Here is a 144,179-nt window from a genome sequence, read left to right as displayed (position 1 = left end):
ACCATGGGCCTCTGGTATTTGTGAAGTGAGTTTGATAAATTTTTGATGACAAGGAGTAAAAAGCAGTCTGATTAGAATTGAGCTTCTTTCTTTATTATGCTATTTGGATGATAAGTCATCATGTCAGGCAAATTAATCACGAAATATTCCCTTTGGAGTCGTGCATTTCTGTGCAAGACCAGCAGACATTTTTCTTTTGATATCTATGTATACATTAATTATACCCCCCGCAACAAGTTGTGGTGGGGGTATACTGGAATCGGGTTGTCCGTCTGTCTGTCCGTCTGTAGACGCAATGGTTTCCGGGCTCTAAAGCATTATCCTTTCCACCTACCGTCACCATATCATATATATGGACTACCCATGGAATGAAGATGTTCCCTATCGATTTTGGGGTCAAAAGGTCAAAGGTCAAGTGCACTGGACATCGAAGTAGCAATATGGTTTCCGGGCTCTAAAGCGTTATCCTTTCCACCTACCGTCACCATATCATACATATGGACTACCCATGGGATGAAGATGTTCCCTATCGATTTTAGGGTCAAAAGGTCAAAGGTCAAGCGCACTGGACATCGAAGTAGCAATATGGTTTCCGGGCTCTAAAGCGTTATCCTTTCCACCTGCAGTCACCATATCATACATAAGGACTACCCATGGGATGAAGATGTTCCCTATCGATTTTGGGGTCAAAGGTCACGCGCACTGGACATCGAAGTAGCAATATGGTTCGGTTTGTCATGCCATTTGTTTTTTACACTCAGAAAAGAGGTAGTTTATACCTATTACCAACTCCCTTTGGGAGATTGGGGTAAGCGGGGGTATTCTTAGTGAGCATTGCTCACAGTACCTCTTGTTTGTCTTGTATTTACTGTTGTAATTACTATGTTGTACATTGAATTTGCCATCAAACATGGCTTATCTTACAATAAGCAACATTATCACAGGTTTGAATGGCTGGACCCTAGCATTAAGAAGACAGAGTGGAGTCGAGAGGAGGAAGAAAAGTTGCTACATTTGGCCAAGCTGATGCCAACTCAGTGGAGAACAATTGCGCCGATCGTTGGACGTACAGCAGCACAATGTCTGGAACACTATGAATATCTACTGTGAGTGTGTTCATTAACACTATAAATATCTACTGTGAATGTGTTCATTAATTGTATAAATATCTACTGTGAGTGTGCTCATTAATTATGTCTCCCCTTCAAAGGGGAGACATATTGTTTTTGTCATTTTTCTTCTTCTTTAACCAAATTTTGTCCAGGCCCAAACTAGAGACCCTTTGACTTTAAGACTTCAAACTTGGAATATAAGGAGATGGTATGGAGGAGGGGTGCCCACCCCCAAAACTTTTGACCTTGATCCACTTATAAAGTCAAGGTCAATCTTTTACGACAACAGATAGTCCAGGCCATAGCTGAGAACCCTTTGACATTACAATTTCAAACTTGGATCATGGCAAGAGGACATAGATAAAATTTTGACTTTGACCCCTTTCTTCATTTAAGGTCAAATTAAGAAAAACATGAATAGACCATAACTTTAGAACCCTTTGACATTAAGACTTCAAACTTAGAATATGAGAAGGGGGAATGAGGAAAGGGATAATTCCACCAAATTTTTTTACCTTGACCCATTTATAAAGTCAAGGTCAATTTTTTATGTCAAAATGTAGTCCAGGCCAATAGCTGACTTGACAACCGTTTGACATTAAAACTTTAAACTGGGAATATGGAGAGGTTATATGGAAGAGGGGTGCACACCACAAACATTTTTGACCTTCATCCACTTACAGTGTCAAGGTCACTCTTTTACATCAAGACGATAATGTGAAAACTATTTGACATTAGGATTTCAAACTTACAATTTAGAAAGCAAATATTAAAACAAGATGTACTGTACCAAAAGTTTTGACCTTGACCCATTTCTTTATTCAATGTCATGTTTAAAAAAAACTTGATGATTTCATAACTAAGATTTGTTTGACATCAAGACTGCAAACTTGTAATATGGAAAGGCAATATTGAGGAGGGGGTGCACATCACCAACATTTTTTACCATGACCTACTTACATTGTCAAGGTCACTCTTTTACATCAAAGTATAGTCCAGACCATAACCTGAGAAAACTTTGACATTAGGTATTCAAACTTACAACATGGAAGGCAGATTTTAGACAAGATGTACTGTACCAAGTTTTTTTTACCTTGACCCATTCCTTGGAAAGCAGACATTAAGACGAGATGAGATCATGGTTAAATGCATTGCAGGACATTTTTATCTTGACCCTTGCCTCTTACGCTTGCACTCATTATTGTTGCCCCGGTTATTAGACAATCAAACTTTGAAGGGGAGACATCTGTCTTTTTTGTAAAAAACGATACCCACTAGTTCTATAAATATCTACTGTGAGTGTGCTCATTAATTCTATAAATATCTACTGTGAGTGTGCTCAATAATTCTATAAATATCTACTGTGAGTGTGTTCATTAATTCTATAAATATCTACTGTGAGTGTGATAATTTATTGTTTGATTGCGTAATTGTTCACCAATAGTAATGATTTACTCTAAGCTGCAATGCTTATCACTATGAAAACAAAATTGCATTTAATCACAATTTTATCCCTACCATTGATAAAATTAAACTTCTTAACACCCCCTCCCCCTACACACACACACAGACACACACACACACACACACACAATATGGCGATATTTAACAGTTTATTCAAACTGAATATATAAGTTGAGTGAATCTAATGATCTAAATGTAATTTTACACACAGAGACAAAGCTCAGAACAGAGATGACAGTGAAGGTGATCCAAGGAAACTGAAGCCAGGAGAAATTGACCCCAATCCTGAGACCAAGCCGGCCAAGCCAGATCCTATTGATATGGATGAAGATGGTACCAGAATCTAAATTTTTATGTCCCGGGATAAAAAATTTAGTACTTACATTGTTTTTGTCAGTCATAAGTTTTGAACTGTACAAGACAGATTTCTTACAGATTTATTTCATCAGAGTGAGGTCATTCAGGTATTAAGGTCAGAGGTCAAATTTGTCATAATAAATCTGGCGATGGTTTAGTGCATCGTATATCACAAACACTTATCTTGGCTGTTTAAGGCAGTGTACATGATTATTGATTGATGAAAAAATCTGGAGATCTGGGTAGTGTGTGTACATTTCTGATATCTATCAGGAAATGTGGGGTGTGTGTGTACATTTCTGATATTCATCTAGCACCTAGAACCATCTACCAGAAGACATACAAGGAATGAGAAATGAGCAGAATTATATGCATTAACTCCCTTTTATTGTTTAGAGCTGGAGATGTTGTCTGAAGCGAGAGCTCGATTAGCCAACACACAGGGTAAAAAGGCGAAGAGGAAAGCCAGGGAAAAACAGCTGGAAGAAGCAAGGTTATCATTCATGAATACCTTAATGTTATTTGTAAAATTAAATTAGGTCTGTTTTGTCTCTGATGAAAGAAATTTACACAGATTAGATTGCAGTTTAATACTTTTGTAAATTAATGTGTCTATGAATTTCAGACGACTAGCAGCTCTCCAGAAAAGACGTGAATTACGAGCAGCAGGCATTGAGTAAGTAGTCTGTATGATTCGAGCATTGAGTAAGTAGTCTATATGATTCGAGCCCATAGTAAAATGAAGTCAGAACATTTGAAAACATGATTGTACACCCTAAGGGCTGTTCCAGAAATGATCAAATGGGGGGGGGGTCGGGCGCCAAATGATATTTTTTTGTGTGGGTGGTCGTATTTTTTCATATTTTATTTGGTCCGTGGTTGGACTGTTAAAAAAATATTTATTATGGGTAGTGGGTAGTTTCTATTGTTTTATTTTGTGCCACGTGGGTGTTGAGTTTTCAGAATATTTTTATTGTCGCTCTTGTCGTGTTGGTTACAAAACGTCGGAGGGAAAATTGAAAACGTGCTTTCGAAATGCTGCTTTCGAAATCAGAATTCGGAAGTAACATAGAACTATTCGAGTTGTCGCTCTTTGCAGCGCATAACTTTCCATTACGGCACTCTTCAAATTAGAGGCGCGTTTAGTAGGGTCCCTTTGGATGTGATGGCGGCGAACTCTGTTCTGTAGATTATTACAGTTTACAGTGCATCGATTTTGGGAATATTTTGAAACCAATAGGTATTCCGTTTTCTAATAAAAATAGGCAAACCTTAGTTGATTTATACGAGGGTACCGATGCGTTATATTTATCAGTCAGTGTGATGGTGATATAGAGGCCTCAGGGCGCGGGCTCCATTAGAAGACGAACGATTCGTGGAAAAACATATCCATACCCATTTCATGATAATAGCATCGTTTGGACTCCCAATCTTTCCAACATTCCCGCCATAGATGCCTTTGATTGTTGATGTGACATCGTTTCTTCAGAACTACTGTGATACAATGTCGTACAGGCATTACCGCGTCATTGACTAGAATGTTTGTCCCGAAAACCTCACGAGATTTGTACCGTTTTCATTTTTAAAAATATTTTTGTGGTGGGTCTGGTTAGTTTTTTTTTTTAATTAGATGGGTCATTGTAAAATGAGTTTATCAATTTGATGGGTCATGGGGTAATTTTTAATTTTTTTTTATGGGTGCTTGTTATATACAAAAGGTGCCTCCCGACCCCCCCCCCCCCCCCCCCCCCCCCCCCCCCCCCCCCCCCCATGTATTTATTTTTGGAATAGCCCTAAGCAAAAGATCATGTACAGAGTACACAGTGAGATGATAAAATGTTTTAGTTCCTATGTTTTAGGTGTATCAGTTGTAGATCTGTGTAAATATATATTTCTATTATCCAGAATAAAGAGACAGAAGAAAAAGAAACGAGGCGTTGATTACAATTCTGAAATCCCATTTGAGAAGAAACCAGCTCCAGGTATGTGTATGTGCTGATATTCTGTGACACTCTACTCAGTATCTTGTTATACAGTAACACTTAATTATCATGAGGAATAGAGGCATGGCTGAGGCACCACAAGACAATATAGTGGGACATTGTTTCCTTTTTTTGCTTGCATGGTTGCACACATACATAGTGCTGTTTACTGTACTGCTTCTGTGTGGAGACGGGAGACTTTAAAGATGAAGTTTATTCATTTATATACAGGGGATTAATTTTCTTGGATTCCTGGGGGTATCCCAAATTTCAAACTTCAGTGATATTCACCATTTTTATAACATATCTTTGTACAGAATCCATGAGATTACATCCATACCAAATTTTAAAATCTTGGCAGGCCGTGAAAATTGGACCTTCTAATGGGCATATTTAACAACAGTAATATCTTGCTCTTCAATATTCTTTGACTTCTCAGATATTGAGCAGTTTCCATACTTAAAAAATCAAAATCAAAAATGTAAATAGGATTCATGGACCCACATGAATGGACCAAAACTATTTTCATGAATTACATGTATATACATTATTATAATTCATCTAATAAGTAATTTCAAACTTGTCCAATTGGTGTTTTCCTTCATTGAACTCGTATGCCTGTTGAGGTACAAAATATATTTCATACACATGTAGTGGGTAACCCATCTTTTTTTTTTTAAATATTGGTTGTGTCGGAAAGGAAAGGAATGATAATTACATGTTTATTCTAATGGCCAAATTGAAACAGTTTCTTCTTGACATGGTCAGTTTATTGTATGTCATTGTCTGATATACTAACAAAATTGACGCTTTCGTAACTTTGTCATCCACATAGCCAGTCTATAATATAGATATACACCCAATACCCACCCATTTGTTCAATCACAGAAGAGCTGATGTCTCGGAAATTGATTTTAATTTGTGGTTGACACATGCGGTTCATTTTGAAGTTAAAAAGTTTTGAAAAATGATGATTTTTGGCCATTGGAAAGAAATTTGCAGGAAATGGATGTATTTGTTACGTAGTACATACTAAATTCATGACTCATAATTCAATAAAAGTAGTTTTGCATTATCTCACATGTTGAAAAACATGCACTTCTGTTATTTATGTACGCTAATTTACCATCAGAATCATGGTCAATTTAGACTCTTGTCAACGTAGTGCTTTGAAGTGATTCCACACGGAGCAAGTGTTATACAGTACTGTAATTAAATGGTACATCAAAGGCTAATGAACTTATGGACTGATGCTTTTTTGAAAATTCTGGTCATATGTATTTTAGAAAGGTATTGCACACTATTTGTCCTTGTAGGATTTTATGACACATCAGAAGAGGTGTATGTCGCAGAGGAGCCGAACTTTAAAAGATTGCGACAACAAAATTTGGATGGAGAGCGCAGAAGTGACAAGGAAGAGGTAGACATTTTTTGTTCCTCCAATCAGAGCAAATTTTTGACACATTGAGGTCAATCTCATCAGTAGGTCTGTGATTAGATAAAGTGCAAGATTAATAAGTGTTTTTATGATCATTTTTAACATGATTGAATTTAAAAAAAAAAAAAAGAAGAAAAAAAAAACAAAAAGAAGGAAAGAAAATACATTTGTTTTAATAGATATTGTGAAATGAGGTTTTAAAATACCAACAAATAGAGACAATGATTTATTACAGAGAGACAGAAAGAAAGATAAACAAAAACAGAAAAAGAGAAAAGAAAATGATTTACCAGGAGCAATAGCAAGTCAGAGCAAGTAAGAGAGAAATATATTTATATTGGAAGGAAATAACACAATCAGGTAGAAATTCGTGGAATATACTGATAGGTGAAGACCTTGCAGCCTTTTGTGATGTGTCTGTAAAGTTCTAGATAAATGTTAGAATGTATATTAGATGATTTATACATGTAACAGTCTCTGTGATCTGTTGAAGAAACTGATGCATAAATGAGTTTAGTTTTAATGTCTAGTCTTTTCTATTGGGAGATAAAATTCTTGTTATAGTGTACTATGGGCAGACAACTCTTATTTTGCTAGAAAGCAGTAGATAAATGCATTTCAATGCTTTTCATGCAAACACATCTCACCTTATTGCATGATTTTTACTTGAACAATTATTTGAAATATGCTTCAGTGATGTCAGTGCTATATTAACAAACACTTTCTAGTTTCCAAGAACCAGTGAAGAAGAGAAGCAAGTTAGTGTTACCAGCCCCACAGATTTCAGATCAAGAGCTTGAGGAGGTGATTACATGACATGTAAACTTTTGCATACACACTCTGAAATTTGATAATAGTTGTAATATTAATCCAGTAAGGCAGTTGATACATTTTGGATCAGGGTAATGAATGTAGAAGTTAGATAATTTTTTTCACAAGCACTCCTGATTTGAATTAAAAGTATACTTGTATATGTGAAGCTTAAAACCAAATGAAAACTTGTGGTTTGCTTACAAAGCAAAGTTTGTTGATCAAATGATTTACTGTATTCACTCCCTGTGGTACACATACAGTGTAGATTATCTTACCTTATAGAAAATAATTCCAGACAAAAGTTAGAAACTTATGAACATACAACATGCAGGGATCATTTTGTGTACCTCATTATATGATTGACAGGTGGTGAAAGTGGGTCAGACCAGTGAGTATGCCCGTCAGCAGGCAGAAGAGTCAGGAGCAGGTAATGCTGCCAGCCAGGCTCTACTCCAGGATTACAACATCACCCAGGGTGTGGCTAACCTTCGCACCCCCCGCACCCCCGCTCAACAGGATTCAGTACTCCAGGTAAGCTCACACCAAGTCGGTGGGTGTTGGTCTAAATCATGTCAGTATACAGGATGCTAAACTTACTTTCCTAACATCCTGAGCATCTTGTAATGCATGTGCCCATTTTACATGGATAATTTCTACTGGTATAATTGACATGTTGTGTGGTTTGTCCCTGAAAAGAATTCTTTAGCTGAGAAGTTGAAGTGTATGAATATGCTAGATTTTGTTGAGGCTAATTTCTTGTTTCTTTTCACAGGAAGCTCAAAATCTGATGGCACTGAGTGTGGTGGACACTCCACTAAAAGGTGGACTGAACACACCACTCAACGAGTCTGACTTTAGTGGAGTGACCCCTAAGCATGCTGTAGCACAGACCCCCAACACTGTTCTAGGGACTCCCATGCACACGCCAGGGGGACAGGGTGTGTATTGAAATCAGTGAAAGTATAAATCTGAGTTACTATATAGAGCTTTCTTTTAAGAAGTGGGCAAGTCAAAATCTATTTCCTTTATTTAAAGAATTCTGTTTGCCATTGTGATGATGAATTATAGAAGGGAGATGATTATATCTGATAGTTTAGATATAAATTGAACAATATAGGTGTATCAAAGTTCTCTTTCTATTTGAATAAGGTATGACTCCACGAGGAATGACCCCAAAGATGGTCGTGGCTGGTCAGACCCCACTGACAACCCCAATGAGAGACAAACTGAACATTAATCAGGATGAGGACTTCGATGCTCCAGGCAATGAGAAATACTACCAGGTAAAAAAACATCTGTGAATAGATGATAATCGGCGAAGTACTAAAAATGATGGGGAAAGCTCCTTTTTACTGCCAGATTAATTGAGTGTGTAGGAGAAGAAAATATGGAAATTTAGTACAAATTTGATTCATAATGATCTGTGTCATTTGATGTTGAATTTGTTTGTAGAAATAAAATGAGAAGAGAACTATGTATATATATTTTTTACAGCATTCAACTGTATGCACATATTTTGCATGTTCACCAAGAATATGTTTGTCAAAACACTTTGTTATTTGTCACAGACTGAGAAGAGAATGCAGGCAATCAATGTTTACTTTCAGAGGGACATGAAAGACCAGCTTCGCCAGGGTCTAGCTAGTTTGCCTCGCCCTAAGAATGATTACGAGATTGTGGTGGAGGACTTAGGAGAGGATATGGATGAAACAAACGAAGGGGAGGATTTCATTGCAGATCAGGCTGATCTCGATGCTCAGTCCGAGGCTGAACAGTTAGAGAAACGTTAGTATTAAGCAAATAGCCACAGTCTCTCTCATGGGAATTCAGGGTCTTAGAATTTCAATTTACTGTAAATCGTATTCACTGTATTGAAATGTTCTATCTTAAATCTCATTGATGATTGGTAAATTCAAACCATGTAAGGATGTATGTATACACAAGGCAGCTGAACATCTCGCGGTGTGCCCAGTTTTCAAAGTAATTTTTACGATGCTAATACACTTGTCAAAAGACACAGAGCTGTTGATGTAACATCATTTTCTACATTACCATCTATAAGATATTTATACTCTCTATTCCCAATGTCTGCATTCAAAGAAATACTATCGTTGCTCCATCACAGAAGAACTGATAAATATATCTCAGTATCAGGTTCTACAGAGTTGAGATTTCTGGTTAATTTACTAAAAATCAACAAAAGACTTGGTCCGAGATTGAACACAGCTATGACCATAACAAAGGTCTTGCAAAGGAAACAAATTCAATATCAGAGAATGATAAAGAAAGTGAAAGTATTCAGAATGTTGAGGATTTAAGTCCCGGTGAGGGAAAGAGCTGGAGACTGATGCTAATTTCCTGTGGTGAAATCTGACTCGGACAATGCCTGGGTTATTTCTTTACTTGAACATTTCCATCTTTCTTTACTACATTGTACTAAAAATAGGAAATTGAAGTTCCCGTAGATAAATTCTTTTTTTTTTTTTTAAGTGTTTTCCCAATTTCAACCAAATCTCGTTTTTCCCAATGTGAATGATCCTGGCCCTTGAAATCAAAGGTGAAATAAATTCCTGACTTGAGGCAATTTATTAAAGTACTTATAAAAGAAGGAAATTTGTAGACAGCTACATGTATATATGTTTTTATAGGTAAGAAGGAAATATGTAGACAGTTACATGTATATCTGTTTCTGTAATTAAGAAGGAAATATGTAGACATCTACATGTATATCTGTTTCTGTAGGTAAGAAGGAAATGAGACTGAGGTCCCAGTCAGTACAGAGAGATCTTCCCCGCCCAACAGAAGTCAACAACTACATCCTCCGGGTCACAGGTCCCAGCGACCCTCCTCTTAATGAATTACAGAGGGTAAGGATTCATAGATACATGACAAATACTGGAGCTTTCATGTAGTAGAGGAAGCGCTCCACGAAAATCAACCTGAGGTTACCTCCTGCAACAAATGTTACTTACCTTTTAATGGTCATTTATTTTTCAGGCTGAGGAATTGATTAAGAAAGAAATGTTGATAATGCAGCATTTTGATGCAGTACACACTCCCACTCCAGCTCAGATGGGGATGGTACCAGTCAAGAAGAACCAGAAAAATGTCACGACTCAGGCCCAGCATCTGTCTTATCTACAGCAACATCCCTACGATAAACTCACAGAGGAGGAACTAGAACAGGTACACACAGCTAGAAAGTGCTTCATACAAAGTTTGTAAATTTTTAGAGGTTTATTAAAAATTAGAATGTTTGTAGAGCTTTGATTTCCTGGATAGATTGAGGAATTAACATTTTGATAGTTCACACTTTTCTGTGTGATGAGGTTATATATAGACATGTATGTTATACCATATGTAAACTATGAAATTCTACTATCATGCTCAACATCCATTGTAATGCCTTATCGCAGTGAGACTGGTTGTCTGTGTGTACGATTTAGAAATATTGCTTAAAGATTTAGTAGATACCCTGTCAATGTCCGATTTAGAAATATTGTATAAAGATTTAGTAAATACCCTGTCAATGTCCGATTTAGAAATATTGTATAAAGATTTAGTAGATAACCTGCCAATGGATTAAAATGAGAAAGAATTACGTATTATAAAGTGGTTTCCTTATTGAAGATGGCACAGAGTTTATAGTTTTATTATTAAAAGTAATCAGTAGTACCTCTTTTCATATGTATATCAGAAAACTTTACTAATTTTCTAGTTAGTTGAGCTGTTCGATTTTCACTTACACCATCAAGAGTTACATGGATAGGCATGTTAGTACGTCCAACAATGTTTGAGCAGCCACTGTATACAGTGCATATGAAAAAAATGGCTTCTTGAACTGTATTTGTTTTAAATTTGTAGGCTAAGGACCTGTTGAAGCGGGAGATGGGAGTGGTTAAGGCAGGCATGAACCATGGGGAACTGTCCCTGGAGTCGTACTCCCAGGTGTGGGAGGAGTGTTACTCCCAGGTCCTCTATCTCCCGTCACAGAACCGCTACACCAGGGCCAATCTCGCCAGCAAGAAGGACAGGATCGAGTCTCTAGATAAAAGACTGGAGGTACAAGCTTATTACATTGTACACACAGAAATTTATACATGGCTCTATGCTTCCTGATCAGTGTTTTAGCAGTTGAACACTATGAATATTCAGGGTCGTGTACTGGATGAACAAAATTGCACATTTTGGATGACATACAAGATGATTGTTGGTGAGGAAGACATTTTTTTTTTCTTTTCTAGGGAAACAGAAACAGCATGACCAAAGATGCCAAACAAGCAGCGAAGCTGGAGAAAAAGCTCAGGATTTTACTAGGAGGCTATCAGGTTCAATATTCACACCTGTATTTAGTGTCAGGATTTTACTGGGAGGCTATCAGGTTCAATATTCACACCTGTATTTAGTGGCAGGATTTTACTGGGAGGCTATCAGGTTCAATATTCACACCTGTATTTAGTGTCAGGATTTTACTGGGAGGCTATCAGGTTCAATATTCACACCTGTATTTAGTGGCAGGATTTTACTGGGAGGCTATCAGGTTCAATATTCACACCTGTGTTTAGTGTCAGGATTTTACTGGGAGGCTATCAGGTTCAATATTCACACCTGTATTTAGTATCAGGATTTTACTGGGAGGCTATCAGGTTCAATATTCACACCTGTGTTTAGTGTCAGGATTTTACTGGGAGGCTATCAGGTTCAATATTCACACCTGTATTTAGTATCAGAATTTTTCTGGGAGGCTAACAGGTTCAATATTCACACCTTTATTTAGTGTCAGGGTGTTACTGGGAGGCTATCAGGTTCTATATTTTATTGATTAAGGTTTTCCAATATTCACACCTGTTATTAGTATTTCATAGTAGTAAGTATGTGTTTGCAAGTGTCATCTGTAAAGTTGGCTGAAAATATCACAGCATTTTGTTGCAGTCTTCTGTCTTGTATGAGAGAAACCCACCAGAAAACTATGACAGATTTTTGGAGTTGTTAAGAATCATTTTAAGTCATTGATCACATATCAATGCAATATTAACAGCAGAGTTTTCAGCATGTCTCCTCATTGTTTCTAGATTCTTTCCACAGGTGTAAACTTTGGTAATTGTTATACAAATAATATTAGTGTAATATATATTTGCAGACATGGAGTTACAGAAAATAGAAATCATTAGCAGTGTAGTGTGCAATACTTATCTGCAAAAGATTTTACTGTCATCAGAAACAATCGATATTAATAAAAATCCAGTAGTTTATTTACCTCCCAGGCTGGAGAGTGATACATGTTTCTTTGACTAAAACCAACTGCTATACAGAATTATTTTTCTTACAAAAATACTTATTATGATTGTAGACACATTTGGGTGCAAATTTAGCTATTTAAAATTTGGCGGCATGATACTAATCTGCTAGAATAAACCAAAATTATCACCCCTCGGGGAAAAAATTGTTATATGGTACATGTATGTTCTCTTTATACGTGTAGTATGTTCTCTCATTAATTGTTAGTACATGTATATGTGTTTTAGTACACTCTCTAGTCTGTTTCTGTTTTTTTGTTTTCCAGTCTAGATCCCAAGGTCTGGTCAAACAGTTAAATGATCTCTATGAACAAATAGAACAGACCTATGTAGAGTTTAAGACGTTTGAGGATCTAAGAAAGCACGAAATTGGAGCCATCCCAAAGCGAATGGAGGTTCGTATTTAGAATAAAATATCAATGATTGGACATGTATAAGATTAGAAATGAAAATTTCACAAAATGAGATGGAAACTATAAACATTGTAGTTAATTTTCATATGGTACATTCATACATACATGTCCCTCCTTGCTCAAGAGGCTCTCTGTTTAATGTAAGGCACTGTTCATATAGTATGGCTCAGGACTTGTTAGGGCTTACCGACCGATTGTCTTCCTGAGGTTTGATTACCATGTATTCCAACAATAGTAATGAGGTATAATGGTTTATGTAGGGACTTTCATGACATTCCCAAATTATTTGTAGAGTGTGAAAATCAATATTATTGTATTTTATCATAATATGAGCAGTGATTCTTATTAATCAATAATTCCAATGTTATTTATTACAATTGTTTTGATTGGACAAAAATAAAGCTGAACAAGAGTTTATACATCAATAAATCCGAAAACGCAATGTTTTCATACACGCCTGAAAACAAATAACATAGTAAGGGGAAACTATTCAAATTTTTGCAATTGTTGATAAAGTGTATGAATTGGAATTATAAGAATCAAACATTCTTTTTGAAGAATTTATCGATGTGTAAACTCCGGACATTTTACTCACAAACTTAACATAAAAGTGCTTTGCACTTTTATCCAGTTTGTGAGTAAAATGTCCGGAGTTTACACATCGATAAATTCTTCAAAAAGAATGTGTAATCCTATAATAATATGCAGATCTCTGAAAATTGATGTGCCAACATGTGGTTGAATTTCTATGGACAGTCTCTATAACATGTCACCATTTCTAAATGTTATGGTAGTTCAGTAGGGTTCTTTAACAATTGAATTGCACTTGTAATGCAGAGTTGGGTTGACTGATTGGCATTCATCTATCATAATTTCAATTGTATAAATTGGTTTGCTATTAAGCCGCTCCTTATGACAGTAGTAGATAACATCACATAATACATGGAAGGTTTTGAATATAATTCTCTAGCAATATTGCTCCACTCACATTAGATTAAGATTTTTGCTGAAATATGAATAGTTGATGGCTTTTTAAAGCTATTTCTGAAGTGTAAACTGTTTCATGCCAAGTTGGTAAAAAAAAAAATGTCGGCTTCATTCATGAATTGACAACATGTTGTCTTCCAGTCCCTGACTGAGGATGTACAGAGACAGATGGACAGAGAAAAAGAACTACAGAAAAAGTTTGGTGAACTTCAGTACAAAAAAGACATTCTTATTTATGACAGCTGATATTGAGGCAGAAGGTGACAATATGGTGGTGAATTGGAATGGTATAAAATCACTGAGAAACCATCACATGCTGATTAACGATTTGTAATACTGTTGACAAAGTTCGACAAGATGGATTTTTTAACTGGACGTTCACAAATGGATAAGGATGGGAAAATTTTACAATGTAGAAAACTGACAAACTTGGTGTAAAATTGAAGTTGTTCTAAATGTCCATGTTATTTGCAAGGCAAATAAAGGCAGAATTTTTAGTAGTGTTTATTTTAAATTGTTATTAATTAAAACTGCAGTTTTGAAGAACATTATATTACATGCATAAAGACCAAGCTAAATACCACATTGAATCTGTGATACTGGAGTATTTGGGAACAAAATGGCTTGTGTTATATGTCAGAAAAAAATTTCATTTGTAGTCTTTTCATCAATAAATTGCCCTTTGCATGATTCATACAAAGACAATGAGCTTGGCATCATGGCAAACTACTGTATGTGTCTCTATCCATTCATTATCATACAAATAAGAAGTCATAGATCTTCCATCAGATTCAATTGCCCAAATTTTAGGTATGCTAATGGAAGTATACATACATATGGTTAAAATAAGATACCTTATTTGTGTCATAAACAAACAAAAAAAATAAACAAAAACCCAGGCAGTTGTGGCTTAAATTTACATTATAACTGATATATACCCCGGTATATTGGTATGATTGGAAATTAGTACATTTTTATTGTAAATTTCATTTCGGAGATAAGAATTATGTGTATGCAAGCTCTGCCCGGCACCCCAAATGACATTTGATAGTGTATTACATAAAATAAGACATATTTTATTTACATTTCAAAATGGTAAATTTATCATCTTAGCAAATAGCAAAAACATGTAACGAAACAAAAAACGAGATTGAACCAGGTGTTTCACCATTTGCAAATGTAATGCATATAATGGGCAGGCGCGTAGCTAGCCCTGTTTGGAAGTGCAAGCCCATACAAGCGAGGGGTCGGGGGACCGACCCAGGCGTCCAGGGCAGAGTCCTCAAGGGGATTTTAGCAAATCAGGGCCCCCCAAAATGCATTTAAAAAGCTTTTTTTTAACAAAATATATTTAATAATTGACCACATTTTTTGTTTAGCATGATCTTAAAAATCATTTTCAAAAATGCATCCCGTGCCCAATCTCAATATGACACGCCATGCGACGGCGTAATATAAATTAAATTGCAGAATGTATCACAGACGCTGGCGATGACCATCAATTTAGTTGGCATCATAATACCATCTCCCAGCATCTGTAAGTTTACTTTCAATTTTAAGCCACCGTGTACGTCGTGCCTTCAAAATAGTTGCAGTTTCACACTTTTCTTTCTCTCACTGACACAATTTTTTTTTTGGTCACTGAATAATGTGCAAGCCCGGGCTTACGAGCTTACATGGCATCTACGCGCCTGTTGGGTGACTCCCCATAGTAGACGATCGCAGATTTTACATTGGAATACTAGGAATTTTTTTTAATTTATTGTTTGCAAGAACTGCAAGGGTACAATTTGCCATTAGAATGCATGCATCCTTATGCAGAAGAGATTCAAGCTTCTCTACACCGTAACCCATGTGTCCAGGTGTGCAATGTTTCACATAGAAATATACATCCAATACAGAGAAATTATTTAAGATATAAGAACCATAAGGTGTAGTTTGTATATATAATGTATAGATTAAAACATGTTTCCACGATGACCCATGGATTCTGGTATATAATGGTACATTTTTTCCCAATTTGATATACAGTATATTGGGGTTTTTCGCTCTCGAATTTACGCGAATAGATTTTTTTTTTTTGGAAAAGCTGCATAAAATTGATTCCCATTAGTTTAGTACTGATAAAAAAGAATAAAGTAGACTTGACGAGGAAGCGGTCTCGTGTACAATTTTTTCACAATAGAATAAGTACCAACCTCAACATTTCTTGTTTAGTATCGATGGTAATAATTGTTCAATTAATTTTAAGCTTAACAACTTCTACTAGCATTAAACAATGACTTCCCACGGGTTTCTATACCAGGACGTGATAAAGTCCTAAGTTAGGAGCACGATATCTGTGATCTCTGACTTGTCCTTAGATCTCTTTATTACAACTAATCCACATGAATGCCAACCTATGTAGTGCAGATTGAAGTTTGTACAAACTATTGTTGTACATGAAAAATTGTAGCAATTCTGGTGAGCGATGTGGCCTATAGACCTCATATCGTGAATAAAAGCAATATTAATATTGAATTTAATTTAATCAAGTTACCGGTAATTAAATGTGTAAATGTTTGTCTAATTCAGCAATGTATCTTAATATTGTACTTCCTAACATCTACAAAGTTTAAGCATACTAATAATTATGTATTTAGAATGACTAGTGTTAAGATTTCGTTGAATTCAGTGCTTCACCGCCTCGTTGGAAGGGTTATCCAGGCGTATTGTATTGGTTTAGCCGTGACGTTGTGTTTTGCTGTTGTATTGTGAGTAATCATATGAGCTGGTGTCGAGTTAATGGCGACCACTGGTTTGGCAGTTGGAACAGGAGTCGTTACGGGTTGTGTTGTTGATTGCTGGACTGTAGTACTGGTTGTTGATTGCTCGACTGTAGTACTGGTTGTTGATTGCTCGACTGTAGTACTGGTTGGGGCTTGGGTAAACACCGGGTTTTGTGTAGTAGCAGGGGCATTTGTGGCCATTTGATTTGATAGGCTTCCCTTACAATTTTGTGAACAATGTTGCAAGTGTTCTTTGCAAAAGTGATTGTCCGCTTTCAGAAGACACCGACCAAATATTGTACCACAGTTAGCCTCACAATTTGCAAATATATTGACTGAATGTAGAATGTCATCGGTAAGGAAAGCTCTGCTAGGGGGCCAGACGTGGGCCATCAGAAACGAGAAGAAGAGCACGGACCACATAGCCATCTGAAAAAGTAGATAATCAATTACAAAGGAATAGAAATACAAAAACTAGACAATTTTTATGATAGTCGAGACAAAATAGAAAGAGATACATTGGATACTCCAAACAATTGTTATAGAATTTTGTAAAACTGTTTTATTAATGTTTTAATATGGCTAAACACCCATATTTATTACAAACTTTCCTTAGAAAACCACTTGAAATTTTTGCATTATTTGCAAAAATTTACTAAATAGAATTCAATTGAAAACATTTTTTAATATTTGATGTCTTTTCATTTGTGCCAGAAATTTAATGCACATATCAAGATGTATTGATTATTCTGTTCGGCAAGTGCCATAAATTCATCCCCACCCCCTCATTGTATGATTGCTCAAGAACATGCATTATCTTCAAAACGGATGAGATCCTCACCCTTATACCATATATATTCTTGCTGAATATATCAAGATGCATTGAATATTCTGTTGGGCAAGTGCCCTGGGGGTCATCCTATTTCATAATTGTTGAAATATATTCAAAACAATTGAGGTCCGGATCCCTAAACCATATTCCTGCTGCAAATATCGATATGTATTGAGTATTCTGATGGGCAAGTTTCCCGAGGTCAACCCAATCCCCACCATTTTTTGATTGTTGAAATGTCTTTAAAATGGTTGAGATTCAAACCCTTAAAGCAAAGATATTCTTGTTGGACATGATACAATGCAATGAGCACTAGGATTTGTTCGTCGTTTTCCCAACCCATTTACCTCTCAAGGTAAAAAAATAATTGCACATCTGAAGGACACCACCAATCACGTCCCAAAAGATGATTTGGTTACTGCATAAAATGTAAGAGGAGTGTTGAGAACCAGGGATTTTTTGTCGAAAATAAACGACGTTTTTGACCCCTATTTAACACCCAAAATAGAAATGGGAAAAAAATCCAACAACAAACAAACAAAAACTTACTGCACACCTACAGGACAAAATCAATCATCTTCAAAAAGATGATTTGGCTACTTCGTAAATTGTAATAGGAGTTCTGGCAACCAGGTATTTAATTTTGTTTTAAAGAAAAGTCGTCGTTTTTCGACCCCCATTTGGACCCCAAGGTGCGAAAAATCCGAAACCTTGTTGCACATGCAGGACACCACCAATTATCTTCCAAAAAATAATTTGACTATTGCGCTGAGGAGAATGTGGTTTTTTAAAAAAACCCATCTACTGTTGTTGAAGAATGCTGCATCATTGTTAGTGGCTTAACTGATGGGGTAAGGGCATTGTTGTTCATTTTACTGTTGTAGTAGTAGTAGGGCATCAATGACAATTTGTAAGGCAATAGTGAGAATGCTCTAGATATTAATGGGAAGCGAGGTCACATTCAACTTGATATGTATAAAGAAAAAGGGGATCTGTCTGAAAAGATTGAATTCAGTCTGATAAAGCATGGACCGGGTTCAAACGGTCATTCAAGAGGAAACCTTTAACAGTTCTCACACTACAGACAGAAGAGGAATGTAGAGGAACATTGAACTTGTTGTTGTCTTCAATTGCAAATATCACCGATAAAAGTTATTTTCAGAATAAAAGAAATAGAGAATAAAGACTCTCTGTGAGCATTTGAAAAGGATCATGAAATTTACAATTTTGATAGAGGCTTTCCTGTTCTACATCACTATGCATTTAGTTTTTCTAACAGATGTGCAGTTGTAGAAAAGAATATTTCTGAATATTGGTCAATATATCGCCCTTTAGACCCCAGAGGTGCAGAGGTCCTGAAATTTACAACTTATGTTACCATTGTCACAAAGTTGTTTCATACTAAATAAAAAAAAAAATAAAAAAATGGAATGGCAGTTTTCAAGCAGTTAAAAATGTTCAATTGTTAATTCAGTTAATCACTGACTATTTTGGCACCCTGATACCAAAGACCCTGCCCCTGGGATTATGAAATTTACTATTTTGGTAAAGGACTATCTGCTCATTCTAAATATCCATTTTGTTTCAATTTAGAATCAGTAGCATTAAAGAAGAATTAAAAAAAAGTTTTACAAATAAACATTTTACAAGTATATATCAAGTTTGGCCCTGCCCTGGAATCAGAACCTCTATCCGGGGATAATGAAATTTACGATTGTGGTAGATGTCTTTCTGCACATTTAGGTTTTCTTACATATGTGCAGTTGTAGAGAAGATTTTTGAAACTTGGTAAATTTTTCTCCTATTCCTAAGGCCCCCGGGATGCAGGACTCCTGAAATTTACAATTTATGTCTTTCTACTAAATTTGGAAAGATAAAGAAAGAGTTAAACATATTCAGTTGTTAACGATTAATCACTGACCATTTTGATCCCACCCTGATACCAAAACGCCTACCCCTGTGATAATGAAATTTACAATTTTGGTAAAAGACTCTATCTGCTCTTTCTAAAAATCCATTTAGTTTCAAATTAGTATCAATAGCACTAAAGAAGATGTTATTTAAATGTTTTACACATAAACACTATATACCAAGTTTGGTCCCGCCCTGGAGTCAGAACCTCTACCCCGAGGATCATGAAATTTATGATTTTGGTGGAGGCCTTCCTGCTCTACATTACTATGCATTTAGTTTTTCTCATAGATGTTTGGTTGTAGGAAAGATTTTTTAAAAAATGGTAAATTTTCTAAAAAAATGTTTTGATCCTGTCCTAAGGGTGCAAGAGTCCTGCAATTTTTGATTTATGTCCCCCTTGTCCCAAAGATGCTTCATACCAAATTTCAAAAGAATTGGAGTGGTAGTTATCAAGAAGACAATGCACGACGGACACTGACCAATTGCAGTAGGTGACCTGCATTTACTCAGGCCAAAAAAAAAAAAAAAAAAAAAAATAAAAATAAATGTTGGTTTCCACTTTAACCTAAAAAATTTTAAAGGTCGGTAGGTACATATGTAGGTAGTGTTTACTCTCTCTCCATTTTATAAGGTTGAATTATTTTTTAATGATTTAGTTTACTACTATGCATAAAATATAGTGATTATCTAGTAATCAAATATAAGTCATAAGATGAATCAAAACATTTCTTCCACTGTACTGTAAACAAAAAGTGTTTAACCGTGTTTTGGAATCTGTCTAGTATTAGTACATAATAGATAACTTTAAAATAAGTCAATGAATATACTCTTGTTGTAGTGATAACATTCGCAAAATCTGTGAGAATGGGAAAAAAAAAGTGTTAGGGTCGGCAGAATTTTTTAGGGTCGGTCGGGAAAGTTTAGAACAGCATATTTTTTGGGGGGCCTCAGGGACCCCCCCCCCCCCCAAAAAAAAAAAAAACAACAACAAAAAACTCGGCTCTAAGGAACTTAATCATGAGGAAATGTCCATTTAAAGATAACCAATTTCATAATTATAATTTGTTTGTTCACAAAGAAATTACACCTTTAGAAGACCGTAGTTAACAAACGTATATCATTTGACAGGCACTCGGCGTTTTAAATATCTATAATAAAAAAATTGTCACGTGAATGTTTACAGGAAGATAAAAAAATTTATTATAGATATTTAAAACGTCGAGTGCCTGTGTATTAATTAGATAAACACATACAACTATTCTCTATAAGTAAGGTTTACTGAGGGTTTATTCTGACTTGGAGACGTTATACAGTAGACTTGTTTGAATGAATATTACATGTAATCAATCTTGGGAGAGATCCTTATTTTTGTACCAACTACTGAGCCATCATTACTACTGCAGATAAAACGTTCTGAAACAAGGGTGCGGGTACTTTCGGGGTTGTTTTATTTATTGCTTACTCTGTACACATATGTTAAATTGACAGAACAGCGGCGGTGGCCTGGTCTGCTCGAGACCAGTTTCGAATGGTTGAACAAAGAGGGCTCTGCCTGTGCAGTTTTCTCTGACAGGAGGCAGGAACAACAGGACTCTAATTTTCATTGTGAAATAACACACAAAGCAATACAGATGAATATTTAGTACATGCACCGTGTATGCACATACCATTAAGATATTCAGCACTGGTAGATTGAAATCAATATTCAAAATAGAATGCTTTTTTTGTAGCAATTGTTGAAGTTGTAATTGTGTAATGAGGTGTACAGATGTAATGGTTGACCTACTTGTGTGTAATTGCTATGTGGATTACCAGTACTATGTTACTACGTTTTGACCGGTAGAATAATCTTATCATTTCTAGATGATTTTCTCCTGTTTGATATTTCTCCTTTCATAGCAAGACGACACGAGCAGAAATTAGTTTCTATTCTTGAATTCGACGTACATTGTATAATTGACTTAAAATTTTGCTCATCTGCACTGAGACACACTCGCTTTTCTAAAACAGCCAAAATAGTATATAAAATACATATCCATATATCAGGCAGGTAAAACTTTATTCTGGTAACGCTAATATTACCCTACTCGTTTTAGCTCCCCGATACCTCTGTGCAGGTAACGCTTATAATACTCTACTCGTTTTGGCTCCCCGATACCTCTGTGCCGGTAACGCTAAATAATACTCTACTTGTTTTGGCTCCGGATGTACGGATCCAATGGGAACATTGTTCGACCTTCTCCATGAAGTCGAGAAATAAAGAGGTTTTTCTTCTCGAATTGACGGAAAAGACCAAAAAAATTTCTGATTGTACCGAGCCTCGATAACAAGTGCATTTATTTAGGAATTAGCAATGTTTTATTCATGTCTACAGAATCAAATAAGATGTTCTTTATAATTTGTGAAAGACAGCTTTTAGCGTTATTGATGATAAACGATTACACTTCGTGGTCTTTGGTGATCAGGTCTTCCAACAGTCTGTTGGAATTCCCATGGGCACGAATTGTGCTTCTTTCTTAGCTGACCTGTTTTTATATTCATATGAAGCAGAATTTATTCAAAAACTTCTACGTGAGAAGAAAAAATCCCTTGCTGTGGCCTTCAATTCGACATTTAGATGTATCGACGACGTTTTATCTATTAACAACATTAACTTTCATTCATATGTCGATTTGATATATTCCTGCGAGCTCGAAATAAAAGACACCAGAGTCGTCCACTTCTGCTTCATACTTAGGCATTTTATTGAAAGTAGATATTAAGGTCATACTAACAACTCAACTTTATGACAAACGGTATGATTTCAGCTTCTCCATCGTCAACTTCCCATATTTATGTAGCAATATTCCATTATCACCTGCAGAAAAAGCTCTTGCGTATAGAATCAGTTGAGAGAAAACACCATATGCAGGTGATAATGGAATATTACTGCATAAATATGGGAAGTTGACGATGGAGAAGCTGAAATCATACCGTTTGTCATAAAGTTGAGTTTTTGAATAAATTATGCGTCATAAGAATATAAAACAGGTCAGCTAAAAGGAACACAATTTGTTCCCATGGAGTTCCAACAGATTCAACAGATTGTTGGAAAACATGATCACCAACAACTACGAAGATATTGTAAATGAGGATCTCCAGCATATTTCTTATTTCATCTTCAGAGTGCGTGGAATGATAGTGGTGTTTAACAAAGTAATTTTTTGATGACTGATCACCAGATATGAACATTTCAGTTCAATTTTAATTCAGAAATTTTGAAAGACTTCTCAAAACTACAAAAACATTTGTTTATTAACGATTCTACTTTTACCAGTATGATTTCTTCCATAACTATAAAGCTAACAAGAAAAATAACCTCATTTGCATTGCGGGCAACTCTCCGGTAGGGTGACAAACTCGCCATGGACGCATATGACGAAAAGTGTGTGTATGCCAGAAGCTGAAATTCAGATAATTTTATATTCCTATGAAGCAGAGGTTACTCAAAAATCTGCACATGAGAAGAAAACATTTCTTGCTGTCAACTTGACATTTATAGATATACTGACAACGTTTATTAACAATAATCATTTCCATTCATGCCAATTCAATATATCAAAATAAAAGACACAATTAACAGAGTTCTCCAAATCTGCGTCGTACTTAGATATTTTATTGAAAATAAATATTAAAGGCAAACCAAGAACTCAATTTGATGGCAAACAGGATGATTTCAGCTTCTCCACCGTCAGCTTCCCATACCTATGTAGCAATATTCCATTATCACCTGCATATGTAGTTTATATCTACTGATTTAAAACGAGAGGGTTTGTTCTGCATATGATCAGTTTTTAAATCGAGACAGGCTACTGACAACCGAGGTGACATTACAGGAGTTTCAACAGTCTCTTTTAAAGTCAGTATTTTGAAAATCCAATGGTCCTCATAATGATATCATTTGCCAATACAACCTATCATTGGGTCAAATGCTGTTTGGGGTGCTTCATACCGCCATTGTACCGTCAGTTCTTGGCATACTGATTTTGACTTTGGTTTACTCCGTTTACCTGATCAAGATATAGGGCTAACGACGGGTGTGAATGGTCAATAGGGAATGTTGACTCCTCGTAGACTCCTGGTGCCACCGCTGGTATATCCAGGGGCCCGTGTTTGCTCACAACTCTCTATTTTGTATTCTTTATAGGAGTTATATGTATGGAATTGATCACTGGTCGTTATTTTTACCTTCTATGTGTTGCCTTCGTGTTTAAAATTGACAGGTACATCTTTTTCAAGTTCAATCTATCGAGACGTATACTTTGTAACACAATACGTTATAAGATGGCGATTTGAATGTTTTGTGAAATTAGCTAGATCTATCGATTTGCTTGTCTTATCATCGTGCATATACATGTAGCTCAGTGAATAAAGTATCGAGTTAGAGACCCACAGATCCTGCGTTTAAATCTACTAGTCTTTTGTTCATATGCATTAGAATACATTTTTGAAAATCCTGTTTTTAAAATCCAAAACAGCATATTTTCTGCCTTTTTTGACATAACCTGTATGTGTTTAGACATTATATTATTCATAATTTATTTAGTGCTGATTATGGTGTGTAAAACGCTGCTATATTCGATAATCTTACGATGTATGTTCAATATCTTGCGATGTATGTAAAAAGTTCGATATATTGTGATGTATGTTCAATATCTTGTGATGTATATTTGATAATTTTGTGATGTTTGTTCAATATATGTTCAATATCTTGTATTGCTATACCTCATAATAAAGAATCACTAGTAAAACAGAATCTGATTGGCCGAGAAGGTCACGTGACTGTCGTGTTTGCCTTGCAACAAAACATCTAGTCTAGGTCACCTACACGTTTGTCAATGCAGTGTTCTACGAGACAAACGTCTAGGAGCATTCTACGATAAACATTTATACTCCATAACGAGGCTTATCCGAATTCTGATAAAGCAGCTGATTGGTTGATGCATAACGATGACGGACGCAGTCGAACAGAAGATCGAATTCTCGCTGAAACCTTTACAGAAAGAGTGTTTACTTAAATTAGCAAATAGGTCAGACGTGTTGGCAGTATTACCAACAGGCTATGGGAAATCGCTATTGTGTACGATTCTACCGCAATTAATGTTTGAAGAAGACCTGCATAGTAATACTAGTTCTCGTGAAGTCAGCATAATTCTGGTCATATCGTCACTGGTTTCTCTAGTGAAGGACCAAGTTTCGAACTTGCAAAAACACAACATTTGCTTTCTTTAGAACAAGCGACACATAAACTGACACATGAAACAACAGCTGTGCTCTTTGTTTTCTTCGGTGTCACCATTTTCGTTTTTCGATTGCGCCCCCTCGCGGTGTAATATTTTTAAATAGAACGCTCCAAGGCGTTTGAGTGGGAAGTCAAACGGCTTGCGTGACCTAGGCTACAAAACATCGTGTTCCACCCCTTCGGATATCTCTTGTTTCACTTTCCAGTTAAATGAACAAACCCGAGTGTTCCGAATGACGCAGGCAACAACAAACACACAGCCTCGTGCATTTCCATATATTTAACGTCAAGGTAAACGAAGTTTATTGTGACGTCACAATAAGTTCGAGTCATTGTACTTTGATAGTTCGTAAGGTACAAAATATGCGGGTCTCTGATATACATTTAAATCGCTTGGTTTTGGTTGGTAGAAAAAGCAAGCAAGTAAATCAGCATCCATGGAGAATGGAAATACAAAAACTGGTTTTCATAATACTGTAATTCGTTGTTTGTACCTCCTAATCAATACGTTGACAGCGCGGTGTTACTGTTAAGATTAAATGTACATGGGAGATACATAGCTCAATTCTTTGTCATGTAAACAAGGCTCGTGCCATGATTTTGTTTACATATAGGCTAGATATACCATTAAAAGTTTGTTTAAAGCAGAGTGTTCAATTTACAAGTTAATTCTGAACATAATTTAAAAGTTTCTAGTGTTTAGCACATCTCATTTTGTTTTAAACAGGATATTTTCTATAAAGCAACCTATACGTAAACAAAAACAAAGCACGAGCCTTTTTTTAACATAACAAAGAATTGTGGGTGCCGTATCTCGCTTGTAACTCAAAAACTGATATTCAAATTTTGGTTGAGCATTAGGAAAACCTTAGTAAGCATTGTATACAATAACAAGAGGTCCACGGGCCACATCGCTCACCTGAGATTTTCAAGAATTTTACATATATATTCGCATGTAAAACTTTGATCTCCTATTGTGGCCCCAACCTACTTCCAGGGCGCATAGTTTTACCAAACTTGAATCTGCACTATGTCAGGAATCTCCCATGTAAATTTCAGCTCTTCTAACCCAGTGGTTCTTGAAAAGAATATTTTTAAATGACCCCACCCTCTTTTTGCAATTTTTAGCTCTCATGAGCCAAAGGCTCAAAGAACTAATGCTATGGCCATTTGTGCGGTGTGCGGTGTGCGTAAACTTTTTAGAAAAAGGGCTATAACTCAAGAACCCCTTGGCCAATTTTTTTTCAAATTTGTTACAGGGTATCATTGGCCCAAGGGCTTTCATACATACTAAATAGAGGGATGTGACCCTTTAACAAGGGGAGATAATCAGGAAAATACAAACAAAAGTAGTGGTTGCTAAAAAATCTTCTTCTCAAGAACCACTGGGCAGATTATCACCAAATTTACACATAAGGATGAGGATACGTTGTAGATTAAAAATTGTTCAAGGCATTACCCTGGGGCAAAGGGCGTGGTCTCAAGGTCACGTCAAAGTTGACCTAAATTTATATTTCCTTAAATCTTTGATATTTTAGTCATTATAAGGACTAGGATCATCAAATTTTGACAGTTGATGCATCTTAGGACCTTGTGTCAAGTTGTCTCAAAAGTAGGTCACGGTGACCTACTTTTTGAATTTTGCAGGTATTTATTTTAAAATTAATTTTGATGCATATCTTGGACACTTTGAAGCCTATGATCATCAAAACTTGTCAGTTGGTGGATCATGGGACCTTGAAATGCGTTAACAGAAAAATAGGTCACCGTGACCTACTTTCTGAATTTATGGCTCATCATTTATAGATATATTTTAAGTTGTTATTTCAAATACCGAGAGGTTTAGAATCATCAAATCTTGTAAGTTGATGGATCTTGAGGCCTTGAAACATATTTATAAAAAAGTAGGTCACAGTGACCTACTTTATGAATTTTGCAGATATTCAAATTTCACATTTTCAATTTTAGATGCATATTTTGGGCACTGTAAAACCTAGCATCATCAAACTTTGTCAGTTGATGCGTCTTCAGTCTTCGGTTTGTGTCGACCAAAAAGTAGGTCACCGTGACCTACTTTTGGTATTTGACAGCTAAATTACTATATTTCAGACACTATTTGACCTACAATCATCAAACTTTGTCAGTTGATGCATCTTGAGTCTTCGGAGTGTATCGACCAAAAAGTAGGTCACCGTGACCTACTTTTGGCATTTTACAGTTATATTTATATATTTCAGTCACTAATTGACCTACAATCATCAAACTTTGACAGTTGATGCATCTTGAGTCTACGGAGTGTGTCGACCAAAAGTAGGTCACCTTGACCTACTTTTGGAATTTGACGGCTATATTTATATATTTCAGATACTATTTGACCTACAGTCATCAAACTTTGTCAGTTGATGGGTCTTGCATGTTCGAAGGGTTTCGACCAAAAAGTAGGTCACCTTGACCTACTTTTGGAATTGGACGGCTATATTTATATATTTCAGATACTATTTGACCTACAGTCATCAAACTTTGTCAGTTGATGGGTCTTGCATGTTCGAAGGGTTTCGACCAAAAAGTAGGTCACCTTGACCTACTTTTGGAATTGGACGGCTATATTTATATATTTCAGATACTATTTGACCTACAGTCATCAAACTTTGTCAGTTGTTGGGTCTTGCATGTTCGAAGGGTTTCGACCAAAAAGTAGGTAAACTTGACCTACTTTTGGAATTGGACGGCTATATTTATATATTTCAGATACTATTTGACCTACAGTCATCAAACTTTGTCAGTTGATGCGTCTTGCATGTTCAAAGGGTGTCGACCAAAAAGTAGGTCACCTTGACCTACTTTTGGAATTGGATGGCTATATTTATATATTTCAGATACTATTTGACCTACAGTCATCAAACTTTGTCAGTTGATGCGTCTTGCATGTTCAAAGGGTGTCGACCAAAAAGTAGGTCACCTTGACCTACTTTTGGAATTGGATGGCTATATTTATATAATTCAGATATTATTTGACCTACAGTCATCAAACTTTGTCAGTTGTTGGGTCTTGCATGTTTGAAGGGTGTTGACGAAAAAGTAGGTCACCTTGACCTACTTTTGGAATTTGACGGCTATATTTATATATTTCAGATACTATTTGACCTACAGTCATCAAACTTTGTCAGTTGATGGGTCTTGCATGTTCGGAGTTCGCTGACCAAAAAGTAGGTCACCATGACCTACGATTGGAATTTGACAGCTATATTTCAATATTCAGATACTAATCGGCTTAAAATCATCAAACTTTGTCAGTTGATATTTCTTGGGTTCTCAAAATGTGTAAACCAAAAAGTAGGTCATATTGACCTACTTTTTTGAATTCTTAGGATTTAACTAAAGATTTAGAATACTAAGAGGCTAAGAATAGAAATGGTGGGGTTGTACAATTTATCAGAAGAGCGATTCTAGGTCCTTGGGCCTCTTGTTGGATTATCTCCTCTTTGTAGGGGACATGGCCCTTCATTTGAACAAATTTGAATCTTCTTTACCCAAGGACACTTTGTGCCAAGTTTGGTTGAAATTTTTCAAAATGATTATTAAACTCGGATAATTGTAGTTCAGAGCTAGATTTTCCAGTATGTTTACGAAATAAACTGTAAAATGCCCTAGGATTGTTCCTTTTATGGTATCCACTCTGTCTAATTCAAAACGTATATACTCCCTCTTGGCTTTCTGCACGTGTAATTTATAGTTATGCTTCGAAGTAATGAGTAAGTGTATATTCCATACAGCGAAACATATTTGAATTAAAAGTAAGAACATTATTCATGTATATGTTTAGTAATTCAATGGACTTGATGTCAAACCATGGTATACTGCTACAAGTCGAAAATACTTTCGTTTTACAAACATTATTACATATGGTTTCGTAAAAGTACAATTTGGGCTTAACTATCATTTAAACTCTTCGTAAATTTAACGACACAATTATTCATACCTTTCTGAGACAAGTCATTTAACATTAGTGAAAACAAATATTTGACACGATAAGATTGACTTATATCAGATTTAACATCTTTATACACATCACTATTTTATTTCTGGTATTTACAAAATATTAACATTATCATCATAATTTTTCTTGCGTGAGGCACCAAAAGTTATGTACAACAAAATCCTCCATAAAATCAAAACAATCAGAGGAAACAATAACATAATCATCTACACTTGTACCCAACTGGATAAAAAATGTAAATCTACCGGACTTATTGTCTTCCTTGCGACCACTGCATATTCGAACACATGTCGAATAACACAATTAAATAAATTTTCTTCCAAAATATTTACAGTTACATCGTGTGATTTTCTAACCGGCACAGTGAAAACTTCAATTCATAATTAATGTCATAATATACAAAATCAAATGTCAGTCCAACTGTAGAGTTGAAATCAAAAGCGATAATTACATTACCTTTAGTTTTATAAAATGACACATCGTCTGTAAGTATATCAATAAGGTCAACATCGTTCACCTGGTAAAATACATTGTTTTCATGGGAGATGTAAACAAAACTTCGTTGTCTTCACCTTTCATCTTTGTTCGAATCGTATCCACAGAATAGAATCATGTAGAATATGCAATTTCCGAGTTGCCTAATAGTTCTTCCCCTTTGTTGAATTCTTACGCAGAGTGAGACGCAAAATGTATTTTCGTGCACATGCGGTGGGTACAGGTGTTTATCGTTGTCTTCATATATTGCTGAAAGGATGATTACCAGACATCATGCAACTACCCAAACTGCTGGGACACACAATTTTAGTAAGTTTATGAGTATTTATTAATGAAATAGCTCAAACAAAAATCGATAATCACCATCTTTCTTTGATTAAAGTATCACTCGTAAAGAAGAGGAAATAAAAAATAGATTTCATATTTGATTTAATGGCCTAATTCAAACAAATATTATTCTTGATATGGTCAGTTTAATGTATACCAATGGCTGGTATAACAAAATGTACGCTTTCATAACTTTTTATCCTTATTTACATAGCCAGCCTATAATATATGTATACATCGTGTACCCACCCAAGCGTTCAACAGAACACGAAACGTACCTCCATCACAGAAGAGCTGATATCTCGGAAGTTGCGTATTCTTTCGACTCTTCAAAACTACTTAACTCTTTTTAAAAAAGTCATCCCCTTGCAACTCTTTCTAGGTATGCATAAGTGATTATTTTCATTGAAGATTATACTATTATCGATATCTACATGTACATCATTTTGAAGTCAACATGCACCAAGGAACACAATATCAAAATATGAAATACAAGAAACAAAATCACGGTTAGTAATTTTGTCATACCATGACCATTAATGTTCCATGAACACACACGAAGTTTATCATTGACAAATTCTAATCCCGGCCAGCAGGTATCCGTGGACAGCACAACACATTAATCAATATAAAGCTGTTATAAACCAGTCGAACGTGGTGACCTTCGCTCTTTTCTTTCATGATACGCATCAGCGCTTTTCTTTCTGCCACTATCTCTGGTTGAAATTGTTCATTTATATAAAAGTTACTTCCGCGTAGATTTCTGGATACGCTTTTAACTGCCTTTCGGTTTCTAAAATGAATTTTGCGACATTTACCTTTGGAGAAGAACGCCCCTAAATCCTGTGTGCCTTATCGAACGTTATGTCATTTACAACACATGCATCCAATTCTAGATCATTTTCAAAAATTTTTGTAAACTATTTTCTGTTTGAATCGGGTCCTCACTTCTGGAATATTTGAAAACAATAAATTGTCTCATAGGCTACGATTTCAAATCAATAATATCATTCCTCACTGTTCGATATTCCTTTTCCAGGTCTTTGACCTGGAAATCTGATTCCCCCCATTCCAAATTCAACACGGTCTGTTCACTCCCGAAGATTCTCCATAATCTCTTTTAACGCGCTCCCTCATTTCACCCCTCATTTTCATGATTTTAATTTCGAATTTTTTCATTTCATTTTCAACTTTGATGATTTTTTGTGACCGAGTTGATTAGTATCTAGATTCACAATTTTGGTTTCAAAGGGTTTGACTACTTGTATAAATTCACTGAACCATGGGTCGAATTTGATGGTGGAGGGATGAATAGTCTTTACTACTAGAAGAAGCCAGTTTTGGGATTGTTGACATGCCATGATTGATGAATGAATGAAATTATCTGCTAATAACTTATCTGAGTCTTTACCTACGGATGTAGAGGTATACGTTTCGGTATTGTGTAAATATTTAACAATGTCGCCATATAACACTGAGTTAATGGCGCAAGAGTAGCGCTCACTTCCGCACTATCTGCACCGCTATTGTTCCTCTTAGATCCAAATTTTGAAGATTTCCCATTTGTTTTCCTGTTTTCCATGTGCATGCCACTAAACTTCTCATCCATCTCGTGCTTATCACACAAGTGTTTTACAATGGCCATAATCCGATATAATTTAGAATAAATTGCCCTGACTTAGAATATAACACGCTCTCTATTCCGCCATATTTAATTGAATAATGGACTTCACATCGATGTTCTGAAATATGACCTACTTTATAACTGGCTTCTGATTTAGTCACATTCCCAACAGTTCGTTCATAGCAAAATCCACTTATTCGTGCGTTGTCAATAATTTTTACAGTATATATCAGCACAAACATTGGATGGGCTCCATGTACATTAATCTGGTTACATTGATCATGTTAGGCATTCTGGTTCCGAATAGCAATTTTTTAAATGTAAGATATTGTCTTTAGATTTATGAAGTATTTTAAGCATGACAGTTTCGTCTACCGAAAAATATAGATCCCAAAATCATCCACAGAATCAAATCAAGTAGAATAATATACCTGGCAACCACATCAACATTGATATTCATTTATATATCCATCAGTGGAAACATATTTATAAAGATCGCATATTTCCGAAAACATTGACACGCAACAGAGAGAGAGAGAGAGAGAGAGCGAAGTAAACACCTCTTGTGTCAGGTGTCCGTGTTTGTGTCAACCCGATGTTGAAAGACTAAAATGTAAACATTTGGTCATTACAAGAAAAAGAATCTATAACCTTTTTGGAATGATATCTTTAACACTTTGCAAATATTTTTCCTGATTTCCATATCCCCAAACAAACATCTGAACTCTTGTTGCTCTTAGAAATGATCGAACTGTACGTAGTCTTTCGGTGACATTTGTTTTTGACCCTTTAATTAGATTGTACACATTGTATCCTAGTACGCCTACATCAAGTAAAATTGACAAGGGAGGTATGACGACATCTATCATGGTGACCGTTCGTGCAATAACTCGTACAATAACAGTTGGCAATATGCCAAGCATGCGCAGCGTTCCCGTTCCCGTTTGAACTGCTGTTGCACTGTTATCGGCAATATATTGAGTCCCATATTTTTCCATTTCCTTTTCGAGATCTGACAAAGACTTTTCCAAACACCTTGACCTCTCACGGTAGTTCATTTGATATCTTTCCAACTTTAAAATTGCATCCCTATTCAAAACGAACTCTGTAACATTTGATCCTACGACACCAAGACCACCAAGAGAGCCTACGACACCCCCAGCAATTACTAAACCAAGAGACACCCCAGCAGTGAATGGAGCCGTAGCAACTCCAGCAATGGCCAAAGCGGAACCAACGATTCCCACAGACGAGCCCACAATATTTGAAATGTTCACATTGCGTCTTCGTCCTTCTAATTTGTCGATGATTTGGCCGCATAGAATTTCAAGTGCCATACTACATCTCAACCAGTTATCCAAGTCCAGTTTGCTGATTGATAGCTTGTTTCTTACTTTGTTCATTTCGAAAAATATTCTGAAATCTACAAAAAATATTGAAATGAATCATCACTTCCTCTAAACTTAATTCTGTATAAGCGGTACAGGGTTAATATCGCCCCGTCCCACTTCTACACTCACAAATGATGTCACCTGTTTAAAATTCGCCCTGACACATGTACAGTTGTGTTAAACAAGAGATAAAAGAGAAAACGGTTTCACTCAGTCTTACATTTGTCCTATGACGGGCGAAAACAAAACCTGGGCGAATATGTCCTGATATACAGTAAAATCATGTGGGTGACAAACATACATATATATGATAAGAATGTGTATTACAAGTTTCTCCTTCACAGCTGTTAATATTTTCACGAGAAGCGTCTTAAACTGAAGCATAATTTAAAAGAATTTCATCTATTGAAAAAGCAGTTGGAGTATAAGTAAGACTATACCAAATGTGGAATTAATGCAAAGTTCGTTTGAAATACAGTGGTAATAATGAGCCTTACAAACAAAGACAATGTTGTTACTACATGTAGCTTTGTCAGGTGGTACAAAAACATATTCTCATGTAACCTATTTAACTTCTGGTTTACTAAACACAGAAAGATAAATGGTATGTACTTTTGTTTTGATGTGTTTGATTTGATATTCCTCTGATAATTTTAATCAATTCTGACAAGGTATGAAGTTTTTTCCCATATGTATCCCATCTTTAGCCCATCTTCTGGCATAATCTTCAACATATGAAGTTCTGTTGCCAATTCAAAGACCGGGATTTCCTGAATTTAGGATATTTTACAATAAGTGAATTAATTATTTAAAAATTAATTGATTGATTAAAAAAAAGGCAAAATGACAAAACAATTCGGAATTTTAAACCTTGATAACTTAAACTTTATAATCGGCGCGTGCGCATTAGGAAGAGAGAGGAGCGGATCTCGAACGTAACAAACCATCCTAATGTATGTTTACATTATGATAGATATAATTGTGTTCAGAGCTAGAAATGAAAATTAATCTCATGCTATTACATATGTGGGTCTATAATTGCACATCTTCCAAAATGTTACTGACGGTTGTTATATGAAAAAAAATATACCAGACACTTCTGAAGATAGAATTACACGATGTTTCCTGTAACTACTAAATACATATACCGAAACAAGCACAGTGACGTGATCATCCTTTAACACATTTTGGAGCAATGGTATTTAAAGTACTTGGAAAGAAACGCGTTATGAATACAAAACATGTTTTCCTCATTCTATCTCGGTCATATTGTCACTGCCAGTCAGGAGTTTGGGAGTCCCTATCCCTGTTCTCACTCCATAACGTTATACATGAAAGTTAAAGATAACGAACAGTGATCAATCTCATCAATCCCATAAGCAATACAAAATAGATAGCTGGACCAACAAGGATCCCTGGACACACCAGAGGTGGGATCAGATGTCTAGGAGGAGTAGGCATCCCCTGACAACCGGTCAAACTGGCCGTGAGCCCTATATCTTGATAAGGTAAACGGAGTTATCTGTAGTCAAAATCAGTGTGCGACGAACGGTCTAACAATCGGTATGAAACATGTCAGACAGCCTTTGACCCAATGCGAGGTTGTATTGGCAAACTAGATCGTTATAACGACCATAGAATTTGCGAAAAGCTGACTTTAAACTAGACTGTTGAAACCCCTGTACCATCAACTTCTTTGTCAGTAGCTTGCCTCGATTAATAAACTGACTATACGTAGAACAAGCTCTTGCGTATCGAATCATTTGAGATATATAAACACCATATGCAGGTTATAATGGAATATCGCTACATATATATGGGAAGTTGACGATGGAGAAGCTGAAATAATTCCGTTTGTCATAAAGTTGAGTTGTTAGTTTGCCGTTAATATCTACTTTCAATAAAATAACTAAGTATGAGGCAGAAGTGGACGACTCTGTGGCGTCTTTTATTTCGAGTTCTAAGGGATATATGAGTTAAAGTTTTTATTGTTAATAGATAAAACGTCGATGTATCTAAATGTCGCATTGAGGGCCACAGCAAGAGATTTTTTCTTCTCATATATAAGTTTTTGAAGAAATTCTGCTTCATATGAATATAGACAAAGCAGTACAATTCGTGCCCATGGGAATTCCAACAGACTGTTGGAAGACCTGATCATCAAAAACCACAAAGATATTGTCAATGAGGAACTCTAGCATATTTCTTATTTCATCTTCAGAGTACTTGTGCATGGAATCAGAGTGGTGTTGAAGAAATCAATGTTTTGGATGTCTGATCACTAGATATAAATACTTCCGTTTTCCATTTTTGTTAAAGAAGCAACTGTCTATGATGTCAAAAAGTTTAGTCTTTAATTCATCGTGAGGAATGGTCGTGTAAAATGTTGAAAAGTCACACGTTTTGATGTTGATTTGAGAAAAGCTTTGCGATTTCAAGTTTACTAAAAGGTCTTAGATTTTTTGAGAATCCACATTTGATTTACACCACTTCTGGCATATGTAAGGCTTTAACTACTGATTTTGACGACAGATTACTTTGTTTACCTGATCAAGATAGAGGACTCACGGCGGATGATCCCGGTAAACAGTGGATGCTCACTCCTCCTGGGCATGTGATCCCAACTCGGGTCTGTTAGGGGATCCGTATTTGTCGTAATTCTTTACGAGATTTATGTGATTGATCACTGTTTGTTTTCTTCACTTTTTCATGAAATGTATCATATGCTATTTTGATACCTAGAAATACTAACCTGGTTCGTTATGATGTTTGTCTTCATTTGTAAGATTCTCAGGCGGGTCCATCTGACAATTGCATTCATTACTTCTCGGTGCAACTCTGTAAAACTGCCCAGAAAATGTTTTATAAAGAGCAACATAGTATTTGGATCCGCTTGTTGAATCAAGTAAGCATTTGTGGATAGCGTTTTCCCCAGCTAAATATTGCCGTCTGGTTTTGAAATCTGGGGGCTGTTTTTTCCTTACTAATTGTGTAAACAATTTCCATTCCGTTTCCATTTTCTCCTCATGTATATGAACACAGAGGACATAAATCGGAACTTGAAAACGAGTTGCTATAGCAAAAATCTCCAAGTCCCCCAAATTCAATCCGTCTTCAATCCGATCGGCAAAAAAATTGGCACTTTCTTTGACTATTGTTGTATTGAATTTTAAAAAGTCAAAAGTTCGGTGACTACGGTACCTGAAATTCCTCAAACAATCCGAATCTGTGTTTTCCTTCTCCTGCATTAACAACGAGCCGTATATGTCTGGATTTTCCCTGATCTCTGCTACAGTTTCCGACATTATCATTAAGTATGAATGTTCATTGCCAAATATTTCCTTGCTGATGCAACGATAAAGAGAATGAGTATAATCGCTCATTCTATCTAACAAACGCTGTTCCATATCTTTTCGCTCTGTGATGAGAAGCATTTCAGAAAACATTGGAATAACTTTTACTTCATGCCGGTCATCATCACTAAACAATTCTTCTTTGGGTTTTTCTGGGAAAAATGTCACTAGTGGCCAATGCTTTTTTGAGTATAACACTCTGACTGCATTTCCTTCACCTAAGTATAAACAAAAAACATTATTTTTACCTTCAGATAATATAACGTCCATAAGAATTGTAAGATCTACAAGTATCAGATCGTGATAAAATATCAAAACATATCTCCATCATAGGTTGATATGTTAATAAAGAAGGGATCCCATGACACTTTATATGAAATATGTAGAATGCTGCAATTCTAATTGACTGGAAACCCAACATATCTACGTAAAACAGCAAAAATATAAGTTGAACGTTTGTTTTCATTTCTAGTTGGTCTTTAATGGATGTTTAAAAATATATCTTGACACTTGTAGGAAGAAATGAAGTTAGGGATTTTTAAATAACATTTTATTCGGCTATTTAAACAAGAGGCCCATAGACCACATCGCTCACCTGAGTCACCTTGGCTCATGTTTAAAGATTTCCCTCATATATTCGCATGTAAAACTTTGATCCCTATTGTGACCCCAACCTACTCCCGGGGGTCATGGTTTTTAGAAACTTGAATCTGCATTATGTCAGGAAGCTTTCATGTAAATGTAAACTTTTCTGTCACAGTGATTTTTCAGAAGAAGATTTTTAATGATTTTCCCTAATTGGCAGTATATATTTGTACGTAAAAGTTTGATCCCTACTGTGGCCTCATCTTACCCCCGGGAACCACGGTTTTTACAAATTTGAATCTGCACTATGCCAGGAAGTTTTCGTGCAAATGTAAACTTCTTTGGCCCAATGGTTCTTAAGGAGAAAAATTTTAAAGCTTTTTTCTATTTATTAGTTATGTAAAACTTTGATCCCCTATTATGGCCCCATCCAACCCCAGGGGTCATGAGTTTAATAAACTTACATCTGCACTATGTCAGAAAGTTTTCGTGTAAATCTCAGCTTTTATGGCTCAGTTGTTCTTGAGAAGATTTTTCAAGATTTTCCCTACAGATTTTTATGTAAAAATTTGATCCCATATTGTCGCCTCATCTTAACCCTGGGGGCCATGATTTTACCAAACTTGAATTTGCGCTATGTTAGGAAACTTTCATGTAAATTTCCACTTTCCTGGCCGAGTAGGTTTTAAGAAGATTTTTTAAAGATTTTCCCTATGTATTTGTATATAAAACTTTGATCCCCTATTGTCGCCCATCTTACTCCTGGGGGTCATGATTTTAACAAACTTGAATCTGCACAATGTCATAAAGCTTTCATGTAAATTTCAGCTCTTCTGGCCCAGTGGTTCTTGAGAAGAACATTTTCAAATGACCCCACCCTATTTTTGCATTTTTGTGATTATTTCACCTTTGAAGGGAGCATGGCCCTTCATTTGAACAAACTTAATAGCCCTTCACCCAAGAATGATTTTGGCCAAGTTTGGTTATAATTGGCCTAGTGGTTCTGGAGAAGAAGTCGAAAATGTAAAACGTTTACAGACAGACGGACAAACGACGGACAACAGGCGATCAGAAAAGCTCACTTGAGCTTTCAGCTCAGGTGGGCTAAAAGTAGAGTCGTCAGATCTAAATTTTGTACAGAAAAGTTGAAATATCATTTGAAAGATTTTTAAGGGGGTGGATCTGTAGCGCTCTGGTCCATCCATTTCTGCAGAGAGCTACATTTCTGCAGGTACAATTTAACATGAGCGCAAGTATCTCAAGGAAAACACATAACATTTTGAATCGAATGCATAAAACACCTGTACTTTGTGAGATGGTTGCTTCTCATTCACACAATTCGATAGTAAGTTCTCTCTGAACCATTCCTTTTCTAAAATGCACTGAACAAAGAGGGAAAATGCATTCTTCCTTCCATGGTTGTACATCTCAGAGAAACACTGTATTGAATTGCAGGCCACAATACAAAATGCAACAAGAAAACCTATTGACACAAGCATCAAATTCGGCTGCAACAATATGGGAATTATTTCGTTTTTAATGAAAGTAACTTATGAATATAGAAAAACAAATCAAATAAAATCAAATGTAAAACGAAGAGAAAATTGAATAATACTACAAACTCATTGCTTGAAATAAAAGCAAATTGTGTTTTCAATTCGAGAGTAAATGAAAGGTGAAGATAACGAACAGTGATCAATCTCACAACTCCTACAAGCAATACAAAATAGATAGCTGGGCAAACACGGACCCCTGGACACACCAGAGGTGGGATCAGGTGCCTAGGAGGAGTAAGCATCCCCTGTTGACCGTCATACCCGCCGTGAGCCCCATATCCTGATCAGGTAAACGGAGTTATCCGCAGTCAAAATCAGTATGCCAAGAACGGCTTAACAATCGGTATGAAACACGTCAGACAGCATTTGACCCAATGCGAGGTTGTATTGACGACCTAGATCGTTATAACGACCATAGAATTTGCGAAATGCTGACTTCAGTCGAGACTGTTGAAATCCCTGTACCACCAACTTGTTTGTCAGTAGCTTACCTCGATTTATAAACTGACTATACCCAGAACAAGCTCTTGCATATCGAATCAGTTGAGATATATAAACACCATATGCAGGTGATAATGGAATATTGCTACATAAATGTGGGAAGTTGACGATGGAGAAGCTGAAATAATCCCGTTTGTCATACAGTTGAGTTGTCAGTTTGCCGTTAATGTCTACTTTCAATAAAATATCTAAGTATGAAGCAGAAGTGGACGACTCTGTGGTGTCCTTTATTTCGAGCTCACAGGGATACGAATTAACAGATTCCGTATATCGAAAATTATTGTACAGTTGTTATTTATCGAAATCGTGATTAAATATATGTAAATACCGTAATTCATATTGTTGAATAATCAAATACTAATGATGGCTTTGAATATATATAATCAAGTTCGTCATTTATAGTGTAGGCCCGCAGTAAACCACGGTCGTCTTCTCACTCGACTCCTGGCAGTCGATGGTTAACACCATGACGTATTTGTCTAATTCTACTATATTGTTTTTCCACAATCTATCATTTTAATTTCACTCGTCATGTATCTAAGCTAACCTTTTTAATACTCATTTGACCATTATCTTACTTCTACTTTTCTCGCACCTTTCAACAATATGCGAATATATTTTAAAAGAAACAAAACAAAGAAACTGTGAATGAGTGTCCAAGGTGTCACGTTAGAAGCGATGGAAAATCTGCACATAGATGAACATTATCTGAAGTATAGTTATGGATCTGATAGCAATGTTCAGTATCAGAAGAGACCTTGTCAACGATGTACATGTATAATGCTGTGTACATCAATATTTCTTAACTCTACAATTGTTATAGATTATGGTATAATACATGATGGGGTTACATTATATCTGTCTATTATATGCACATTGCATGTATTTAATTTTATGAATCAGACTAAAAATGTAAATTTTTGTGTTTCTGTTAACATCTAAGTCAAAACTGAAGTAGGCTGGTAGAATATACATTATAATTTTTTTCTCAAACTTTTATTTTCAAAAGAACACTAAGAGACAATCTAATCACAATCTATAATTTTAAAGTTACAGGTACATTAACATATTTGATTTGAGGGGCTCAGTTTTTACAGTTAATGGTACTTTTAAATATGCTTGATATTAATTACTTTGAAATTAGTACAAGTGGGAACTTCAAAACAATGTTTATTGAAAAATCTCTTTAACAATAGATATTTTATTTTAAATTCTAGGGTAGGAGGTATAATTTTAAAACAGTGGAAACACAGTAATTTTCATTTTAGGCTCCATTGTCATTAAACATAATGCAAGGATTTTGTAAAGAACTGAATTTTTATCTCAAAATGCTCCATATAGATAGGTTGAAGGTTGTTAAAACTTAGTAAATGAAAATTGTTTTTTTTTTATTTGATATCATTGTTTTATTTTTTACCTTCAAAACATAAAACTTGTAGTGAAGGACTGAAGCTTAATCAAGATAAATAAAATTTAATTAAAGTAAAGGTCATATTCAAAGTCACTTCTTTTTTACAAATAGATCGATAGAAACCCAGTGAATGAAAGTCATGTTTAAGGTCGCATTCACATGTAAGGTCAAATACATTTCATGCAAATGATGTTTTTATTATGTTACACATGTTAAATCTTGCACAAAAGTCAATCTCATGAAATAATGTTCCGGGATGAGGTTAAATTTATATATTACTATACTGTATCTATTTCTACTTCAGTAATTCTACAAGATCCCTCAAACATTTAGACAGCTTTGATTGTTATGGATTTTGAAATCTTATGTACATTGTTAAAAAAATCTTTGTAGATTGTTTCATCTACAAGATATTAAAGGTAGCTCACTACACCAAGGCTCATATCACAAGTTAGCAATTTGAATGTTTTGTGAAATTGTTTTTATCGATTGATTTGGTTGCATGTCTATCATTGTGGTTCAGTGAATAAAGCATTGGGCTGGTGAACCTTAGATCCTGAGTTCAAATCCGCCATAAGCTGTTTTTCATAGTTAATGATATCAATTTTTAAAATCATGTTATTTTTATCCAAAATGACATATTGTCTGCCTTTTTGACATATATACTTCTGATGTATCATATCCTTCATGATGAAATCATTTTTGTGCTGATTTGAAAAAACTCTTTAAGTTGTAGTGAGCCACCTTAACTCTCCTTGAAAGAAGATTGGTGTATTGCTTTGCACATATTGGTCTATCTCTCAGTTGGTTCATAGACAGACATGGTATTAGAAAAGACTTTTCTGTATAGGTTTCCTAAAGCAGGCTGATGTATCTTAGTACATAACCCCTATTCAATTTTAGGACACTTGGTTAAAGGAGTTGGAGTAACATAAATATACTTAACGATCAGGAGATCAGATTTATGTGGTCAAACATGTGGATTATTTTGAAATTGTGCATATTGATACAGTTTTGGTGTATAATTACTATGATTTGTATAAGATACTTTGAATTACCAATTTCAAAATTAGTATTTATCAAAATTTTCTTAAAATTAGAATGTTTTTTTCTTTGGTATTGATATAATTGTTGGTATGGTATGTGAAATTCATTGTGTGGTGGATTTGATCGACTTTGTCAGATTTCCTAATGGTAGTCTCTTCGCATCCCTTGTCGAAATGGACAATATTATTTGCCGAGCTCAATATTTTTATGAGTTGACCATATATGACAGAGCTTTTACTAAATGAACACAAAACCCTCAAACTTGGCCTACCTTGGAAGACTGATGGCTCTGAACATAAGGAAAAAATGCAGAATCAGCTATTTTTTGGGGGGTACCCATAATTAAGGCATCGGTACTCGTATGATAAAATATCTTCACCTCATTTTTAGTTTGATTTATAGCATAGAGGAGGTACTTTTTTAAGTCTGTCCAGAATTGGACTGCCTATCTCAGTTATCTATATTTCGGGTATCGAAAATAGCTGAAAAAGCTGTATTTTGGCTTGATAATTGAGACCAATATGCCTGGAATAGGTGGCGCTGTATAAAAAGAACATGCATGGATATTTCACTGAAATATTTTGTAAATGGAGATAGAACCCATAGGTGATTCTCCATGTAAAATATCACAAGGATTGGTAACATGTGCTTCTGGACTGTTTTGCATGGTTTTATCTGAGACAAGCACTTAACATGTTTTTCTCATTATCCGATTACATAAAGAGGGGGTTGTAAGTGATACTTTCTTGGTATGACGACAGTAACAATTGGGCTATTCTAAACTTTAAAGATTTATGAAAGGATCGCTCATGATCTTTTCCCTGATCTGTATACGTGGAAAAAGATTTCTAAAAAACAAAAACGGAACTACCTAACCTTTTGACATCGGTGCAACATAAGGTGGGACCTGGAGACAATTGCAACCACTTTTTGAAACAATTCTATCAAAACATCCACTTTGTGAGTTGTAGAGAATGGTTATGTAATATCTGCATTTGGAACTTCTTGCACTATTGTGTTTGCTGGGTTGAAATAAGCTCCAACGATACTCGCTCTTGGAATACTTAAACACATATACAGGAACTCCTGTCCAGTCAGCAATCATTTCAAAAGCTTTGTCCAGATCATCTTGTGGAAGGCTGTAACACAAATCTCCAGTTATAGGTAACAAGACAATCTGTATACATATGAAATACAATGTACTCATGTGAAAATCTGAGATACTCTTGGAGACCTGTGACAATATGGCATATTCAAAATCAATTAACATGATGTTGTATTGTGATTATGAAAAAATGAAAATACGAAAAATAAGGAAAACCACAATAGGAATACATGGAGGGATGAAAACAGTTAATGTTTATTCATAATTTCTATTATGTTAACCTGTCATACAGATAGCAAAATAAATAAATAATGATGATAACCTCTATCGTAAAAATATCATGTACATGTATTACGTTTTCCATGATACCTTTTATTGAACAATAATATAGATATGTTTGACCAAACATTAAGCCATATAAGAAACAGCAGCTACATCTGACCTTATGGGCAAATCTACATTTTCTTTTCCAAATATCTCTTTACTCATGCAGTTTTCAAGCGTGCTCCCTCCTCCATCTATAGCATCTAACATTTTCCTTTCCTCATCCAATATTTCTATTATCTTTTCGATGTCATTCGGTGGATGAATGTATGAGTCAGCACCCGTTTCATCTTTTTCAGTGTAACCACTATTTAAATGTTGAAAATGTTGATGACGTTTGTGTCGTTTGGATGGACAGCAGGATTTCAAATCTATAAAGTAAATATTATCTTCAATTTGAAAATTAAAATAGTAGATTGAAAAAAAGTCCAAGTATCATGTTTTAATGTACATCAAAGCTGATATGACCTCAGAAATACGCAGTAGCTTTTCCCTTCACTGTATTACTCAATACGTTTCTCCTATATATCTAACATGGCCCATATCGCTCTCCTGTTAACATAATTTTCTTATTGCTTGTTACTGTATAATGTTTTTTTTTTGCGCATCAGAAATTTTGCAAAAATACCCCCAAAACACTATTATTTTTTTTAATCCAGTAGTTCTTTGTTTGCGATTCTCCAAGTCGAAATTTAGAGTTACAAATTAATTGGCGGGTTTCAATTTTATACGGTGCAGACATTATGTGTGTAATCACTCTACAAATTAGCAGGTGCATATACATAGTTTTAGCGCCTGGCCACTGTTTAAGATAATTAGTACTATATTCGAGGTTGTGAGTTTCTACTCACCGAGTTATTCATATCTTGTAAGATATGGTACTCAGCCGATGTAATTTTATGCGAATTTTATTGTTTGCAATTCAAAAATACCCGCAAAGAAAGCGAAAAATGGATTATAGCAAAACAAAAACAACAAAAAACCGTTATACGGTACCTTGACAAATTGTACATAACATTTTAAAAACTTTTTCCAATATACTACTATGTGAAACCTTAAACTCTCTTGTGGCCCTCATCCTGGCGACGGGGATCATGGTTTAGAGAAATGCAGAGCTTCAATAAACAAGGACTTTTGTATATACATGTATCTTTAAAATCCCGTTATCCACCCACTCAGAATATTAGGGTCATTATGTGACAAATTCAACCAGCATTCTATTTGCTTGCACATAAACTATCACACTGTACTCCTGCTGTTTTGAGAAGTTATCTGTGTATTATTTTGTGGTTTAACACCTATTGATGACCCAACCTGGCTTAATGAGTCATTTTATAAACAAACTCAAATCTATGAAAATAAAGATGCAATTTGACATAATAAAGGTGAAGATAACGGACAGTGATCAATTTCACAACTCCTATATGCAATACAAAATAGAGTTGGGCAACCACGGACCCCTGGATATACCGGAGGTGGGATCAGGTGCCTAGGAGGAGTAAGCATCTATGTCGACCGGTCACACCTGCCGTGGGCCCCTTGATCAGGTAAACGGAGTTATCCTTAGTCAAAATCAGTGTGCCAAGAAGGGCCCAAAAATAGGTATGAAACAAGTCAGACATCATTTGACCCAATGATAAGTTGTATTGGCAAGCTAGATCATTATAACGACCATAGAATTTGCGAAAAGATGACTTTAAACGAGACTGTTGAAACCCCTGCACCATCAACGTGTTTGTGAGTAGCCTGCCTCGATTTAAAAACTGACCAAACGCAGAACAAGCTCTTGTGTATCGAATCAGTTGAGAAATATAAACACCGTATGCAGGTGATAATGGAATGTTGCTACATACTGTACATAAATACGGGAAGTTGACGATGAAGAGGCTGAAATCATCCCGTTTGTCATAAAGTTGAGTTGTTAATTTGCCGTTAATATCTACTTTCAATAAAATATCTAAGTATGAAGCAGAAGTGGACGACTCTGGTGTCCTTCATTTCGAGTTCACAGGGATATATCGAATCGACATATGAATGGAAATTATTATTGTTAATAGATAAAGCGTCGTCGATATATCTAAATGTCGAATTGAAGGCCACAGCAAGAGATTTTTCTTCTCCTCACGTAGAAGTTTTTCAAAAAATTCTGCTTCATAAGAATATAGAAACAGGTTAGCAAACAAAAGAGCACAATTTGTTCCCATGGGAATTCCAACAAGCTGTTGGAAAAGTTGATCACCAAAGACTACGAAGATATTGTCAATGAGGAACTTCGGCATATTTTTCATTTCATCTTCAGAGTACTTGTACGTGGAATCAGAGTTGTGTTCTTTAGGTAAGTGAGATGAGATAGTTTCCCAGTTTACTTTCGGAGGGTCGGTGGTCTCTTCCCAGGTAAATTGTATCTGGGTTCTCTCTTCCACCAATAAAAAAAATTGGGCGCCACCAGATAACTGAAAAAGTGTTGAGTGTGGCGGAAAACAGCAAAACAATCAATGAAAACAAAACAATTCAGAGTACTTGTGCATGGAATCAGAGTGGTGTTGAGCAAAGTTATTTTTTGGATGACTGATCACTAGATAGGAATGTTTCCTTTTTCTATTTTTGTTGCAGAAGCAAGTGTCTATGATGTCAAAAAGTCTAGGCTTTATTTTTTTTAAGTGAGGAATGGTCTGTAAAGTGTTGATAAGTCCTACGTTTTTATGTTGTTGATTTGAGAAAATTTTGTGATTTCAAATTTACTAAGAGTTCTTAATTTTTAAAATCTACTATTTATGTACACCACGTATGGTATATGTAGTCGTACAGTACGTTTAATTGATTGATTGTATCTCTCAACGTCTCTCAAGAATTTTTACTCACATGGAAACGTCATGAAGACCGATGAAGGGCTTCAATTTTTGGCCTTTGCTCGGCGCTTACGACCATTGAGCAGTGAGGGTTCTTTAGCGTACCACACCTACTGTTACACGGGGCATCCGTTTTGAAGGTCATTTCCGAGGACCCGTGACATTCACACCTCATGCCGAACGTTTGGTGATGGAACTGTCACTACCTGTTTTAACGACTTAAAGTCAGTCGCGGTCGGATTTTAACACCGGCCTTCCCGCATGCGAGGCGAACGCTCTAACCTTTAGACCACCGCGACGGTACCAGTGCGTTTAAAGTTTCTCCTTCGCAACTGTTAATATTTTCGTGAGGAACAAATATTGGGGCTTGGTTTGTAAATTATTGTACCTTTATAGTTCTAAAGAACGTTTAAAAAACATTCTAACATATTTCTATGTAAACTTCAAGCCCATTTTATAGCATTACTCTGAGCTAAGGGGTCATGGTGTGAACAAATCTAAATGTACATTATTTACACGAGGATATCTATTGATTTAGAAAACTACAACAATGTGATTCTTGAAAAAATTTCTAAGAAAACAAATTTCCTATACATTCATTCCCTATACATTCAAATGTGAGATCTTAAACCCTCTTTTAGGTCCCGCCCTCATCCCAGGGATCATGATATGAATAATCTTAAATTTACACTAAACAAGACACTTTGTTAAACATCATACTGATTCTACGCACAATTATTCTAAAGTTCACATCGAAAAGATGTCGCAGTTCCTCATTGACAATATATACGTAGTTTTTGATGATCAGGTTTTCGAAGAGTGTGTTGGAATTCCCATGGCCACAAATCGTACTCTATATATATATATATATATATATATATATATATAAAGCACAAACTTAGGGAAGTCGTTGTGGGCTGGGGCGAAAATTTTCAGAACCTAGTTGTGATTATTTAGTGCTTTATATATATATATATATATATATATATATATATATATATATATATGGAATGAAAAATCTTCTAAAAGAAAAACAACCCGGTATGGTAATATAATCTTTTACCCAGTTTTCGTAGTCTATGTAGGTCAATATCATCATCCATAATCGGAAAGTTTCCAAGAAGTTTTGGTCTATCTCTCAGGCATGGACATTCCCGGTCCTGTAGTCTGCCTTTAAACAATACCTTTGAAATTTGCTGGAAAACAAAAGGAGACTCAAAAACAAACATATAGTTCCCAGATATTGGCAGAAATAGCTTTTCCCCTTTGTCTTTGTTTGTCAATACATAGACCTCTATGTTGTAAACGCTTGCGATGGCAATCAAATCTTCATGCGTTAAAGATTCCCAAGTAGTCAAATGTTTCTTGAAAGCTTTTTCGGCTAAGCTAGCAAATTTCTGTTCTTTTTTCTTTTCGTTTGATATAGCAGTCACAGCACTGTATTCATCCTTCGGAGTATATGCTTCAACATCAACAAACTGTTTGTAAACTTCCCGGAAATCATCTGCAGTAACGTGCATAGTCACAAGCTCTTTGATACCTACTGCAATTTCTTTGTCCCCATAAATCAATTGGCCGCAAAGCGAAAATATATTTGTTCCTGCCCCGATTGATTCTTGCATTAATTTTTCTTTTAACAGGAAGGAAGTTTGAAGGTCTTTAAAACTGTTCCGGAACCTTTTGTCAAGACATTTAATATGATTTGCATTCACTATTTCGACATCAAAGTCTCGTAGATCTGTTATGCAGCCTTTTATTCGCATGAAACATGGCTCTTCCCCACAGTAAGTAAAAAGCAGTATAAGCAGTTCATTTTTGTCATTCTCTTGTATTACAGGCTCAATTTGCAGTGCTTTAAGTGCCTTATCTCCATTTTCATACACCAGGAGGATACTTCTGCCTGTGATTTCGCTAACTGCATAAAGTTCTCGTATTGTTGGAGCAATTCCACTTTGTTTGATATTGTTTATATCTATTTTGACTCTTGCAATCCAAGAATCTACTGGTCTATGATGGACTGGCTTAAAGAGACTGAAATAGAACAAGTGCGTTTCTTCAAATTGTGACACAAATTGTCGACTATGAGTCGCCGTCTTCTGTATTGGAGTTAGACTCCCTACCACTGTGTAAAGTTCATCTTTGTCATGTCTGTGAGACATTAAACCGAACTGCCTTTTCAGACGCTGTAGCTGATCACCTGGGTTACTCATTTTTCCCTATGGCAAAGAAAGATGCCTGAAAGTAAAAACATATTTTCGTTGAAATGTACGAAAGTCCAGAAGGCTCATTCGAGATTCGAAATTCAAAATACGAGATTCGAAATTCAAAATACGAGATTCGAATTTCGAAATTCAAAATCCAAATTAACCAATCAAAATGTAGGTCACAATAGATTAAAGGTTAGAGGGTACATGCATATACATGTAAACTTAAAATATGACAGAAAGCTTATTCTTCTAATGTGTTTACCAAACAACGAAACATTTCTTCTAAAACTATAAATGGTTTGGTGTATGCTTAGCATGCAGACAGGCCCGTAGAAAGCGGGAAGGGAGGCGGACAGAAAACTTGTTCCAGCTCCCACATATTAATTCTGCACTGTATGTGATAACCAGGTCAAATAATGACGAATACACATCATGGTATACCTTAAAGTGAAATCGTATATGAAGCCTATCAACCGATGATATCCCTCCAACAATTGATTCTAGTTTGATTTTTTTCAGTTATCCATATATAAACAATAGAGGAAATTCGAACCATGAATATATATTTATCTCGGATTTATGTTGTTACTTTTTACATTTTTTAGGCTCCAGGGAGTTTAACTACGTGCGTGATAACGGCAGAATACTAATCTATCCACGTTTTATCTTATGCACTTGTTTCTGTAAAACACTTACGACCTCTGTATACTAATAATAACACATGTTAGTATACAGAAGTCGTAAGTGTTTTACAGAAACAAGTGCCTGTGACATGTACCACAGGAACTGGTAATTTTGTATGTAATATAATAATAGTAGGGGTCTATACCATATCACCTCCTAATATTTTTTAGGGGGTGATATAGTATAGAACCCTACTATTACTATTACGGACAAAATTACCGGTTCCTGAGATTATATACATACTTGAACATAGAACATAAAAATATGAATCAATGGGACAAGCTATTTTTTTTTTTTTAAACGTGGATAAATTAGTGTTCTGTGGTAATGACTAATGACGCATGAAACATAAACAAGTATAAAAAGAGACAACATAGATGGTGGAGAACTAATTATTCATAGTTCGAATTTCCTCTATTATTTACACCCTGGCGCATATAAAAAATGAACGGGTGAGGAAGATATTTGTACAGGTATCTGAAGTATGGACACTACTACCAACACCCCCCTTCTGATTTTTTCTGCGGCGATAAATTCTTCGAAATGTGTGGATTCCTTGTCGATCCCATCCCTATTTCGATTTATATATAATCGTTTCACGCTTTTTGTAAGCTTTAGAGATTGGCCTTCTACCAGTATAAAAGAATACAATTTGTTATACCAATAGAAGGCTAGGCCAATCCTCTAAAGCTTACAAAAAGCGTGAAACGATTATTTCAATCGAAATTGGGATCTGATAGACAAGGAATCCACACATTTCAGAGAAATTATCGCCAAAAAAAAAAAATTCAGAAAAAGGGGGGTGGGGGTGGTGGGGTGGTGGGTGTTGGTAGTAGTGTCGATAGTTAGTTTTCCCCTCACCTCCCCTCTTTTTGAAATTGCCGGCCGGCTACGGGTCTGGTTAAACACTCGATAATCAATACCGGAATTACATATGTAGTAGTGTACATTATAATTTTTCCTTCATACATGTAGTTCACAGGTGCTTGGGTTCACCCCCCCCCCCCCCCCCCCAATAAGCTACATGAGTTGAGTTATAAATATGTTTGTTGAACATCTCTTTAATGAATACATACCCAAAAAAGTCCAAAATAAATCAAAATAAGCCCTTTTCATAAATGTGTACCCTCACTTGGTATTAAATACAAAGGTTTATTTTGAGAACTTTATTTTGGCCTTTTGGGGTAGGAAAGACATTGTGACATGCATCAGAGAAATTTTGAGCAAAAATAATTAAATCAACTCCAGTAGACTAATCGGTTGATGGTGGCGAGGGTTGGGGTGGGTGGGGCTGAACCCATGCGCCTGTACCATTGTTAACTCAAATATGTACAGTTATATTCATGTAAAATAAAAGATAAAAATATGATCATTCAAGCAGGAAAAAAATGGTATGCGGGTAAACCTATAGATTAATTGAAAATCAGAATCCATTGCTACGGGGTGTCATCAGTTAATTTTATTCATATAACCTTCGATTCCACTTCAGTTAAAGTGTACTATTTGAGGTGTATTCGTACTGGTTCCACCCCCTCCCCGCTTTCTATGAACCTGACTTTGCATATAATGACATGATTTATAATGTCAACGTTTTGCCCATAATATGAATCAGAGGGATGCAAGATAATTTTTAAAACGTGGATATATTATTTTTCTGTCGTAATGACACATGTAGTTAAGCTTCCTGGACCCTAAAAAAATTGTAAAAAGAACATAGATCGCGGAGAGAAATATATATTCATGGTTCGAAATTCCTCTATTGTTTGTATATAATAGATAAGTACTTGACCTAAACACCCACAGCTACGGGCCTGTCTGCATGCTGAGCATACATCATAACATTTATAGTTTTAAAAGAAATGTTTCGTTTGGTAAACATATTAGAAGCTTTCTGTCATATTTTAAGTCTATGTGCATGTATTCTCTACCCTTTAATCTATTGTGACCTACATTTTGATTGGTTAATTTGGATTTTGAATTTCGAAATTCAAATCTCGTATTCTGAATTTCGAATCTCGTATTTTGAATTTCGAATCTCGAATGATCTTTCTGGGCTTTCGTAGAAATGGCCTAAACACGTGGAAAATAATGTTAATGTATATTTGACTTTATATTATTTTACGTCTCAATGAAAAAAAAAATTTACTCCAATATCAACCTCACCAGGTGCAGGTGAAGTGCAACAACATTTGACATGCATGGTGCTCCACCGGACAATGCACTAACTCACATCCTTCAGACCTGCAACTTGTGGAAGGTTAATCACTCATGACAAACCATACTTAGTCACCTATGATAATGTTAATGCCATGAAAATACAAAGTTACCCTGAATAGTTCTATCAGAATGGCGACCAACATTATCCCTAGCCATCAACCATCCCGTTGACTAACACCTGCCCCAGTACCACACCAGCGTGGACCGACCCTGTGTTCATAACTACTAAGCTTTACTGCTCCCCCGAAAACCAGCGACCACAAACTTTCCACTGTTTTATGTTTTACTGACACCTTGACATCCAGACATACACCGTTAACCGCTAGACCATTGTAAAAACTGAATGACTGATCTGAACACTTTGGTTGGACCACCTGATCAACCAGCCAAACTGGCACTGGCCCATATGTACATCTCACTTACTGAAGAACAGTGTGGAGTCCTGATATTGCTACCGAAGATGCTGGTTTCAATTGTCTGATCCTTCAATGATTTCGCATCAAGGCATGACGTCTTGCTTCACTAAGGAGAGTTTATCCGATATACTGAGTATATTCATATCTCACTTACGTTACCTAAAAAGATAATAAGCAATGAAATAATTTAGACCCTCCAGGTCAGATCGTCTTTCTACGGGATACGAAATCTGAAATTTCTGTAGACAGAGTCGTAATTTCTCTGAATATGCATTTCGTGTGAATCAGATTTCAGCAAAAGAAAACGGAATGTCAACCATCACTCACTTTACCGGTAACCCCAACTGGCCCTAACCTTATGAGGTATGGAATCTAAACATTATAGACAACTACTATAGTATACGTTTCCTCTAATTATGCGTTCAGAAAGAAAAGAGAATTTCAATCATTGATCATTTAAAATCCTCCTCCACAATTTGACCCTGGCCTCCTGCCTCTGAGGCATAGGGATATATTTTTTGGACATATTTATCCTCTATCTAACAGTGAAGTCGCTTGTCATTCAAAATGGGAAGCATAAAAAATTCTATAACAGTATTACAGAATTGTAAAGCATTACTATTTTGACCCCGCTTTAAGGCATAAACTTATATGTAGACCCCGGGGTCAAAATGTAAAATTTTGGCAAACAGTGTAATGGTCTTTTCAGATATGCATTCAGTCTACGTTCAATATTAGAAGATATAGGAAAATTTCAAAACATTAAGTAATTAATGTACTGTACAAAAATACTATTTAGCCCCGCCCTGGAGTCTGAACATCTGTCCCGGGAGCCAATATTTTTTTTAAAAATTTCTGAAAGTGAAGTTTTTATTTTGTGTCAACAAATGAAAGGAAAAAGAATTTAAAACATTACAGACATTAACACTATATGACTATGTTGGTCCCGCCCTAGAAACCTAATTCATACCACAGGGGCCGTTGAATTTACAATTCCCTGCTCTGAGAAACTTTAAATTGCATAACTTTTAATTAAGTTTCCATTTCAGATGTGCGGAATTACAGAAAAAAGAATTTTTAACAACACAGACATTACCACTGCTTGTCCGTGTCGGTCCTGCCCAAGGGATCATGGAATTTACAATATTAATAGAGGACTTTCTATTCTGCATAACTTATATGCTATCAGTTTTCTATTCAGATGTGCGTAACTAGAGAAAAAGATATTCGAACATTAGACATTGACAATATATGCCAAATTTGGGCCTACTCTAGCGACTGACACTCCCAGGGTTGGTCATGAAATTTTCAACTTTGATGGAACGCTGCCTGCTCTTCATAACTATGCATACATTTTTCCTTTCAGATGTGCGGAACCAGAGGAAAATAATTTCGAAAAATAGTCAAATTTTGACAATTTTTACCGTTTCTATGCATGTAGCTCCTAAAGAGTAAGTCACGTGAGGATCCGAGTTAGAATAGGTCCCCAATATCTCCCGGGACCCAGGTTAGGATAGGTCCTCAGTACCACTTCTCAGTATCCGGGTTAAAATAGGTCCTCAGCACCCAATCCCCCCCAGATCTGGATTAGAATAGTTTCTTTTGTACCCCTTGCTTGTCGTAAAAGGTGACTTTCGGATAAGACCGCAAAACCCGAGGTCCCGTGTAACAGAAGGTGTGGCACGATAAAGAAAACTCCCTGCTCAAAGGCCGTAAGCGCCGAGCATAGGCCTAAATTTTGCAGCCCTTTACCGTCAGCGGGAACGTCTCCATATGCGTGAAAAATTCTTGAAAGGAAACAATATACAACCAAATAACCTAAAAAGCAAAAGTGATGAAATTCATAATTTACCTTCCTTTTACCCCATTTACCACAGTTCACATTTTTTCTATTCTAGTTATCTACACCATAACTAATGGGTGGGGCCTTGATAAACCACAAGCAGACTTGCATCAGACGTAGAATTTCATTCTAAAATTTTAATATTGTATTAAGATTTAAAAGGGATAAAATCAATTTTACAACTTAACACATGCACCTGTTAACCAAAGCAGAACTGCAACATTAATCAATTCAGGTATGCACTGATTTATCTCAATCAGGATTAATCAAAGTCTTGATTTTTACAAGGTATTAATTCATGTAAATACAACATTACATTCCTTGTTTAGAATCTTAAAATGCATTTTGATTTTGGAAGTAATATGTGCTATTGTGAGAGAAATGACCAGCCCAGTTGCTGGTTTTTCTGCTGGTTTTCCTTAACTTTAACAACTTTTCTGGTGGTTCCTATTTAACGAATTTTGTTTTGGGGTCCTACAAAATTGAAATATACTTCAACAATTTCTATATCCATACCTAAATTATATTATTTGTCAGTCATACATCAAGCTGTAAATTATCATAGAAATGGAAACTGTTAAACATATCAATGTATATCCTATTATATTGCTTCATTATCATATCATATGATAACTATATCTGTATGACCTTGACTATGTATTTGTATGGAGAGGACTTATATAGGCAACGCCTGTTGTCCAATCCTTTTTTGATTATACATAATAAAATATCGTTTAAATTAAATTAACATTTCCGAGGACGGCCGTTTGTATTTTCGTACACTTTCAATCCAGCGATGACTGTTTTTTTCCCATCATTTCTTGCTCCGGTTTAAATATATCAACGTCCATTACATCTCCATGTCCATTACATCTCCGCTAGTCATCTTTCCTCTTTGATTGCAGGTGTAAAGGGTACTGGTCATGTGCGTGAAGGCAGTTTGTAAATACATGTATTGATAATAATAATAAAATCTATCTAGCGCCTTAAATAAAACAAATTACTCTAAGGCGCTTTACAAGGGTAAGAAGAGGAATGCAACATTAAAACACAATGAAATGAAATTAAATTAAATGACTGTATGACATAAGATCTTCCATCTGTAAAATTGTCAAAATAAAACACCATAATTAAGATCGATCAAGTGATTTACAGTACACTAAAATAGAAAGATCAAATCCCCCCAACAATAAACACACGTAAAAATACCAGATATAGATATTTTATAAAGCAGGTGACAAAACCATATAAGGGAATTTATTTTTTCTCATTACGTTACCTAACTGCCATATTAGGGAATCTGATAGATCTGTGATACATATGACATGGAGAATAAGTTTTAATTGGTTTTCTATAATTCGGGGATTAAAAGGTCACGGAAAGGCGAACTTCCAGGCTCTCTACCATATTAGGAAATCTGGGCAACTGTGGTACATGTGACTTGCCATTAAAGTTTTTATCGATGTTCTCCAGATACCCTGCAGAGAGGTTAAAAGGTCTGTGAAAAGTGAAAGTGCAGACAGTTTTACAATTGTCAGTCAATTAGAGCTATAGGGTCTGTAAGTCTCGTTTGGTTTCACTTTCGGTTTTACTACTTCCGGGTACAACAACATGTGGAATATATAAAGTCGTAACAGAGAATCGGCGCCAATATGTAATTTGGTGTATTGTTAAGCGATCGGCTGCATACATGAGACTGGAAAAACCCTGCCATGTAGTTTATTTAGGTTCCTAGTCGATGCTACAGTAAGGAAGCGGTGGATATAAAGATGTAGGTACGTAATATTATCACAATTCAACGAATAATCATGTCAAATTAACACACGTGTGTATAAACTGACAGAATATACTGGATGTGTTGTTTAGATATTTCAGAGTGGGTAGGCCTACAAAAGATTTTGACAGACGAACTGATAAAAATAAAATAATAAGAGCAAAAAATTACATGTACTACAATTTCATAAAAAGGGGGGGGGGGGTAAGTTTTTCTTCGTTATCGATTTCAACATTTATTAACATCTTTTACTACATAATTCCCTTCTGTCTGAAGAGGGCAAGGAACACTTATTTATTGGGATGCTTACTCCTCCTAGGCACCTGATCCCACCTGTGGTGTGTCCAGGGGTCCGTGTTTGCCCAACTATCTATTTTGTATTGCTTGTAGGAGTTATGAGATTGATCACTGTTCGTTATCTTCACCTTGCATCAATATAGAAAAATAACCTTGCTAGGAAAAGGGGAAAGGGTTGACAGGACACTCTTGATACTACTTGCCTTTATATAGGCTCCTGCATGATTAAATTTTGTATTGTGTTTCAAGAGAACGGGCATATATCTTTATTGTATAATTATGTAAAAGTGACGCATGGCCTTGAAAAGAATGATTGTAACACTCATATTCTGTGCTTATTTCAGAAACTACAACTTTGTTGTGTATAAGTGAGCCACTTTAAGTCAATAAAAACAGCAACTTATGGTATATTACTTTTTTTCATAGACACAGTTACGAAACCTGCTGAAGCAGAAGCATCTGCTTCAAACGTACATGTAGGAACCGAAGTTGATACTGCTACCAATATATCTGTACCAGACAACAATGAAGTGCATCTACATGATCACGAGTATACAGCACCAAACCCTCAACATTTAAAAAGGTACAGTGTAGATACAAGTATTCTAGTACATCAAACCAGGAAGTTACAACGGTTGTTAAGTTTAGTGTCAGGTGGTTTTTCTGTATTTTCTTCATTCTCATTTCAGTGTTATCTAAATTAATATGCACACCAAATACTATAATGGTATTGCTTTTGTTCTTACAGCTTCCCTTGAAGACTATGATGTTGTAAACTTGCAGTGAGAAATATACCTGCTTAATTAAAGGAAACCATCCTTGACAATTGGGAACATCATAATTGAAAGACCCTGGAAAGGTATGTTTTAGCGGTTCGTTAAGGAAAAATGAACAATGCACTTTCTATACACTGACTAGTTATCAATTTCACAGGTCAGCGCAGATTTCACAGTATTCAATTACCTAGTAATTTTAGGGGGGTATAAATGTTGCTGTATACACCATTTTCTGTGGATATTTTTCATATATTCTTGAAATTTTGTTTGAAGGGATCATGAACACTGTTGGGAGTGTCCATTCAACTGAAATATAAAAGTCAGAAGAATTGAAGATTGCAATGGATGCAACAGAAGTGACCAAATATGACCAAATTGATATGAATAGCCAGTTTTTCGCTTGCAGTAATGACAAGAGTCGCCACAAAGAAAAGACCTTAATGTGTATTACACCTAATGCAGCTTATTTCCAATCTGTATGCTGGATACAAATCTAATTTGGCAATTGTGAACCATTGTGGCATTTTAGAGAAGTTGCAAGTTGGTGATATATTCCTGGCGGACAAAGGATTTTGTATATTTGACAAACTTCCAAATGACATGACACTTAATATCCCATTCTTTCTTACAAATAAATCCTACTTCTCAAAAGAGGATGCACAACTTTGCTATAAAATTTCCAGATGCAGAATCCATGTTGGATGGGAAAATGAGAGAATAATTTTTTTTTTTTAATTCCTTAGCCATATTTTATCATAGTCAAGATATTGATCTGACAAAATATTTCAGATTTGTGTGGATCATGTGAATTTGCAGGTTCCCCTTTTGAAGGAGATTGCAGATAAATCCTACAAACTTATTAGATTAAAGGACACATCGCATGTTTTTAAACTTTTTAATTTTTTCAGCAAAATTAATTCATTTCATGCCTAAAACTACTTTACATGTGTTTTAAATGAAACAGTTTGCGTAGTTTTCGAGTTTGAAAGCGATAAAATTCAAATCTTGCGATATGCATATTTTCTTCGATATTTTACGCGCCATTATCTGTGACGTCATATGCGACCTCGAGCGAGAAGATTTGAAAACAGTTGATAGCCATTTCATAAACAGATTAGATTTAATTGACAAACAAACAATTATCACATTAACAGCTTGTAAATAACGCTGCATTAGGGTGTTTTGTGCCGTTTAAGGGTGTACTTGCTGTCATTAGAGAGGATTTGGACTTGTTTTTTTTCAATTTTCGAAGGAAGGTATGAGGGACAAGACGTGTATATTTTTTGTCGGCACAACGACTTTGCCTTAAAAAAACCTAGTAGAATTTGTCCCTGTACTTTTTCAAACAAGCCCTTGGACAAAGACGTAGATCAACTGCGAGAAAATTGTTCTATCGAAGCTACGCACTGTTACATATAGGTCTACGGCATATACTTTCCGTTCTGCTCTCGAATTCAATACACACTCGCACCAACTGACCTTCACCTTGTAACAACATATAGGCAGAACTTTGCTAGCAGTGTCTACCAACTGGTAGTTTTAAAAAATTTAAAGATAAAAGATATTTGAACTTTCAATTATAAATAATAAAATATAATATTTCCTGACTTTGAATTGAATTATAATGCTTTCATTTTTTTTTAAGGAACGTGTACGTGTTTACAACAACAGCACGCCGCGCTCCCACTTCCTAAGTAACAACGTGTTGATAACAAAAAATAATGATTAGGCCTAATAAACTTGCTTTAATAAAATAATTTAAAAGTATTGTGATTTTCACAATAAGTTTGATCATTATTATTATTATTTTTTCTTTCTTTTCGAAATGCACCCGTGACAGTAGGCCTAGTTGTCAATGATACATAATCGTATCATAATTTAGGCCTATCTAACTTCTCCAAAAATAAATTTAATAATTATTGCACTGTTTAGTTTAGAAAAGCAACAACGTTAATTACAGTTGTTTACAGAAATGGCATTACCAAATTGTGTTTAGACAGTGATCCCATGTAAACATTATTTACTCGCAAATTTATGCAGATTTCATACTCGCTTTTCTCGCTACATTTGGGTCGCTATTTGTATGCACTGGTGGCTAAAAGATGTAAGACTCGGGAAATTTGTCAACATCGAAATAAATGTTATCCATGGTAAATAAATTAGGGCCCTAAAACCCGAGTTTTTAAAAATATCTAACACTACTTTTACAACAAGTTGATCGACGAAGGTCGCATATGACGTCACTGTACCACGTGACTACCTATCTAATTAACTAGGCTTTTTGAAATCGGGGCTTAGATTTAAGTCCGTATTGTGGCTAATTATCGCAATACTTCAGCGAACGAACTATTACAATTAATTTCTATAAGCATAAGGAAGACAAAATGCATATATCTGTATACTTTGAAAACACGAGATGTGTCCTTTAATTGCATGTATATATATACCTTAAATCTGCACATACCTGCCACATTGAATTTTTAAAGTTAAAAGTAATGAATACCATATATGCAATATAACTTTTCTACATATTTATATAAATATAAAGCCTTTTATATTCATATGAATATAAAGCCCTTTGGAACGTCTCCATCAGAATGAAATATTCTCGAGAGGAATGTTAAACAATATACAATCAAACATAAAGCCTTTTGTTCTCATTCTGAAGGTTTTCAAATCTGCATTATTAAAAAAGAAGTAAAATCCATTGTTTTAGTAAATGCATGTAATTGAATGATTTTTGTAAAGCTGGACACTGTGTCTATACATACATGTATTTTGGTTCATCTAAAATAAGAAAAACTCTTGTCTACAATGTTTATTCAATAAATATACATGTAATTACATAATTTTGATAGATGCACCACTGATATCATAATAAAGTATATGTACATGTGGTTATGTGTGTGTGTTTTAGACTGCAAAAATAATTCATTATTATAATTAAACTCTATCTCGCTTGAAAGGTTGACATAATACATCTTTGTCGATGTGAATTATTTGAGTGTCACTAGGAATCCACACTAGCAAATCACAGCATTGGGTGTCTTTCAGGTGTTGTTGTCCTTGAATTTGATGCCAATATTCATATTTTGTTTTGAGGTGCAGCGAACCATCCCTTGCATCACTTTCTAAAATGGCAAATGTCATTACATGTATTGATAAAATATACATGATTTACAAGTGCTCTGATTAGTGGTGAAAGTATTATACTGTAATATGCATACTTATTTTGACATAGATGTACTGCAGTATTCAAAATTTGATGCAAGTAAAGTTTATAAAGAACATTAGCAGTTCAATATCACAATGAAGCCTAAGTAGTATTTGTATTTCATTCATAAAATGTTACTTTAAAGTTATAATAAACTTGGATACATCCATAATGATATATACGAATACATATATGCACAGCTTATGTACATGTATTAGGTACACATACACATAATTGTTCAATCTATAATGCTGACTTACCAAGAGGGAAATCCCAACATTTGCACAGGCCTTTTTAATTGTCATTGTTCGAGCTGAAAATGGGCACTTAGCCTCAATTAAGAATTTCAGGGGTTGCTGAAAATGGCCTGTTGCCCTGCGGAATGAGGATGCAGTTAATTCCTTCATTGTTGTTGTGAACTTTGACTGTGTCGACTTTGGATGTTTTATCCAACTACTGGCGTATTTTACATTGAACAGTTTTATTTGCCTTCTTATATCTGAAAAATTCCAATATATCTACATGTAAAAATTTTATCTTCACAGTTCGAACCCATTTATTACCTACTTTGGGTATAAATAAGATAAGTTTATTCCAATTTTGGGCCCAGAGGGCATAACAGCAAGACAGTTTATAAAGAAAGAAATTTCTAAAAAGAAAGAAAGTTTACAACATATAAACTTATAATTATTATAATCATAATAGATATAGATCCAAACATGTATTGACATCATTTTATCTTTAAATTGTGTACCTGCCTTTGAAAATTTGCTGTCATATGAAGATCGACACTTATACTGCCCCATTATGGGCATACTGGCATCAGACATCCACATTGATGATGAATGCACAATGCATAACACCTTTATCCTCAGATTCAAGGCATATCTATAAAATATTTTAAAAATATTAAACAATCTTAACCCATCTGTGATGTAACTGATATAGATAGGCATATTTAATGCGCTTTATTATTGAATATACAACTGTACACTGCAGGTGCGTAAATGTAGTTTCGTTGTTCACCCCCCCCCCCCCCCACCCCTTCCGATCTCCCCAGTACGTTCGTATAAATACAAAGCAAGTTTTATGCATAATCCGTTTTTATTTTCAAGTATTAATATACTTTCAATTGGAATGATTTGAGAATATAAAAACGTATCGTACATCTCTCTAGTTCATAGATTATGCTTTTACCAACCTGCTCTTTCTGCAAGACGTACCCGGCCTCGTCGATGCTTGTACACTGGCGGTTAATACGTAATTCGTCAAGCACGAAGCGAAGAATCCTCGACCACTTCACTAATGCTTCAATTCCCATGTTTATCTCGTTAAAACCTCCACATAATCGATTGATAACGCTATATCTATGTATACCACTCTCTACACAGTGTAATCTGAGATGTTGATGTACCCGGAAGTTAATAATCTCGCTAAATCTCGGCAATCACATGACGAGACTTACAGAACCTATTACGGACGTCAGTGTATGAATTGAGGTAAGAAATTCGATCAACATTTCTTTAAAATTCACATCTGCATATCTTTGGAAATTTACGGAATTTCGGGAAAAAACTTTAGTAATAATATACATTGATTATGTACAAATATATTAGAATACAAAATAGGATTTTGTCATTTGGTTCATTGTATTTTCATTGGCGAATTTGGGTATCCTATATTTAAAGTGGGGCCTCCGTGGCCGAGTGGTTAGAGCATTGCGCTCAAAATCACACGGCCTCTCACCTCTGTCGGCGCGGGTTCGAATCCCGCTCGTGTCGGTAAGTGAGAAAGTTTCCCAGTTTACTTTCGGAAGGTCGGTGGTCTCTTCCCAGGTACATTGTACCTGGGTTCTCTCTTCCACCAATAAAAACTGGGCGACACCATATAACTGAAAAATTGTTGAGTGTGGCAGAAAACATCAAAACAAAAACAAAATATATATTTAGAGTTCTGTACATTTACTATTTGATAGTAAATTCGAATCCAAGCGATATGATTGCCTGTGACAGCAACGTACACCTACCTAGCTTTTGTCGTTTTTCTAGTCAACATGCCTCATATGTACATGAAATATCACAACAAATAGTCAAATCACGTTAAATCACAATGATATATACAATATATATAAAGACAACTATTGATTCTATATATAAAAATCACAAAATAGCCCATATTTTCAAAATAGCACCAGCATGTATCCTACGCTTTTATCCGCGATACAGTAGGGTACTTATACCGACGATACATCTAGTAATAAAGTAATCCCGTGGTGGAAATAACTTGAGATCACTTTTAAAATTAGATAACACATTATGCAATAAACAAACAAACGAATCTTACATGATAATGAGTAAAACCATCGTTCTGGATATTAGATATATACATATTTACATTGCGTTATAAAGGATCACTATATGTATACATGTATATATTTATAGGTCCTCTCTCTATCATTTAAAAATAATAGAGAGAGAGAGAGAGAGAGAGAGAGAGAGAGAGAGAGAGAGAGAGAGAGATTTGGTGGCACAGTTGGGTGAGATGAGAAAAACTCGGATTTTTTGAGAAATCTCAGATTTGAGAAAATCTCGGCGCTGGTGGCCCCGAAGCCAGGATGATTCTAGCTACAGGGTTGAACTCGTATTATTCAAATTTCAACTGCACGCATTGAATACAATACATGATACACTCTTTAAATGTTGACCGAGACGATGCTTGATCAGATGTACAGAACACTAATAGTTGTCACTGACAGTATTATGTAGCGTTTTTGTCACAGACACCTGCCATTTGGACCCACACTGGACAGATAAAGTATCGAGCGCGTCCTAGTTTGTTGATAAATGCTGATAATTACTATTATTTTGATCAGAGTACTGATAAGCTTTTATACTAAATTACTGATATTTCTATTTTTGGTACTAATGATATCTGTTGGTATTTAGAAATACTGATATTACTTCCCTTATTACTTTGGGTTTTTCACTGATTAGTGCTGAGAGAAATAGTGTAGGTACTAAAAAGTGCTGATATTGATGACCATGCAGGGGGCGTGAAAAAAAAAGGCCGGGAAGGAAATTAGACACGCATGATACGAATGGTGTTTCACAAAATCATTTTCAAAAACATCTTTTTTTTATGATATTACATTTTGTTTTTCAGTTTATAGAGATATAATTACAGCGATATAATTACAGCGATATCAAACACTAATATGATCATGAGAAAATCAGATTCTGAATATTTTTAATTGGTTCTACTTCCTTGATTACATGTAAATCATTTAAAAAATAATAGAGAGAGCGATTCATTTTTAATTTTGATTAATTAGTATAATTATTGTTATTACCAAATGAATGATTAATCTATGATTTGTATTGATGTAATGTAATTATGCATAAGCAAATGTAAGGTACACTTATGAAGGTTGTATATAACAAATCATATTTAAGCATTTTTACAACTATATCTGGCGAGGCAGTATAAGTTCCCCCCTTATACTGACTGCTATAGGAGTAATGTCAATTGCTAAAATTTCACATAATTTTCAAGGACTTCTCTTAAAATTTAAAATGAAATTTAAAAAAGTAGGGATAAGAGACCAAAATTTTCGATTATTGGCGAAAATACTAAATTTCTATACACAATTTCGAGTAAATTAATTCTAATGTTTTTAAGAATCGATGTTCTGAAAAAATATATCTACCAAATTAATAAAATATATCTACCAAATTAATAAATTACAACATTTGAACTAGTTCCAAGTCTCGACTACTTGTATGAAAAATTATAAAACTGAAATACATTATACATGTATAGGAGTATAAAAATAGAAGATATATTGGATGAAGCAGAAACCGTAATATCAAGCAGATTCAGAACTTTCTGATTAATAAATCCTTTCGCCACAAAATATAGTCACTGGAAAACCCTTTCAAAATTGGAATTGACATAAAAAAAAATTCAATAGGAAAGGGATCAGTAATAGATGTGTAATATGTTTGCACCAATGGGATCAGTATTGAACCAGTAAATACTAAGTTGTAGCATCCTGCGCAGTTGTGCTCAAAAGCTCAGGAGCTAACTTACTTAAGCCATTGATAGGTGTGGTATTTCACCTACAGCTGGTGACGTCTCAATATGAATGAAAAAATCTCGACGGGACATAAAAAACAAGCAACAACCAATATGGTTCTTAAGACTGGTTCTATATAATTAACAAAATTCTATGGCCAGTATACACTATTTGGATGAAACCATGTGTATAAAAATATTATGAGAGGTACAAAAAAAAAGGCATGCAAATATATCACTTACATGTAGCAACGATTGCCATGGAAACCTATCCTCTAACAACGGTTGGGCAAGATAAGTACAGACATGTTAAATTTCAAATAATTCAAAACATTGTTATTGTTGATTAATAGCAATACAAAAGGTTTTGCTGAGCTAGATTTAGCTTCTTGAAATTTCGTTATATACATTTAACCTATGAAAACATGTGATAGATATGTATGTATTTTTTAAAGAGAGGAATAAGATGCATAATTGGTATAAACTTACATGCCGGAAAAACATATTAAGTCTGACTTTCAACAAGCACCAAAATACATTTGTGGAGAAATAAAAAAATAAACTTAACATGGGCTACATCGCTCACCTGAGTCACATTGACTCATATTTAAAGAATTTTCCTATATACAAATGTATTCGCATGTAAAACTTTGATCCCTATTGTGACCCCAACCTACTACCGGGAGCCATGATTTTTTCAAAATTGAATCTGGACAAGGTCAGGAAGCTTTCATGTAAATGTAAACTTTTCTGGCCCAGTGATTTTTGATCAGAAGATTTTTAATGATTTTCCCTATATATTTGTATGTAAAAATTGATCCCCTATTGTCGCCTCATCTTACCCCCGGGGGCAATAATTTTAACAAACTTGAATCTACACAATGTCAGGAAGTTTTCATGTAAATTTCCACTTTCCTGGCTCAGTAGTTTATGAGAATATTTTTTAAAGATTTTCCCTATATATTTGTATGTAAAACTTTGATCTCCCTTGTGGCTCCATCCTAACCCCGGGGGCCATGATTTTTACAAACTGGAATCTGCACTATGTCAGGAAGCTGTCATGTAAATTTCGACTTTCCTGGCCCAGTAGTTTTTGAGAAGATTTTCCCTATAAAATATTTGTATGCAAACCTTTGACCCCCTTGTGACCCCATCCTACCTCCGGAGGCCATGGTTTGAACAATCTTTAATCTGCACTATGCCAGAAAGCTTTCATGTAAATCTCAGCTTTTCTGACCTAGTGGTTATTGAGAAGAATATTTTTAAAGATTTTTCCTATATATTACTATGTAAAATTTTGATCCCCTATTGTGGCCCCATCATACCCCCAGGGACCATGATTTTAACAAACTTGAATGTGCATTATGTCAGGAAGCTTTCCTGTAAATCTCAGCTTTTCTGTCTCAGTGGTTCTGGAGAAGAAGATTTTTAAAGAGTTTTCCTATATATTTGTATGTAAAGTTTGATCCCTATTGTGGCACCATCCAACCCCCGGGCACAATGATTTTAACAAACTTGAATCTGCACTATGTCACAAAGCTCTCATGTAAATCTCAGTTTTTCTGGCTCAGTGGTTATTGAGAAGATTTTTAAAGATTTCCCCATTATATTTGTATGTAAAATTTAATCCCCCCTTGTGGATCCATCCAACCCCTGGGGGCCATGATTTTTACAAACTGAAATCTGCACTATGTCAGGAAGCTGTCATGTAAATTTCAACTTTCCTGGCCCAGTAGTTTTTGAGAATATTTTTAAAGATTTTTCATATATATTAGTATGCAAAATTTTTATCTCCTATTGTGGCCCCATCCAACCCCTGGGGGCCATGATTTTAACAAACTGGAATCTACACTATGTCAGGAAGCTGTCATGTAAATTTCGACTTTCCTGGCCCAGTGGTTTTTGAGAAGAAGATTTTTAAAGATTTCCCTACATAATATTTGTATGCAAACCTTTGACTCCCTTATGGCCCCATCCTACCCCCGGAGGCCATGATTTTAATAATCTTGAATCTGCACTATGTCAGAAAGCTTTCATGTAAATCTCAGTTTTTCTGGCCTAGTGGTTATTGAGAAGACGATTATTAAATGACCCCACCCTATTGCTTTTGCATTTTTGTGATTATCTCCCCTTTGAAAGGGACATGTACCTTTATTTGAACAAAATGGAACGCCCCTCACCCAAGGATGCTTTTGGCCAAGTTTAGTTGAAATTGGCCCAGTGGTTCTGGAGAAGAAGTCGAAAATGTGAAAAGCATGAACACAAGAATATCGTAACATTATTCAGTCTATATCACATATCATAATTGAAGATAAGTAATGAACAATCACAAAATTTTATATTCCAAAGGCTAGTTTGCCAATACAACCTACAATGTATCATTGGGTCAAATGCTGTCTGACGTGTTTCATACCGATTGTAAGGTCGTTCTTGGCACACCTAATTTTGACCACGGATAACTCCGTTTATCTGATCAAGATATAGGTGTTACCGGTTGACAGGGAATGCTTACTCCTACTAGGCACCCGATCCCACCTCTGGTATATTCAGGGTTCGTGTTTGCCCAATTTTCTATTTTGTATTGCCTATAGGAGTTACGAGATTGATCACTGTTCGTTATCTTCATCTTTCATTAAAACTACAAAAACATCAAATTGAAGATAAATGGGAGATGCATTTCATCATATTCTGTAATGTAAAGCTTTGTGCAATTACACAGACATTTTCTCAATATAGAATATTGTTCTGCCACAAATACTAAAACTATTTGGTGAACTTATGTCTTCTAGAAATTTGCATCTCTAAGAAAGTTGTGTATGGTCATTTTCAATAATATTGTCTGTTCTCCTGATTTTTTGTTTCTATGACCCCTGTTGTTGTGTATAGGTACGTTTTATATACGTCATATACCTCATGTTCAATTTTATGGTTACTATGAAATATGCTAAACTGAACTGTGTCTATATCTTTTTCAGAAAGCTGCTTTCTTTGCTCACTCCTGAGTATCTAATTACGTCGAACTTGGACAAAAATGTCCAGTAAAGTTACCTCTCGGCGTAACCTTTAGCATCGTCGCAAACCACGGTTATGAGTCCACTCACGCTCCCCATATTTCACTACAATAAAAGTAATAATATTGTAATATTACCTTGACACCAAAGTCCTTTTCATGGTATAACTTAGTTTGTGAATCAGGTTGTACACTGTCTACTACTAAGGGCTGAATTTGTTCATCCAATACATCTGCAGGTTGCTGAGATCTCTCTCCTGCTGATTCATCTCTCAATGGCTTTATGGAATCAGCTGGGTCACGCACGTTACTAGCTCCAGGAGAATTTGGGAATGACAACAAGCGTCGGACCTTTAGTTTACGGGGTGTTGGTGTGGGTTTTTTTGTCGTCCCCGTTTTTTAATGACAGGTGTAAGTACTTTGCTACCGACAGCATTTTTTAATTCTGCCAACAACTCATTCCGTTTCTCGGTCAACTTCGCTACTTTCGTTTTAATGTCGTCGTCAATTTTGACAAGTCTATTTAACTTGTTAACACAAAACTTGCAAACGTAACCGTCTTCTTCCAAGTTCAGTTCTAAAAATAACTGACAAAAATCTACATTTGATTTCACCTGTCTGTAGGATTTTTTGTCTTTGATAATTTCGCTACATATTTCACAATTTTTCCTTTGGTTACCTTTTTACATCGTAAACATGGGCCACCATATTTATCTCCGAAGCAGAAGATCAATAGGTATATGTAACCGATGATTTCATTGGATAAGAAAAGGTCAAAAAGTTCATGCATATTTAATGAGAAACGAGCTATTTGAATAGGATTGACCCACGGGTGATGATGGAGATAATCGAATAGAAGCACCCGTGGGTAACCGACGATGAACCTTTAGCAGACGACCCTTTCTTATAATTTATGCATTTTGTAGATTTATGGTTTTATGTTTGCATTCATCAGTAAATACGACGGAAACATTTCCTGACCCGGATCCTTTACTATTCAAGAAAGTGTTCTACATTAAATCGAAGAAATTAAAACCAAATTGTTTTTCTTAAAAATGCACTGTTCAAACACAGCATGAAAAAGACTAAGCTGTGGAATGTGATGATGTAAATGTGACAATACTCTGTTGATAATATTTACAAGGAGAGTAGGAATGCAACGACGAACACCCCCCCCCCCCAACTTCCGTTGTTAGAGGATTATAATAAGAACTTACAAATGAGTCAAGTGCTATTTCAATTCAGTTATCTTTATCACAAAGCGTAATCTACTTCATATTGTATATGGTTATATTTATATTCAAGTATCCCTGTATTCCTGAATAAATACCTGAATAGTTCTTCAAAAAATCTTGAGCTGTAATGGCGACTGTTATCAAAGCCTTATATATGTTATCTACTCTAACGGGTTGTTTATAAATCCTGTCACGTTGTTACACACGCATGTGTAATTGAAACGGAAAACCCAAAATGATATCAAGTATCCAAAATGACGTGGCTATTTAAAACGTACGGAAGTGCATTGCTGCCAATTGATATAACTTTTTGCTATGTCGTACGTACGAGATAATAAGTCGTTATTACGAGATAATATGTCGTACGTACAAGATACTTAAGTTGTACAAACGACATAATAAGTCGTAATTACAAGATAATAAGTTGCATAAACGACACATCCTAAGTCGTACATGTACGTACGACATAATAAGTCGTTATAATGAGATAATAAGTTGTATTTACGAGATAATAAGTCATACGAACGACATCAAAAGTCGTATTAACGAGATACTAAGTTGTAATGATAAGATAATAACTCGTACGAACGAGAAACACTAAGTCGTACGAACGACATAATAAGTTTCAATAACGAAATACTAAGTTATACGTACGACATAATAAGTCAAATAACGAGATACTAAGTCGTAATAACGAGATAATAAGTCGTTATTACGACATGATTAAGCCATATGAATGACATAATTTCACCAAACAACAACTATGAACGGTGTAGAAACAGTTGACGTGCTTGTGAAGTTTTATTTCAAGTTAGGATTTAACCACAAAGAAATTTTGCAGTCGCTAGCTTTTTATAATGGGATCGTGATTAGTATTAGAAGCTTGAGATGTCTTTTGGCAAAAATGGGTTTGCTTCGCCGCAAGTGTTATTCGAATATTCTTGATGTGGCTATGTTTATAATGGAACAAGTTGACAAATCAGGTCAGTTACATGGATATAAAGTTTTACACTTGAAGTGTATCAAGAATGGTTTTGCTGCGAATCGGGAGAGTGTTCGATTGTTGCTTCAAGTGATTAATCCAGAGGTCGTTAAAATAAGACGGCGAAACAGACTTCAAAGGCGAAAATACTTACACTGTATGCAGTGGTTATACAAGATCACTGAAGTGAGGTCGATGAGGCCCCAACTATTCCCAGTGACGGCCTCACTATAGCGGATTAACTTTATTTGAACTTGTTAAGAGCTTTTGAGAATGGAAATATTGTGAGTTTAACAGCCAAAATTTAGGCCTATGCTCGGCGCTTATGGCCATTGAGCAGGGAGGGATCTTTATCGTGCCACACCTGCTGTGACACGGGATCTCGGTTTTGGCGGTATCATCCGAAGGACCGCCCCATTTAGTCGCTTCTTACGACAAGCAAGGGGGTACTGAGGACCTATTCTAACCCGGATCCCCATGTAATGATAAGAAAATATAACAACGTTTTAATATCAATGTTGTATTTGAGGTCCATATTATAGTGCTTGCTTTTTCTGTAAACCAAGAACTGTATATTGCATATATCGCGGAGATTTATATTCAGCTTCTATGTTATGAACAATTATGCCATAATGTATTATACTACTCGGATGCATGTAATATTTTCACATGAAGAGGAATGTATATAATTTACCCCCCCCCCCCCCCCCTTAAGAAAATGACAGTTTTGTTAGTGTTTGTAATAATTTCTTTGGAAACATTGTGATCCATGGTTGTTGAATAAACAACTATGTAAAATGAGTTGTTTTATGTTAGTATTCAAAATGTACTAATTACTGGTACATCAACTTAGATTACAGTCAGCACTGAACAAGCATCAATGATATTATTCATTTTCTGCAGTGCTAGATACTAGAAATTTATGCTGTATGCAAATGGATTGTTGACTGAAACATTACGGAAACCCACCAGAAACTATATGTATTCAAGTAGTTTATGCCAGTTGAAATTGTGCAGAAACATCTGATTCAGTATGTTTACGTTGCGTTATGGAAACGTGGACAGCCTAAATTTTCGCTGAAACATGGGATTTTTCCGTGCAGAAACTATATGTATACCTCAATTTCCACATCATTTCAGCCTTGTGGAGTCTGTATTTTTCATCCAGAACTAGTCTTAATTGTCTTCAAATATTGAATAAAATTAAGGTCAAATGCAGCAATCGAATATTGGGTAGCGTTAGTTTATCAATGATACTTATTGTTATAGTAATATATAGTTCTAGACATTAATGATAGCTGACTAGGCAATTACAGTATCCCTTGTATATATAGCTACTTTGTGTTTGATAGGGGGGAAGGGTAGTAGCCCAACCTACTGGACTACAGTTCTTGTCGACATGTATTTTATTACTTTAACTACATGTAATATTCATCAATATGTTAAACTTTCCCATGTTTATTTTGAAGTACCAATTGCTTATGCCTTTCATTTTGACTGAAAATGTTATAGGTTTGTATTTATTGTCATTAGGATGAATTTTGGCAAAATATCCAAATCTGCAGTATTCAAACTGCATTTCATTTCATCGTTAATCTTGATATATGTCTTAAGGGTCTTTAACGTTTTTTGATGATAGTTGATATATTATTCATGTATTTACCAAATTATTTATATTTATCAATGAAAATCAACAAAGTGCCATTTTGCAATATATTGGTATAAAGGCCAGTAATATACTCTTTAGTTTTTACCACAGGTGGTTATACATATCATGAATAATAAGGCAAGTTTATGAAAAAACAAGATTTATGGAGAGAATTTGTAAATAGATTGGTAAATTGTACAACATATTTATTATCGTTATCAAACCAATGCCATCACAGAGATGACCCTTGTGATTTTTGTTTGATATTTATATTATATTCCCATGGGCACGAATTGTGCTCCTTTGTTAGCTGACCTGTTTTTATATTCTTATGAAGCAGAATTTATTAAAAAACTTCTATATGAGAACTCGAAATAAAAGACACCACAGAGTTGTCCACTTCTGCTTCATACTTAGATATTTTATTGAAAGTAGATATTAAAGACCCAATTTTAAGTTGACACCCCCAAATTGTAAGCTGCCTACCAATCAAACATTTAACAATAGATCTCAGGTGGAGTGACATCTGCAGACACTGTGGTCTGGGGCTACCCCAGAGAGGTGTTTTGATAACAATAACAGCCAGTATCTACGGGCATTCTTTAGATCTTGAGGAAGCCCAGTATACTTGAGTTTTGATAGCAATGACCTGTCCTCATCTGCTATTTTCTTGTAATTCAATTGTTTTTAAAACGACCCCTGAACAATGCAATTTCAATATAATTGTAATTTTCCACCTCTATATACCTGTACATGTATTATAAATTACACAATCAGAAATCAAACAATAATTTGCACAATAAGTTTTAAAACTTGTAACCTATTGAAATAATTTATGTCATCAATTTATGATACCTCTATATTTATAACAGAAATTATTCATTGAGTCAATGACAGAGAGAGAGAGAAAGAGGGGTGGGTGTAGAATGTGTGTCAGCTACCCTTAGGAATACAACCATTATTCAAACACTATGACCACAGAAACTCTGTAGAGGTCCCTGAGACAGGTCCTGTGTATATCAAAACTATAAAAAAAAAAAAAAAAAAAAAAAACATGGACAGGTAGATTTCTGCCATGTTCTGCCTCTGTGTATTTCTTTGAGTGCCATGGGATATAGCAATTAACACCTTGGTAGACCCTGGTCACTCCAGGTAAATAACATCTGTTTAGATTAGGCTCCAAACAGATTAGGCTCCGCCTACTTTTTCATTGACCGTACGGTCATGAGATGGGTCTTTAACGGCAAACTAACAACTCAACTTTATGGCAACTTTATAAAACCATGATAGTTTATGCTGTTGTTAGATAATGCAACAATACTCTCGATTTCCTCTGGGGTTTACTTAGACATCGCATCTTTCAGAACTCAGATTAATTCGGATATCCCTTATTCCGTTTCGAGTTTTGTACTGTTTACGCACTTCTGTGATTAGAGATTTGAATGTGATGACTCTGGACAGAAAAAAATTATTAAAAATATACAGCGGATAGACAGCTGTTATTAGAGGATTTGAATCATTAAAGAATTACCGGGAGTGAATGGGGCTCTGAAACTAGCTGGTAAGCTGTGTAAATAAATTTAAATCGACAAATATCTCTCATGGGGTACGGAAAGGGGTAGATTGAGTTGCAAGCCTTGTTATATGTTATGAATTTTTAAAACGTGGATGAATTAGTGTTCTATGATTATGACACGTGTATTTAAGCATCCTGAAACATGAAATAATGTATAAAGAGACATTATTTATTCGAGGTTCGAATTTCCTCCATTGTTTACATATAGGCTATAGTGCAATATTCTTGTCCCAGGCGCCTATGGTCCCCCCCCCCCCGACCATTACCTTTTAATTTATAGCCTTACAGCAACCACACACACAACTTTTGATCTAAAAAGCAATGTTTTTTACGAACATATAGTTCAATACTTAAAGTCAACCTATATGTACATGCAGAAAGCAGAGAGAGAGATTCCACAAACCCTTGAATCGAAATGATCTGGCTTGTGACAGTAAGAAAAATTATCTAGGGAAGTGAAAATATCGATTCAAAAATAAGATTTGGAAATAAGGAATTAAAATGCAAAGAAATTTAAACGGCGTGCAGATTATTTTGAATGTGGTTCTAAATCAATTGAAATTCCCATAAAGCATAAAGATTTGTCTTTCATAATTACGTTGTATCCAAGGTAATTAAATGTGATTTGTGAATCTAATAAATTTGAATTTAACCTTTATCGGTGTCTCTTTTTTCAGTTTGTTTGTTATTGTCCGAGAAGTTTTCGGATTTACATGTACCTAGCACCGTCTAAAAGTTGAAAATAACTATACATTATTCTTTTTTTAAATTATGGACAGATTATCTAACTTATTAGAGTCCCGTGGGGATCCGGGTTAGAATAGGTCCTCAGAACCCCTTGCTTGTCATAAGAGGTGACTAAATGGGGCGGTCCTTCGGATGATACCGCAAAAACCGAGGCCCCGTGTCACAGCAGGTGTGGCACGATAAAGATCCCTCCCTGTTCAAAAGGCGTAAGCGCCGAGCATATGCCTAAATTTTGCAACCCTTCACCGGCAATGGTGGCGTCTCCATATGAGTGAAAGATGCTCGAGAGGGACGTTAAACAATATTAAATCAATCAATCTAACTTATTAGACTCTTAAAGGTACATGTAACTTATTTGACTGCTCCTCAATTTACGAAAACTTTAAACTATATCATAGCCTAAAATACCAAAGGATTACGTGATAAAAATATTTTAACGAGATATTACATTACAAAATATCTTTTTAAATCATGCATGTAGATATGACAACTGTCTCTCTTCCTCGACATATTTATATCAGGTCGTCCTTGGCATATCAGTAATGGTTATTATCATCTTTCAAAGCGTGAACAGTTTTTAAAGCTACGCTGATATTAGATTTATAAAAATCATGAAATTGGTTTAGAATCTAAGCTTCTGCACTATCATTTACTCACGTTACCCACATTCATTTCAAATTACAAACAGAGTGGTTTAGAGGCTTAAACATTTCACTATAGCCCCTCCCCCTCTCTGAGAAACAAATCCATTAGCGATGCGTTTTTGTACATATGTGACTTCTAATTTTTAATGGCATTTGTCAATTCAGGGGCAATTTTCACTTTAAAAGTATCATTTCGCCATCGAAATATGAAAATGATAATCACGAAATTAAAAGATAGGTGGGAGAATGTTGATTACGAATTGTACATCTGGTTGTAATGAAATGAATGTGTTAGTTACATGTTTCGAATCAGTCTTTCTAGACTAAACTTTCTATTGAAATGTTTTTCTACTCGTGATTGAACCTTTTGAACATTGAATTTCGTGCCTATCAACTTATATGACAGCTTGACCTACACTATACATGATTCCATCAATATCATATCCAAATGACTTTGGTGAAACTTTTGAAAAGTGGAATGTATGGTAAATGCTTCATGGATATACAAAATATGTACAAAGTTATAAAATCAAAGATATGTGGTAATGGTATAATATCATATAAATACTTTAACTGCAATGTTGGTGCTCGCTAAGGAGAACACTTATCTCCAGTTCTGTTTTCATTATAAATAAATGCTTTAAAAGATCATAAGAAAGGTGAAGATAACGAACAGTGATCAATCTCATAAATCCTATAAGCAATACATGATAGAACGTTGGGCAAACACTGACCCCTGGACACACCATAGGAGGGATCAGGTGCCTAGGAGGAGTAAGCATTCCCTGTCGACCGGTCACACTTGCCGAGAGCCCTATACCTTGGTCACTGATCAGGTAAACAGTTATCCGTAGTCAAAATCAGTGTGCCACGAACGTTCTAACAATCGGAATTAAATACGTTAAACAGCATTTGACCCAATGATAAGTTGTATTGGTAAACTAGATCGTTATAACGACCATAGCATTTGGGAAATGTTGACTCTAAACGAGACTGTTGAAATCCCTGTACCATCAACTTGTTTGTCAGTAGCTTGCCTCGATTTAAAAACTGACCATACGCAGAACAAGCTCTTGCGTGTTGACAAAATTGTTATTGGTCTTACTACATCATACATGTACAATTACTGAGTGCGTTAAAGAAGAATTATTTTTGTAGATGAAGATGTTTGTATTGTTCTATATATATGACGCATTTATTTAAGCAGAGTCTGCAAACGATTTACAGTTTGCGTTCAATGAGTTTGATAATAATGATAATAATAATAATAATACTTTAATTCAAGAGGGTGACGAGATTAGTGCGCCCACGATTCTTCCCCAGGGCCTTCCAGTTGATACATACAATTTTATACAAGAATAATAACTTCAAACAGAGTCTGAAAAACATGAACACAAGAATATCGTAACGCATTTCACTCTATATAACTTATTATAATTGAATATCAGTAATAAATAATCACAAAATATAATTTTTTAAATTGCGACTAAAAGACCTAAATGTATAGAATTTATATGCGAAAAGATAGGGGAAAATGCTTAAATACTGGTACAGCAGCTGCTAATGTATTTCTCTAGGTTATTTTTAAAAAGATGTTGAAACTAAGAAAGCTTCATGTGTTGTGGTAGTTCGTTCCACAGGTTCACATCTAAGTATCATAAAGAGGTTCACATCTAAGCATCATAAAGAGGTTCACATCTAAGTATCATAAAGAGGTTCACATCTAAGTATCATAAAGAGGTTTTGAATAATTGTGTTAAACTTTGGTAATCGAAGATCGTGATTTGATTCAGAATCTACCGATAAAAAGCAGAGAATTGAATTTCAATTAACTCGCCAAGATAATCGGGAGCCAAACTGTGAAAATGTTAGTAAATCATCTAGCTCAGCCAACCAAGTTTCTCAAATAATAAAGAAGGAGAATCTTGATTTGTTTCCAGAATTATCCTTGCAGCTCTATTTTGTAACTTTCCATACCACGATTGGATATGTTACCCCAAATAGTCAAGCAGAAGTTATTAGACAGCAGAACATATGCTTTGTAATAAAGCTTTCTGGTATGCAGGGTATGGATCCTTTTTATGTTGCATAGTGCAAATAATTTGTAGTTTAGGTTGTTTTTATACTGAGTCAATATGATTGGTGTAAAGCAATATATTATCAATGTGTTCACCAAGAAACTTCTCATAATAATAGCTATTGCGAACTTTGCAAAACTTACTGTGAACACCTTTCACATAAGAATTAAGGTTATACATTTAGAGAGTTTATTATTTGTTTTGTAAACAAAGATTTCGGTATGCTATTGTTTACGAAATTTTCAAAAGAAATGAATATTGATCTAGGTTTATTCTATTTTTCACATTTCAAGCATTCGTTGGGTAAAATGTGTCATCTAAAATTTACAATTTGTGACTATGCAAAATTAAGATGCTTTATATTACAAAATTAATATTTCACTGGTTTGTTTGTATGTAAAACTTATACGGTACCAATTTTGATGCACCAAATGCGCATTTCGATAAATAATGTCTCTTCAGTGATGCTCAAGCCGAAAGTTTGGAAATTCGAAATGACGAAATCTTGTAAGTGCTAAAAGGAAAACTAAAGTGCCAAAAACTGTAGCCAAATTCGTCCAATGATCAGAGTGTACATAGAAATACTCGAGTCTTTGTTAACATAACACAAGTTTAAGGCTAAAATATTGCTTTTATTCTTGCATTCAGAAGGTCAAAATTTTAACTGTCAACGTTAAATGAGTGTTATCTTTAATGTTTAAAATAAAAAAAAATGAAAAATATTTTTTTCAAAAATCGTAAAACGTAGTACGCCAAGTTATATTGTTTACTGTAAGACTGAGCGGTATCCTTTATGCATGTATTTATCTGAATTTTTAATAAAATGATCTCTTACTTGGCAAACTTTATCAATAGCAATGGCAAGCGAGTACGATTGTTAATATGTATATATGTAACAAATCTGACAAAATACCCATGAATTTTATTTCGAAAATTATTTTAGACAAGTGTGGCCTCTGAAACATGTGGTTTGAGCAGGCATCACGCAATTATGACGCCGTGTGGATTACACTGTAAGACAACTGGGAATCAAAGGCTAGGCGGTGAATTTCTACAAAAATGATAGGATGATATATACATGTATGTAGGTCTTCAAAGGGAGTGGTTTACAGAAAGTCGAAAACATATTTTGAATGTGCGGAATATTTGACATCCTTACAACGAAGTTTTGGGTAAATTTAGAACTACAAACCACCACCTTCCTGTCGAAGTAGGCAGATGGAGTATTGGTGAGAGAAATGAACGCCTTTGTATAGTATACAATTGTAACCAAATTGGAGATTAATTTGATCATATTCTGGAATGTGAAGTATTGTGCCAATTACGCAGATATTTTCTCAATATAAAATATTGTTCTACTACAAGCATAAACCATTTTTGTGGACTTCTAGAAATTTTATATGTATAATAAAGTTGTGTATGCTTACATGTATCTTAAAGATCAATAATATTGTCTATTCTCTTGACTTTTTTCTCTCTTTGAACCCTGGTACTGTGCATATGTAGATGCGTTTCATATACCTCATGTACCATTTCAGGGTTTGAGTGAAATATACTAACTAAATTGTGTCTGTATCTTTTTAAAGAAAGATGTTTTATTTACTTTTAAATCTTCAATATCTATTTACGTCGAACTTCGACAAAAATGTCCACTAAAGTAATCGATAATATACTACCCTTTCTTGAAATTTGTGTATTTCACACATTAATTTTATAGATGTGTGGTTGTACGTGTGTATTCATCATTAAATACGACTGTAACATTTCCATACCCCGACCTTGCATATGTACCTACTTAGAAAAGTAATCGCTATCAAATCGAAGAAACTAAAGCTAAATATTTTAAAAATGCACTGTAGATACATTGTAAAATAATGAATTTCCTGTTGAAACACAGCATGAAAAAGACTAAGCAGAAGAATTTGATGATATATACTTGACGATACGCTGCTTTTTAAAGGACACATCGCATGTTTTTAAACTTTTTAATTTTTTCAGCAAAATTAATTCATTCCATGCCTAAAACTACTTTACATGTACTTTAAATGAAACAGTTTGCGTAGTTTTCGAGTTTGAAAGCGATGAAATTCAAATCTTGCGATATGCACATTTTCTTCGATATTTTACGCGCCATTATCTGTGACGTCATATGCGACCTCGAGCGAGAAGATTTGAAAACAGTTGAAAGCCATTTCATAAACAGATTAGATTTAATTGACAAACAAACAATTATCACATTAACAGCTTGTAAATAACACTGCATTAGGGTGTTTTGTGCCGTTTAAGAGTGTACTTGCTGTCAGTAGAGAGGATTTGGACTGTGTTTTTTTTTCAATTTTCGAAGGAAGGTATGAGGGACAAGACGTGGGTATATTTTGTCGGCACAACGACTTTGCCATAAAAACCCCCAGTAGAATTTGTTCCTGTACTTTTTCAAACAAGCACTTGGAGAAAGATGTAGATAAACTGCGAGAAAATGGTTCTATCGAACTGTTACATATAGGGCCTACGGCATATGCTTTCCGTTCTGCTCTCGAATTCAATACACACTCGCACCAACTGACTTCACCTTGTAACAACATATAGGCAGAACTTTGCTTGCAGTGTCTACCAACTGGTAGTTTTAAAAAAGAGAAATTTAAAGATAAAAGATAATTGAACTTTCAATTATAAATAATAAAATATAATATTTCCCGACATTGAATTGAATTATAATACTTTCATTTTTTTTAAGGAACGCGTACGTGTTTACAACAACAGCACGCCGCGCTCCCACTTCCTAAGTAACAACGTGTTGATAACAAAAAATAATGATTAGGCCTAATAAAATTGCTTTAATAAAATAATTTAAAAGTATTGTGATTTTCAAATTAAGTTTGATCATAATTATTATTATTTTTTTTCGAAATGCACCCGTGGCAGTAGGCCTAGTTGTCAATGATACATAATCGTATCATAATTTAGGCCTATCTAACTTCTCCAAAAATAAATTTAATAATAATTGCACTGTTTATTTTAGAAAAGCAACAACGCTAATTACAGTTGTTTACAGAAATGGCATTACCAAATTGTGTTTAGACAGTGATCCCATGTAAACATTATTTACTCGCTATGCAGATTTCATACTCGCTTTTCTCGCTACATTTGGGTCGCTATTTGTATGCACTGGTGGCTAAAAGATATAAGACTCGGGAAATTTGTCAACATCGAAATAAATGTTATCCATGGTAAATAAATTAGACCCCTAAAACCCGAGTTTTTAAAAATATCTAACACTACTTTTACAACAAGTTGATCGACGAAGGTCGCATATGACGTCACTGTACCACGTGACTACCTATCTAATTAACTAGGCTTTTTGAAATCGGGGCTTAGATTTAAGTCCGTATTGTGGCTAATTATCGCAATACTTCAGCGAACGAACTATTACAATTAATTTCTATAAGCATAAGGAAGACAAAATGCATATAATTCTGTATACTTTGAAAACACGAGATGTGTCCTTTAATACTATTAACAAGGAGTGTATGACTGCAATGACATACACGCTATGAACTTCCGGAGTTATGGGAGTATAATGAGAACTTGCAAGTGCTATTTCAATCCAGTTATTTTTATCATAAAGCGTGACCCACTTCATATTGTATATGGTTATATTTACATTTAATAAATATTCCTACATGAATAGTTGATAAAAATATTGAGCTGTGATGGCGACTCTTATCAAAGCTATCCAAGGTTATCAACTTTAACGGGTTATTTTTTTAAACCCTGTCATGTTCTGATGCACGCACATGCATTTGGAACGGAAAACCCCAAATGATATTGAATGCACATTGGTAGTTTAATATCCAAATGACATAGATATTCAAAACGCATACCGGCTTGTGATGTAGATGTCCATACCAAATTGTAATTGCATAATATGACACGGGTATACATTTACCAATTTATTATGATGTATGTACATGTATACGGTACTCCCGGGAGATTCGCTATTTGGGTGTTGGAGTTGTCGGTTTCTTTCTGATCACCCTGACTGGGGATCTCTGCGAGGCCGCTCGTTTTCGAAGTGTCATTTCTTAGTAAAATACACATCCGGTATGCTAATTTGCATAGATTAAATGGAGATCGAAAATTAAACCACGTTGCATAGGTTGAATCTGCCTAATGATTGACTTTTTTCCAACGGAGTATTAATGTGACGTAGATGAATAGAATGTGTAGACCCAGCATACGGGGTGTTTCCAAATTAATACAGACTATTTGATTTAAAATGAAATAATCTCGATTATAGAATATCATGAGGATATCAAGAAAGATGGATCCGTGTCACATATGATCCACATTTTGAGAAGCCATGGGCAAAACTGTAGATCCTTATTTACTAACTCAAATCATGTCTCTCTCAAAACAAGTATCAGTTTTATAGTATTCCAAGTTTACAGTTATGAAAAATCCAAATTTCTCCATTATCTACCAACAATTGTCAAAATCGATGCATATACAACTACATGTAGATATCATAGTGATGATAAGCATCACAAAAGTGTCCCGCTTTGTGGCATTAGTTTGCTAGGTTCAAGACAGTCCGTAACTCTTTCAAATTAATTACTGCAGGAAATTTAGAATTGGTAGGATGGAATCTATCTTCATTATCGTGTTACGATACATAGACAGATGTACAGACAAACAAAGCGATATGACCACAATATTTACAGTGTCTTTCTCGTGGTGTATTTCAGCACAAAATTCCAAGACGTTACGGAGGAAACACTTTATCATATCACAACGAAAGTGTGAACGAAGAGACGGACAGACAGACGATCAGCGTGATTCCTGTAAGGCTTCCGTATTTTATGTGTATAATACCTCATTATCCAATCCAACATTTTCATCCAGTGATGATAATCTAAACCCGTCTCTAGAGGGAGGGGCAGCAAACTTGGTCAATAACATCCAGGAAACAGGGCAGACTGCTTGATCAATATACATCTTTCAAGCAATTCAGATTCCATTGTATTAATAAACTATCTCACCCTGTACTCTGGCACATTTTTTTTCTCATGTCTCAATTTTCCTCGCGCTTATAATAACTGCAATTACATGCATTTAATATTGAGCGAGATACTAGACATATTTGTATGTTGTTTTACGTCCCTGTTGAGAATCTGGCAGAGACGTCACCAGCTTCATGTGTTAACCCATGTATGGCGCTCCCTGCCAATCCGCTTCACACACACATATATTCAGGATCATAAGTGATTTGAGCAATTGTTGGCAATAAAGAGGAAATTTGGAATTTTTCTTAGCTGTGACCTTCCTGTAAACTTGGAATACTTTAAAACTGATACTTGTTTTGAGAGACATGATTTGGGTTATTAATTTTGCCCATGGCCTCTCAAAATGTGGATCATATGTGACACGGATCCATCTTTCTTGATATCCTCATGGTATTCTATAATTGATATTATTTCATTTTAAATCAAATAGTCTGTATTAATTTGGAAACACCCCGTATGCTGGGTCTACACACAGCAATACTCTGTTGAAAAAAAAACCGTCAATCATTAGGCAGATTCAACCCATGAAACCATAGGCGCCTGGGTCAAGGATATTGCACTGTAACCTATATGTAAACAACTTCACTTTTGAAAGATTGTACTTCTCTTCTGACATGACCCTATTTAAGGAATGAAAATAATTTTGACCTATGTTAAACGATATATACATGTAATCTAACTTGGTGCAGTTTATGCTTTATAATCCGGATTATAAGAAACTGTATCTAGTTTGAGTATATCGTATAACATAGGTCAAATTAGCTTCACTCCTGATGATTTAATGCAAAAAGAAAACAAAAACTACACTGAACAAGTCTTACTTTATAAAAATATTTAACAGACACAGAAGGACTGATAAATAGAACTTACTTGCACTAGCTGTTATGTTAAAAACATAGACGTGCCGTATACTGACGTATTTTTTTTTTTTGTCTTGGTTGTCAAGGGGGCGTTTCCCCACACCAGTTACATTATGAATTATACACTATTTTTTAAAGTGATCTTCTTATTATAAACCTATAGAATACAATGTATCATTACTATAATTGCAGGCGAAATTAACAAATACTGCATACACTAATGAGATTCAGATGCACTCAATACACATAAATATTTTGATTCATATGGGTTGAAAGAACTTGTTTCCAAATCTTTTTTGTCTTTAAACACAATGCAAATGTACGGAAGCCGATAGGTGCCAGGGTATAGAATTAATATTTATTTAACTGGCGGCCGCCACTTAATTTATATGGCGGCCGAGACTCAAATTAAATCATTTATATGGCTGTCACCAGTTATTAAATTCCTCTCTCTTTCTCTCTCTCTCAAAATGAAAGGGGTGTAATCCCTCCCAATGCTTAGTAATATGTATGTGATATATATATATATATATAATTAAGAGCATTAAATTATTGTTTTTCTATTGTACTGTTAAATACGTAGAACCACGGGGCTGACCCTCCATTTTTTGGACAACGATCAATTTCTATTATTTTCACATGCAAACTATAATTATTTTCACATGTGAAATAAGATTAATTGGCGGATTGGCCCCCACCCCACTCTTTTGGTGGTAGTAATGAATGGTAAAAATGTAATAATGAATTAACTGATCAATTGAAGGATGAACAGAGCCCCCTCCCTCCAATTTAGGAGTACGAAGTTTGGACAAGAGACATTTTAGGTTCCTTTTCTGCTTGTCAACAATTGTAGAAGACAATTTCTCCTACGACTGCCCCTATGCACTTTGAAAAACGATGCTGCGTGTTTGCGTACTATTCTAAATCTTTCTAAAATAATCACTCAGCGATACAAATTACATTGTTTTTGGAATTGGCAGCCGCCATATATAAATTAAGTGGCGGCCGCCAGATAAAATAATTGGCGTCCGCCAGTTAATTTATATGGCGGCCGCCAGATAATAAGTGGCGGCCGCCAGTTAATTTATATGGCGGCCGCCAGTTAATAACTGGCGGCCGCCAGTTAAATAAATACTAATTCTATACCCTGGCACCTATCGGCTTCCGTACAAATGTAATATATCATCTTGAATGGTTGCAAATGAAGTATGATTTACTCTAGATGTGCCATTTTAAAGCCCAATATGATCATTTCATTTCAGTATTGAAAAACTGTAACATGAAGAGTTCGAACTGTAATGAAAAACAACAATGCTGAAACAAAACTAGGATATTATTGAGAAATTTGATATCATGTATAAGAAGAAATATTGAACATACTTTTAAAAGCAATTCAGGAATTCTTTTGTGTGAACAATAGCACATTACGTCAAACATTACAAGATTCTAAATTTAAAGACACGTAGATGGAAATGTGGAAATAATTAGGGCGCGACAGGGTATTGGAGACGAACTCTAACAGATTTGTTCTTAACGGTAAGAGTTACTAATCATTTCCAAATCATAGTTTTCAGTACGAGGCAATAAATGCACTCAAAGCAAGTATCTGGGGACTTTCACAACCTGAGATCTAAATATTCCATGAAGATGCGAACATGATACCCTAATCTGATTTCCTGTCAATTGTTTGAATAACAGGTTTAAATTACAGCGTTACTTTAGTCATTGTTTGCCTTTGTATGTTTAGGATAGACTCTATCCTACACATACGAAGGCAAACAATGTTAAAAATGTCGGTAATGTTTGTTTAATTGTCGTCTAGATCTACAAAGCATAGCGTCACTTCGGGGTCACTTTCTGTCGTCTGTCTTTTCGCCCATCTGTCTGTCTGTCACAATCTAACTATAAATGTTTCATAAAATTCAGTGTCAGATGGAGTTTTCATTTTTAGAATGTTTATCGATTAAATGATGGTCAGTATTAGTTGTTTCTGACTTCTTGGTTTTTAATACTGATATTTTATTTTTATTTACCGAAATGACAGTCTACGATCTACGATCTACCTCGTTTTTATGGATGAGTGTAAAAGTAGTGTCTACTATTTGTAGCGATATTCATTTAAAGCCACATGAGCTAACATTGACGGTTTTTAAATAACGAATACAAAATAGAAAATACATTCCATGGTTTTTCAATATTTTACTAATAACATCAAATACCACTATGATGTTAGGTCTCAAAAACCATGAGATCGGTAATAAAAGGGGAGAAATCTTATTTTCTAACCGCCAGCCTCGTATTCTTATTCGTTTTCTCAACATTCCGTTACCCCAGAGGTCGCTAGATTGTGCATGTGCGAAAATTGTAAACCATGGTCCAAAAGATTATGACCAGTATTTGAATTCCCCGGCTATTTGTAGCTGATTTTTAAAACAAAATCATGTTAATCATATTACACTGTTTCAAGCTGATATTTATACTTTCGCTTCGCCTCGTGATATAGGTTTGATCTGGGGGGAAACAGAATTTTGCCGAGTCGGAATACTCCATGATATACTTTACCCGTTTTAAAATATAATGTACATGTATTATACCGATACAAATATCAAAATTAGAATAAGATTTGATATCAATATTTTAAAGTCAGGACACATTCGCCATGAGTGTTGTCATTTGCTACCGTAAACTGGTTCTAAGTATACGAGAACCAACTAATACGCGATGCATGTACAATCATTATATGAGAACTTTTCATGAGATAAAATGAAGTTGCTATGGGCTTCCCTTACCGAAATACAAAGGTTCTGGCAAACAGTTGTGGTAAATTTGCCGCAAGTTTGCAGCAAACCTCTGGCAAATGTTTGCTGCAAATTCATAATTGTCATGCAAATGAGCTTTGTGGCAAACAGTTCTGGCAAGTTTGCGGCAAACAGTTCTGGCAAATTTGCGGCAAACGATTCTGGCAAACATTTCTGGCATGCATATTGATAACAATCTAGTTCTGGCAAATTTGCAGCAAACAGTTCTGGTAAATCTGCTACAAACAGTTCTGGCAAATGTTCGCAGCAAACAATTCAAGCAATTTTGTGGCAAACAAATTGGGAAATATACTTAGAATGAAGTATTTGGTTGAATCATGACAAACGCATTTTGGAGTAGCGATAATCTGATTTTTTATTGTCATTGATAATGACATTGAGCAACATATTCTGTTTTTGATTCCATTGACCTGTAATAATTGTATTTTAAGAGTTAGTGATATCATGTATATGTTGATTGTTACAGATATCATGTATATGTTGATTGCTACAGATATCATGGTACATGTTGATTGTTACAGATATCATGGAATATGTTGATTGTTACAGATATCATGATATATGATGATTGTTACAGATATCATGGTATACGTTGATTGTTACAGATATCATGGAATATGTTGATTGTTACAGATATCATGATATATGATGATTGTTACAGATATCATGTATATGTTGATTGCTACAGATATCATGATATATATATTGATTGTTACAGATATCATGGTATATGTTGATTGTTACAGATATCATGTATATGTTGATTGTCACAGATATCATGGTATATGTTGATTGTTTCAGATATCATGTATATGTTGATTGTTTCAGATATCATGTATATGCTGATTGTTACAGATATCAGGTATATGTTGATTGTTACAGATATCATGTATATGTTGATTGTTACAGATATCATGATATATGTTGAATGTTACATATATCATGGTATACGTTGATTGTTACAGATATCATGGTATATGTTGATTGTTAGAGATATCATGGTATATGTTGATTGTTACAGATATCATGTATATGTTGATTGTTACAAATATCATGATATATGTTGATTGTTACAGATATCATGTATATGTTGATTGTTACAGATATCATGATATATATTGATTGTTACAGATATCATGAATATGTTGATTGTTACAGATATCATGTATATGTTGATTGTTACAGATATGATGATATATGTTGATTGTTACAGATAGCATGTATATGTTGATTGTTACAGATATCATGTATATGTTGATTGTTACAGATATCATGGTATATGTTGATTGTTACAGATATCATGTATATGTTGATTGTTACAGATATCATGTATATGTTGATTGTTACAGATATCATGGTATATGTTGATTGTTACAGATATCATGTATATGTTGATTGATACATATATCATGATATATGTTGATTGTTACAGATATCATGGTATACGTTGATTGTTACAGATATCATGTATATGTTGATTGTTACAGATATCATGTATATGTTGATTGTTACAGATATCATGTATATGTTGATTGTTACAGATAGCATGTATATGTTGATTGTTTCAGATATCATGTATATGTTGATTGTTTCAGATATCATGCTGACGTTAACATTCAGTTATCTCCTTGTTTTCTTGGTCCTAGTGTTATACATAATAAACAAGCTAATGAAAGGAACACCGGACGTAACATGTAAGTCTTTGGAGTTTTGTGAACTAACAAAAGTACATGTACGAAGGTTGTCCAGGAAAATAGGGAAAACACACCGTGTACAATTCCTGATCTGAAAGTCGCCGGTCTATGTATGTGTAACTTTTCAAAGAAGTTTGTGTCGTTTTGGAGATATTGTTTCAGAAATCCTAGACTGAATATTTTAAGCCTTTTAAGCCTCATGGTACACTTATGGCGATATATGGATATTTTTGATTTGTCAAGATATATTTATGCTACATCGAATTGATTTCGAATTGGGGTGGACGACTGTCGTTGATGCATGTAAATCATAACTCTACTCAAATAATTTGAATCAATATTATGATTATCATTTGAGAGCCCTGCAGTGTGTACAAACATACACTATGTATCAACAGAAATCGTTCACAAAAGTACACGCACGCACGCATACAAGGAACTGTTATTAAACATAAAAGCAATAAATTCCAACAACTGGTTAAATACAAGAATTATGAAAAGTACTATCATGGCCAACGAACGAACTATTAAACTGTCAAATGTTCGGGACAACCTGTCGGTTCAGGACAAAGAAAAGGGTGGCTGAAGATATACCACCCCCCCCCCCCCCCAAAAAAAACCCCCAACAACCTAGGAACGTATTTACGCTGTAATTTACATGGTTAATGATTTGGCTTGCTAATCAATGTTTTCTAGTGAGCGAATCAGGAGGACATGTCCTATTCGTCCCATGGGATGATCCACTAGCCAATACTGACCTCCAGATCGGGACCATTAAAGTTGTGACAGTTCATATATTACAAGTATATACTGATGAAAAAAGAGGAAAGAAAAATATAGAAAAGAAACGCATAGAAGTAATTTTTCATTGAATATTTTCAAAGATTTTATTTTTGTCTAGAATGAATCGCCTTTTATATTGATATCTAACGCTATTGTTTACTGGATATACATTCTATAGAATTTGATGACAGTAAAAATTGTTTTCATAAAATCCTAAACTTGGTCGTTGTTACGTAAGATTGTCCTAATCCACGTGATTCAGACACCTGCACAGGTTTTCGATATTTGATTGTAGTGTCTTTAAATGCTTTTTGATAAATGCCGCATTTGAATGATGGAAAGGTGAAGGTAACGAACAGTGGTCAATCTCATAACTCCTATAAGGAATACTAAATAAAGAGTTGAGCAAACACGGACCGCTAGATATACCAGAGGTGGGATCAGGTGCATAGGAATAACGCATAAGTCGTCCAACTGCGTCATGTACAGAATCTGCCATTCCTGGGATTCGCAGAATATCAGATCAGACTGTTCACAATCGACTATAGGATGTTGATTGTTACAGATATCATGTATATGTTGATTGTTACAGATATCATGTATATGTTGATTGTTACAGATATCATGGTATATGTTGATTGTTACAGATATCATGTATATGTTGATTGTTACAGATATCATGATATATGTTGATTGTTACAAATATCATGTATATGTTGATTGTTACAGATATCATGATATATATTGATTGTTACAGATATCATGAATATGTTGATTGTTACAGATATCATGTAAATGTTGATTGTTACAGATATCATGATATATGTTGATTGTTACAGATATCATGTATATGTTGATTGTTACAGATATCATGTATATGTTGATTGTTACAGATATCATGATATATATTGATTGTTAGAGATATCATGGTATATGTTGATTGTTACAGATATCATGTATATGTTGATTGTTACAGATATCATGATATATGTTGATTGTTACAGATATCATGTATATGTTGATTGTTACAGATATCATGCATATGTTGATTGTTACAGATATCATGGTATATGTTGATTTTTACAGATATCATGTATATGTTGATTGTTACAGATATCATGGTATACGTTGATTGTTACAGATATCATGGTATATGTTGATTGTTACAGATATCATGGTATATGTTGATTGTTACAAATATAATGTATATGTTGATTGTTACGGATATCATGTATATGTTGATTGTTACAGATATCATGGTATACGTTGATTGTTACAGATATAATGTATATGTTGATTGTTACGGATATCATGTATATGTTGATTGTTTCAGATATCATGTATATGTTGATTGTTTCAGATATCATGTATATGTTGATTGTTACAGATATCATGCTGACGTTAACCTTCAGTTCTCTCCTTGTTTTCTTGGCCCTAGTGTTATACATAATAAACAAGCTAATGAAAGGAACACCGGACGTAACATGTAAGTCTTTGGAGTTTTGTGAACTAACAAAAGTACATGTACGAAGGTTGTCCAGGAAAATAGGGAAAACACACCGTGTACAATTCCTGATCTGAAAGTCGCCGGTCTATGTATGTGTAACTTTTCAAAGAAGTTTGTGTCGTTTTGGAGATATTGTTTCAGAAATCCTAGACTGAATATTTTAAGCCTTTTAAGCCTCATGGTACACTTATGGCGATATATGGATATTTTTGATTTGTCAAGATATATTTATGCTACATCGAATTGATTTCGAATTGGGGTGGACGACTGTCGTTGATGCATGTAAATCATAACTCTACTCAAATAATTTGAATCAATATTATGATTATCATTTGAGAGCCCTGCAGTGTGTACAAACATACACTATGTATCAACAGAAATCGTTCACAAAAGTACACGCACGCACGCATACAAGGAACTGTTATTAAACATAAAAGCAATAAATTCCAACAACTGGTTAAATACAAGAATTATGAAAAGCACTATCATGGCCAACGAACGAACTATTAAACTGTCAAATGTTTGGGACAACCTGTCGGTTCAGGACAAAGAAAAGGGTGGCTGAAGATATACCACCACCCCCCCACCCCCCCACCCCCAAAAAAACCCCAACAACCTAGGAACGTATTTACGCTGTAATTTACATGGTTAATGATTTGGCTTGCTAATCAATGTTTTCTAGTGAGCGAATCAGGAGGACATGTCCTATTCGTCCCATGGGATGATCCACTAGCCAATACTGACCTCCAGATCGGGACCATTAAAGTTGTGACAGTTCATATATTACAAGTATATACTGATGAAAAAAGAGGAAAGAAAAATATAGAAAAGAAACGCATAGAAGTAATTTTTCATTGAATATTTTCAAAGATTTTATTTTTGTCTAGAATGAATCGCCTTTTATATTGATATCTAACGCTATTGTTTACTGGATATACATTCTATAGAATTTGATGACAGTAAAAATTGTTTTCATAAAATCCTAAACTTGGTCGTTGTTACGTAAGATTGTCCTAATCCACGTGATTCAGACACCTGCACGGGTTTTCGATATTTGATTGTAGTGTCTTTAAATGCTTTTTGATAAATGCCGCATTTGAATGATGGAAAGGTGAAGGTAACGAACAGTGGTCAATCTCATAACTCCTATAAGGAATACTAAATAAAGAGTTGAGCAAACACGGACCGCTAGATATACCAGAGGTGGGATCAGGTGCATAGGAATAACGCATAAGTCGTCCAACTGCGTCATGTACAGAATCTGCCATTCCTGGGATTCGCAGAATATCAGATCAGACTGTTCACAATCGACTATAGGATGCTGGGATTAGAACACGCAGTCATTGCTCTGTCTCCGCAACAGTGCTGGTACCGACTTCAATGGTCGCAGACTCATAGAGTATTGCCATGGCAACACAGGCGAACATTTTCGTTTAGTGACGAATCTAGGTTTTTACAGTAACTGTAAAAGCCAAAATGAACATTTTGAGTAAAATTGTACCCAGGAGGTCGACGGATTTGGAGGGGCAGTGTTATGATGTGTGCAACAATATCCTATACAGATAGGACATCATTGGTTCGCATACATAGTACTTTGACGGCTCAACAGTATATTGATGAAGTCATATAGCCACACGTGGTTCCAGTAGTGCAACATCCCAGATCAGTATCGCAACACAGCAATGCCATATCACATACTGCTCATCTAACATGTGATGTTCTGCAACGACACAGTATCCAGGTTCGCAGCCTCAGACTTTGCCCAAGCTCTGTAGTTGGTGTGGAACAACATCCTTCTTTAATGACAATTGGCCAATAATCATCCTTAGACACCCCTCCCCCGAAATATCGCCATAATTTTTAGGTAACCTGAGTAAACTCAGACTCTAGGATAGGTCTAGATTAGTAATATCTTTTAATGTTAATACACATATTATATTATGTAAAGCCTTTCATCTGAGGGCATTGAAGTGTTAAGAACACATCTTGTTTCATACTGTTGCTGAACATTAGAATTTAGCTTAGATTTTCAGAACGGGAATTTTTTCTCTAAATTTCATAGCCCTGGAAGTAGCGCTACTTTTTCACCAGTACTCGGGTGACTGATAAGACCTGTGGGAGTAGTGATACTTTTTCACCAGTACTCGGGTGACTGATAAGACCTGTGGGAGTAGTGGTACTTTTTCACTAGTACTCGGGTGACTGATAAGACCTGTGAGAGTAGTGATACTTTTTCACCAGTACTCGGGTGACTGATAAGACCTGTGGGAGTAGTGATACTTTTTCACTAGTACTCGAGTGACTGATAAGACCTGTGGGAGTAGTGATACTTTTTCACTAGTACTCGGGTGACTGATAAGACCTGTGGGAGTAGTGATACTTTTTCACCAGTATTCGGGTGACTGATAAGACCTGTGGGAGTAGTGATATTTCTTCACCAGTACTCGGGTGACTGATAAGACCTGTGGGCCTCTTGTTTTAGAAATTGCTGGTTAGCAGCAAATGTCATTTTTAATTTGGATAATGCATTCCCCGAAAGTTGACCCCTTAAGTTTGTTGAAGACATTACTGAATACAATCTTCTAAAAAATGCATTGCAAAAGTTTGTCCTTATCTGAAAGAAAATAGGAAATATTACAAGGTAGCTGGTTAGAATGTACCATGAGCAACTAAAACAGTCAGATCAGAGTGATTGATAGCCAAATGTTGACTTAGGGCATAACTGTAATTGGCAATGTAAATATAAAAATATCAACAGGAAATACTAAACAGGACCCCTCCTTTAATGGATAACATTTGTGAACTCTGAATCAAACTCGTTTATTAGTTATTTTGTGTAGATCGTAACTCGTTTATTAGTTATTTTGTGTAGATCGTAACTCGTTTATTAGTTATTTTGTGTAGATCGTAACTCCTTTATTAGTTATTTTGTGTAGATCGTAACTCCTTTATTAGTTATTTTGTGTAGATCGTAACTCCTTTATTAGTTATTTTGTGTAGATCGTAACTCGTTTATTAGTTATTTTGTGTAGATCGTAACTCGTTTATTAGTTATTTTGTGGAGATCGTAACTCGTTTATTAGTTATTTTGTGTAGATCGTAACTCGTTTATTAGTTATTTTGTGGAGATCGTAACTCGTTTATTAGTTATTTTGTGTAGATCGTAACTCGTTTATTAGTTATTTTGTGGAGATCGTAACTCGTTTATTAGTTATTTTGTGTAGATCGTAATTGCTGTGATTTTCTGGACAACCCTCGTACATATTCCTAAACCAAATACAAGTGATTTACATGGCAAGTGATGATAAACGAGTTTTTCTTCATTTTCAATATTCAGGTCCAGTATTTCATATGAATTCATCTTCTCTGCACACGGAATTGTATTTGTTAGAACAGGACACATCTTTGTCAAATTATGCACAAGATGGATGGAACATGGAAAAACAACTGAAAAAATATAAAGGGATAATTTCGAAACAACCTTTAGACAGTCACACAGATACCAGTTTTGAAATCGGATTTACATATCTCGTACTTTCTAGAGTGTTGAATAATCAAGTTCTTCTCCAGATCGGGATTGCACATAGAAGTCTGATAGATTTTGATCTCACTTTGGGGAATCATAAATACGCCTGGTCAATTTCTGTCGCGGGATGCGATGATAATTATTTGTGTTTGGTTGCAGAAAATGATGGCAAAAAGATGGAGGAAGTTAAAATTTCGGAAAACGTTGTAAACTCCACGAGCTCTAAGAAACTGATATTTCAATACAGTCCAATAAATGCTTTCTTAATCGTTTCAATAAATGTCGTCACTAAGGAGTTTATAACTTTCCGAAACATCATGATCCAGGAAGAAATGTGGGCGGCATTCGCTGTTTATAACCCAGCTTTGGCAGAAACGACAGTAGCATCATTAAACTTGGAGCTTGATTTCACAACTCTTCACAGAGTTGTCTTTATATCCGATGATGAAAGATGCATTTCAAATGTTCAACTAACAGATAGCTATCAAACGAGGAACCGGAAAGGGAACCTAGAGAGGTATAGGGGAGTAGTGGGCGACATACAATTTTCAAGCAAATTTCTGGAAATCTATCCTCAATACTTTGAAGTCGTGATCGAAACTGATGTTTTTGCTCACCATCTCAGAACTAACGAATTTTTTTTCGAAATAGGATTTACACGTCATCAGCTTGTTGATAGTGGAACGATGCTGAAATATTTCAACTCAACGTGGTCAGTATGCGCGACATTGTGCCGAAAAAGTAAATATCATGTATGTTTGCAAACCTGGGAAAACAAATTGTTACGCAAGGAATGGGATATATTCCAGCTGGGGCGTTCAAAAATATTCAAAGACATTACAGTATTAGGCTTTGTTATCGATATTGAATTGCAAACAATAACTATCATTCGAAGAGGACAAAGGAAACATATTGACAAATTTAGTGGAGTTCCTTTTGATGAAGGTGTTTTTCCTGTTTTCGGCGTCAGTCATTGGCCCAAGATTTCATTAAAACTACAAACTGGGAACTCCATACCTAGTTATAGCATATTTGGATATAATTTCATACACCCTGCATGTCTTGTGGAACAGTAAATGTGTAATGGCGTTAACATATCAAATAAAAACTGCTTTATCGCCGTGTTTATTGACGTGGAAATTAAGTGCAAAATGAACAGCATGCTTCAAAATTTGTTGAACGTTTACTTGAAGACGAGAAGAGATATTAAATTCAGGTGAATCTAAAAGAAATGGTCAAACTGTAAAGTAAACCCTTACTTCTATTTACATCCATTTGTGTATGTACTACAATTTAAGTAATAATGATAACATTATCACATCCACGAATAGCCATCAGAGTAACTCTCCAGAATGTACATACACACTGTACTTAATATACTGTTTTCTATTAAGGTTGTTTGTTTTATTTACATCCCGTCCATGTGAGATATCAGTGAAGTACCATATATTTAGACCTAACCTTAGTGTTTACGGCAGTAGCAGTGAGTGTTCTTTAAAATTCTTTAAAAAAAAAAAAAAAAAAAAAATATTAACCTATGCACGATGTTCCAAAGCCTACGCTTACCGTGACACGTGACCTCTGTTATAAATTTATGGTCTTATGACTTTCGCGTTTACTACCGGGCGCTTGGAACAGTTACATGTAATTGTTAAAACGTGCCAGGTTTGATGTGGCACCGGGATCAATAATATAACATCGGCGTACTCCCAAGTCCACCAACAGGTGTGTAGCAACTATGTAAGTCCGTAAGCACATACATTTTGCATATCTATTGAAAATGGAATGAAGATATCAAACAAGAGACCCACAGAGCTTATCGATTATTTGGATATTAGTTGAAATATCACTAGCCTCCAGGGCTATGAAATATATAATGATTGTTCTGTTTAGCATATCTAAGTTCTTTAAAACACAAATACCCCTGAAAGGATCTATACTGACGAAAGACCTGGCATAATAGTATTTCTACATATAGAGTGTATCTGGTCAACTCCTAACATGAGTCAGTGGCACGACAATTACAATACATAAAAAATCTTAATATTATAGTTCACCTACGAATATAGAATGGTATAGATTTTAAACACACGTTATGCTTGTAATTCTAAATCAGGTCTACCAAAAGAAAAAAAAATACGTTTTACGTCAACCATGTGAGTATGTTTTGTGTATAATTTCTTTGTATGCTATTGGTGTTTGTCTTGATGGAAATCCGCTTGACATGGTTCTTGTTGGCACTCCAAGACAGGAGGGAAGCTAGGACTCTGAAATTTCTTGTTTACAATCATGGCATCCTCCAAACATCGTCCATACAAAACAGCTTTAGATTCTGCACAAGCATGTGACGAACAAACCAATGATGGACACTGGCTCATCACTTTTAGCTCAGATATTCCAGAACCTTATAACAAATCTTTAACAAAAGTTTCGCCGGTTTGTGATCCAAAAAGACCTACATGTTATCCTCGGGGAACCGAAATCAACCAAAACGTTGAAGTCTGGCACCCTTCTTGCAGTTGTCAAAAAGTACCATTTAAAATTTCTTCATGAACTTAGAACCCAGTAATTGACAAAATCTGCCTTTAGCCCAATTAGAGTAGAGATGTTGTGTTTGACAGAAACCATGACCTCGATGGCATTCCTGTTGAACATATCTAGTAAGAACTGTCCTATCAGGGTGTGATCATGACCAATGTTCACAGATTCAATATAACCCGAAAATACACACACACACATATACCCACCCACCCAGAGAGAGAGAGAGAGAGAGAGAGAGAGAGAGAGAGAGAGAGAGAGAATTCGGTCTTAAAAATCCACATCTATGTGTTACTCTAGAATTTCAAGTTTTTGACATTTCTCGGCTTCCACAGTGCAGTATTCAAATCTATGGTGGATAACAGTACATGATTTATTCAGTCCTGTCTCTTGATGTTTTAAGGTAAGATAAACATTGTAGAGGTAAAAAAAAAAACAACAACAAAAAAACACATTTATGTTCCTCTAATTTATCCATGTCGTGTGTGTAAAATACCCTCAAACTACAGATGATTGACATGAATGGCTGGTATGTGTTAATCAATTACTTGGAAAACATCGTAACATAATCCGAAGTACTATTATCATGAAACCACAATTAATGAATGAATTTAAAAAAAACAGCTGTCTTTTGTCCTGGATAATGAACCTCCGCAGTAAAGGGTAATGGAAAGGTTACAAAATTACGGAAGCATATTATTGCCAACGGAGGAAGAAAATAAGTATAGTGGTGCATACGAATTTGCACGGTATCATTTTCTTTCCAGTTTGACTGTAACAATCTAATGCAAATGGAGATATCAAAATTTGAGTAATCTTCGTAGTAATTTACAGATGAATTAAAGGACACATCTCGTGTTTTCAAAGTATACAGAATTATATGCATTATGTCTTCCTTATGCTTATAGAAATTAATTGTAATAGTTCGTTCGCTGAAGTATTGCGATAATTAGCCACAATACGGACTTAAATCTAAGCCCCGATTTCAAAAAGCCTAGTTAATTAGATAGGTAGTCACGTGGTACAGTGACGTCATATGCGACCTTCGTCGATCAACTTGTTGTAAAAGTAGTGTTAGATATTTTTAAAAACTCGGGTTTTAGGGGCCTAATTTATTTACCATGGATAACATTTATTTCGATGTCGACAAATTCCCCGAGTCTTATATCTTTTAGCCACCAGTGCATACAAATAGCGACCCAAATGTAGCGAGAAAAGCGAGTATGAAATCTGCATAAATTTGCGAGTAAATAATGTTTACCAGGGATCACTGTCTAAACACAATTTGGTAATGCCATTTCTGTAAACAACTGTAATTAGCGTTGTTGTTTTTCTAAAATAAACAGTGCAATTATTATTAAATTTATTTATGGAGAAGTTAGATAGGCCTAAATTATAATACGATTACGACAACTAGGCCTACTGTCACGGGTGCATTTCGAAAAAAAAAATAATAATAATGATCAAACTTATTGTGAAAATCACAATACTTTTAAATTATTTTATTAAAACAATTTTATTAGGCCTAATCATTATTTTTTGTTATCAACACGTTGTTACTTAGGAAGTGGGAGCGCGGCGTGCTGTTGTTGTTAACACGTATGCGTTCCTTAAAAAAAATGAAAGCATTATAATTCAATTCAAAGTCGGAAAATATAATATTTTATTATTTATAATTGAAAGTTCAATTATTTTTTATCTTAAAATTTCTTTTTTAAAACTACCAGTTGGTAGACACTGCTAGCAAAGTTCTGCCTATATGTTGTTACAAGGTGAAAGTCAGTTGGTGCGAGTGTGTATTGAATTCGAGAGCAGAACGAAAGCATATGCCGTAGGCCTATATGTAACAGTGTGTAGCTTCGATAGAACCATTTTCTCGCAGTTTATCTACGTCTTTGTCCAAGTGCTTGTTTGAAAAAGTACAGGGACAAATTCTACTGGGGGGTTTTATGGCAAAGTCGTTGTGCCGACAAAAAATATTCACGTCTTGTCCCTCATACCTTCCTTCGAAAATTGGAAAAAACACAGTCCAAATCCTCTCTACTGACAGCAAGTACACCCTTAAACGGCACAAAACACCCTAATGCAGTGTTATTTACAAGCTGTTAATGTGATAATTGTTTGTTTGTCAATTAAATCTAATCTGTTTATGAAATGGCTATCAACTGTTTTCAAATATTCTCGCTCGAGGTCACATATGACGTCACAGATAATGGCGCGTAAAATATCGAAGAAAATATGCATATCGCAAGATTTGAATTTCATCGCTTTCAAACTCGAAAACTACGCAAACTGTTTCATTTAAAACACATGTAAAGTTGTTTTAGGCATGAAATGAATTAATTTTGCTGAAAAAATTAAAAAGTTTAAAAACATGCGATGTGTCCTTTAAATTAATAAAAAATAAGAACATATACATGTATGTTTGGTGACAACGGATATGTTAAACGCGTATGTAAATATATATACAAAGTTAATTTAATATGCAGTATTCCCTAGCAAACTTTCACACCCCTGAACATCTTTACTGTTTGCTAACCACAAACGAAGTCTAATTTGCTGGATGTATTTAGAAATATCGCGTAATTGACCCCTTCATCTCTTTACGGGAGAGATTCAGATCCATGCAGCGCCGTTTTAAACTTTTTGATTGTGAAGGACTGCTGAACCATTGTTTAAATGCATTTTAATCATCATTTCAGAATAGCTCATTTACGTTGCTTTCTACAATAAACAACATTAAAAATTTCCATTTGCATAGTACATGTCGAATATAAAAGGGGTGCATTGTATAGATTCAATTAAATCTAAATGAAATAACAAACTAAACACCATATCTTAGGCGGCTATGCTGTAAACGATTAATGCCACGAGACTGTCCGCGGATCACCATGTGCTTCGTGCCCTCAAAATATTGTAAATGTTATTGAATTGACAACTTTATCCGCAAATGTGCACCAGATTGGCGTAATCAATCCTATATTCGGAATGATCTTCTTGGGCTGTGTATGTTTAAGACGTTTTTTCAATTTCCTATGGGGGTTCGGGTTAGAATAGGTCCTCAGTGCCCTTTGCTTGTCGTAAGAGGCGACTAAATGCGGCGGTCCTTCGGATGAGACATCAAAAACCGAGGCCCCGTGCAACAGCAGGTATGGCACGATAAAGATCCCTTCCTGCACAAAGACCGTAAGCTCCGAGCATACATGTAAGCCTAAATTTGTTTGACCTGCAAATAATCATCGTGTTCCAACTTCACAGTACGCCCGAATCCTTTCTGTACTTCGCATGGAAACTATGCCGGACGACAATATGTACCGTCACACTTTCAACATTGACAAATTCCTAAACCTTCTATTTATAGTAAGATTTTAATTTTACAAATTCCTAAACCTCCTAATTATTATAAGATTTTAATTTGACAAATTCCTAAACCTTCTATTTATAATAAGATTTTAATTTGACAAATTCCTAAACCTTCTATTTATAGTTAAGATTTTAATTTGACAAATTCTTAAACCTCCTAATTATTGTAAGATTTTAATTTGACAAATTTCTAAACCTCCTAATTATTGTAAGATTTTAATTTGACAAATTCCTAAAACCTCCTAATTGTTGTAAGATTTTAATTTGACAAATTCCTAAACCTACTATTTATATTAAGATTTTAATTTGACAAATTTCTAAACCTCCTAATTATTGTAAGATTTTAATTTGACAAATTCCTAAAACCTCCTAATTGTTGTAAGATTTTAATTTGACAAATTCCTAAACCTTCTATTTATATTAAGATTTTAATTTGACAAATTCCTAAACCTTCTAATTATTGTAAGATTTTAATTTGACAAATTCCTAAACCTTCTATTCATTGTAAGATTTTAATTTGACAAATTCCTAAACCTTCTATTTATAATTAAGATTTTAATTTGACAAATTCCTAAACCTGCTATTTATTGTGTGATTTTAATTTTAGGGTTTGGTACGTATCACCACGTAGTTTTCCATTTCATGAAATCAACATGAAGGTTATTGAAAGGAGGTAAGTTTTCTTTGTTAAATTCATACATTTAAAATATCTCTTGTGATAATGATTGATTGTATATTGTTTAATGTCCCTCTCGAGAACTTTACACTCATATGGATACTCATACATGTACCATTGCCGGTGAAAAGTTGCAAAATTTAGGTCTATGCTCGGCGCTTACGGCCTTTGAGCAGGGAGGGATCTTTATCGTGGCACACCTGCTGTGACACGGGACCTCGGTTTTCGCAGTCTCATCCGAAGGACCGCCCCATTTAATCGCCTCTTACGACAAACAAGGGGTACTGACGACCTATTCTAACACGGATCCCCACGGGAGGGGTACTGAGGACCTATTCTAACCCGGATCCCCACGGGAGGGGTACTGAGGGCCTATTCTAACCCGGATCCCCACGGGAGGGGTACTGAGGACCTATTCTAACCCGGATCCCCACGGGAGGGGTACTGAAAACCTATTCTAACCCGGATTTCCACGGGATCTTGTGATAATGATACGATGCTATCTATATGACTGTATTTTCTCATTTTATATCGAAGTACACCCGCCATTATCCATTATCTGAACAATATGATCATAACGTGTATTTCTCATGGACAGATATATGATAGAATGGTTTCAGTTTGAAATGGAACATTCTTTTTCTTTTAAACTCTATAACATCTAGACCGTGTTTGCAGGGGATCTTACTTTGTGTCATTAGCTTAATTCACAGTATTAAAGATTAGTATTTTTCACTAGATGATCTACATAGTCTGGAACCCGACTCTTGACCAGAACACGAAATTATAGTTTCGGTAGATGACCCAACCCTTCATAACTAGAACTCTATGTTAGATGCTCAGTCTAACTCTTTGGTGTTCAGTATTTTATAGAAAGAATCTTAAAGAAATATTTCATATTCCTTATATGAACCACAGAGCCCCGCCCTGACATTAAAGTCCTTGACCCAGGGATTACTACATGTATGTCCCAACTATGGGAGACTCTTTGGCACATATTGAAAATGCATTTTGATTCCTTTCTTTAATTAGAAATATTCGTTTTGACTCCACCGAAGTCCCTACCATTCAAGTTTCCCCAGATCCCATTTAAACGTTACACTTATTGTAAACAAGAAAGAGTAACGTCTACGACCCACATGTTTTACATGCATGTATTGTGTATATTTAGTATCACTTACGAGTATGACCAGAATCCATCGTAACTTGCCAGTATTTTTGAAGTAAATCATTGTCTAAATTATTGTTTTCAAATAAAGTTTGCCTGAATTAAATTTTTGTTGCACTTTAATTCTTTTTCCATATTGCGTTGAGTGTTTTTTTTTCTGTAATCAAAATAACTAATTTTTTCAGTGTGGGATGTATTTATATCTAATCAAACTCATCGCATCATGTTCAATATTCGAAATACTTCCGCCAAAATTATCATTTGATTGTGATGATGATGATTCTGATGATGGACATGATAATGTTGATGCGGCTTAGTCAAGTACATATAGGGGCCTACATAGATTCTAGGATTTCCTTGAGAATTGTGAAATGACCTGTAGCTAGGTTTGATAAGAACATACAGTATATGCATCCCTCATACGGATTTTACACAGGTTATTCAGAATTTTGCGATTCCGAAATTATTCTACACAAACTACAGCTGCGTTCTCCAACGAATCCCCGGGAGTGAAACCATTTGAAAAAGTTCCCGGAGCCACAGGAAAATTTGCATTACCTGTTGTTGGTAATTTTCTTTTGGGGAAGTCTTTAGGTACGTATTCTGAGTTGAAACATTTCGAATTCTTATGATGTAAATACAACTGAAATATTATCAATACTGTGATTTGGAGATCAAAAAGTACATTGTAAAGACTAGACAATCAAGACCCCCATCTCCAATATCGACAGTGCCTGGATTTTGGACCTCCTGATAAATTTTGCATCTTCCCCTTCCAGATACTAGGACCAATCATTCTTGATGTTTGTAGAAAACGCGTATAGTTTTATACAATGTATGTAATACTGATAACAAAAGACCCCCCCCCCCCCCCCCACACACACACAAATAAAAAAGAAAACCAAATGGAGGCACCTTGGAGAAAGTAACTCTCGTAATCACCGCATAGTTTAATTCTTTATCAATATGAATACAACGTAATAAGTAATTATTAATGATAATCATTAATAACTAAATTCTTATACATGTTTGATATTTGAATAGACAATCTTCGATTTGATTCTTATAGTCATGCGCTCTTATAGGTTGCTTTCCAGATTATGATTTGAGAAAGTATTTAACCGGTCTCCAAAAGACATATGGTGATATTGTGAAAATAAAATCGACACGTTTCAAATGGACAGTGCTTCTTTTTCACCCGGATTTCGCAAAAGAGGCTCTAGAAATAAAGTTGAAATACCCGTACCGCCCTGTTGTGGATATCGTGGCTGTATACAGTGAAAAGAAAAATCTGGGCCAAAATCTGGTAACATTGTAAGTATGACATGTGTATGGCGGATCATTAAACCTGTACATGCATCAATATCAATAGTCTGTTAACAATGCCTCCAGATATTTTCATGAAAAATTGATGATAGCTTTTATTAAATGTGTTAAAATTTGGATGGAGTTTGTCTGTTGGATGAAATTATTTAATCAATTCATGCATTTTTATAACGAAGATATTAAAGTATTTTACCAACATTATCAGAGACATTTCATTTGTTTTACTTGTTCCAAGTGTAAACGGTTTTCCACTGTAACAGTATATATAGATAAAGATGCATATGTATGTATGATGTGTTAAGTTTGAGATAAATACAATTTACAAAAAAAACACTATGAAACATAAAATCATCCATCATTCCATTACAAAATATATGGATAGTCTCATCCAAATATTGAATATTACTATAGATTAAAGGCATTTAAAAAAAAGTTTAATTACATTGTATGTATATTAGTGAGTACGTGAAGGCAGTGAGAGGAGCAAATATCTTTAATAAACGTTATTGAAATTTACAACACATATACACTGCTATCCAGTGAAGTACAAAGAAAATACAGGTATAAAATGCTTATGACTGGATTCTTAATCATCTTTTATTTCTAAGAAATGGCGAAGACTGGGCTAAGCTTCGTAAGCCAACCCAGGAGTTGATTCTGAGGCCCGTTGCTGTAGCAACATACGTGGGCACCCTGTCAAGTGTAGCAGACGACTTTGTAGACAAATACAAAAATGGCGGAACAATTGACAACCTCAGAGAAGCTCTTTCCAATTACGCCTCTGAAAGTAATTCTAAATTATCTATGGATTTCAATTAGTTAAAATGTTAGGTAAAATACTACAAATGATAGCTCATGTCAATGTCTGCTGACTACAAATAATAGCTCATGTCAATGTCTGCTGAGTATCATGTTGACAGTCTGAACGAAATTGATAACCCTTTTTTCCAGGTGTGGGCATGCTATGCTTCAATCGACGTCTTGGATGCCTGGATAAGGAGCCCATAATCAACATCCAGTTATTAGACGACGTTCTGGAGGTCATGGAACAAGACTTGAAGAGTATAAGTGGAGTTAAATTGTATCGTTTCTTTCCGACACCATCATACAGAAAATTTGAGAAAGGAGCAGATCATGTTTGTAGGTAAGGATATTGAATCAAGCGTTACTGTAACCCGAATTATAAGAAATGGGAAATTTTCTGAATTTTGGGCATTGTTACACAAGATACCGGAACAAATTGTATTTATCTTCTGTAGACCATGCTCGTGTGTAGATGTACCTACTATTAGTCATTTGAGGTCTTCCAATAGAGATACATCCAGTGGCGGATCCAGGAGTTTCATAACGGGTTGGGGGGGGGGCGCAGTAAAAGGTTGGGGTTGCCTTGAAGCTTTGCACTGATGGGGGTGCAGGGGGCGAAGCCCCGGAAGCTAACGAAATTGAAAAAATAAGAGAGTGGGTTCTTTTTCACTTAGATAATGAACATATAACGTCTACATACGTATATTTTTGCTCTTTTGTGGGCGTTTGTAATTTTAAACGGGGGAGGGGGGCGCCTGGGGCGCCGGCGCTGGATCCGCCTTTGACATCCCAGAAGCTACTGAAAGGCAACATATGAGTCTTGTCAACATTGTTTTGATGATGAAAATTGGACCTTTCCCAACCCAATCAGATCAGCACTTCCCATTTTAGGAGGTCAATCGATCTACTAGCTCTTGATAAAAGATGTTGTATGTTATACTTTTAAGAACATTGCATGTAATTAAGATTTTACTGTGATATAACAGCTGTCAAAAATCATGAAACAGATTTGAAATGAAATATTTGTGTCTGCCCTCTATCCATTTAACTTGCAAGAAGCTTCATATTCATGTATACAGACAAACCAACATACGTGATTTACGAGCTTACGTATAGCTCATCTATTAGACCTGCATGTCTTCACAGTGTGCATGGACCACTCCATGTAGAGGTTCAAATCGCAGCAGTGTTGAGGTTACCCGAACTTTAAAGAAGTTATTGAAAATGACACTTAAAAAATGTCGTTCAAATCCATGTCGCTACACAAGTTAGACGGAATTAGATATATTAGATATGCCAGAAAGGACCCCTCTTTTTATCGTCACATGATCATAAAAGTCATGTGACTCCATAATCGTTCGGAGCAAGTGGAAGATTCCATAAATGATAGCCTATATAAAGTAGTTAGGGAGATAAAGTGTAAGATGTTTGGGTTGGTTGGTTGGTTGGATATTGTTTTAACGCCCCGCTTGAGGATTTTTCACTCATATGGAGATGTCACCAGTGAAGGGCTGCAAAATTTAGGCCTATGCTCGGCACTTAAGTCTTTGATCAGGGAGGATATTTATCGTGCCACACCTGCTCTGACACGGGGCCCCGGATTTTGCGGTCTTATCCGAAGGACAGCCCCATTTAGTAATTTCTTACGACAAACAACGGGTACTGAGGACCTACTCTAACCCGGGTTCCCTCGGAAAAAATATAATAATTCCTAGCATCGTTAATATTAATAAAAAGTATCGATCATCCTTCGAATTTGGGGCGATTTCAAAATTTACTATATGATATCAAAATTACCATAGAGCATACTATATATAAAAATTGAAGAAAAATCATTATTTACACATAAACAACTTGATGCTAGATAGCGGTAGTAAATATCATGATATTTTCCGCGCGATGCAACTGTAGACCTACATGTATTCGCCGTGACCTACTTTTTATTATGACGTCAAATAGTGGGAAGTAAACTGAGGTACATTTATGCACAACACTGATTATTCTCGGAATCCTTGATGGAAAATAAAATGTGCTTGATTACGCGTGAATACATACATGCGCATTCTGTAAAATTACATGAATTAGATTGTAATGTGACATGAATACATTATCAATTGTTTCACATGTACCAGTTGAACCATTAATTGATGAAATATTCCAACCTACATGCATACACATATGTAGATCTGTGAATGTGCAAACAAAACGTAAACACAGAAATTAACAGATATACCATATTAGTCGTGTTCTGATGGACTGATTATTGCTGACCTCTGGTCACTAGAACGTGAACATCGATGTGATTGTATTATATCCTTCTGGAACGAATTGCATACACATGGGGAATCATATCGGATCTAAATAGGAATTAGATTGTAATAATCCCCCTTTTAGTGTCAAACATTTGGTATTGGAACTCTTCAATGATTAGCGGAGGTAAATACTGTTCTGTGAGAGTGATTGATTGATTGAATATTGTTTAATGTCCCTCTCGAGAATATTTCACTCATATGGAGACGTCACCACTGCCGGTGAAGGGCTGCAAAATTTCGGTCTATGCTCGGCGCTTATGGCCTTTGAGCAGGGAGGGATCTTTATCGTAGCACACCTGCTGTGACACGGGACCTCGGTTTTTGCGGTCGCATCCGAAGGACCTGCCCATTTAATCGCCTTCTACGACAAGCAAGGGGTACTGAGGACCTATTCTAACCCGGATCCCCACGGTATAAAGTGCTATTGTGGAATCAGTTCAACTATGATAAAGTTAACGTTGTGTTTTTTTAGCATTTGCCACGCTGAGATAAAAGTTGCACTGGAAAAGCTAGAAAATGCGAAAAACGAAGGGAAGTTGGAAGAATACCTCCAACAGCCGAATTTGCTCAATTCATTATTAAGTCACCCAGAAATGACGCAAAAGATGGTTGATAGAACTCTGATGGATCTATTTTTTGCTGGAGTTGATTCAGTAAGTGAACAAAATATGGTACAGTTGATTGATTATAATATGAAAAAAGAATACATTGTTAGCAGTTATTAATATGATACAACCTATCACTGGGTAAAATGCTGTCTTACGTGTTTCATATCGATTGTTAGGCCGTTCTTGGCACACTGACTACGGATAACTCCGAGATAAAGTGCTCACGGCGGGTGTGACCGGTCGACAGGGGATGCTTACTCCTCCTAGCCACCTGATCGCACTTCTAATATATCCAAGGGTTCGTGTTTGCCCAACTCTCTATTTTGTATTGCTTATAGGAGTTACGAGATTGATCACTCTTCGTTATCTTCACCTTTCATATCTGTTTCTGTTTGTTTGCGAACTTAGTGTATTTGAATTTTAATACACTCTTTCGGTTTCAAAACATTTTCTTCAATATCATTCATTGAACCAAATCGATGAATATTGATTTCTTTTCAAACACGAAAAGAAGAGTATTTCAGTGGGATATAATTATGCTGTTTGCAGACTTCAAATGCTTTAACATTTTTGTGGTTCGAACTGGCAAAGAATCCTGACAAGCAAGAAAAACTCCATCAGGAAATCATGACAGTGTGCGGGAAAAATGACGTCACAAAAGAGGCGCTGGCAAAAATGTCCTACCTGAAAGCCTGTGTCAGAGAAGCGATGAGGTGAGCGTAAACATGAATTAAGGTAATTTATATTATATACGATTTGTTTCGCATGGTACCTGATATATTTGGCATTGGGACATATTTCACATGTGTTCGCTGTCTATTCAATGAAAATTGAAGATAACGAACAGTGATAATCTAAGGATCACCTGTTGACCGGTCACATTTACTGTGACCCCTATATATTGATCAGGTAAACAGAGAAATGCGTAGTCAAAATAAGTATGTAAACAACGGTTTAACAATTGGAATAAAACACTTCAAACAACATTTAACCTAATGCCAGCTGTATTTGTAAATCATACCGTTATAACGACCATAGAATTTGTGAAATGCTGACATTAAACGAGACTGTTGAAACCCCTGTAAAAAAACTACCTCGATTTAAAACCTGATTACATGTATGTGCAGAAGATGCTCGAGTGTATCGAATCAGTTGAGCTTCATAAACACCATGTACAGGTGATAACTGGAATATTGCGTCATAAATATGGGAAGTTGACAATAGAGAAGCTGAAGTCAACTCAACTTTCTAACAAACGGGATGTTTGTTAGAAAGTTGAGTTGTTAATTTGCTATCACCATTTATGTTCAAGTAGAAATATGTTAATATGACATGAATGCCCCTCCCAATGTGACATTTGTAATGCAAGAGGCCCATGAGTCACCTTGGCCCATATATAAACAATTCCCCATATATTTGCATGTAAAATTTTGATCCCTTATTGTGGCCCCAACCTACCCCGTAGACCATGCTTTTTACAAACATGATCTGCACTATGTCAGAAAGATGTCATGTAAATTTGAACTTCTCCGGACTAGTGGTTATTGAGAAGAAAATTTAGAAGGACTTTCCTATATATTTGCCTGTAAAAACTTTGATTCCTTATTGTGACTTCACTCTACTCCCAGGGACCACAAAGTTAACAAACTTGAATTTGCACAATGTTAGGAAGCTTTCATGTAAATTTGAACTTTTCTGGCCCAGTGGTTTTTGAGAAGATTTTAAATGACCCCACCCTATTGTTGCATTTTTAAAGTTATCTCCCGTTTGAAGGGGACATAACCCTTCATTTAAACAAACGTGAATCCCCTTCACCCTAGGATAATTTATACCAAGTTTGATTGAAATTAACCTGCTGGTTCTGGAGAAAGAGAATTTAAAAAAATGTGTATTTTCACTATTTCGCTATCATTTCCCCTTGGAGAAGGACAATGCCCCTCATTTGAACAAACTTGAATTCCCTTCATCCAAGGATGTTGTGTGTGTCAAGTGTAGTTGAAATTGGCCGGATGGTTTTAAAGAAGATGGTGAAAATGTGAAAAGTTTACAACAACGGAAAGTTTTGATCAGGAATGCTCACATTATTGAGCCTTTGGCTCAGGTGAGCTAAACCAAAACCCACGGAATAATGGTATCCTCTCATGGCCTGATATTCTGCACCATTTACAATGGAAAATAGGTTGAAATTTTTCATTTCGTTGAAAAAAATTAAATACTGAACCCTTTTTTCTGTAAAGAAAATTATGCAGATTAAGGATGACCATAGGTGCAACTGAAGGGGATATATCTTCTTCGTGTAAAAAGCTTCATAGCTTTTCATTGGAGAGGGAAAGTTGCTGCACACTTTTTCATTCACCTTATCATTAATTAGAAGTGAAATACTGCGCTTTCACAATAGGGAATTCACATTGTTGTGTTAGTATCAGGGTTTAAACCTTTAGTGAACTTAGTCTGGTGTGGTGCTAGCCTTTATACAGGTAAATTTGAATTATGTTTAAGTCATATCACAAATGTATACAATGTAAAGAAAACCTTTGAAACACTCTTGTCTATTGTTATTAACTCTAAAAGCTTTAATACAGTTAAATCTCAGTTGTTTACAAGTCATAGCCCACATAGATAAAAAGGAAAACCTTTCTAATACCCCCCTCCTCAATCTAATGCATAATTTCTACTTAAAAAGTCACCCTTTTTCAAAATGTTTTTATCTTTACACTAAAAATGAAGTATCACCATTTCATTTCACTCTGAGTATTATTCAAATTTACCAAAACTAAAAAAAAATTGCTATAAAGATAAATAGCAATTTTGCATTCGTTAAATGTTGCCTAGTTATCAATAAAAATGTTATAATTATTTAAAATTACTTTAAACAAAAGAAAAAATATTATACTCGCATGAAATGCTGATCCTCATTTACATACATGGATATCATAAACTGACATGACAAACAACAATCTAATTATTTGATTTGAAAATCCGCTCCTCTAGTATAGGCCCTGGCCATATTCAGAAAGGGACTAAACAAAAACTGTCTTCATTAATTGCTTTGAAACTGAGCTAAACACCAAAATAGGAAATAATGAGGTCAAGGTCACAGGGAAGGTCAATGTCACAGGGAAGGTCAATGTCACAGGGAAGGTCAAGGTCTTTATTAATGCCACAATTGAATAGCTACCATTAATATGTATCAGTGTAAGAGTTTTTATAAAAATATTGTATATACACTGTAGTTGCTTTGAAACTGAGCTAAACACCAAATATGAAAAAGTGAGGTCAAGATCAAAGGAAAGGTCAAGGTACAAATATTGATGCAGTTGAATAAATGATACTAATATGTATCAACATGTAAGATGTGATGGAAATATCGTGAATGATTTCTTTGAAATTAAGCTAAAGACAGAGCTAAACGCAAAGTGTGACGGAAAGACAGACAGAGGGACAGAAGGACGGGAGACGGACATGACAAACACTATATGTCCCAGCCATATTCACGATGGGGCAAAATAAATATCCAAATTTGAAGCATGTTTTGAAGACCGTGGCGTCGTTTATTTCGAGTTCACTGGAATATATCGAATCAACATATGAATGAAAATGATCATTACTAATAGATTAAACGTCGAGTTGAAGCCTCCAGCAAGATATTTTTTTCTCATACTAAATTAAGAGATAGGAGTGGCTAAAAATCACCAGAAACCAAGAAATATAAAAGTTAAATTATGGTGTCCACTCCGAATTCCTTGGTTAAATTCTAGATGTGACAAACACATTCAACGATATCTTGAATGGTATGACCATTAATTCAATCATATGCTGTGTTATAATTTTGAATGGTATCAAGCTGGATTCTATCTAGTGTGTCGACATTCAATGCACTAAAATATGTTCAGTTTGGAATAACACTAGCATAAACTGGAAGCATCAAGCATACGAACATTGTCAGTGTTATTTTCACTTTATCTATAATGTCCATTCTGTTCTAATGATGCAGGAAGCAGTTTTTTATTCAATACTGATAACATTTATTGATATTAATATTAACACTACTTGCACAGATTGAATCTAGTCAGAAAAGATTCAGAAGCAACGAGTCTTTATATAAAATGCTCTACTGATATATAAAATAAGTGATTGTACCTAAATAACTATTGACGAAATCAAATTAACAGATTGATTAAGGGAATTTAAACTGACCCCACTGATTCATCCTGCATGAATATATGCAAATTTCTTGATTATCATGTTCCAGATTGTTAGGAGACTGAATGATAATAAATTTCCTTTATTGATATATGACAGGATTTATGTCCCTACGTCACCGGGAATGTACCGCTGTCTGGACCATGATGTGGTCATTGGGGGATATCACATTCCTGCGAAGGTGAGGGGAACACACCGTCACTCTGTAGACAAATGTAAAGACGTATTCATTTTCTCGTATATTTCATATTACGAAAAAAGACCACTGCTCATATTTTCACTGTTATGTTATGCAGACAGAAATTATTCCCTGCCTACAGAATATGTGCGAAGACCCTCGATTCTTCAAAAGCCCAGAACGCTTTCTTCCTGAGCGTTTTGTACGGAATGATAAATCCTTGAGTGACGAATACAAAAACACGAATCCTTTTGCCACCCTTCCATTTGGTTTTGGCCCTAGAAGTTGTGTTGGACAACGATTTGCAGAAACAGAGATGTATGTCATCACAGCAAAGGTATGATCGGTCTTCAGCTGCACAATCATGAAAATATATTAATTGATTAGATGTATCTAATTAATACTATTACCGCATATAAAGATTCTTATGCTTGCAAAAAGAGCGATAAACACAACTACAATTAAGGTTGATCGATCCTCATGTGATGTCATAAGTTTTTGCAAAATCTTTATCTAATTAAATTTTGCGCATGATTGAAATATATCTTTCAGAGGAATTTTTTTCACTGAATAAGATAAAAAATTTGGTAAACTTTTGATGCCGAAAAAGTTTTTATTTTCCATAAAAAAATAGTTATTTATAATTTTAAAAATGTTGTCAAGGGCAATAACTTCTATGCTGGAATTTCTTCAACTGCATGTCTATGACACAATGATTTCCCTAATATCCACAATTAATTTTTATATATCTATGAATTATCAATTTTCTTACACTGTTGAAATTTCAAAAAATTCAATTCAACAAGTTTTTATTAATTTTCATCATGATGTTTAACTGAAATGTGTGATTTTTTTTATGTTGATATATACTTCTGTTTTTGTATGTCTGACATCTTTAAAAGGGTGGCAACATACACATTTTCTATGGTTATTGATTAGACTAAACTATATTTAATGGAAAGTAATACAACCATTAATATTGATACATGTAAGTCACATGAGGATCGACCCACCTTAAATTATGAAATGGATAGATTTATAGCTATTTATATGGGTAATTATTCAACTATATCAGCAAGCCATGTCCCGAGAATATTTGACCAAATATGCATTGATTACTGGCAACTGTTTAGACATTATTGTTGTTAAATGGCAAAATATGTTAATATATCAATCTTTTTTTCATATAAATCAATAACATTAAAACCTATGAATTTTCAACACTATACACGGCCATTCCTCACGATCAATTAAAGACTAGACTTTTTGACATCATATATAGAGAGTTGCGTCTTCAACAAAAATGGAAAACGGAAATATTCATATCTAGTGATCAGTCATTCAAAAACTTACTTTGTTAAACACCACTCTGATTCCACGCACAAGTACTCTGAAGTTGAAATAAAAAATATGCTGGAGTTCCTCATTGTCAATATCTTCGTGGTCTTTGGTGATCAGGTCTTCCAACAGTCTGTTGGAATTCCCATCGGCACGAATTCTGCTCCTTTGTTAGCTGACCTGTTTCTATATTCATATGAATCAGAATTTATTCAAAAACTTCTACGTGAGAAGAAAAAATCCCTCACTGTGGCCTTCAATTCGACATTTAGATATATCGATGACGTTTTGTCTATTAACAATAATGACTTTCATTCATATGTCGATTTGATATATCCCTGTGTGCTCGAAATGAAGGACACCACAGAATCGTCCACTTCTGCTTCATACTTAGATATTTTATTAAAAGTAGACATTAACGGCAAACTGACAACTCAACTGTATGACAAACGGGATGATTTCAGCTTCTCCATCGTCAATTTCCCATACTTGTGTAGCAATATTCCATTATCACCTACATATGGTGTTTATATATCTCAACTGATTCGATATGCAAGAGCTTGTTCTGCGTATAGTCAGTTTTTAAATCGAGGTAAGCTACTGATAAACAAGTTCATGGTACAGGGATTTCAACAGTCGCGATTGAAGTCAGCATTTCGCAAATTCTATTGTTGTTATAACGATCTAGTTCGTCAATACAACCTACCATTGGGTCAAATGCTCTCTGACGTGTTTCATACCCATTGTTAAGCCGTTCTTGGCACACTGATTTTGACTGCGGATAACTCCGTTTACCTGATCAGGATATAGGGTTCACGGCGGGTGTGACCGGTCGACAGGGAATGCTTACTTCTCCTAGGCACCTGATCCCACCTCTGGTGTGTCCATGGGTCCGTGTTTGCCCAACTATCTATTTTGAATTGCTTGTAGGAGTTATGAGATTGATCACTGTTCGTCATCTTCACCTTTCATATAAGATATATTTTTCAGCTCTCTTTTCCACTGAATCAAGTTTTTTCCAACTGTTTTTCCTTATATGCATAAAAGGAAACGAGGATTTGTCCGAAAGAGATGAAAGAGGTAAAAGGAGAGCTGGAGGAAGAACGAGAGACACAAGAGAATAATATAAAAAACTAATATCACGAGCGGTCGACCGAATGAACACGTTTACCAAATCTCCAACAGAAACAACAGCAAGGAGGCTAGATACCACTACAATAGAGAAAAATCTGGAAATGATAGAACAAAAGCATATAGGGAAATAGAGCAAGTGGAAATAAAACTTTAGTGGAAAGAATAGCTGAAAAGCATATAAAAGGTTTGCAAAGAAAGGAAAAGCATACTGTACGAAATAGTAAAAAATATTCCTAGATAGACAGCTGATCAGCTTTTAGAGGTATAAGATGTAACAGAAGAATTCAGATGTCATCTTGTATTTCACCACATTGCAGTAGATTGCATAAAAGAAAAGTACAGGAATTTAAAAAAGCAGAAAAATCCCAGAAATTATAACAAACGTATTATAATTAAAACTTATTTGGAAGTTCCGCTTAAAAATATTTTTGCAAACAAATTAGCATTTGATCGATGAAGGAAGGCAGAGGAAGGAACTCATTGTAGAAGAAAAGTGGAGCGAAATTGCCGTGTAGAACAGCAAAAGCGTGAATAAAGTTTTGCAGTGAGAGGATAATAATTGTACGACAGCAGACTTCATCACGCCACAAAATCAAAAGAGGTATCTAAATGACAATTTGATGAATTTACATGTTAAGTATAGTAACAAGAATGCCCACAATTCCCTATCACACTGATAAAAGATAAAATATACAGTACCTGATAGACAAACTCAAGGTCCTGAAAATTTTGTCTAAACAAGATGTTAACATTCTCACCCCAAAAGCTGCAGTGAGGACTACAAAAATGCATGCACAAAGAATGTGAACCATATATGCAGTTAACGGTTCCATTTAAAGATAACAATGGCGGTTTACAAGTACGTGAAACATGAAAATATTGAACAAGACGACGCGTAGAGGGGATACAGAAAGGAGATAATGTAGATAAAAATATGTCAACAGTATCAATGACTGCCAAAAGAAGAAAGTGGTTCAGTTATGCTGTTGCGTCAAGACTTTAATGAAAGCATGCCAAAAATATGCCGTTATATAATAATACACGCAACATTATTAAACTCTCGTACGACTCGGGGAAATATCTAAAAGACGACGAGGCGTAATTCAAATGGACTTTTCCGAAATTCATAATGCGAGTACGATAAAAAAATAAGGATGTCCGCTTTGGAACTCGCCAGATTCATGTCGCACGTAGCACTGGCATTGATGTGATGTTTTCGTTTTGTACCATGTCGAATAACAAGCACGGTCCTACTGTAATCTGAACGCATGTGCAAAAGAACACCTAGGTTGACACCGTGCACATCAGAAGCGAATGACTAATCACGCAGTATTGACGTAGACAGAACTTTTATCAAAGTAATTTTTATCTCGAAAGTGGATTCAGGGTCGTGGAAATTGTTGGATGCCGGCTATGGCAAAGGACCAGTTGAGGGTATAGGAGAGGCAATGAAAAAGGCTATACATTCCTTTGTTTCAACTATAGGAAACATAGTAGATGCTAAGTCCATGTAACTTGTAAAGGAAAACGATGCCAAGATGTTTAAAAAACATATACCAATGGATTTACCGGCAATTCAATGAACTATGAAATTAAATCAGGCATGTGAACAGAACTGAAATAATGTATGCTGAGATTGGGGAGGTGAACTCTTATCTGACTCGTTTGATTATCTGGTAAAGATATATGAACACACAAATATCCTAGCATTCAACTCAAAGGATTCCTTAAAGTTCTTTAATATAAGGTGAAGATAACGAAGAGTGTTCAATCTCATAAACTCCTATAATGAATGTAAAATAAAGAGTTGGGCAAATACGGACCCCTGTACACACCAGATGTGGGATCAGGTGCCTAGGAGGATTAAGTATCCCACGTTGACTGGTCACATCCGCCGTGAGCCCTATGTCTTGATCAGATAAACGGAGTAATCCGTAGTCAGTATGCCAAGATCGGTATGAAACACGTCAGACAGCATTTGACCCAATGATAGGTTGTATTGGCAAACTAAATCGTAATAACGACCATATAATTTGCGAAATGCTGACTTTAAAAGAGACTGAGAACAGAAGAAATGTCTCTAGATCTGATTGCTGTGTATCAGAATTAAGATTCATGAACAGTTGAACACACAAAACAAGACATTTATTTCTGGAACGGTTTATTGAGTACAATTTACAGTATGTACAATCAGGTTCAGATTATCAGACTTGAAGGCTAAGGATTCTGAGCTGTTTTTGCTCAGACCAAACATGTAACTGTTTTAATATAAGAACGTTTGCTTTCGAAGGAGCATCAACAACAGTGGAATCATGAAGGGTGGAATCATCTGAGAAACAACATGAAGTTGTACCATGTCTAAACGAGAGTGAACTGGGAAAATAGTGTGTTGCACGTTATGATAGGATGCTGCAAAATGTACATGAAACTGCATGACGTAGAAGTTTAGAATCAGCATAAAATTGATCGTAACCTATATTTTGGCCAATGATTGAGGATCTGCTCTTGTATATAATTTTGTTTATTGTTTGACCAGCGAGTGTCAGATCCAGACATTTTCAGCTATCCAAGTCAGAATGTTGCGCAGGCGTTGAATCTGTTATCCTGACACTGTTTTAACCAATATCAAACTTAATTTTTACGACATGTAGTTGTATGGTTGTTCTTCTGAGTTTGTTCATGATTTCACTGTTTGTTTAACAGTAACTTTCATTATCGTCTCTTTAAATGTTCCTATTAAACAGTGTTTTACATTGTTGCATTTAGCTGATAAAATCATTGAACGTGTTTGTTTGAGCCCTATCATTATAATGTCTATTATGACATTACCACATCATGATATAATTGCCACAACACAATATCACCACCACAATGATCATGAATAACTTCAGAGTCTTATACGTTACAAATGCGTAAAATGTCAAAATAAAACACATACAAATGTATCTCACCTCTATGTAACTACGTTAACATGAAATTCAGCACAGCGTGACTCTTTTTTGGTTAAAGAAATGTTATAGATAATCATCCATAAAACGAAAGTTATTAAATACGATCCGGATCAATGGAAAGAAATCATTTTACCATACTACAGTCTATGGTGTAACATACCATTGAACTTTATCCATGTGAATCAGCAATTTACATTGTTTAAAGTTACTCAATAGTTATAAAGCCATAAAATTGTTGCGGTAATGACTTCAACTTTCTTGCCTCATACAAAGATGCCTTAATTATGAAATCGCAAAGTTGCGTCCCTGCTGAAACTTAGTCACAGGTGAATATATATTTACGTCCCTGCTGAAACTTAGTCATTTATATATATATTCAAATCAGCGGTAATTAGAAGTCTGAATGTGTAATCAATTTTTAAGATTACAGAACAGTCAATTGCTGGTCAAGTTGCAGAATTACCCATGTATTTCTTGACAAAAATTCCATCTGTACATTCATGTTGATAATTTCTTATTTCGTTATAGTTTTTTCAGCATTTTGAAGCCAGACTTCCACCGGGGACAAATCACAACATGGAATACAGATATCGTACATTTGCAACTCCAAAACATGCTGTTAGTTTGGTGATCAAACCAAGGACAGAGACGAAATGATTTTATCCTTAAAACAAACGGCAAGCTTCTTTTTCGTGGGAGAGATTTTTTATATTCTTTAAGTTTATATCATGTTTTTCTAATACCCTTGAATTAGTGAGTAGCACTTTTCGTGGATTTTCCAGATGTTACAGTTCAGTCGGAATGTGGATACGTTTCTCTTTATTGAAATGGGATGGTATTCATTAGATAGTGGTATCCACAAAAATTGAATCCCCACGAATTCTTATAAACTCCACAACTTTGTATCGCCTCCAAATATAATTCTGAGCGACCCTTTTCTTATGAAAAATATTCAGTTTTATTTTTTACGAAGGATTAATTTCTTCTAAAATAATGCAAATACATGTACAATCTACTTTATATATATATATATATATATATATATATATATATATATATATATATATATATATATATATTGTTGGAACTTTAGTGCTTTTATATATATATATATATATATATATATATATATATATATATATATATATTAGAATAGAAGAAGGCATTGGTCATTGGTATGGGCAATATATAGAAAACAATTTAGATGAAGATTTCACATTTATTCCAGAGCGCTTTCGCTCTACGGTTCTTCGGTGTAATTTAAAAAACAAGAAATCGAACAGTTTATATATATATATATATATATATATATACAGAGAGAGAGAGAGAGAGAGAGAGAGAGAGAGAGAGAGAGAGCAAACAATGGGTTTGGAACAGGGTGACTACAGTTAATTACATTATGTAAAAGTAAAACAAGCTGCTTCACTTTAGTTCATTATTGTAAGCTGTTTTTCGAATGTCCTGATAGTTAAACTTGCAAGCATGTCATGTTTGTATTGCTATAATACAATTACTATTTTTGTCTTTGAAATGTGATCGTGTTTCTTACATGTACCTACAAAGGGCTAATGCTAAGCACAATTTTATTATCATCTTCTTAAATATCAATATATGTTTGTTAGAAATGCAAATACTTATATTTTGTAATTAAATATATTTTACTTATGAGCTCTTTTCATTTCTATTGAGATCAAACTACATAACACAATGAATTGAATCGGATATTATCTAAATGTGAACAATAACCTTAACTTGCCCCAATGAAGTAAAGGACTGAATGCAGGAAGAAATAAGATTTGATACATCTATAAAAACATATTTGTTACTAAATGGTTTGATTTACATGATATTTTACGCTTGTGTCAATAAGTTTTCTTGATTTTAGAATACCTTGTGAAAGACTGAATTATTCTTCATCAACTGTATCTCGAATATATAATAATTGTTTACAGTGCTATAACTTTTTGACGTCACAGATAATTCTATGTAATGTACTGTGTTTTCACAGCAGTTTGTGGATAATAAATTGAAGAAAATTTAGATATTTCAGGAATCAAACTTCATGGCAAACGGGGTGACTTAAGCTTTGCCATTGCCAATTTCCCAAATTTATGTAAGAATATTCCATTATCACCTACGAATGGTGCATGAAAGGTAAGCTAACGAACAGTGATCAATCTTTTAACTCCTATAAGCAATACAAAATAGATCGTTGAGCAAACACGGACCCCTGGGCACACCAGAGGTGGGATCAGGTGCCTAGGGGGAGTAAGCATCCCCTGTCGACCGGTCACACCCGCCATGAGCCCTATATCTTGTTCAGGTAAACGAAGTTATCCGTAGTCAAAATCAGTGTGCCAAGAACAATCGGTATGAAACACGTCAGACAGCATTTGACCCACTAAGTCTCTCAACTGATTCTATACGTATAAGCCTGTTCTGCGTATGGTCAGTTTGTACATTGAGACAGGCTACTAACAAACAAGTTGATGTTATAGGGGTTCAACAGTCTTGTTTGGATTCAGCATTTCGCAAATTCTATAGTCGTCATAAGGATCTAGTTTGCCAATACAATCTGCCATTGGGTCAAATGTTGTGTGATGTCTCAAGTTAAGATGTTCTCTGCAAATTGGTTTGGAGTACGGGTTAATCCGTTTACCTGATCAAGATATACAATGAAGTACTTATGGCGGGTATGACCGGTCAACTGGGGATGCTTATTCCTTCTAAGCACCTGATCCCATATCTGGTGTTTGCCCTACTCTTAATTTTGTATTCTTTATGAAATTGATTACTGTTTGTTATCTTCGCGTTTCATTCAGGGAAATTACTCATTGTGTTGATGAATTCAACTGATAGGATTGGCCTTTTTGTCCATTTAAAAATGGTATGACTGGAGTCTCCAATTCTTATCCAATACTCCTTTCAGTGGAAGGAACGTCTTATTTCTTAATGTTGACTTATGCTTCATGAGCGGTATTCCAAATGCGGGATTGATAATTGGCTCTTAAAACATGCACACGAAGAGTGTTTTTATACGGAGGAAGCAGACTGAGATACATACTATCATAGTTTGACAATACGCAGTCTATTTTTGATTGAAATCCCTTTGTGAAGAAATCATGTATCTGTGTAGTTTGCTTTTTCAAACTTCGTTCAAACATACTTTTTCATAGCTGTGTATGTATCATTAGACACAAAGGCAAGCTTTCCAAACTGACAAAAGGCTTGTAGATGATGTGAACGTTCCTTGAACACTTTCTGTGCTTTCCCGTACCTCGCAAATTAACTTGTATTACATTCCCTGAATGCATGGACAGCTGACAGGGTAAAGTAATGCCTTGATTAAAAACTATGATGTACTTCACGTTGAGTAGTTTCCATTTGTTTCGATTTTCTGTATCAGAAAATATATCCTGTTTTATATTTCCTAAATGTTACGAAAGAAGAATAAACACATCGTGTCAAGTGATCACACTAATGTTTGTAGATTCAATAGAGTTGTAGGCAATGTGGTGCGAGTAAAAGTGTCTGCTTACTCCCGTTAATTTTCCAATTCAATTACAGGTGTTAGAAAGACACGGATAGTAGCGGTACTTGTCCTAAAGAAACATATCTGAGAATGACGTAGCTTTTCTTTTTTGTCTCATTACCATTTCGTCAGAACAATCTTACGAATTGTGTTTTGTTTCCATCCATTCACACGAAATATTCCAAGTCACATGGAGTCTTTGTCTTAGGTTCTGAAATAAGAAAAGTTTTTGACTTTCCCCGATGAACTCTTTTGACTGCCTTCATCGCATTTGGGTATTAAGAGTATGTTACAATTTAAAATCATCGCACATTTGTCTGTAAACTTTTTTATTCTCAAAAATAAATAGCTATTTCATATTTCTTTTTTTATCATTTTTGCTAGAAAGTTAGTCATCCAAGAGTTTTGTGTTTTATCTAATCGTTAAATTAATGGGCTTCCTTGCGTTAAATCATTGCGAGAAAGCAAGTCATTGTGGGTAAGTATACATGCATTTCACCTTGGAAGTTATATTTCTTAAGTTAAACATTCAAAATACTAATTTATCAGATAAAGACATACTTTCATGAAAATGAATCATATATACACAGTTCATTCGATATTTGATCGAGTTTACAGGTGTGTAAAAATTTAGGCTTATATTGTGTAGAAATGAATGAAATGAAATGGATAGAATAAGTCAGTTGTTGTAAACGATATTTCAATCTCCACATTGCAATGTCTTTCTATTTCTTGTGTATATTTCTCACCAACGTGCTCTTTTCCCTACTCCCTAAGACATTGTTTGCATGTTGGAAATACATCGTCTAATATCTCGAAGGGATGTAAACCAAACAGGAATGTGGTATGGAAGACGGTTAATATTTTTGAAAATCCACTAAATTGAAATCGCCATATCTCGGTAACTCCCCAAGCATAAAGATGTCAAACAACCATCACTCATGTTTCCAAACTATCATAGTGTAAAACAAAATACCTAGAAGTACCTAGAAGTTCATGTTCGATTATTTACAGAAAAATATATCAATGAAAAAAGTATTAACTTACATTAGGTCTAACCAGTATTCACAAAAACAGTGTCCAATGCTGGTGGTGTACCGCCGAGCTGAATTCACATGTACGAGTTAATTAGCTGTCAGAAATCCACTGTTATACCCCCCACCCCACCCCGATGTAAATCTCCAATTGTAATTCTGTAGAGTGCTTTTCGAATTCTTAGTGAGACCTTAATGGTTGCTTATTTTCACAACGTTTACAGTCATTTATACTAAAAATGATGTTTCTAAACCTTTCCCTTTTCCCACGCAAATAAACAGGGTTACATACTCTTTATATTGAACTGACAACATCGTTCTAAAAATAGATCGTCTAGGATTGTGTCTAACTCAAAGGTATCAATCACGTACAAATGTATTACACGACAACCCTGCTTTTTCGCGACATATCGTATTGGTATTCCGCGTCTATATTTTCTTTGCTTTACCGTAACAGATTTGTTATACCTCTTTCGTTAGATTATATCGCTCGGGTTCGAATTTACTATTAAAAAGTAAAGGTATGTAATTCTTATAGACCCTCTCCTACACTATGCTGGTAAGAAACATGAAACATACCAATTTTTTTAAAACGTTGATTTTTCTACCCTGATTTGTTTCCCTATGAATAATTTCCATGACCTCTGAAACCTTTTGCTGACCAGGATGAATTGCGAGAAGCAGTAACTTTTTATCGCAACATAAGTTTGAATTATAATACTCATTTATCCATAATGACATAGTTAGCAATAATGCTAGTCTTCAATATGGTCCTGCATATACATGTAACATACCTGATCAGGATATGGGACTCACGGCGGGTGTGACCGGTCAACAGGGGATGCTTACTCCTCCTAGGCACCTGATCCCACCTCTGGTGTGTCCAAGGGTCTGTGTTTGCCCAACTATCTATTTTGTATTGCTTGTAGGAGTTATGAGATTGATCACTGTTCGTTATCTTCACCTTACATACAGACATATATTAGTAAAACACTCATTACTGAGTAGAACTGGTAAGTAGAGATATATATCGCCAACTGTTTGATGTCTAACGCAAAAATGAGGTATCGAATGTAGATTACACCACAGTCGGGTTCGAATTTACTATTAAAGAGTAAAAGTATTGAATTCTAAATATAGGGTACCCAAGTTCGCCGGTGTTAAAAGAATAAACCAAGTGGTATAAAATCTGTATTCTAATAGAATCATGCATAATCAATCTACATTACAACCCAAATAAACATCATTATTACACCTGTGTTAATGGGGTTTGGATAAAATAGAAATAATAAGACATTTGTATCTTTATAAAACAAGTTGATGGTACAGGGGTTTCAACAGTCTCGATTGAAGTCAGCATTTCGCAAATTCTATGGTCGTTATAACGATCTAGTTCGTCAATACAACCTCGCATTGGGTCAAATGCTGTCTGACATGTTTCATACCGATTGTTAAGCCGTTCTTGGCACACTGATTTTGACTGCGGATAACTCCGTTTACCTGATCAGGATATAGGGCTCACGGCGGGTGTGACCGGTCAATAGGGGATGCTTACTCCTCCTAGGCATCTGATCCCACCTCTGGTGTGTCCAAGGGTCCGTGTTTGCCCAACTATCTATTTTGTATTGCTTAGAGGAGTTATGAGATTGATCACTGTTCGTTATCTTCACTTTGCATTAGCATAATGTATGTACTATAATGAATTGATATTGATAACAATCAGTATTTGAGTCTCTGAATTGTTATGGGTCCTTTAATCCTTTTGGGTCATTAGTTGCACCGGTTAAAATGGCTGTGATAAGTGAAAATGCAGACGGTTTTACAATTTTCAGTGACTTGGAACTATTACGCACTTCAGTTTATGAATTCGGGTAAGAAATTCAATCTAAAGGTGATATCTAATGCTGCACATTCTATGTACATGTAATAGCTTGTTGCAATGCTCAAACACTCTGTATAATCGTATAGTGCCAGGGCCTAGCGAAATTCGACCAAAAATAATAGACATTTTTCCGAATTCATTTCTAAATATCTTGGAAAGTATATGGAATTTCGGGATGAAATTTGGCAGTAATGTAGATTTATTATAGAGATATATATAGAACGTGTTGTCATATTTTATTTAATATTTTGCCTATTGATTACCGATCACTGAGGCAATTTTTCACATTTGGATATATATATATATATATATATATATATATATATATATTGGTTTATTCTTTTTACATCGGAAAACTTGGGTACCCTATATTTAGAGTTCTTTAATAGTAAATTCAAACCCAAGCGATGTAATTGCTTATGGATTACACATAACCTGTATTTAAAACCTTTCGCGGAAAAGCAGTCAGGGCTGAAACAAAATCGCGGAAAAATCAGGATGGCCATTATGAACTTTTAGTTCAATTTAAAGTACAAAGGGAGCCATTAATTATAGAACAACGGGTTTCATGGACTTTAAAACTGACTGGACCTATATCATATAGACACCTGCCTCTCATTTAAGTTAATTCTACTTTTAAGTGTACTTTAACTTGTCCTAATAGTAATGTCTGCTATATCATGCATGAATATCATCTGACATTTATATTTCAGGCCGTCACCTCTTAGATTGATGTCTGCTATTTAAGAACAAATGCTAAAAATAATACAAAATAGTGCCAGTTTTGTAGTTTATTAATTTTGGAGGTTTAATATATCGTTGTCTAAACATACAAATCAACATTATATATTTTTCATATAATTGTGAAGAAGCATATACAATGCACATGATTTGTATAGCGATAGTTTAATTTCGTTCGTGTGTATACTGATAACTGTTTAAGTTGTAAGTGTATGTCAAGAAGTGCAACATTTTCAAAAAAGGAATATGATGCCATGTGTAACAGGTAAACCAGGAAATGGTATGCATGTTACATCCAACCCTGCACGGAATAACATTTGAAAAGATTAGGTAAAGGTCAAGGACCCAAGTATATTGCATACTCAAATAGTGTAGGAAATGCCACGGTTTAACAGATTATATATCCTGATATTTGAATTGTAAGGACGTTTACGTAGTGTTTCTAAAGAGCGGCCTGAATTAAATGTTATCTCTTCTTTGAACATTGTCCATATGACGTTGATCCTCTAATTTTTGTTGAACATGCATGAAAGAAATGCTTTAACTATATAACCCAACCGTATCTACTCTGGCTAATATGTAGATATACGATGACAAAGGAAGATATAGAACTCTGGTTTGATCTTTGCAAACAATCTCGTTGGTATATCTATCCTTAATTTCACATCGTCGATCAGCCTTTTGGAAGAATTTGTTCCCTAGAAAACATTGATATTTCTGCGTATGGTCAGTTTTTAAATCGAAGCAGGCTACTGACAAACAAGTTGACGGTACAAGGGTTCCAACAGCCACGTTTAAAACCAGCATTTCGCAAATTCTATGGTCGTTATATCAAAATCAGTGTGCCAAAAATCGGTATGAAACAAGTCAGACAGCTTTTGACCCAATAATAGGTTGTATTGGCAAAGTAGATTGTTATAACAACCATATAATTTGCGAAATGCTGACTTTAAACAAGACGGTTTAAACCCCTGCACCATCAACCTGTTTGTCCGTAGCCTGCCTCGATTTAAGTGGAACAAGCTATAACGTATTGCATCAGTTGAGAAAATATAAACACCATATGCAGATTATAATGGAATATTGCTGCATGAATATGGGAGGTTGATAAATTATTTTTAAAAATCGAAACAGTTATTTCTATAATCACTGGAAAAATTAAGGACATCGACAAAATAAAATGAATATCGTGTTTAGAAAAAAATATTGATGTGTCAGATTACTGGTCTCTGAAGAGAGGGGGGGGGGTGTCCTTCATTGAATGAGATGTATATAATAAATCATTTAATAATAAATCTTCAGAAAATGTAAGTATATTCAAAAAGTATTTTAAGTATAATCAACTCTGAACACTTGTACAATTCTACTCTGATCATGTTGTAAACCAATCGCAACTTCATGGCTTGCCGGAAAGGTTCGAAAGTGTTCGATTGGTTGTAGATCTAAGCGTCTGTGATGTTGCTTCGTTCTGGGTGCTTCGTTCTGGAAATATCTATAAAGTTGATTCAAGACTAAAATCACGGACTGAAGAAACGAACAGGCATATTGTATTTATTCAACAATTATCAAAACTTATTTCTCCTGTAAGATCGAAATCAATCATCAATAAAGAACGGATTTTCTTCATATCTTAGGTTGTCGTTAAAAAGAAAAACGAAAACTGGCATAGATCCCCCATTTGGATTTGAAGCATATCCTCCACTTATTTCAAGGTATTTTATCGAAAACGAAAGTAGATCTTTAATCAATTTTACGATATTTACACATGAAGTAAGATTCTATTATAGCTTACGGACTTCACCTCACATATGAAACAATATCAAAGGTGCAAACAGTATTTGGATAAAAACTATTTACATTGGGAATATTTGGAATATTTTAGTCTGGATAAGTTGCATCAGTGCATACGAGGATTTGTGTAACTTTTTTCAAGTAAGGTGTTTTTTTTTTACTTTGTTTACAAATCGTGTGCTACTTCGATTCTTCCCTTGTTAAGATGCCCCTGTGCTCCAATCCTGGAATAAAATAAGTCTGGGATGTCAATTGAAAAGGGGGGACATTGGTGGATAAGATCAGTGTACGGCAGCCCAGAGTATCTACTCAAATGCTCAACTAGATGAATTGATATCTTGACCAAGCTCCTCTGACCGATTGATTCGCATTGCCTCGCACATAATGGCATTCGATGAATACATATGTGATTGTCCAGTATATAAGAATGTTTATCAATTCCATGTATATGATACAGGTATCTTAAATGTCGATATTTACCTCTAAACACTTGTTTGGACATTTGAAGAAAACTGTGAACGATCTCGTATTTAATACGTCATTCTCACAATAATATCAATTAGGTACTAGAACCAATCAACAAAGTCTTAGAAAATGTGCGAAATTTCTACATTTGTCAAATCAAAAGAAATATCACCTTCACTCTACGATTGAAACACTACTTGTAGCTTTGTTATGATGTAGAAGTCATTGAACTTTTTCATACATTGGTGACGGGACCTTAAATGGAATGTGTGTCATGTTTAAAGGGACATTTATAAATAGGTCGTGTACATTTTATTGATAGTAAACCAACAGGTGTGGCTCTTGCTGACTATAAACGGTATGTATATATCTATACATATAAAACCTGTTTTATGCTAGTACTTTTGGAGGTGAATAAAAATCATTGTTTTGCCGTTTAATTCTGATTTGAATACATTCAAGTAAAACAGCATATAAAATATTTTGCGATCAATGAAAAAAAAAATTGAGATCAAATGTTACGGTTCTTTAAAGAGAAATATAAAACCAAACTAATATTTGAATGCAAGGGTGTGTGATCTCGGACTACTTTAATAAGTCTACATACCTTGAGTTCTGGCATTCCTTACTAAAGTTCACTGAACTTTTTCAAACACACTGTGTCATTGAACTGGAACGTTATGTCAAGATGACAGTGGAAGTTTGATAAACCGACCACCGTGTAACAGGTAAGGCGTACACTGTCATCACTGCACTTTTTGCGTGTACATCGTAACACATGTAAATTACTTAAGTAATATTACGAAGAAAGATACTAGATTGGTACATATTCTTGAATTGCTATTGTGTTTCGTCTTTTTTGTTATAGCATAACATTGGTACATCCTCGTTTTTTTTTCTGTTTTAATAGTCAGATTCTATTATTTTGATTTAGTATATATTCGGTAAAATGAAATGATACTTCTGCTAGACACCGGATCCCACCTCTGGTATATCCAGATGTCTGCATTTGCGTCTTTCAAAAAATTTCACCGGGTATTTTGAATTGTTTATTGTTATTGCCGTGGCATTGTTGATAAAATATTCGCTGAGATAATTACATGTTTGAATTTTCTCTAATGAGTTCGTTAAATAAATAAACCCCAGTGAAATCTAGCAAGCTTTGAAATAAACACATCGCTCGAAAACGTATATGTAAAAACGTCACATTACGTGTTAGTTCCACTGATGATTGATTGACAAACCAACCCAAGGAAACGGCGACTACTTCGAATATAAGAATTCAGACAGCTTTTCAATCCCCAAGGCATTATCAAAGGGAAATTCGAAGCTGAAGCCCTGGTGTCGTCAAAGTTTCAACCAAAGGAATTAAGCAAGTGGTATACTACACTGAAATATTTGTACCCGGTTGATTAAAAATAGCTTTAGATTAGCCACCACAATGAATCACATGTACTCTCATTCATCAATATTGCATGTCAAAGATTTGAAGTTGGTTTCCGACAGGTCCATACAAAGTATAGTCCGATAATGAAACAACATTACACAATTTCAAATTACGGTAACAACATTACACAATTTCAAATTACGGCAACAACATTACACAATTTCAAATTACGGTAACAACATTACACAATTTCAAATTACGTTGCTTTGTTTGCAAAGGTGCATGAAAGATGGATTATAAAACCGGAACTTCATATGTGACTGCCAGAGGTCTCCTTACAGGGCGGAGATATATGATATCCACTGGCGTCCTATATGAACTATATATGACAGCTCAGGTTGGGTTCGCGCTTTGCGTCCTTATAGTTGAACGTTGCTGTCATCGCATTGTATTTTTGCATTTAATACCACATGGTTACTGAATTCTCCTTCGTTGATACTCTACATATATTTAATATGAAAGTAAAAGAAACTGCAAGTGCTGCATCTTTTACAATGTTCGGTTTATGTGAATTAGCAATAGAGCATTAAACATATATGATTTCTTGTTGAATCTCTCTCTATCACACACACACACACACACACACAGAGAGAGAGAGAGAGAGAGAGAGAGAGAGAGAGAGCAAGCAGTTGAAAATATGTTACCTTAGTAGATTTAACTAAATGCGAAATCGCTTTGATTTAAAAGCTGACATCTTCAACAGCTTTGTTTCAATTTTTTTTATACCAAAAAGATGTACTTGTTTAATTCAATTCAATTCATTTTATATATAGATACATCCTTGATTGTTGTTTATTTGAACAGATGAAAGCTGGCTGAGTCGTTCTGGAACTGTAAAACAGTCTAAAGAGTCCCCGAATATCTGAATATGGTAGCCGTACGATTAATCAGGTACATCAATATTATCCACACTCGGAGGCTGTTAATGTAAAATGAGAGGAAAAAAAATACATTGTAGATGTTGTGTCCTCGGTTTTTGTTCTTCCCAGGTTTGACCTGACCAGCAATTATTACATCAATAAGAAATTAATGTATGATATACCCCTCAATAATATGTGCTGTGATATTGTAAAATTTCACAGAGTGTGGTCGGACTTCCCGGATCACCACAGTGGTGTCCTGTTTCTCTGAAATTGATGACGTCACAATGCATCAACTCAACGATATTGACGTGTCAAAAACAAAACTACGTACACAAAAGATGATTTCACTTTAACACATATTTACCCCTTTATCCAGTAGATAAAACTCATTGCATAACTCTTAATTATTACACTATGTTTTCCTACGCCGCGTGTGACGTCAGAATATACGTGTATTTTACACAGCGATTGTTAAACTGTTTTTGGCACACTTGTTTTGAATACGGTTTCCTCCCTTTATTTGATAAAGTTATAGGGCTCACGACGGGTGTGACCGGTCGACAGGGGATGCTTACTCCCCCTAGATACCTCATCCCATTCTGGAATATCCCGTGTTTGCCTAACTCTATATTTTGTATTCCTTACGGGAGGCATGAGATTGGACACCGTTCGTTATCTTCACGTTTCACGTAGTTTGTTTACAAACATGTCATAGAGCAAATGTTCTAAATAATGCTGTTGTAAAGATCGAGAGCGGCAGCGGGAAGTCTTGGAGACAGAATATTAACAAATCACAGTGCTTGCACATTTTTTTAAAATTCAAAATTGAGTGAAAATAACATACCTGCCAACCAAATTATGCAGATAACTGGTAACAAAGATAATTCAATCAATCAGCAATTCAAACGAATCCAACACAGAAATATTTCGATAATTCTTTTACATTCAGCAGCGTCACAGCAATCCGGATCAACCAAAATTTTCAATTTACTCAAAACATTGTTGCATTTCGAAGCACACTAAATAACAATGAAGCTACAAATATGAAATTAACGTTTTGGGTGGGAAATAATCGTAAACATCCAACACAATTAAAAAATATTGCGTGTGACATACGACTCTACTCAGATGACTGGCAAAACAGTAATGAAATAGTGCAATTACAGAGTATTGTGAAAATTAATACTCAATTTTGTTTAACTTTATTCAACAATTAAAAGAAACCCCACTTCTCCAACATGATTTGTTTGCGTATTGTAGGAGGCACATTTTCTTTCTGCGTAATAGTGTTGACATGAAGTAGCTATATAGTGTTATGTGGCTTCGAGACCGAGCAGCAAAACAGGGAGAGGAGGGGATGTGAAGATAATGAACAGTGATCAATCTCACAACTCCCTCAAGCAATAGAAAATAGAGAGTTGGACAAACACGGACCCCTGGGTATACCAGACATTGGGTGCATTTTACAAAAGAACTTACGACTTACGACCAACTTTACATATTGGAATTCTCCCGCTTATTGTAAGATAATTCACCCTAATGTAAAATAGTGAAGAAATAATGTTAAAAATTAAATTTCAGAAAAGTTTTAATTCCTCCATCCAAACTAATAACTGTGTAATACAATGTCACACTTGCGACTTTGTTGTAAGTTGTTTTGTAAAACGGGCTAGGAGGAGTACGTATCAGTTCGCCGTGAGCCCTATATCTTGATCAGGTAAACGTAATGACCCATATTCAAAATGTGTGTGTCACGAATGGCCTAAAATTGGTATGAAACAATTCAGACAGCATTTTACCCAGTGATAGGTTGTATTGGCAAATTAGATTGGTATAACGACCATAGAATTTGCGACATACTGACTTTAAAGGAGACTGTTGAAACTCCTGTAACATCAATTCGTTTGTCGGTAGCCTTCCTCGAATTGAAAACTGACCATACGCAGAACAAACTCTTGTATATCGAATCAGTTGAGAGATATAAATACCATATGCAGGGAATAATGGAATATTGCTACATAAATAGGGTAAGATGACGATGAAGAAGCAGAAATCATCCCGTTTGCCATAAAGTTGAGGTGGGTTTTTTGCCAAGGCTCTGGGATAGAAAACACAACTCGTTGAATTTAAATCACATCAAACCACAAACCATAGGAATCATATTTGTATGTTTATTATTTTAATAAGTTGGAATACATTTATTATCTTAAAAATACTTAAGGGGGTATATAATAAATTTATAATTACTACACGAGTTTGATCCGAAGAGTTAGATCACGTCTCGGTGATACATGTAAGTGCGTCGCGTCTCGTTTGATCTGATGATCCACGCTCGTTAACTGATCGGATCAAGTTGCTGTTGTAATGATATATGATGATTAACACTATGGTAAAAACTTTGATAGATTGATTAACAGCGGCAAAAACGTACGTTGATACATTGATAAACTATGGTAAAACTTTTGATACATTAACTATGGTAAAAACTTTGATAGATTGATTTACTACGGAAACAAACCCCATACAATGCTTTACCATTGTATAAACTTTGATATGTTGATTTTTACGAGCGAATATACATTTTCCGGATTAATATGCACTTTTCCTAGCCGGTCTGATATGTTGATATAGACTATTGTGACGTCATTTGTATTGCGAGGTGCAGAATCGGTTTAATCATTACCAATTTTGTAATAAAGGATCATATGACATAAATCAATTTAGGTACATTTACAAAGAGTTATCTACTCTTTGCATTTTGAAATATAAAACGCAATGTTTGTTTGAAATATAAAATTCGTTATAGTTGATATTTTTATCAAACTATAATCGTATCATGTCAAATCATGTGTCATCCACTGTATAGGCAACCTCGTGTGAGAAATGACTCTTTTGTTGGTGAATAATCTTGAGAAACCTTTGGTTGATATACAATAAAGCTGATACACAAATCGGTCATAACTGATCTAGATTAGTTTCTGTGCAACATCGTACGAGATATAAGTAGACAAAGTTACAAAAGTGATGTAAAAAACACGAGCGCAGCCCCACCTATTAAAACATTGTTAGATGACTTAATGCCGCCATTTTTTGATAAACTTTAATGTCCGTTGTTGTCCTTAAAAACAATCGGGATCAAAATACAGAATATTGTCCTTAGAAACACTCGGGATCAAAATACAAAATGTTGTAGCTTTTATTGCCTGTGAATCTTATAAAAAATATTTTACTATTTTTTTTAAATTGAATTGTAATTGAAAATGCTATTACTTACATACAAACAGAATTTCATACCAAAGGTCTTTGCGATTTATCGGATTCAGAAATATTTCTCAGTCGTCCACTAGAATCCATGTGGATGATGTCAAGTTACTGGAGGAGGTCCCAGGACCGAAAGGGTTCTACACATTGCCGTATATTGGAATGATGCTCTTAAGCCGATCACTAGGTAAGATTAACTATACCATCTATCTTAAAGTGTTAAATGTGTTTTAACAAATATATTGTGCAACTTTTCTGTGTATCAGAGTAATCTTACCCAAGACAAATCCTACACGATCATATTTTCTGAAATTGAATAGCATGGACTGCAGAGCTTTTACATGTAGATACTAGTACGTCCTGAGGAGCATAAGGTGTAGAGAGTGGGAAAGTTAGTACTGCTAATAAACAATATAATAAAGTAAGAGGATATTTCAGCTTAGTAAAAATAATAAAATATATTAGTAAATATACTGATAAAAAACAAACAAACCCGAAACGCATGATACAATTTCACATTCATTCAAGACATCAGATATGCTTGATAATTATAATTTATTGACATCGTAGTCGTGTGTGTGTATTGGAAGGGAAAGTGTTAAAGCTTTATTTAACGTCTTCGTATCTCTTTTCTTTTTTACTTGCACTTTTGTGAGGAGTCTCTCTCTCTCTCTCTCTCTCTCTCTCTCTCTCTCTCTCTCTCTCCGTCGGGAGTGGGGGCGAAAATTCTGTTGCTCCTGATGCTATCATGTTTTCACTCATATGGGTTAGAATAGGTCCTCAGTTCCCCTTGGTTGTTGTAAGAGGACGACTAAATAGTGCGGTCCTTCGGATGAGACCGCAAAAACCGAGGTCCCGTGTCACAACAGGTATCGCACAATATAGATCCCTCCCTGCTCAAAGGCTATAAGTGTCACGATTGACCGGCATTCTGATCAGTAAATATAAAGATTTTTTTTGGTTATATATATATATATATATATATATATATATATATTAGCACAGAAACTTCCAATCGATTGAAAGCGATATTTAAGGTATGTATTCATATATCATGTGTCATGCATGTATCATTCTATATGTCAGGAGTACTAAAGAACTTTGAATTCCATAAGTTTGCTGCTTGCATCCAAAAAGAGTATGGCGACATTGCTAGGATTCGGCTGAAAAACAAATGGGGTGTGTTCATCTTTCACCCCGATATGGCAAAAGATATCCTAGAAGTAAAAACGAAGTATCCTCTTTCTGCTGGTGTAGAGATGTACCAGGTTTACAAGGAACACAGGAACCTCTACCCCGCGTTAGCCACTCTGTAAGTTACAATTCTCAGTGTGTGCTAAATATTTTGTATTGAGTGGATAAATTATTCAGAATGATCGTATTTTTATAATTAGGTGGTTGTGCATATGCTATCTGGAGACACATGTATATCTGTACGATGTTATATTGACGATGTGGCATATTGTATTTGAGAAATGATAGTGCAAGATGTTGGAATTATGGGGGTATGTAAGAAATGAATACATGGTAGCTGCAGAACTGTAGCTCTCTGAAAAAATATTTTGACATAACAGAGAGCTACAGAGCCACCCCTTATAAAAACCTTCGATTTACGGCGCACAAAAAGCTGCGCACGGTTGAGGCCTTATATCGTTGTATTCTTGAGTTACTGTCTTATAAATTTAATATCAAAAAATTCTTAACATATTTTCCTACTATACTTGTGTCTAAACATACCTTCAAATATTCATTAAAGCCCCACACGACCTGAAAACTACCAGCTTCAAATGATTTCGTTTGTTGACGTAGCCATGTTAGGTAGCCGGTCAATTCGAATCCTGGTTAATTTCCATACTTGCACAATAACATCTAGATGTGAACTAATATCCCCACAAATATTTTAGCTAAATATTTTAAATAATATATCATCCCAGTGCTTTTAAATAATAATTATTCAAATAGCTAAACTCACGGCAATGCGGCTTTCATTAGTCTGGTGCGGTCTCCATCCCTGCCACACGAGTGTTAAGGACTTTAGTAGCATTTTCATGAATCAAGAGCTTATTTTACCTTTAGAAAAACTTTATTTTTTTAATTTCTATAAATTAGTCGTATTGATAATAAATGAAGAGCGAATACATAACATATAACGAATTTTATGAATATATACTAACAACAACAGGGTACGAACTGACCCGGCTACCTAACATGGCTACGTCAACAAACAAAATCATTTGAAGCTGGGAGTTTTCAGGTTGTGTGGGGCTTTAATGAATATTTGAAGGTATGTTTAGACACAAGTATAGTAGGAAAATATGTTAAGAATTTTTTGATATTAAATTTATGAGACAGTAACTCAAGAATACAACGATATAAGGTCTCAACCGTGCGCAGCTTTTTGTGCGCCGTAAATCGAAGGTTTTTATAAGGGGTGGCTCTGTAGCTCTCTGTTATGTCAAAATATTTTTTCAGAGAGCTACAGTTCTGCAGCTAAATACATGGAGGATGATATGGATGTATATGATCGTTTTTCGGTGTACGAATACTGTTGATTTCACGGAGTGTGATCTCACTCTCTGCGTGTTAATACTGTTGATTTCAGAGGGTGGTCTCACTTTCTCACTTTCCGGATCATCACACTGTGGTTTTCTGATTCTGCTACTCTCTGAAATTGATAGCGACATGCATGTAATGCATCAACGCTTGTCTTCTCTCCATATATTGTGATATGGAAGTATCAAAGTTAAAAAGTGCATTGTTAAAACGTTCGGGATCGGAATGTAAAATTCAAACCGGACACGTGAATGGATTTACGTGAATGGATTTACATACTTAAATGGAAAACTGACGATAAACTTTATAATAAACATAATGGCGTCAGCGTCTCCATCGTCAACTTCCCACATCTATGTAGCATGATGTGATACTGTGTCCCAACTGATTCGCAAGAGCATGTTCTGCGTATGAACATTGCTGCAATTTCTAAGAGCATTATGATCTTACTCATAAATAAAGCCTGCAGTCGGGTCGAATACTATCTGGCGTGTTCCGTACATACAGTTTGGCCGTTCTTTTAAATACTGATTTTGGGTACGGATTACGCCGCTCAACTCATCAAGACAGATGGTCCAGGGCGGGTGTAACAGATAATCATGGGATGTTTATTCATATTATATAGATATTTTATATTTGAGTGGTGTCTAGTTTTGGATGTAATTGTTCCATGAAGATGCATTCTCAGAATCAGCGTGTGCTTCTCAGCGTGTGCTTCTCACTGCTTCTCACTATTGACGCGTTCCGTTTGATAAAACATATACATATTTGTATGTGTATGAAAAAGTGTAGATAACAAACAATTTCATAAATAGCAAAAAAAATGCAGAATTGAGAGTATGACAAACACAGATCCCTGGAAATGAAAAACAGATATGGGATGATGTGTCAGGAGGAGAAAGTATCCCCCGTTGACCCGTCACACCCACCGTGATCCTTATATCGTGATGAGGTTAACGGAATCAGTTTAAATCATAATGAAAAGAACGACCTAACAAAACTGGCACGAATCACGTCAGACAGCATTCGACCTAATGACAGATTGCTTTCGCAAATTAGATCGCTTTCTTGCTGAATGTTAGAATTTAGTTTAGACATGCAGAACAGGAAAATTATGATAGTTTTCGTAGCCTTCATAGTTATTGATGATCGATAAGGCTTATGAGCCTCTTGTTGAAGAAGCAGCTATTTAGGATTTTAAAAAGATTACTCTTTAATTCATCGTGAAGAATGGTGGTGTAAAGTGTTGAAAGGTCTTACGTTTTTGATGCTGTTGAGATTTTGAAAAGTTATGTGAGTTTTTTTATTATTTACTGCTTCTTCTTGAGTTGCAATACATCGGATGTTTCTATTTTCCAGCAGTTAATATTTTTGTGAGGGATATGTAGAATAATTACTTACTCCTGCAATGTATTGTTTGTAAGCATTCTTGTGAAGGTTTGGAATCCGGTTTTGGCATAAAAAAACCCATATTAATTCCTCCCATTGACTTGGATATCAAATGTGTTTAAACTGAAACGTTAATTTGAATAATTTCGTCTTTTGAAAGGGAACTTGGAGCTGAAGTTGAAATACCAAATTTGGAATTAAAACGAAATTCGTTTGAGATATAATTGTAATAATGAGTCTTACAAACAAAGAGAATGTTACTTCAAGCTTTATCAACTGAAACCAAAATAAATATTACTCAAATACATGTAACCCATCTAATTCTTTTATCACTTCTGGTTTATCAAACAGAAGAATAGATGGTTAGCATTTTTTTTAAGTGTCTAATGGTAGATTTTAATATTCCTCTGGTTCTTTTTATCCATTCTGACAACGTGTCAAGTTCTCTTAGGTTCTTTTTCATGTTCATCCCATCTTCAGGTATAAACATTCTTAAGAATTCACAATACAAATGTACCTACAAAGTATTCATTCTTTTCGACTTTTTATCTAGACAAGGAGAGGAGTGGGCCAAGCTTCGTAAACCAACACAGGAACTGATGCTTAGACCAGCAGCCGTGTCTGTATACGTGGGCACTATATCCAAGGTGGCAGACGATTTCGTGGGAAAATATGAAAATGGCGGGGTTGTAGACGATTTCAAACATGAGATAACGAAGTATGTCACAGAAAGTGAGTGTGCTTCATCCATTTTACTGCAACAAATAGTTTCTTATGTATCCTTTTCTCTGTAAGGATATTGTTTTGTGGTAAAATATGCTGAACGGTTTCATGAAATTCATAGGGAACTAACATCGCCATTCTCTGTACACTTAGGTTGGTCATGAATGATTCAAGCTTCACACATTCAGTCAATATTTAGTTGAAACTATCATTGCATTTTATCTTAGACGAAATTGGGAATTTCCTTGATATTAAAAATAATTTTAATAATTTTAATTCTTTTGGGATATCATGTATCTTATTTCATATATTTATTCCCATTCATGTTCACATGGGATACATACTCCCATTTCATATTCCAATGGCACATGTTCTCCTTTTTGTCTTAAATAGGACATTGTATCCCATGAAAAGTTTAGAAATGGGAGTTATAATCCTTTAGGAGAAAACAATCCCATGAGATTTGGCACTTTGAATTTGACTACGGATAACTCTACTTACCTGATCAAGATATAAGGCTCACGGCGGGTGTGACAGGTCAACAGGGGATGTGTACTCCTCCTAGGCACCTGATCCCACCTCTGGTATATCCAGGGGTCCGTGTTTGCCCAACTCTATATTTTGTATTGCTTATAGGAGTTATGAGATTGATCACATTTCGTTATCTTCACCTTTATTTTTCTCGTGTTGTTTATGGTGGAATCACTGTTAGAAGTAAAAATCCAACCACATGTGAAATACCTTAAAGTTTGGTGAACTATAACTATATATATCACACAATTCATACAGTACAAACTATAGTAACTGTTACTAATCCTATAAATGATATTATCGTATAATTTATACATTAGTTAACTAGTGTAATATATACTTGCTGATTCTATACGTGTGAAAGTATACCATGCAGATGTTGGTTGTTGATAATGGTATTGACGACAATTTTCTCTTCTCGTCTTCCCACAAGTAAAGAAAGGGTGTGAATGTAATTTTTAGTTACGTATAAATATATCAGTTACATGATTAGAAGTTGTGATGTCGACGCTGTTTTAGATTTCTCATATCTTTGCAGGTACTGGAATGTTGTGCTTTAACAAACGTCTTGGTTGCATAGATGGGGCACCTGTGTTGGACAATAAATATTTGGATGATATTTTTGACGCAATAGATCGAGATTTGAAAAAAACTTGGCCCAGCATTGTATAGATATATATCGACGCCGCTCTACACAAAGTTTGAAAAAGCAGCCGATCACCTTTTTGGGTAATTTAATGATACATAATAATGTAATATTAATAGCAGTATTCAATATGCCAGGCCTGAAATCCTTTTAATTTATTTAGTAGCAATACTTTAGTGACTGAAACTACACAACAGATATGCAAAGATTACATTTAGACGGATTATAGTCGTTTCACACTGTTGCATGATAAAAAAAAAATAATCGGAATTTTATGAAAGAAAGGGTGATGATAACGAACAGTGATCAATCTCATAACTTCTATAAGGAATACAAAATTCAGAGTAAGACAAATACGAACCCATGCACATACCAGAGGTGGGATGAGGTGCCTAGGAAGAGTAAGAATCCCATGTCGATCGGTCACACCCGCCATGAGCCCTGTATCTTGATAGGTAAACGGAGTAGATAAAGTCAGTGTGTAAAGAACTCCCTGATAATTGGTATGAAATACGTCAAACAGCATTTAACAACCCAATGACAGGTATTGGCGAACTAGATCGCTATGCAAATGCTGACTTTGAACTAGACTTCTGAAACCCCTGTAACATCAACTTCTTTGTCAGTAGCCAGCCTCGAATTGAAACTGATCATACACAGAACAAAGTCTTGCGTATCGAATCAGTTGAGAAACATAAACACCATATCCATGTGATAATGGATTAATGGTAATTGTTAAATGATTATGATTTTTAAGAATTCCTGTAGATACATATTCTCAGAGTACAATTCTTATTTCCATATCCCTTATCCTTGCTCACCAGCAATGTTGAGTTGTCATGACATACATGTAGACGTATGGTTGATTGTTTGTATCTTCCTTTCGATAATTTTTCACACATATGGAGACGTCACCAATACCGGTGAAGGGCTTTAAATTTAGGGTTATGCTTGGCGCTTGCGGCCATTGAGCAGTGACGGTTCTTTAGCATGACACACCTACTGTGACATGGGACATTCGTTTTCAACGTCATCTCCGAGGACCCGTGAGATTGGTGATGAAACTGTCATTACGTATTTTAACGACTTAGGTCTGTCGCGGCTGGAATTCGAATCCCAACTTTCCGCATGCGGAGCAAACGCTCTACCTTTAGACCATGGCGGCGGTTTTGTAGACGTTTGTACACAGTCATTCATACGAACCTCTTTTCCATTATCCTCGACTTCTCAATAGTACATATGTAAAGTGTGTTTCGCAGATCAGTAACTTTTCATTATCTAATGTTTCTTCATAATCATGTTTAAAAGAATAGTAGTATCTAAATTTTCCTGAAAATACTAGTAGAAATCAACGTATGCAAATTAGATCTTCATTATTTCAGAACAAAATTACTACAAAATTTCTTATGATAAGCTTTCAATCAATTACTCACCCGAGGATATTTAAAAAAATGGACGACAGTTTGCAATCCACTGTTGAATTTTAGCTGTAGTTAAGAAATTACAAATAATGCCTCGTGTCTAACATACATATATTTCTAGAAATAATGTAATGAAACCATTTCTTCTAGTGTCAAGTCCGGTATAACTAGCCTTCTGTAAGTTTTGCATAGCAATGCATGTCTTTTACCGGTCTTAAGTCAAGTCGTGAATAACCTGCGACAAAAGTTTAAACACAATGAAATGAAATTAAATAAATGATAAAAAAGTATCATAGGAAAATGGAATTTGATAAGCCTATGCATATTGTTGGGACCATGCCCGGGCTTGAAATTTCAATTATATCGGTATAGTTTTGTGTACATTTTTTGTTTTACATCTTAATATTCCAAACATGCCAACAATGATGTACAGAGGAAGATGTCTATAGTTATTGTTGCATCAAACAACCCTTCATTTGTATCTCCAGCTTCAAAAGTCACAACCTCATCTCCAGTATTCTGAACAACAATCGTGTAAAATCGACTTTTAGCAATTCACGATGGACGAGCGGGCGGATATTATTTCTTATATCCGAATATGTTAAAATTTCGATTTCGATCTCCAGTAAATGGATGTGGTGAATCAGACAAACTCTGTTACAAATCATATAAAGATCACACAATAAAGAATATTGAGAACTAGACAGAGTACAGGAATTAATTTGGTCAGAAGAGGAAGCCTTTACTTACATTCAAGTTCCCGTTGGGGACTGATAAAATATTGAATAAACAAGAATTTTTTAGCTAGGGAAATGAAATTTACAGGGAAACAGCACATATAGCGTACTTTCCCTGTTGAATCTTTTCAAAAGTAGATTTTATGTCGACCACCAAGTTAGATTACATTATAGTCTGAACATTTCGTCGTATTTTTGTTTTCAAGTGAACCGGTTGCGGTAGCCTAGTATTTAGGACGTTCGACTCGCAATATTAATACCACAATTACATGTATAGGGGTGTATCTGACCAAATAATATTAATACCACAAGAACATTTATGGGGGTGTATCTGACCACACAATATTAATACCACAAGTACATGTATTGGGGGGTGGGTTATGACCACACGATATTGATACCACAAGTATCTGTATTGGGGGTGTCTGACCACACAATATTAATACCACAAGTATATGTAGGGGGGGGGGTCTCGCACACAATATTAATACCACAAGTACATGTATTTGGGTGTGTGTATCTGAGCACACGATATCAATACCACAAGTACATGTATTCGGGGTGTCTGACTACACAAGTTTAATATCACAAGGACATATATTTGGGAGTATCTGACCACACAGTATTAATACCACAAGTACTTGTACATCTATTGGGGGTGTCTGACCACTCAATATTAATACCACATGTATTGGGGGTGTGTCTGACCATGATACAATGACATGAACTAGAAATCATACTGGAATCCTTAACATAAACTGTCAAAAAGAACTCGACAAACAATATACACACTTGATAGAAAGATTAACATATAGTGTATATGCATGTATACGGCACACAAGTGCACGTACTTTCTGAATGATGACGCTCTTTTTCACAAAGTGTACTTTCTGAATGATGACGTTCTGTTTCACACAGTGTAGCCTATGCAGAAATTCAGGAAGCCATGAGCAAATTAGAGAAGGCTAAGACAGAAGGACGTTTAGAAGAATATCTCCATCAAAGTCCCAACTTACTGTATGCACTCTTAACACATCCAAAGATGACTCCTGACATGGTCAACAGTGTTTTGGTGGATCTTTTCATTGCAGGCGTGGAATCGGTATGGAATGTAGAAGTTACTAAGACATCTGCAGGATCCTGTAAATAAAATTCAAAGTGTACGATTTAAGATATGTGTGGATATATTCAACTTGTAAGTATTTTGATATTTGTATTTTATATATAAAAGGTAGATATACTATCATCTACATCGGTTCATTTCAGACCTCCAATGTTCTGTCCTTCCTTTGGTATGAATTGGCGAAAAACCCTGACAAGCAGCAGAAACTTCATGACGAGATCAACTCGGTGTGTGGTAGCAATGATGTCACAAAAGAATCCCTCACAAAGATGTCCTATCTAAAGGCGTGTGTGAAGGAAATAATGAGGTAAGATATGTGAGAAGGTTCTCCCTTTCCAAATTTCTAATTTTGTGTCTAATGGACGTCATTAAGGTCAGTATCATTCTTCTGAATGTGTTGTGTAAATTATTAGAAAAGTACATTGTGTATATGTGTGTGTGTGTGGTTTTTTTTTTAATGAAGAAATGTTAAATATTTTAATGCCGTGAAGTGACAGAAAAAAATGTCTTCTGAGTTTTTCATTCTGTGAGAAACACTTGCAGCTTTACTTCTTAAAAAAACCATAGGGACTATTTCAATCATCTTAGTATACACCATTCTTCAAACAGAATAAGACCCAACAATTGGACCAAACGGGGAGATAAAACTGACAACACAAACCTCTTAAACTCGTTATGTTTTATATGTGAAGTCTAGAAGATCTTAAAGGCGGGTGATGTACCATAACAAAGATAAAAAAAATGTACGCCTGATGAAGAGGAAAAAATGAAAATTGTTTTCGTCTAGCCATGGCTTTAAAGTCTATCTTGGGATTTTCCAGTATAACTACTCAAAATGCTAAAGGTGTAGTGAAAATGACACTAAATACAACTATTATTATAACACCAAGATATATACCAATTTACAGGTGCAGATTAGTAAAACGGAGGGAAAATACCTTTTGAAATTATCTTATACATGTAAAAACCATGCGACAAGATATTTAAACCTTTAGAAATCACCGAGACAGATCTCCTCTGCACAAGTACAAACTGATCTCAATTTGAAATTTAAGTTTAAAATTATATAGGTGAAGCTTAATCAGATTAACATAAAAAATGCTGGTGAAGCATGGTGAAACATTTTAATGTCATTTTTTGGGAATATCATTTGCAAACGATAATCAATCACGATATAAAACAACAGTAAATTTTACATATCCCAGCAAGATTTATAAAAAGCATGTTCATTTGTTTATTTCGTTCAAAATATCGCTTGTTTAGCCACAATTAATTTTTCAATTTATTCGTCATATATCTTTTTGGGATCTCAAAGGCACCGGTTACTATCAGAATTAATTTTGAAGCATAGTAGACATGTAGCTGAGAAAGAGGAAAGTGATAAACATACCACAGCGGGACCACTAATTAATTTTCTTGTTATCATAACGCATGAAACGGGAAGTAATGCATAAAGCCCTGTACAGTTCATAATATGTACAACGTTGCAACCATTTGCAATTGCTTCATCGTTATAGTCAGATTTACTTCCGAACGTATTTCACATCTAACAACGATTGAATTATACACTTAACTTTAAAGATACTTGCTACAAACCAAAAATGGGTTGATATATACTTTGGTTTATTCTGGTCGGAATTAGTACAAGTATTGACTTTTATACATTTTCTATGATGTTGAGAAATTGTAACGTATTTTTGTCCTGTGATGGACATAACTGCAAAATCGTAATAAAATATTACAGTCCATGTAGTAAAATTTAAAGTGACCCATTAATAACTTTTCTGGAGTTATAATACCTGTACTTAAACTTTCAAATGTAGGTTGTATCCGCCAGCAGTTCCTGGAACTATCAGATATCTGGACGATGATATAACGATTGCCGGCTATAGAATTCCAGCAGGAGTGAGTTTGATTTGGCTAACCTGAACTGAAGGGTGACTGGGCATTTCTAATCAAGATTCCTTTGTCTTCTATGTACATGTAGCTACAAAACACTGGCCACAAAATATTATATGATAAAGAGGATTGAATTAGCAAATTCGAATGAAATATCCCCCCCCCCCAGTGAAAAATATAAAGAAAATAAAATCAAGATTGTTTGTAGCTTTTTCACAAGAACAATTCAGTTAGAAAAGACAAAAAATACAACGCCATGTAAATCTCTTTATCTTGCGGAAAATTACCAACTTAAAACCGAAGTCTCACGAGATTCAATTTTACACAGGTAACAAGTCTCACGAGATACAATATTACATAAGTAACAAGTCTCACGAGATTGAATATGGATTCAAGGTTTGATATAGATAACAAATAAGTAACAACAGCTACATGTACCATTTGTGAAAACAATATACGACATGTACATGCAGTATCCTCTGGCAGTGTTCAATTACCATGTACGAGGTCAGACTGGGGTCAAAATAAGGGTTTGTAATTTACATGTATATCGGAATGATAATACGTTGAAAATAATTCTCAAGAACATGGTGAGTTTTTTTTAATATGTAGTTAATGCGTTTCAAAATATTGATATGTAATTTTACGATTTTAAATCGGTAAATATTTTCATGCTGGGTATACACCATGCACTAGTTTTTGTACCAGACTTCAAGGAGCACGGGTCTTGTAGCACCAACTAGTGTAATCTACGCCAGGTAATGTAATCCGATTACATTGTCTGTATGAGTCGCACAGCTAATGTAATCCTGGTGATGTTAACGGTTGTGAATACATCTGCTAATGTGATCCCTCTCCAATGGATTACACAAGTGTTTGATGATGTAGATACAATGTATCACCTGTAATGTGAACCGCTAATATAATACCCGTCTGTTGTATGATTCAATCCCCTAAACTAATATAATATCGGTCTGTTGTATGACTCAATCCCCTAAACTAATATAATATCGGTCTGTTGTATGACTCAATCCCCTAAACTAATATAATACCGGTCTGTTGTATGATTCAATCCCCTAAACTAATATAATACCGGTCTGTTGTATGATTCAATCCCCTAAACTAATATAATACCGGTCTGTTGTATGATTCAATCCCCTAAACTAAGTTTGGAACATCGGTTTCTTTTGATTTAGATTTGCATTTAAATTATCGTTGATGTCATTATCATTGATGAAAGGCGAGATGAATTATCATATCATTGATATGAATAAGGAGTTTCGTCTTCAGCACATCTTTACCGTTTTAGCTCACATGAGCTTTTATGTTAACACTTACATATGTATACCAAATTGCATTTCAGTACTCCTGAATCGCAAAGCACCAGAGTCTGTTTGAGCTAAAAAAAAAACACAAAAAAAAACAACAAAAAAACAACCCACAATTGCCTCAACATTTAATAAATTTCAACACATTTTCTTCTTAACCATACATATTTTGTTATGATATGTAGAATGAAAATTGTACCAAATTAACAAGAAAAAGTTACTACATTTAGGGGTTGGAAAGCTCTAAAATCTTTTTCACTTTACTGAAAAAGATAATTATGTAATGCTTTACATATAATATTGTGAAGATACCAATGTGGCAATAAAAACATTAGTACCTCATCTTAGGTTATCTTAGTGGATCCGATATTAAGGGACTGGATGTCTACATTTTCATTTCACAAGAGTTTGTTATCGAATAAACATGGGGAAGCTTAAATGAAGAGAAAATAGAATTTACAGGTATGTTGTGACATTTCAACTCGATCGTAATTTGTTGTCATTTGTTATCCAAGGTGGTCACGGTGGCCTCTGAATTATCAAAAACTTAGATATTGTCCGATTGTATTAAAACGTGAGTTTAAACATAACAAACTCAACATATGTAATCTGTTGCGATTTATTATCCAGATGGTAATTTGGATTTTTTTATCCCCTCCTTTGCAGACCGGAAGCAACATCAACAGATGTTCACTTGTGATATATCTAGTTTCTATCTATTCTGCAAGTTTCATTTTGATATCTTTAACCGAGAACATTCTATAACACGAAAGGGAAGTTTACTCGAAAAAACAAAATGAAAAACATGTGTGGGAAAATAACATTACAGTAAAATTTTGTAGCGATCGAATCACATATCGCTGAGATATGTATGACAGGAATTTTTTTCTTCAAAAAACCATTAAAATCACTCTAAACGGAAAACCGTCAATGGAAACAGACCCACGAGGATCCAGGTTAGAATCGGTCCTCAGTACCCCTTGCTTGTCGTAAGAGGCGACACCCTTCGGATGAGACCGCAAAAAACCGAGGTCCCGTGTCACAGCAGGTGTGGCACAATAAATATCCCTTTCTGCTCAAAGGCGGTAATCACCGAGCGTAGACCTAAACTTTGCAGCCCTTCACCGGCGATGTAGTGAACTCCATGTCAGTTAAAATTTCGCGAGCGGGACGTTAAATAATGTATAATGAACCATTGGAAACATTATCATAATACAGATTGTCATCAGAAGAAACTCAGTTTACATAATCTCCAAAACTCAGTTCGATTATAAAATCATACAATAAAACAGGCATTACATTAGCGGTTGGCACTGAAGGTGATATCTACATCTACGTTAGAAATGGACTACATTCGCAACCAGTACTATAATACTGTCGGATTACATTAGATATGTGGCTTTCACAGACAATGGAACTGTATTACAATAACTGGTGGGGACTACACTAGTCGCTGTTACATGGCATGACTTCGTTGAACTTTCCTCCCAACCCATTTGTTCTTTGATGCAATAGCATATGAAAGAGAGTTTGAGTTTGCCCCAATATACATAGTATTGTACTGTATACTTGGTAGAAACTTATTATCTGTTTTCATTTTAGGTACAAATGTTCATTTTCCAGCAACATATGTGTGAAGATTCCAGATTTTTCAAAAAACCAGATCAATTTCTACCTGAAAGATTTTCTCGAGATGGAGATCTGATGAATGAAATAAGAAATGCCCATCCATTTGCAACACTTCCTTTTGGAATTGGAACTCGCAGTTGTATTGGACAAAGATTTGCAGAAACAGAGATGCATATCATTACAGCAAAAGTATTTATATATCTTTATTGTTACATGTGGTTATATCACTATTTCTTCAATATATTAGAAGTATATATAGGGCTCACGGCGGGTGTGACCGGTCGACAGGGGATGCTTACTCCTCCTAGGCACCTGATCCCACATCTGGTGTGTCCAGGGGTCCGTGTTTGCCAAGCTATCTATTTTGTATTGCTTATATAAGTTATGAGATTGATCGCTGTTCGTTATCTTCGCCTTTCATTATATAACTGAACGATAAACATGAATCCACATAGGTCCGTTATAGATATCTTACAGGATGTATAGAATAATATCATGGTGTATTTGTTTTTAGTTCTTTCAGCGCCTTGAAGTCTCACTGTTATCGAAGTCCGACAAGAAGCTGGAGATGAAGTATCGCATTTTTTCCACACCCACACAGAAAATCCCTCTTATGATTAAACAGCGACTTTAACTGCTAGCGATATAGTCCAACCCACAAATAAAGGCACACACTACATATTTTATACAAGTATGTTTCCCGAGTGAGTGAACTTGAGATATTTTAATTTCCCGGTAAAATTATATTTTTGTATCATTTTAGGCATTGTGTGAATTTACGATGTATCAATACAGAAAACCATTTGTTGGTATCTGATTTAAGATCAATTGCTTTTACGAAAATTCGTTTTAGCAATACAGTGTACAGTATATGCATATGTGGTGGTACACAAGTAACGGGAATGGGAGACATGAAAGTGAATCCCTCCGTATTGCGTTATTCTATAATTATAGTGTTTTACACCGATGGATCCCAAAGGATTATCCTGCAATTCCTTGCATACTGTAGATTCCATTTTACACGAGTACTTAATATGGCGAAATGACTCGTATACATCAAATCGCATGAACATGAAGTCGCCCTTCACCTGTTAATCAAAAGTTTTTACATGTACATGTATTATAGCAACAGAAAATTAAAAGCAAGTGATTTTATTTCACGAGTGATACCTCCCGTCAAATTACGCGAAAATAAATTCATCGTGTATATTTAGGAATCCACAGTACGAAAACTTTGAACTAATCCAAATAGAGAGAGTCATAATAATTAAATAAAAATGTAGGAAAATGTGCAGTTCCAAAATATATTCAATATTGTGCATGTTTTCCTACATATAGATAGATATATAGAAAGAAAGAGAGATAGAGAGGTTACTTGTACTGTAGACAGTCATTCCCATGCTAAGAAAACATCAGTGAAATCATCTGCATGAAATTTAAAGTTAACCCCGCCCAATCAATTAATATGAATCTGGAAAATGTCGTTGCGATATTATTTTATCGTATATACTATTCAAGAGTTCTACCATGACGTCTTACTTCTGAAGATAAAATATTCATACCGGTGTTTGTTTTATATTCTTTTTATTTTTTGATCATGTATACGTAGTTATATTAGAACCTTATGTTTCACCGATAGATTATGCTCTACACAGCGTATCAAGTGTCTTTGATTTAATTTTCAAGAA

The 144,179-nt window shown here is 35.2% G+C and overlaps 5 protein-coding genes and 2 long non-coding RNA genes across 14 annotated transcripts in view; 6 read left to right on the top strand and 1 right to left on the bottom strand.

The window, feature by feature from the left end:
* LOC125675152 (cell division cycle 5-like protein) overlaps positions 1-14,360 on the top strand; it is a 16,938-nt gene extending 2,578 nt beyond the window's left edge. The window contains exons 3-20 of the mRNA XM_048912663.2: positions 945-1,106; positions 2,788-2,909; positions 3,330-3,426; positions 3,559-3,609; positions 4,839-4,915; positions 6,232-6,335; positions 6,589-6,668; positions 7,082-7,157; positions 7,533-7,697; positions 7,939-8,104; positions 8,316-8,449; positions 8,774-8,951; positions 9,909-10,033; positions 10,164-10,352; positions 11,031-11,228; positions 11,411-11,494; positions 12,730-12,858; positions 14,005-14,360. Of these exons, the coding sequence (XP_048768620.1) occupies positions 945-1,106; positions 2,788-2,909; positions 3,330-3,426; positions 3,559-3,609; positions 4,839-4,915; positions 6,232-6,335; positions 6,589-6,668; positions 7,082-7,157; positions 7,533-7,697; positions 7,939-8,104; positions 8,316-8,449; positions 8,774-8,951; positions 9,909-10,033; positions 10,164-10,352; positions 11,031-11,228; positions 11,411-11,494; positions 12,730-12,858; positions 14,005-14,109 (2,242 nt within the window). The 3' untranslated portion in view covers positions 14,110-14,360. The remainder of the gene's footprint in view (positions 1-944; positions 1,107-2,787; positions 2,910-3,329; positions 3,427-3,558; positions 3,610-4,838; positions 4,916-6,231; positions 6,336-6,588; positions 6,669-7,081; positions 7,158-7,532; positions 7,698-7,938; positions 8,105-8,315; positions 8,450-8,773; positions 8,952-9,908; positions 10,034-10,163; positions 10,353-11,030; positions 11,229-11,410; positions 11,495-12,729; positions 12,859-14,004) is intronic.
* Positions 14,361-28,461: 14,101 nt separating this feature from the next.
* On the bottom strand, positions 28,462-67,210 carry LOC125675678 (uncharacterized). Of its 6 annotated transcripts, XM_056158141.1 has the most exons (9): positions 67,066-67,210; positions 65,774-65,841; positions 52,172-52,534; positions 50,755-50,906; positions 46,287-47,458; positions 42,493-42,745; positions 41,822-42,084; positions 35,245-36,063; positions 28,462-32,524 (listed from the first exon to the last, which is right to left on the bottom strand). In XM_056158141.1, exons 5-9 carry the CDS (start codon positions 47,431-47,433, stop codon positions 31,746-31,748), a joined length of 3,261 nt encoding a protein of 1,086 aa, XP_056014116.1. In that variant the 5' UTR covers positions 47,434-47,458; positions 50,755-50,906; positions 52,172-52,534; positions 65,774-65,841; positions 67,066-67,210; the 3' UTR covers positions 28,462-31,745. The 6 variants fall into 6 exon arrangements, with proteins under 6 accessions (XP_056014116.1, XP_048769415.2, XP_048769420.2 ...); XM_048913458.2 differs by lacking the exon at positions 52,172-52,534; XM_048913463.2 differs by lacking the exon at positions 52,172-52,534 and having other exon boundaries at positions 28,462-29,399.
* LOC125675684 (uncharacterized) lies at positions 54,226-56,090 on the top strand. The gene is made up of 4 exons (XR_007370606.2): positions 54,226-54,365; positions 55,088-55,244; positions 55,410-55,520; positions 55,711-56,090. It is a non-coding gene; the product is annotated as an uncharacterized LOC125675684 (long non-coding RNA).
* On the top strand, positions 60,079-76,102 carry LOC130052624 (uncharacterized). The gene is made up of 2 exons (XR_008800986.1): positions 60,079-60,150; positions 75,589-76,102. It is a non-coding gene; the product is annotated as an uncharacterized LOC130052624 (long non-coding RNA).
* Positions 76,103-82,030: 5,928 nt separating this feature from the next.
* Positions 82,031-92,290, top strand: LOC125675682 (uncharacterized). Of its 3 annotated transcripts, XM_048913470.2 has the most exons (4): positions 82,033-82,104; positions 87,252-87,350; positions 90,709-91,414; positions 91,549-92,290. In XM_048913470.2, exons 2-4 carry the CDS (start codon positions 87,257-87,259, stop codon positions 91,571-91,573), a joined length of 825 nt encoding a protein of 274 aa, XP_048769427.2. In that variant the 5' UTR covers positions 82,033-82,104; positions 87,252-87,256; the 3' UTR covers positions 91,574-92,290. The 3 variants fall into 3 exon arrangements, with proteins under 3 accessions (XP_048769426.2, XP_048769427.2, XP_048769425.2); XM_048913469.2 differs by having other exon boundaries at positions 82,031-82,104; positions 90,709-92,290; XM_048913468.2 differs by lacking the exon at positions 87,252-87,350 and adding an exon at positions 84,983-85,081 and having other exon boundaries at positions 82,054-82,104; positions 90,709-92,290.
* Positions 92,291-93,732: 1,442 nt separating this feature from the next.
* Positions 93,733-114,445, top strand: LOC125675680 (probable cytochrome P450 49a1). Its single transcript, XM_048913464.2, has 11 exons — positions 93,733-93,838; positions 97,406-97,471; positions 99,079-99,236; positions 99,728-99,956; positions 100,577-100,755; positions 100,920-101,112; positions 103,557-103,737; positions 104,242-104,405; positions 107,995-108,076; positions 108,192-108,410; positions 114,025-114,445. Exons 1-11 carry the CDS (start codon positions 93,804-93,806, stop codon positions 114,151-114,153), a joined length of 1,635 nt encoding a protein of 544 aa, XP_048769421.1. The 5' UTR covers positions 93,733-93,803; the 3' UTR covers positions 114,154-114,445.
* A 7,981-nt stretch (positions 114,446-122,426) lies between these two features.
* LOC125675681 (probable cytochrome P450 49a1) lies at positions 122,427-143,848 on the top strand. The gene is given in 11 exon segments (XM_056158139.1): positions 122,427-125,279; positions 128,536-128,699; positions 129,599-129,824; positions 133,008-133,186; positions 134,247-134,353; positions 134,355-134,437; positions 137,431-137,614; positions 137,779-137,942; positions 139,459-139,540; positions 142,465-142,680; positions 143,006-143,848. Coding segments are annotated over 11 exon segments (1,548 nt in total). The 5' UTR covers positions 122,427-125,256; the 3' UTR covers positions 143,126-143,848.
* The last annotated feature ends 331 nt before the right edge of the window (positions 143,849-144,179 follow it).

The sequence above is a fragment of the Ostrea edulis genome, chromosome 3 (genome assembly GCF_947568905.1).
Source record: "Ostrea edulis chromosome 3, xbOstEdul1.1, whole genome shotgun sequence".
Classification (NCBI taxonomy): Eukaryota; Metazoa; Mollusca; class Bivalvia; order Ostreida; family Ostreidae; genus Ostrea; species Ostrea edulis.
This window is presented reverse-complemented; position numbering and strand designations above follow the sequence as displayed.

What these genes read in the sequence shown, in the direction of transcription:
- LOC125675678 (XM_056158141.1), bottom strand. Translation starts at nt 47,433, where the DNA reads ATGAGTAACCCAGGTGATCAGCTACAGCGTCTGAAAAGGCAGTTCGGT. An exon ending in ACATAGACTACGAAAACTGG is followed by an intron (nt 42,746 to 46,286) that starts GTAAAAGATTAT and finishes TTTACTTTATAG; the next exon opens with ATTTGAAATCCTGCTGTCCA. An exon ending in CAAACATCATAACGAACCAG is followed by an intron (nt 32,525 to 35,244) that starts GTTAGTATTTCT and finishes TATTTTTTGTAG; the next exon opens with ATTTCAGAATATTTTTCGAA.
- LOC125675682 (XM_048913469.2), top strand. Translation starts at nt 87,257, where the DNA reads ATGCTGACGTTAACCTTCAGTTCTCTCCTTGTTTTCTTGGCCCTAGTG. An exon ending in AGGAACACCGGACGTAACAT is followed by an intron (nt 87,351 to 90,708) that starts GTAAGTCTTTGG and finishes TTCAATATTCAG; the next exon opens with GTCCAGTATTTCATATGAAT.
- LOC125675680 (XM_048913464.2), top strand. Translation starts at nt 93,804, where the DNA reads ATGATTTATTCAGTCCTGTCTCTTGATGTTTTAAG. An exon ending in TTCCAATTACGCCTCTGAAA is followed by an intron (nt 100,756 to 100,919) that starts GTAATTCTAAAT and finishes CCTTTTTTCCAG; the next exon opens with GTGTGGGCATGCTATGCTTC. An exon ending in TTTTTGCTGGAGTTGATTCA is followed by an intron (nt 103,738 to 104,241) that starts GTAAGTGAACAA and finishes TGCTGTTTGCAG; the next exon opens with ACTTCAAATGCTTTAACATT.